At 36.4% G+C, this 144,179-nt stretch overlaps 1 protein-coding gene across 1 annotated transcript; it reads left to right on the top strand.

The window, feature by feature from the left end:
• Positions 1 to 24,838: 24,838 nt before the first annotated feature.
• MDAR4 (monodehydroascorbate reductase 4) lies at positions 24,839 to 131,973 on the top strand. The gene is made up of 7 exons (XM_089809670.1): positions 24,839 to 25,336; positions 27,899 to 27,950; positions 80,337 to 80,417; positions 129,490 to 129,608; positions 129,855 to 130,074; positions 130,438 to 130,556; positions 131,114 to 131,973. The coding sequence occupies exons 1-7, from the start codon at positions 25,217 to 25,219 to the stop codon at positions 131,852 to 131,854; spliced, it is 1,452 nt and encodes a 483-aa protein (XP_089665796.1). The 5' UTR covers positions 24,839 to 25,216; the 3' UTR covers positions 131,855 to 131,973.
• The last annotated feature ends 12,206 nt before the right edge of the window (positions 131,974 to 144,179 follow it).

Below are 144,179 nucleotides of genomic sequence, written 5' to 3'. Positions count from 1 at the left end.
GAGGTCTTGATTTGTGCTAGTTTTGACGGTAAAGAGCTATTCAAGGATTTTTCCAAGTAAGTCTTCTCCAACTATTTTCCCTTCTAGTTGTTTGTTGTTCAATGATGGTAGTTGTAGATCCTTTCTTGTGAATCCACCATCTGGGTAGTGGCCAAATTTGGAGAAGATTGTCCTAACACTTCTATTTTGTTGATAAAGTCATTTGGTGAGATTTTGGGATAAGTTTTAGCAACATATTTGGTCTTTTCTCCAAGAGCAGTTTTCATCATTTGAAGAGATATTTTCTAGTTTGTTGCAACTACGATGAAGGCTTAGAATGGTTTTCAGTTAAGGAGAGATGAGAAAGGTTTTCCTTCAGAAAAAGATGAAGATTGAAGATGACAAGTGGCAACCAAGGATCAGATCTGACCCAATTTCTTTCTTCTACTTATTTTCTTCTTTTCTCTTTCTGTAGGGTTAGCTCCAACATTCTAAGCAAGATCTCTAAGTTTTGATTCCACCATTTCTAGCATTTCTTTTATATATGAGCAACATATTGTAATATCTAGAGCAAATAGTGAAGGATTAGTTTTCAAATCTAGCTTGTTTAGTGTTATTTTGAGTTATTGTATACATCTTGATATATTTACTTCAAATAAATAAATACAAAGCAACAATTATCAAATTATAGTTTCAAGGTGAATCTTGTTTCCTATCTCCAAGCTGTGCAGCTTGTGATTTGAGGACAAAGAACCTAGATCTCAGTTGCAACTTGTTTAGAGTTTTATTCCATTATGTTTTTTTTTTTTTGATTCAAGGAATCAAGTAAATTCTTTATCTTGACAATGTTGTATGTCTCATGGAAGGATTGTGATGAGCAAAAGATTTATTGTAAAAGTTGATGTCTTATTTAGAAAGTAGATGGATAAATCTTCAAATTCATGATGTATGTTTTGATTTGAGTAACACCCAATGGACAGGGAACTAATCTCATATGGGATATTGCATGTCTTCATTATTTCATATTAGGGTTATGCTAAAAACATTTAAGTGTCAAAATATTTTTCCCTTTTATGTTGAAGAGCTAAAAGGATAACCCCCACTTAGCTTGTGGATGCATAGGTTATGTTACTATCTATTTCATACCTTTGTCATTGCATGAGTGAAGAAGAATCAAGGGTTGTATCTACTTTGTGTGGATTCTTGAATATGTTTTAGTACTAGTTTTATTTGTAAGAATCCAAGGTATACCTACTTAAGTTTTACAGAGCCTAAAGAGAATGAGTATAGCCTTATAATTGGCTTAGGTTCTAATCAGAGTGTAACCATAATAGGAGTTAGCTACCCTTATATGCATTTTGTTTCAACTTTGTGGTAGTTAAAACCATTGTTAAATCAAAAGCCAACAAAACGGTGACTCTACTGGTGACTTGTGTTGAATTATTCTAGTAGACACACCTTGAGAATCTAAAAGGAGAATCAATACAACAAGAATGAAGGCATAAAGAAAGTTGTTATAGTAGTAAGATTATGAATGTGTTTTCCATTTCCTTAATAAAAATTCATGACTACCAGTTATTACCTTGTTCATAATAGCAAGAACTTTGTAGAGTCAAGAATGGCAATGTTCAATCTTGTCAAATATGCATAAAACCATAGATGCCATTTGAAATATTATCTTCATTTGATGCACTTTTTGGGTAACTTGGATTGTGTTTAAAATGTTCTTCAAACATATGTTCACAAGTGTGAAATGGTGACTTTGAGTGAGGATTTGTGCATCAATGTAGTATATAATTATGATCAATCTACAACAAATATAAGGCATGTTTGAAGAATTGGTTGCATGCTCATGATAATGTTTGAAAGAATTTATTGACTTTTTGTGTTGTGATATGCTGAAACAAAGGTTAAAATATTTGAAGTCTCATTCTAAGAAGTGATGTCCTCTTCATGAAGTGGTGGTGGCTCTACATTGTGAATTCCATGAGAGGTTTTGGTGAGATCATTTGATTTGTTTCCATGTCAAGTAGAGAAGTAGTTTTAAGCCATCAGATATTTGAAGTATTTTCATTTTCATGAAATTTATCTTTTCATGAAAATAAGTTATACAAAGATGTGTTCTCTATTAAGCGATTTCAGTACAAAGTAGGAGAACCATTAAGTTTTTGTTGCATACTTCATTAGAGATTTAATTTCAACATTTTGTATGATTCTTGGAGTATGCTAATATGAAATTTTAGTAGAGAAATTTATAGATCTACTACAAGTTATAAGTTTGAGAGTTGTTTTGGTGAATGAATGTTAAGTTTGTGGAGTATGTCAGATTTTATTTCACTTGGTAGGCATCCCACTAGTGGTGTTTGTAGATATATTTCTACTAAAAGGTATATGAGATTGTGTTTTGATGGCATCCATGATTTCCCCAATGTTATTCCAAAACTAGAGAGAAATTGCCAAAATTATGTGGGAAACTACATGATTCAGCAAGTCATCATGTTTAAATGTTTAGTGACTTGATGGATGACTTTGAGATTGCTCATGGAGATGTTCACATGAACTTTTTTGTTTAGACTTTGAGGGCTGATGCTTGAGAGTGGTTTTCTTTTTTGCCAGCATGTTTGATATCTTCTTGGGGTGAGTTTTATTCAACCTTCATGATGAAATTTGGTGAGAAGGTAAGTGGACATGATTCATCTACTAGGTTGTTACAAATTAGGATTGGAAGTGAAGAATTGGTTCCTAATTTTAGCATCTGATTTGGAAAAGCTTTAAATGAAATCCTTGAAAATTGCAAACCCAATGACCAAGTATGTGTAGTCATTTACTTTGATGCATTTGATGGGAAGATGAGCTACTTATTATAGGATAAAGAACCTAAGATGTTGCAACGTGGGAAGAAGAGAGTGATGTTGGAAGTAATTACTCTTATATAAGTGAAGGTATGAGCTCTTCTTCTAAGTCTGAAAATGAAATTCTATTTATACATTACACAAATCAGTTTGTAGTTGAAAACTTTGAAGAAGATTTGTCTATAGAATATGAGGATAAGGAAGTGATAGGTGAATGCATCATACATAAGGATGATTCATCAAACTTTGTAGAGGAACATCATGAGGTCATATATGAGATTTATAATTTCGAATCATTGGTTGAATAATTTTAAACATGTAGTAAAGTCGCAAGAAAACATAGTCCATGTTTTTCCTTGTGTGATGCATCTCCTATAATAGGTAGTTGTAACTTTCAACATGTTTTGGTTTCAAATTAAAGTACATCAACACCTAGTGATGAGTTAAAACACGATTGGTGGTAATTGCCTATTAGTTATTGTGAAGGAGGTAATGAAAATTATGTTAATTTATATTCCACATGTTTAATTGGTGAAGTAGCCATTGCATTTTCATGTAGCATTGATTCTGAGTCTTCCTCATGTGTTGAAAGTGTTTATGACAATGGTATTGGAGATGACTTTAAGGTATTTGCTAACCCATTGTATGATAAGGACATTGATGTTGATCAACCCATCCTTTCTCCCAATGTTATAAAGGAGCTTTGCATGGTATTGTAAATCTTCTTTTTGAAATACATGGATGAACATGGGTTGCATAATTGTAATTTAAATGATGATGAAATGTCTATTTGTAGTGAAAAATCAAATTATTCGTTTTCTCATGATGGAAGTGGTCTTGAGGTTGATGTTGCATTTTGTGTGGATGCTAATGAACTTCATGATATGGATTGTGATATAAATTAGTCAGCACCTTGTAGTGGGTGTAGTAGTGACAACTTTCATGTGATTTCTAATCCATTGTTTGGTTGTGAACAAACATTGGAGAACCTTGGATTAGTTTCAGACATTGATATTGATGACATTTGTGAATACAAATCTAATTGCTCATTTGAATGTCAACTAGTTACACATAAGATTTGCAAACTAAAGGTTTGTGTGACCTCCTTCACGAAGTTGAATATAATGTTTTTTTATTTAAGCTTGATAGCATGCATGAGATCTGTAACGAAGAAAATTCCCAGTCTAGTTTTGATTTGTTTAAGCATGTTGATCCATCTTTTCATAGTGACCATGATGTTGAAGTTATTTCTAGTTTGATCTTTTCATAGTAAACATGATGTTGAAGTTATTTCCAATTTGTATATGCATTATGAAAGTGAAAAGTTTGATTATAGTTTTCCAAATGACCTAAATGAGGATGTGGACATGATTGGTGAAACTGATGGAAGTGATATTTTCAACTTACCTTAGGAAGAAAGAAATGAAAATCAGGTCTATGACAGAGGTAAGGAGTTTTGTTAAAGTTTCAATAGCTTGAGGTCATCATTTATACAGTTAGGAGTAGATTTCTTGCTTTCAATAAAGTGTTGCTCAAAGAGATTTTTTGGAGTGGTCTACTTCTTCCAGAGATCTGAATTCCCACCATGCTCGCAAGGGACATGCATCCTTAGACATAGCCATTGTTAGGACTCAAAATTGTAAACTAATTTTGAGTACTTATTTGTGAATTTCACTAAAAGTTTAACCCCTATAAATACTTTTCATGCATACGTGCCCAACTGTCAATTCGAGGCCTATGATGCGTTTTAGGTATTCCTCACCTTTCATTCAGAGAATGCATGTATCCCATGATGATGGGTTATGATTTTGAATCATTTTATGAAGTATCATTTTGAGCATTTAAGAAATCTGCATTTTTGCCAGTGTTAAACAATGTTCAGAAGCCTAGTTTGCATTTGAATATCATGCACCCAGTTAAATGTCATGACCTGCCACTTTGGGAATGCTTAGTAAGCATATCATAGAAACTTGGTTTAAGATTTCAAGTCATTTCAATATGTTTTGATAGGATTTTGAGTTCCTCAAAGTTGGGTTTTTATCTGTCATAATTTTTGCACTTTGCCCATTTATCCTAGAAGCTTGGTTTGACTGATCATAATTTTGGCCCAGTTGACCAAAATGAAGAAATTATTTTTCCATTTCATTCTAGGGGTTAGAGAGATGTTATATTTCAGATTTGAGCTCTTGATAAATCCATTTAATTAGTTTTCAAACATAATTTTGTAGGCAATTTCTAAGTTTTTACTAGTGTTCAAATTTGTAGATTGATTTGAAGGCCTGTTTGAGACCTCATAACTTTGATCTTGTGATTGATGAATCTAAAGTAGTTATACCATAATTTTCTACTCTAAAAATACTCCAAGTGTGTTAGCTTGCAAGTTTCCACCAATCTGTTTGCACACTTTCCCAAGGCCATTCCATATGCAAAAATTGTTGTTTTGATAGATTGTCTAGTTCTATAATCCCCAGAGGTCAACTTTGCATGCTTGCCAATCATGCCCATTTACTTGTTATAAGATGAAATTGCACACTCATACTCTCCATATGAAAGTCTACCAATATCCCACATTTCTTTTCCCCAACCATTCATTTGACCTATTTTCAAAGCAAAAACCAAATGTAATTATTTGTTTATAACATGTTGTTTGCAGGGTCAGTTTTGAAAGAGAAACTTTGATAGTTAATAACTTTTGACCCTAATGTCATCATAAGATGAGATTTTGTAGTGAGAGATTATGTGGGCAAGAGATTATGAATGTAAAGTTTCAGGGCCTGGTTATTTGATTTTGTCATTTTAAAGGCTAGTTTGATGACCTCTCAACATGAAATTGACAAGTTTCAAAAAAGATAAAAAATGAGTTTTAAAAAGTGAATTAGTGATAATAGTTGAATCTAATCATGAAAATGAGCTCAGTGGATTAGTATGACAATTTTTTTTGTTTAAGTTTGAGTTTTTTTAAGTCAAGCCACCTTGAGACTCGACTCTTCTCGTCAAGATATCACATTAAAATAATGAGATATTATGGTTACTTGATGTCAATTTGAATTGGTTAGAAGCATTGATTTTTGACATAAGATGCTGATGGTTGAGGCATAATGTTTGTACTTACATGTATTAGTTTGCAAAGGCTCAAGGTTCCATACGCCCATTCAACATTTCTATTTGAGCCAAATGGATTTTAAATAATCATCATCTAGCTTGTTCCTTCACAAGATATTTCTATTAGCTAGAAAAGTGATGTGTAATTATAGGGAGATGTTAACAGTATAGATCTCTTATGATGTTCTCAATTTGAAGCATGATGTTTTAAGGTAGAGGTTACTTGTGTATAATACTTGGTGTTAAAGGTGTTGGTCCACGTGAGATGTACATTAATATGGAAAATCAATGAGGATGTTGGGCACACTAATGCTTCATAAAATTATAATTGCTTAGGCATTTCTCTATCAGTAAAGGTGCTCTATGTTTATAGTCAATGTAATGGAGTTCTATCATGACCATAAAGGAGTTCCTAGTCGAAGATATGTAGCTTGTAAAAGGTATTACTTGTTAGTAAAATCCCATGAGATGGGTAAGTGGTTAACATAAATAGCAAGAGGTAAGTAGATTGTTTTCAATTGCCTCTTAGTCACTGCAATCATCTGTTTAGTAATGTTAGGAAGGCATTTGTCTAGGAACATATGCACATGGAATATGTGTGAGTTTATAAACACACCAATTCGAGTTATAATTTAGATCATTTTGACCCATCAATGTTGAAGATCTATGGAATGAAAAGGGGTTACCATTGTTCTAGCAAAATTTTGCATATCCTACATTTTGATTGAAGAAAAAGTTCTATGCCTCTATTGGTTATGTGACCCTCCCAGTTTTCTCGTGTGAGCACATGGAAAATAAATGGATTGCTCCCATTAATCTCGCAAAAATTTGTGTAAAATCTGATATATATATATATATGTTAATGTTGAAAGAGTAGAGATTAAAGATGGATGAGTGAATCCTATTACCGGTCTAGAATGGTTTCCCTTAGCCTAGCATGTGCATAGGAGGGGTGTATGTCTTGGTGAAGCCAAAGCCAGGAAGTGGTGCATTGCTTCAACCGTGACTGTAACAAACTTTTCCCAATCCACAATTTATAAAGTCTGATGAATATATGGATTGATATTGCATTCCAAGCAAAGTAATCTGTTAGTTGTGGTGCAAAGTGTGAGGGAAGAAAATTTGAATGCATACAACTTGTTTAAAAACTTTACCAAGTCTCATGCAAATAATTGTAGACTGGATTCATTGGTTTTTTTTAGGTAACAACGTGTGAGGTAATTAAAGTGCCCAACAAGGAGGCCACATAATTAATCTAAGGATCCAATTCCCATGCTTGTACTATCCTCTAAGTTTGCAAGTATTCAAGATGCATTTTAAGAATCTGGCAAACAACCAAGATGGTTGCAGTGAAAATCCTTGCCAATTTACAATAGTTTCTATCACCAACTTAATGGATTACCTCAGCCTATTTGTAATAGCACATAGCCTGATCTGATTGGTAGTGGATAGAGAACCCAAAAATTTGGAATGTTCAAAACTCCAAGTCAAAAGGCAGTAGATTGGTTCATAAATCTTCTAAATAACAAAGTTCCCTTCTAGGGTTTGAGTTGATAAAAGATAAGTTAGTAAATTAGAGCATCCATTGCATTTGTGATCATGTGATCCATTGTGCTAAGCATTTTATCCACATTGAGAAAATCAATGTTTTATTTGGTAGTTGTATTTTTATACTTAAAAGATCTTAGGTTGGTTTATCCCACATTGCCTACAAAGTGGATATCTCATGTGTTTTTATGAACCAACACATGCAATATTGGTATCTTAAAGCCATAGGCTTTATAGACAAAGAAGGCTATGTATGTGTGGGACTCAAGGCTCATGGAGAGATTGACTTTCCAAATGAGAAGTGAGGAGTATATTTTGATTGAATGTGGTGGCCAACTAAGAGATGACATGGTAGTCTAAGACAAGTTAGTTATCTCAATGGGGCACATTTCCTAAGGTAGGCTGAGGTGGGCAGTTAGGACAGGTGTTGTGCTCACACATTCCCACGAGATGGAGGCATCAATATAGTGACAAAGCATAGAGTTGACATGTAATAGTGGGACCAAGCATGACAATTGGACAAGAGTGACCATGTGGTGAAATCTTGCTTCATCACGAGATGGGTGTTAGAGCATAGCGATGAAGCATGATGATGAAACATGGCATACCAAGTCTAGGGTGCCAAGTGAGCAGGTTGGTGATGTGGCACTTAGGTGACATATGACATGGTGACACTAATGAATCATAGAGTGATATGTAGCATCTGAGTGTAGATATAGTAACATCATCAGAGGACACATGACATGATCTTATTATCCCACAAGATAATGATGACATCATTGTGATGAAGTGCGATCATGACAGATGACATGGATGCTCGGTTGGACTTTGGTGAGGTGGCAAGATGAGTTAGATCCAAGGACCAATCATAGAGCACCACATGGCACTGATGTGGCAGACCAACCAGATGTGTTCATCAAGCAGTGACTAGGCATTGATGAGGATTTGATAAGCCAATTGGTGAGTGGCACATGTCACTTTATGAGTTGACCAAAATTTCAAGTCTAGTGTCTAAATTTTGAGGTTTATTACCAAAATTTGAGTTCTCATTTTCAAATGAGATATTAAAAGGAATTTGAAATTCAAAGTGGGCCCAACAGTTTTTTAATTGAAATTACTCTTATTATAAATTTTTTGACTTTATAAATAAATCATTTTAAAAAAGATCCATGCACATCCAATTTTATCTACCTGGTATTTCAACGAGGGGTTTTTGGCCTTAACCTTCATCAAACATATGAGTATCATATATCATTGGAAAGCTCTCGGAGTGAAATATCCATTATTTAGGTCCAAATTTGTGTAGGTGTTGGTGGTAAAGAATTATTTAGGGATTTTTCCAAGTGGGTCTTCTCAAACTATTTTTCCTTCTAGTTGTTTTTTGTTCAATGATGGCAATTACGAATCCTTTCTTGTGAATTAGCCATCTGGGTAGGGGCCAAATTTGGAGGAGATTGTCCCAACACTTTTATTTAGTTGATAAAGTCATTTGATAGGATTTTGGGCTAAGTTTTAGCAGCATATATAATCTTTTCTCCAAGAGGAGTTTCATCATATGAAGATATATTTTCTAGTTTGTTGCAGCTATGATGAAGGATCAAATTGGTTTTTAGTTAAGGAGTGAGGAGAGAGGTTTTTCTTCAGCAGAAGATGAAGAATGAAGATGAAAAGTTGCAACCAAGGATCATATCTAACCCAACTTCTTTCTTCTACTTATTCTCTTCTTTTCTCATTCTATAGGGTTGGTTCCAACATTTTGAGCAAGATCTCTAAGTTGTGATTCCACCATTTCCAACATTTCTTTTCTATATGAACAACATATTGTAATATCTAGAGCAAATATTGAAGGAGTTTTTGAATCTAGCTTATTGAGTGTTATTTTAAGTTATTGTATACATCTTGATGTATTTACTTCAAAGAAATAAATACAAAGCATCAGTTATCAAATTATAGTTTCATGGTGAATCTTGTCTCCTATCTCTGAGATGTGCAACTTGCTATGATTTGAGGACAAAGAACCTAGATCTCAGATGCAACTTGTTTAGAATTGTATGAAATTGTGTATTTTGATGTTGATTCAAGGAACTACATAAATGCTTAATGTATTCTGATAGGGTTATATGTCTCATGGAAGGATTGTGATGAGTAAAATATTTATTGTGAAAGTTGATGTCTCATTTACAAAGTAGATGGATAGATATTCAAATTCATGGTGTATGTTTTGAATTGAGTAACACCCAATGCATAGGGCACTGATCTTAGCTAGGAGATTGCATGTCTTTATTGCTTCATGTTGAAAACATTTAAATATCAAAATAGTCTCCATTTTATGTTGAATAGCTGAAAGGATAACCCTCGCTTAGCTTGTGAATGTACAGGTTATGTTAGTAGCTATTGCATACCTTTGTTATTGCATGTATGAAGAAGAATCAAGGGTTGTGTATGCTTTGTGTGGATTATTGAATGTAATTTAGTACGGGTTGTATTTGTAAGAATCCAAGGTCTACTCGCTTAGGTTTTGCAGAGCTTGAAGAGGAGTATAGCCTTATAGTTGGCCCAGGTTCTAATTAGAGTGTATCTGTCATAGGAGTTAGCTACCCTTAGATGCACTTTGCTTCAAATTCCTGGTAGTTAAAACCACTCTTAAAGTAGGAGCCAACACAGAGATGTCGCCCTATGATGAAACTTCATATTTGGTATAGAGGAACTTGACTTTCTATTCATGGTGCGTTGACAACAAATAGAAGATTGCTCACATTCATGGCTTCTTGTAGGAATTTTATTGAACATTTGTCCATCTTTCATATTTCCAAGTATAGCATGGAATTTGAAATGTTTCCAACTAACCTTTAGTCAAATATATGCAAGCTTCACAAATTTATAGAATACATGTATGTATGTATTGCTTGAGTTGATTTGAAGGGCAAAGAAAGTGAAAAACAAAAATACAGAACAACAAGAAAAAATAGAAGACGAAAAACACATAGAGAGATTTATCATGGTTCACTACAACTTGTGGCTACATCCACACTAAGAGAAGATGAATTGTATTATTGAAAAAGATGAGTTTACAATAGATGCAACATCATATATAACATAATATGACCAACTAAAGAGATCTAATAAATGGAAGGGAAACCCAAGGCAACTATTGGGATTCATCGTCTCAACAATCTCCCACCTGAAGATAAAAAATGCCTCAACTGATCACTCGTTCCCCTACTCCACATGTGTTGGAAATAGTAATTGGAGCAACTATTATTTTGTCATTGATATCAAACCTATTGGTAAGACATAGTGTCAAACCTACTAGAGACACGTTTACTAACAAAATAGAGTGTCATATCATTTGAATGATGAAGAGGATTTGAAAAGAAGAGATCATGAAATGACCTAGTGAAAGGTTGAGTTGAGATGTGTTAAGTATCATGGAAATATAATGGGCATTTGAATATTTAGTCCTTGACTGGACAATATGTTGTTTAATAATTACATGAAGTACTATAGAAGACATTTGGATGAAGCTATAAGTTAAAACAAGTCAAAAGGATAAGCCTGATTGAGTATCAGTATTGTATATTCAATGAAGGAATTGAAGCAAAAAATTAAGAAACTTAGTAGAAGCCAAGCAAAACAGTTCAAGTTGAGCAGTTAATTATTGTTGAGCAAATGTATGAAGAAGTGTAGTTGTGACCCAACATAGTAATGGTTGAGCAAGCATGTTGATATCGAGTGAGAAAGCATAATGTGTTCCAAGTTACATAGTAATGACCGAGCAAAAGAACATAGTGATTGTGAAGAGACAACAAGAGTTATAGTTTTATAAAGTTTTGATTTTGAGGCTGACACAATTGGAAATTTGAGTTAGTCAAAGCATGTGCAAGATAAGTATTGATGAGTTGGCATATTTAATGCACGAGGAGAGTTTTTTACACAATCAAAGGCAAGAATTTGATCAGAAGTTTCTAGAAGAAGAAGGAGAACAAAAGGATGAAAGAATTTGATGAATTTGGCATAACCCTAAGATCAATAGTGATGTTTAAGCAGAAAAAGATCAAAATTGCCTATTTAAGGAGGCATAAGGAATGAGTTTCAAGGTTGGTTTGTGGTTGATTGGCGATCTTAAGGAGAAGCTATGAAGAGGTGAATAATAGAGATGAAGTGTGAAGATTTTTTGAAGTGTGATTGCTTTAGGGGATGCCAAATAGATCAGTGATGGGGATGTTAATGAAGGCCAATCAATGAACCAGTAGATGAGCGAATGAAGATTTGAATTTGCAAAGTGAGTTGTACTTTATAGATCAAGCCTATTATTACATTCTAACTATTGTATTAGTCCAAAATCATTTAATCAAAGTTGACGTAACAATCATTTTGTAAGTCATTTAATCAAGGTTGCATTATAATGGAATGTTTTAAAGTCCTCTAACAAGGCCACTTCTAATAGGGTGATGAAATCCTTTAACATGGTCACATTTAATAGTGTGTTGTATAACCTCTAGCATGGTTGGCCCTTAACCAAGCCCACCTTAAAAGAGCGAAAATTTGGTAGCATGTTACTTGGCAATTTTTCCCAATTTGGGTTTCCACGTTAAATCCTAGTGTTAAAGTGTTCTTATCATGTGTGGATGTTATTGTTTTTGTAAGAATTTGGTATAGCTTTGATACTAGTTAAGAATTTTCCTTAGGGCAATAATTCAACACCAAGATCTAGAAGCTCAAGAGAGACAAGATATGATCAAATGAGAATAGATATCAAATAATTGGATATGAGATATGAGATGAATACACATTAGAAGTGGCTTGTATATAAAGGCAACTAGAATGACTAGGAGTCAGTAAGGAGATAAGGATTAAAACTCAACACATGTCCACCAAAGGTGGATTATCCTCCATTGAGCATAGAAGTTTGTGTGATGATGAGAGGATAAGTTTACATAGGTGTATCTCATAAAGAGATGTTGTAGACACCATGTGCTCAAATACGTTGCTAACTCCTATGTTGTCAACAAGACAACTCATATGTCTATGCATATTCCTAAGTGTCTACATGACAACTAATATAAAAATGCATTATCCTAAGTAAACTTACTAACACCCCTACTTAAGTGCAACAAAGGGAATGCACTTAAGCTCACAAAGCTAAATGCAAGATGCAATGTGGGTCTTGGCTACTAGGCCATGCTAGGTACCCATGTACAAATGCAATGCTCTGCATACAATTCTATGCAATGCAATCTCTCTAAAAATGGAGAAAGAGGGAAAACCACATGGGAAAAACCTCCTCCAAAAAGAGAGATGAAGAAATACAAGATGCATGCAAGGATGGAGTAATCAAGACCCCCCTAGTATGACATACATCACGCATGTACAAACATATATCCCCTATAAGAAAAAATAAATGATGGTATCCCCCCATATTGAATAATCTCCTACAAGAATTTCATGAAGACAAAAAAATATCCAATGCCTACAAACGACATTTTTCCCTTTAGGAAGAAGATACACCAAATATAGGTGCAAGTATACTTCCTATCGTGGATAGGAAGATGGATGAGGAATCCATATGTAGCATGCTATCAATGTTGCCTCTGAAGTCTGCTCATATGTTGACAAGTCCTTGATGAATGTAGATGCCACAAGCCAATCTAGTGGATGCCCAAAAGAAGGTGGCAAACAAGGTAACGTGTCCATGTATGAAAGTGAATCAAACTCCAAAGACAAGGAATCTTCCTTGTAGGAAGATATGGGAAGAGAAACAATGTAGCCTCCCCTTAATGATGAATACACACCCATGAAAGAATCTCCTTGAAGACTGAAGAAGTTGCATCATGAAAACTAAATGATGTTCCTCCTTATAGGAAGAAGTGGTGGCATAGGTGTAGTAGAGAATGCTCCCCAACTAGTAGGAAGAATCCTCAAAAGATATGATGCCTGAGGAAACAGGAATACAATCTCCAATTATTGATATGTCTCCTTTGAAGTAAAAGAGTCCTCCTGCAATTGTCAAAAAGAAGTGTCCACAATCATGTCACTCGCAAAAGAAAGATCAAGTGGTTGAGGGTTAGAGTGTTCCCTCACAACAAGTGAAGAAGAATTCTCCTCAACAAAGAGAAGATGGATGTCATCAATAATGTCTTCCACATCTTCAATGTAAGACTCCACAAACAACATTATAATGTCTGGAAGGAAGTCATCCCATGAAGCTAAAATAGGAAGACATGGTGTTTCTTGCTGCATTGAATCAGGAGTATCTGTGGCTGGAACTAGATCAGTAGAAGCAACAGGACCATCAGGAGGTATGATCTCAACTGGAGTTGTATGTACCATAACTGGAGTGACTAGAGGTAGAATGTCCTCTGGTAATGGAGGGACTCGTGGATCTCCATATGCTTCTCAAGGACACATCCAAATGTCATGAGGACTACTTGCCTTACTAAGAGGAGCAAAAGATTCCTTATTCATACTATTATACATAAAGTGAAGAAGAGGACAAAGATGTCCCCAATTAGTATTAGGTGGAAATATCTTTGAATATAGACAAGGAAACACTTCCTTATGTTCTCTTAGATGATCAATCATCAAAGTACTCCATTTCTAATAGTTCCTTTTTGTCAATTTGAATCTTAAACCAAAATGACACTTTTGACATGACTCCATGAGATCAAATAATGTATGCACCCCCAAAATGCAAAAAAAAATCAAAGAAACCCCCCCTAATGCATGATTTGGCACTTTATATTTAGTGTGATTACAATAGCCACTTGCCAATTTAGGGCCTAAGTGGACTTCTGATTTTGCTGGTTACAACAACAAATATGAAGCTATATCAGACTCAACAAGACCTCTCAAGGATCTAATTAATTACAAGTGCCAATAGGCCAAAATAAGACCAAAATTTGAAACTACTGTGTCTACTCAAAAGTACTCCAAACTGATACCAGATCTAGAAAGTAGACAAAAAATCATGCACTCTCAAAAAAATAGCACTTGAATATGTGTCCAGATGAGCCCAAACTAAGCCTTTGAAGTTGCAAAAATTGGGATTTGTGATTTGTAGAAAAATTCAAGAATAGAGATCTCAAACATCCTGCACCAATGTGTAGATCACGAAATTATACCCGAAAACACAAAAAAATTGCTCGAAAAAAGGAGTTCATATGAGGCAGATATCATTGTTTGAAAATGAACTCTGGAATTATGTTTCTTGAATTGCCATCCTTGCACCTCCAAAAATCAATTGACTCTAGATCTCACCTCAGATGTTTGATTTTGATGAAACAAAAGTTGATTTGGGGGTTTTTTGACCTTCTGAATGTGATACCAACATCTGATTTGCACCAACAAGCTCCAATCTTGATCTGTAAAAAAGCATATATTTTTAATGGCTATGTAATGAAGCTCTCATGGCTCTAATACCATGTAAGAATTTGGTATAGCTATGATACCATATAAGAATTTGCCTTAGGGCAATAATTCAACACCAAGATCTAGAAGCTCAAGAGAGCACACGAGAGACAAGATATGATCAAATGAGAATGGATATCAGATAATTGGATATGAGATGAATACACACTAGAAGTGCCTTGTATATAAAGGCAACTAGAATGACTAGGAGTCAGCAAGGAGATAAGGATTACAACTCAACACATGTCCACCAAAGGTGGATTATCCTCCATTGAGCATAGGATTTTGTGTGATGATGAGAGGATAAGTTTACATAGGTGTATCTCATAAAGAGATGTTGTACACACCATGTGCTCTAATAAGTTGCTAACTCCTATGTTTTCAACAAGACAACTCATATGTCTATGCATATTCCTAAGTGTCTACATGACAACTAATATAAAAATGCATTATCCTAAGTAAACTTAAGTAAAGTGTAACAATAATTAATTATTTACACTAATAGTTTTGTACACTATATTTTACAGTAGTTTATTTATTGACAGTCGACATAGATAGAGACAAAGAGTTAAGTAAATGCATGAAATGTTAAATTGTTGATGATATGTTATAGATACTGAGTGGATATCTGAGTTTTTTAAAGTTGTTTGAAGTGTTTAAATGTTGAATTAGTACATTTGGACTTGAGGATAACTTATTCAGCCCCTCCCCCTTAGTTATTCTAGTTCATTATAATAATAGGTACTAGAGATTTGGTGCTTGATAGGAAAGTTTGAAGGGACTTTAGTCAAGGATCAAGATTTATAAGAGATATATACCTAAGTTGAATAAGAAGAACTTCCCAGCATGGAAAAGGCTAATGAGATTGCACTTATCTACAATTGGAGATTCCACATCTTACTTCTTGAACAATGTTTATATTGAGATTCCTAGACCTATGATAATTAAACAAATGAAAGAAAAGAAGGAGCACAACCAAATGATTATTGAACTTTCAACAGCCTTCAGTTATGCAGAATTTGATGATGTGAAGGAATGCACTATTGCTAAGAAAATGTGGGATGAGTTGGCAAAAATCTATGGTGGACACAAGAATGTGTTAAGACCTAAGCTAGAAAGCTTGAGAGGAAATTTTGATGACGTGAGGTTGCAAGCAAGTGAGAATATTGCATAGTATTGTACCTGAATCAAAGAAGTGGTGAATGCTATCAGAGGAGTTGAAGGACATATAATTAATGAGATTGTGATAAGTAAGGCATTGAGGACTTTACTTCCTACCTATGTAATCAAAGTATTTACTATTCAAAAATTGAGATGTACACCTAGCAATGATCTGACCTTGGATAGTCTAATTGGTAGAATTAGTGCATTTGAATTATTAATTTTTGATAATTACTCCCTTGCTAGTGTTGAATCTGCATTCAAAGCCTAACTAACCCTTGATGGATCTAAGAAAAAGAAGAAAATCAAGTATGCAATAAGTGACAGTGGATCTAATGATGACCTTGATGAACTTGAAGCTTTTTTGGTAAGAAGACTTCCTAGAAGAAAATGCAAATACATAGGTAAACTTCCTATTATATGTTTTACATGTAATAAAGTTGGTCATATTGCAACTAGATGCCCTAGCAGAGATGCCAAAGATGAAAGGAAAGATTTCAAGTACAAAAGAAGATGAGATGAAAGAAGCAACAGAGCCAAAAGAGACTACAAGGACAAAGGTAAGAAATCTTTCTATATTGTTGAAGAGGATGGTTTTGATAGTAATCGTGATGATCATGATGAAGAAGTTTTTTATATTGCAATGTAAGATGATTTTGATGAAGATGAGAAAACTGCATTGATCTCACATGTGAGCAAGAACGATAGATGGATAATTGATAGTGGTTTCTCTCATCATATAACTCGTGATATAGAAAAGTCTGATAAGCTAGAATGTTATAATGGAAGTAGTGTTAAGTTTGGTAATGATGCACCATGTTTTTTTTTTTTTTTTTAGACTGCAGGAATCGGTGCAACATGGCCCCCCTATAAACTGCAATGCCCTTGGTAAATTTTTTAATGTGACCGATAGTGCTGGTGCGACACGCCCATCGGTACCACGAAGATGGGGGAGACTAGAACTTGTGACCAACCCCCTGCAACAGGAAAGATTTAGCCAACCGAGCTAGGGCCCCCGCCCTAATGATGCACCATGTTATGTGAAGGGTAAAGGATCAATTAAACTGAATGAAAAGATCAAATGTGACAATGCATATTAGGTGGATGGTTTGAAATATAACTTATCGAGTGTAGCATAGTTGATAAGTTGATGTTATAGACTTGACTACTAAAACAAGAAGCCAAAGACCTATGATGCTATTGGTGAACTAGTTGAAAGTGGAGATCAAACAAGAGGTAACTTGTTCTATCTAGACCTATCTGAAGATACTTGTCTATTTACACAATGTGAAGATGTTTGGTTATGGCATAAGAGGCTATGTCTTGTGAACTTTAATAACTTGGTAAGCATAAGTAAAATGAAAAGAGTTAGAGGGTTACCAAACTAAGTAAACTTGATAAAGTGATGTGCAAACAATGTCAAATGGGTAATATGATAAAGTCTAGTTTCAAGGGAGAGACCTATTCTTCTGATGACATTTTGGAGTTGGTTCATATTGATTTGTGTGGTCCTATTGGAGTACAAAGCTATTATGGTGATAAATAGTTTATTCTGTTTGTTGAGGATTTTTCAAGAATGATGAGTGTGATGTTTCTTAAGGAAAAATCTGATGCATTTCAAATTTTTTAGTGGTATCTTTCTAGAGTTGAGAAGGAAAGAAGAAAGAGTCTAAAATGTTTGAGATCAGACATAGGTGGTGAATTCATCTCAGCTGAGTTCAACATATTTTATAATAACAAAGGAATCAAGAGGCAAATGAGTGCACCAAGTGAGAGAAGGAATATATCAATTATGGATTGCACAAGAACACTGATGATGGAGTAGAATATTTCATAGAATTACTAGAGAGAGGTTGTAAGGACCGTAGTCTACACTTTGAACCAAGCTCAAGTGAAGAAAAGAACAAACAAAACGCTTCTGAACTAGATATGCATCAAATGTGAATTATTTTAAAGTCTTTGGAAGCAAATGTTATATATTGAAAGACACAAGAAAAGATAAACTTGATGCAAAAAGTGATGAAGGTATATTCCTAGGTTATTTCACTAAAATTGTTTGAATTCTAATACTAACAAAATTGTGAAAACTACAAATGTTTGAATTCTAACACTAAGAAAATTGTGGAAACTGCAAATTGATAATTAAATATTAATATATCAATTATGCACTAAATTTTAATTTTGAATTTAATATTTAATTAAATCTTCAAATTCATAAGTAGACTTTTTAATTAAGTCCATTGATTAATTACTGTATAAAATTGGTCAATAAAAGTCAAATTGGTCAAATCAAGTTAAGAATCATGGATTAAATAACAAAGCCATTAAGTAATTAAATTCAAGCCATTTGGATTAATTAAGCTTCCAAAATCAAATAATTATGTAATTATCTTAATTAATTGATTATATAGTTCATTTAATTAATTAAATCCAATTCATTTATATCTTATACATGACTAATCTAATTGATTATTGGAATTAAATAAATCCTAGTTTCCTCAACAACCACATGTGGACAAAAATCAATTCAACCAATGAGAAGAGAGGATTGGAAGCACATTACTGCGTATATTTGGCCCCACGGCTCTTGGCAGGGGGTGGGGGCCTTGAAAAGTTCTGGAGGGGTGGCTTGCTTCTGGGATCCTAGGAAAGTCTCCCCTTTATGGTGGTTCTCCAGTCGGTCATCCATTTCTTTGATAGCCACTAGCTTTGAGAATGGTGAAAGGTGCTTCTTATCCAATATTTATGCTCCTACAGACTTTGCAGGTAAAGTCCAACTATGGGCCATATTAGATTCATTAGGTCTTTGGAACCTCTTCTTCCATGGATTATGGCGGGGGACTTCAATGCTGTTATTTGCCTGGAGGAAAAAAGAGGTGGGCTAGCAATGCTGGATCAATCTTCTAATCTGCTTAGAGATATGATTGGCTTATTATTTCTCATTGATGTGAAGCCTAATAATGGAGTCTTTACATGGAATAATCAGAGATTTGGTGGTGAGGCGATCTCAGAAAGGCTTGATAGATTTTTGGTCTCTTGCTATTGGATGGACAATAGGTGGGTTACCAGTTTTGAAATTCTTGATTGGAGAGGATCGGATCACTGGCCTGTTAAGCTTTCCATCATTTCATACAGGATTACCAAGAATCCCTCTTTCAAATTCCAGTTGATGTGGTTACGAGACTTATCTAATGGTTGACTGGTGGTATGAGGGGATGCCTGATCATGGTACAACAATGTATACTTTCAGTAAGAGGCTCCAACATGTGAAGTACAGGCTTAAGAGATGGAATAAACAGTGTTTCGGCTATCTACAAGTTTAGAAGACTGCGGCTCAAACCAAGCTCAATAGTATTACTCGACAGATTCGGGATCTTGGGTTGAGCTCTGAGATGAGTGAAGCTGAGACTCTAGCCCTTAAAGAGCTGGAAGAATGGGAGCTTCGGGAGGAAACTTTCTGGAAGCAGAAATCTCGTATTGATTGGCTTCAGGAGGGGGACAGGAATACTGCCTTCTTCCACAACTCAGTTAAGGCACGACGACGAGGGAATTCTCTTTCCTCTCTTGTATTATCAGATGACACTCAGATTTATTCTAGTGAAGCTATCTCTAGGGAAGCAGTCAAGTACTTCTCTGATCTCTTTTCTAGGGGGGAGCCTGGAGGTGGGCATGAGGAGTGCGACATTTTGGCTTGCATTCCTCATCTTGTCTCTGCTGACATGAATGAAGCCCTATTATCTCCTATCTCGCTTCCAGAATTGGAGAAAATTGTATTCAATATGAAGAAGGGTAAGGCCCCTGGTCCAGATGGGTTTCCAATTGAATTTTTCCAAGAATTTTGGGAGGTAATAAAGTATGATCTTCTAGATGTGGTCCAGGAATCATATAGGAATAAACAGATGTTGAAATCTTTGAACTCGACCTGCTTGGCCTTATACCTAAGAAGGAAGGTGCTAATAGGTTGGATCAGTTCAGGCCCATAGCTTTGTGTAATGTGGTCTATAAGATCATCACCAAGCTGATTGCTGAGAGGCTCAAACCATTCCTTGGTCCTTTAATCTCTGCGAAATAGGGTGGCTTTGTGGACGAAAGACAAATTTTGGATGGAGTTTTGATAGCAACGGAGGCTGTCCATTCTATGGCCAACTCTAAGGAGAAAGCTATGTTTATAAAACTCGACATGGCGAAGGCTTATGATCAGGTGAGTTGGGAGTTCTTACAAAAAATTCTTTTGAACTTTGGGTTTGCAGTGAAATAAGTTGAATGGGTTCTTGGTTGCTTGTCCTCGTCCTCCTTCTCTGTTCTCATTAATGGAGAATCTTCAGAGCTGTTTGGTGCCTCTCGAGGACTTAGGCAAGGCGACCCTTTATCTCCTATTTATTCATTATCATGGCAGAAGGGCTTGGCAGATTTTTAAAAGCTCAGGTTCGGTAGGGGTTTATCCAAGGGTGGAGTTGGAGCAATAACCTTCCTTCGTATTCTCATCTTCAATTTGTGGATGATACTGGACTTCTGGGTAGGGCTAGTATCAGCGAGGTAGTTAACATCAGGAAAGCCCTAGATATCTATTTGAAAGCCTCAGGTCAAAAAATTCATGATGATAAGTCTTCTATCTTTTTCTTTAACACTCCAAGGCTTATTCAGAACGTAATTGCTAGAATTCTTAGGTTCCAGATGGGATCACTCCCCCTGATGTATCTTGGGGTCCCTCTGTCCTTGGGTGCTCAACGGAAAGATTATTGGCAGGGGATTTTGGACAAATTCAGAAGTAAGGTTAGTCATTGGACTTATAGATGGCTTTCTTCTGTTGGGAGATTGGTTTTTCTTAAGACTGTGATGCAATCTCTTCCCATTTACAGGTGTGGTGTCCTGATCCCTCCTTCTAGTTTTGTGAGAGAGTTTGATGCTTTATCTCAGCAATTCCTTTGGTCTGGCAATCTTCTTTCCTCGAAGTGGAGTTTAGTCAAGTGGGAGACTGTGTGTAGGCCAAAGCATACAGGTGGCCTCGAGCTTCGTTCGATGGATCTTGTTGTCACTGCATTGGCTGCCAAATTATACTGGCATTGGTGTATCAGTCAAGATCAAGAGTGGGCCAAGATTATCACTCACAAGTACCTTCCTGGTGCAAATTGCTCTGAGGTGCCACATCTTCCTTTGGTGGGTAAAGGCTCCTATATTTGGAATACTCTTAAGAGGGGAGCACAAATTGTCAAGGAGGGGCTCTTCTGGATTTGTAATAGAGGCTCGAAAACTCTGTTTTGGCAGGACTCATGGGATGACCATCCTCTTATTCTCTCTAGTTTTCCCCAGCTTATCCCCATCTCCCAAAGCTTTTCTAATGTTGGGTGGATTAAGGTGGAGCATTTTAAGACGGTTAAGCGCTTGGGTCAGGTTGAGATAACTTGCTGAAAGGATCCTTGGGAGTGGACGATGGGTGGATCTGGTGAGGATCGGGCTCTCCTCTCTCGGGTTCTAGAGGGTAGGTTGTGTAGCTCTCTCAATGGGAGGGACAACTTGGCTTGGAGTCCAAGTCCAAAAGGCAAATTTACAGTGGTTCAAGGCTATGCTATTCTTGATAGGAACCTTCATGGGCAGGTTGAAGTGCACTAGTGGAAGAAAGTTTGGAGTAGCTTTTCGTGGCCTAAGTGTAACTTTTTCTTATGGGTGTTAGCTCAGAAGAAATGCCTTACTTGGGAGAACCTTTGCAAACGAGGTTTTCAGGGCCCCTCAATTTACTTTCTTTGCAGGCATAATGAGGAGTGTGTCTCACACTTGTTTTTCCTCTACCCCTTCTCAAGAGAGATATGGCATAGATGGTGGGAGGCTTGGGGTCATGGTTGCTTTCATGCTAATTCTCTTATCGAATTCTGGGAGAGCTTGGGCAGACCTCCTATGAAGACTTCTTTCTTTCAGGTGGCCTGGTGGGTTGGTCTAGTATTCATTCTCTGGAATCTTTGGCTAGAAAGGAATCACAAGATTTTTTGTGATGCCAAATCTAGTAGCTCTCAATTGTGGAAGTTGATTCTTAATAGGATTCAGGAGATGATATATGCAAAGTGTGATATGTCTGTCAATATTGCTCCTCGGGACCAAGTTATTGTGAAGAATTTGAACCTGAAGGATAGCAGGTGGGGAGGCAGTCCCAGCAACAGATTGAGACATGGGAAGCAACGGGTGTGTAGAGATGGGAGGTGGTCCTCTCCCCCGACTAGGTTCTTGAAGATCAATACGGATGGGTCTTCTCGGGGGAATCTTGGGCATCTCGGTATTGGGGCTATTGGTAGAAGCAATGTTGGAGGTGCAATGTTTCTCCTCTCTATTTACAAGGGTATGCATTCTAATAACCTGATGGAGGCCCTAGCCATTAAGGTTGCTATTGAGCAAGGTTGCGCTTTAGGGTGGTGAAATTTCATATGTGAGTCTGACTCACAGATTGTTGTGGATATGTTGAATAACCAGATGTTGGATAATGTTAGTTGACAACTTGCTTCTTTAGCCAGACAAATTCTTTGTCTTTGTAGGTCGGTGGACTCTGTCTCCTTCCGTCATATTCCTTGTGAGTGGAACAGAGTGGTCGATTGTCTGGCTAAGTGGGCTTCAAAGAATGTGGGTGAGTGGAACATTAATGGTAGAGATGAGTTACCCGTTGAGTACTGTGAGATTATTGATTAGATGCTTCTGGAGGACAGGAGTTTGTAGTGTTCCGTTGGGCCTTTGCTTTGTTCTTGATCTTTTATTGGATAAATTTTTATCCTCTTTTTTCAAAAAAAAGGATTGGAAGCACATGGATCCATAAGAGGCTTTTCTATCTTAGCCATTTAGTTGACTTTTTCTATCTAACCACTCATTTTGTCATCTTGTCCTAACATTTGGAACATAATTCAACCTTGTCTCTAACCATGAGTTAACTCACATCAAACTCACCACCTACCAATTTTGAAATCCTATAAATAGGATACATTCTAAGAGAAAATCATCCATTATGATTGTCATTATTATTATAATATAGTTACATTGAGATTCATCATCATTTATATCCATATTATAGGCAAATTGTATCCATGTTTAAAATAATTTGATCACATTGTTCTAGCACAATTAGCTTCAATTCAATCACAATTCATCATATTTTTGTATAACCATACATAATTACACTATATAGATCATCATCATGAAAATAATCACAATCATCAAATGAAAGTGCATAATGTCTCAAACTAACCAATGACTCATGATATATAAATCAAGTCATAATATAATGTTACATTCACATCATTAAGTATCATTGAAATAACCAATACACATGAAAACAGACCTAAAAGAATTTGACAATACAAAATAAAGAATAAATTACAAGTCGACACTACTTAACAATATTAATATATTTTTGCTTTTTCTTTTGACACAGAAAGATGGACAAGTTGTTTTCTCCCTGAGTTTGTTTCGTCAATTTTATGGTGATGAAAGTGTTTCTCTTTCACTATAACACATAAAGATGGACAAGGTAATTGTTTCTCGAGTTTGTTTCTTCACTTTTATGGTGATGAAAGTGTCTCTCTTTCAACTTTTTTTTTTTTTGTAACTAGGCAATTGTTGGTAGTTTTAAAGGGCTCACTCTAGTCCCTTGCTTTTGTTTTTGGTTAAGGCTTGCAACTTTTGTGGGGGCCTGTCCCAAGATAATCCTTGACAATGTTGTCCATAGTTGGTGGCTTAGTCACTTCCATACCTTTGTTTTTGACAAAGGTAGATCTAGGTTGTTGTTTTATCTCATCTTTTGTCACTAGTTATTGTTAATGAATTATTAATGTGTTGTTAATGGTGTCTAGTGTTAGCCCTTTGTTCACTAATTGTTCCACTATTAATTTGTGTGGTGTATGTGCCCTCAACATCAAAATTGTGTGTGCTAATATGAATGTAATTTTTCTCAGGTTTTAAAATATAATAATGATAAAAAAAAAAAATAGTAATATTATTACTATGATAATAATGATAAAACTATATTTATATATTAATGAGCACACAATAGTGATATATAACAATTATAAGAACTATATTAGAATTATTATTAAAATTATAAATATGTAATAATATAATGAAAAATGAACTAATCATTAAAATAGTATAATATAATCCTAAGATTATAATAATATCATAGTATTAAGATAAATTATTCAATAATATATAAAAATACAATTAAAATTGTTAATATATTAAATTTTTAATATATTCTTATTGATATTTAATTTAGATTATAATAAATTTAAGTTTTGTATTTTATATTTAATAAAATAACTTTAATTTTATCTTTAAACTTAATAGCTTTTGTAATTGACAAGTTTAAATTTATATTTCATTTTTACAAATTAATTTCAATATTAATCTATAAATTTTAATTAAAATTCGTAATTAAAATGTAGCCCTAAATTACACAAATAAAAAATATAAATACTACTTAATAATTCAAAGTGTTACTATATATATATCACTTAATAATTTTTATTTATTTTATTTTACTTTAAAATTATTTTATTTTGTGTAATAAAAGTTATTTTGTTTCACTTATAAAACACTCAATTTCAAATGTGCAAGCTTGCGAGAGGTTATTGTACCTTAAATTCACTCCGTCGTACCTATAAATTGACAACAAATACTTTTGAATTGGGAAGCGTCTATTTTGATACAAACCTATTTAAGTAATAAAATTATTTTATTACTTTTTATTTATTTTATTTTACTTTAAAATTATTTTATTTTGTGTAATAAAAGTTATTTTGTTTCACTTATAAAACACTCAATTTCAAATGTGCAAGCTTGCGAGAGGTTATTGTACCTTAAATTCACTCCGTCGTACCTATAAATTGACAACAAATACTTTTGAATTGGGAAGCGTCTATTTTGATACAAACCTATTTAAGTAATCGAATCCACATGCTTTTTAGGTAACCCTCTTCCCATTTTTAGCAAAACCAGAGGCAATAATTGGAAATTGTTAGAACCCGGATTACATGCGCATACAATAATAGAGTCCCAAACAAACAAGCCGTTCAATCCAATCACAAAAAACTGCCCTAACTCTTCCTTAACTCCTCACTCCATACCACTATATATATAGAGATTCCCAGCTAATTTTACCAAACATAATTTTAACCCCACGGACAACAAAAATTATGGGCAGAGCCTTTGATTATGTAATTCTTGGTGGGGGTGTTTCAGCTGGCTATGCAGCTCTGGAGTTCGTCAAACAAGGGATTAACCATGGTGAACTCTGTATTATATCGCAAGAATCTGTAAGTTCTCTTGTCAAAATCTTCTGTTGTTCATTTATACCAAGGTATTGGTATTTGTTGTTATTTTAGTGTAGATGTATATGTGTGTATCTGGGTGTCTTGTAATTCAATTGTATATTTTGTTATGAATACAATGCGAGTTTTAGCTAGAAATTGTGTAAATGTGTGTCTTGATGTGTATGCGTATGTGAGTATTTTGAAATGTCAATTGCAAATTTTATTATGGACGCCAACGAGATGTCCGGGTGAAATCTCTGTAAATATTTCTGTGTGTATATGGGTGTTTTGTAAGTCTAATTGTATAATGTATTATGAATGGCAATTGGATTTCTGGAAAAAAGGTTAAAATAAAAAACGTGCAGAGAAGAGTGAGACCAAACTTTCCAAGATTATAATGTTTTAGATCATTGTGTAGTATGAAATTGGAGATTTTTAGCACTGGCGTTTCATGATTCAGATCCCTTTTCAAATTTTTAGTTCAGGAAAATAACTATCAGAGAATTTCATGACAGGAAAAAAAATTTGTGTGGTGAGAACTGCAACAATTAATTGCTAGATTAACCAAGAATTGATTAGTCACTGGAATAATATGACTTTGTGCTTTTATTGAATTGCAATTATGTATGGTAAAGCTTTGGATTTTAACCTTTTTACTGATGATGGCGAAATTCAAAGAATTGGAAATTAAACACTACATATGCATGTATGCCAAAAAATCTATTTGCAATGCAATTTACTGTGAACAAACAAACTTCAAAGTATAATTGATAGTTTTTCACAGAAGGCCGATGTTTCCAATCCCCTCCCTTGTTTGAGATCTAAAAGAAAAACTTTATGAGAGAACTATTAGCTTTGAATTCTGAAACAGATAGTGATTTAAATATTTGAAGGAGATGTGCAGATTTTTGAATTGCAATTATGTATCATAGTAGGAAGTTATAGAATCTTATCATGTAATGCTTAATTTTTTCCCTGAATTTGTGTTGTTTAAATCCTGCACCTGCTCTGAGATTGAAATTATAGAGGACTGAAAGAGTCAAAATTTTTTAAATTCTTACTCTTGATCACAGAAGGCCATCTCAAGAGAAATGTCCAATTAGGCATTGGAGCATTCTGCTGGAATTGTCCCATTTTGGATGTGCACGGTCTAGACAATTTCGGATCAATTTTTTGTTTTAGATTATTTTTTGAGTGTTGGTAATGGGTCTCCACCCCTTACAACTTGTGGAGATATTTCTCAAATAGTGATCTCCCAGTGTGGATATTGCTGGACTTACAACTTAATTTGTGGGGATACTAAATTTCTCAGTTCACCTTGGCTCTAGCTCCTCCAGCTTATCCTGCAATACTACTACTTATTTGCTCCACTTGCTCCTCCTCCGAGACTAACACTCTACTCCCCTAATTCCCCCTTCCGTACTTATGCTCCTCCATCTTCTACTTTGCTTGCTTTGCATATGCTTCTTCATTTCCTGCAGGTTACCACTACTCCTTATACTCTTCCGTACCTTCTCCTTCTTGGCTCTACTCCTTTGCTCCACCCTGTTCTTCCTTGCTTCTCTTCTCCATCCTAGCTTTCGTCTGCATCAACTGCAAGCCTCCTGCTTGCTTTCAATTGTTGTGGGCACACTGATCCAACAAGCCCACCGGCACTAAAATTTCACTTGGGGAGATTTGAACCCTAGTCTCCAAAACAAGCACCAAGTGGCCCTATTGCTTGATCACAATCCCTTGGATTTATTCAGATCAAACTCATGCTATATTTATAACAAAATTGTATTTACATGATATGACTTTTCCCTTTTGATGCAAAATGCCAAACTAAATATTATGCTCACACTTTCACGGCAGGGGCAGATTGGCTGCTGTAACTCATTGGCCACATGATTTACATCTTAGGGCAGTGCTCTAAGAGTCATTTGATATATTTTGCTTTTCAACTAGAACAGACTTATTTTCAATTCTGTGTTTTGTTTAGGTTTCACATTGCGATACTAAATTATATATATTTGATCTAGGTATCAAGCTATACTTATCAATGATTATCAAATTTCTTGATCCTAACTGTAATCAAATATCTTAGAATAGTTGTTTGTTATGTATGGACATTGTGGTCGTGATTGGAACAGTTGGGGAAGTTTGGGAAAAAATGCTGTATCTGAAAGTGGATGAATATTTTTCTGATATGCCATTGGAGATCTTTGTCTTTATCCTTTTGTTTGTCTCCTCTCATTTGTTTAATGCTTTCTATGGGATAAGGATCTTTTTTCTTGCTTAACAAACCAATTGGAAAATGGTTTGGTAGCTTTTGTTTAACATATTAATTTCTGTCAGCTTTGTATTTATGCATTCCTATCCAAGGTGTTTGTGCCTTCTTGATGTTTGAATTCTCTCTTTATCATCTGTGGGTTTAAATTTTAGAACTATTATATGTTTAGATGCAATGAAACATGCTTAATGTGAATTTGCAATTTTGATTCTATATCTTCCGTTGATTGCCCTCTTTAATATCTGAATATTTTATAGTTGTTAATATCTTATGTAATTGCATGTATAATATAGGTTGCACCCTATGAACGTCCAGCTTTAAGCAAAGGTTTTTTGTTACCTGAAGGTATAAAATTTTATCTTCACTTTTGGTTTACTCAATAATTTAAGATACTAAGGGAAGAAAAGACATGAAAGCGTGGTATGATGATCTGGAAAGTTCACTTAGAATGATCTGTTTGGCTATTCCTGGTAATGGTTTTTCCTATAGATTTTTCTGTGCAGTATGATTTATATCACATAAGTTAAAAATATGCACTGTGCTTATATATTAATGTTTCTTTATAATATAGATCAATTTAATAAAAAGATATAATGTGCCCTATCCAATAGAAAGAGGCCTAAAGTAAAATCCTTTCAACTATAGGATTGGGTATGTTTATGAGTTTAGTAACAAGATGCATTGTGCCCTATCCAACATAAAGAGACCTAAAGTAAAATTCTTTCAATTATAAGAGATAGGGTTTGTTCGGCAGGGAAACCACCCAATAACCACTGTCAACCCAGTCCACCCTCCAATTTCTTAACATTTAAATGACAAGGAACAACTCTTGAACACCATTATATGAATAAGGGCAATAAATGTTATCACATGCCATGTCCTGTCATGGTATCTTTATGGGTTTTTCGAAACAAGTTTATTTTTACTGTAATGACTAGGACCATAGAGGCAATTATTGTTCTTGGGAATTTCTTGGCATCCCAAAAGATACAATATTTCTAAATTCTCGGGGGATGTTATTGGGAAAAAAACTGGAAAAATATTGGGAACCCAAAAAATGCAGTAATTTTTTTGCATTAGGTAAACTTTTATTTAGGATCTCTAGAATACAAACAGAAGACCATCAGATGGCCATTGCCACAATAACATATAACATAATTCAAATCCACTAAGGGATTCTACATAAGTTCTAAATGGCACAGATGGAAAAACCAGAACTCGTCTTGCCTTGTAGATGGATCCATGCGTACTCCCTAAGCACTGATAATGTGACCCAAATATAATAACTCTAATAATCCCAAATCACATTTGGACTCCTTTGCATAGAAGGACTCTTTGCTCAGAATGCTCAACACAGTGTCTAAGTGCCACACATGTTCATCCCATGTCCTACTATACACTAGGATGTCATCAAAGAAGACTAACACATTTTCTCAATTGGTGCTGAAAAACCCTGTTCATGATGGACTGAAAAGTAGCTAGAGCATTAGTTAGCCCAAATGCCATAACTACAAACTCAAAATGGCCACAATGACACCTAAATGCCATCTTCTCTATATCTTGCTCTCTAACTTGGATTTGATGATAGCCTGATCTCAAATCAATTTTGGAAAAGAAACATGCTCCATGTAGCTCATCTAATAATTCATCAGTTCGTGGGATGGGTGGTGCAGGGCACCTAAGGCTCTTAGGCATGAATTCAAGGTGTTTAGTATGTTAGAGTTGTTAGGAATGAAGTTGGTCCTTATTTGTAATGAAGACTCAATTGTAAGGTACAATGACACATTGGTGTGGTTATAAGCCAAGTGACCATTTGTAACCAAGGAGTCATTATTTATGCATTCTTGAGTATTTTACTATTTTTAGGATGTTTTAGGTGGATTTGAGTCATTAGGACACATTTGAATTGAAGGTGTGTAAAAAAAAGTGCAAAGGTGCAAGAAAGTTGCAAAATGCAAAAAGTTGCTAAAGAGCATTTTTTGCAAATTTGTTGTCAAACTTAAAAAAAGGAAGTTGTATGGTCTTCCAACCATCCAAATGGAAGTTATAACTGTTGGAAGACACTTATTTAAGGTCTCCACATGTGGGGAAGGCCATGGTACGGACAGGTGGACAGCATTTAGTGAATAAAACTCAGAAATTCTGCAATTTTCTCTTTTTTTCAATTCTGTACGGCCTGTACAGACTTTTAGTGGTACAAATCTTATATTTTTGGAAAGAGGATTGAGTCAGCATTCTAATGCAATTGGTTTGAAGTTTTTATCTATTCTGTGTTAAAAGTTATATCTGTTTTAGCAGAGGTAGGTCTGAAATTGCTGTACATTGAGGGTTTCAACAAGATGGCTCCTAACTTGCAAATCCACCGTGGGATTTCAATGCCGCTTTGTGGAATGCAAGTTAGGAGAGGTGACTTGAAGATGGCAGAGTTTCAGGGCTGTAGGAGTTGGGTACCTATTTTTACCAGCAAGCCCTAGGCTGAACATAGTCTTATGTCTAGTCTAGCTTTGAAGAAAAACGAAGGATCATGCTCCCAAGTTGATTGATTTGACCCAAGTAAAGGGTGTAGAAGGACAAATAAAAGGTGTAGAAGAGATCCAAGGGGTTGAACCAAGTCTTTGAACCCATTTATTTATGCTTTTCTTGTAACCCAGCCTAAACTGGCCATTTAGGACTGTGACACAAAGCGGGTATAACTTGATGCTGGAGTAGAGTTGGTAATTGATCTTTTGAAATCTCATAGGAGTAGTTGAAGGGTGTTTGGTGATGTGAAAATATTGGATGGTTCTTTGTATTGTTTGGGAGTTTGACCATTGAAATTAGGAATTGTCCTAATAAAAGTGATGGTAACAATTTGTAATTTTCAGTGTTGGGTGTTGAGAAACTTCAAAGTGGGGGTTTTCTTATTGTTTTGAGTCAGTAAGAACCATTTCTATCATGGGTATGGAGTTCTAACCCAATTTAAGAAGTATTTGCCATTTTAGGCCTATTTGGTGTTAGGGAGTCCCTAATAGGTGTGATTGTCCCAAGTTGTTTGTGAACCCTAGGTTTGAGGGTTGGGCTTGTGAAGTGGAATCCGCTTTGAGGTAGAGTCTACCTTTGTTAGAAGCCCATTGGGTCAGTCATTAACCTTGGAAGAAACCTAGTTGCTGTTTGGAGGTTGGAAGCAAGTTAAAGTGCTGATTGGAGTTGGAAGGGTAGTTGGTGCTTTTGCTGCATACTTTGCATCAGAGTGGTATCAGAGCCACTAAGAGCCTAATTGGAGAGGAAAGATGTCAGATAATGAGGAAGGAGAGAGGGAGATACCTCTTAGGATTACAAATGTGGACTTGGCCAAGTTGGTCAAAGAACAAATGGCAGAAAGTAGAGCAGTAAGGGAAGAAAATAGAAGCATGAAAAGAGAATTGGAAAAATTGAAGGGCAAGATGGCTAGAGGAGTCATGGAAGACTTTGAAGGAGAAGAAGAAAGGATTGAAGTTAGAGAGCCTAGGCAGGTTAGAGATGAAATGCTTGCGGATCAAAGAGCCATGTTGGAGGCCCTAGAAAGGGTAGGAAGAAAGGATCAAAGATCAGACTTACCTATGTTCAGTGGTAAGTTGAATCCAGAAGAATGCATGGAGTGGATTGAAGCACTTGACAATCACTTTGAATGTGATAATGTGCCGGAAAACCAAAAGATAAAGGTGGCTAAGTCTAAGATGAAAGGATCTGCCCTTGGTGGAATTTTCTTCAAAATGAGAGAATAGAGGAAGAGAAGGCACCCATAGCCACGTGGAAGAGAATGAAATTAGAGATCAAGAAACAATTTGTACCAGAGGACTATGAGGTCCTAATGCATCAAAAGTTGCAAAGTCTCAGGCAAAAGGACTTGGATGTAGGAGCATATACAGAGGAGTTTCATAAACTCACTCTAAGGGCTCAAGTTCCTGAAAGTGAAAAGCAAAAGTTGGCAAGATACTTGAATGGACTCAAGTACTCCATCAAGGATGAACTAGTTTTGTTCAATCCTAAGACCGTCCACCAATGTTATCAAATGGCCCTCAAGATTGAGGAGAAACTCAAGAGGAGAAGTGATTCCCATGGAAGAGGGAGAGGAGTAAGTAATAGAGGTGGAGGAAGATTTGGGGGCAGAGGTTCATCTAATAGGTCTCAAGGTGAACCTAGTAGCAGTCAAGAAAAATCAGATGGAGAATCCAATCCTCGAGGAGGATTTAGAGTTAGGAGACCTAATGGGAGAGGAAGATTTGGAGGAAGGACTCCAGGGGTATTCACTGGAAGGTGTTTTACCTGCAATCAAACAGGGCATAGATCCTCTAGGTGTCCAGAGAAAGGGGGCAGCAGTAGTCAAGAAGGAGATAGAAGAATCCACTTGGCTCAAGAAGAGGATGCACAAAGTGACCAAGGAGCAAGAGGGAATGCTGATCCAGAGCTAGGGGAATCTTTAATGTTCAATAGAACCCTGCTGAAGACAGTTGCAGAACAAGAACCTCCCCAAAGGAAGACCTTATTCAAGACCTTGTGCAAGGTAAAAGGTAAAGTGTGTAAGGTAATTGTTGATTCCGGTTCAATTGATAATATTGCATCAATAGAGGTGGTAAATAAGCTTGGATTGAGGAGGTCACCTCATCCCAACCCTTACAAAGTTTCGTGGTTAAGTAAGGAGCAGCAAGTTGTGGTTAATGAACAAGTTAATGTTGAATTTCAAATTGGGGAGTACAAGGACCAAATTGTTTGTGATGTTGCAGATATGGATGCTTGTCATTTGTTGTTAGGCAGGCCATGGTAGTATGATGTCAATTCCAAGCATGATGGGAGGAATAATGTCTACATCATCACTAAAAATGGGAAGAAGTACACTATGCCACCGTTGCTAGAAGATGGAAAGGAGACTCAACATGCATCTAGTGTGATGATGGTTGGGGAGAAGAAGTTTTTGAAGACTCTCAAGGTGAAGAACACACCATGCTTTGCCATTGTAGTAAAGCCAAGACAAGAAGATAAGAAGGAGGAAGGCAGATTAGGAATAAGGTATGTGGAACCCAAGGAAGTGAGGCAACTTTTGGATAGATACAAGGAAGTTATTTCAGACCCTGCTACTAATACCTTGCCACCATTTAGAGAGGTTAGTCATTGTATTGACTTTATTCCAGGTTCTACATTGCCTAATAAGCCTGCCTATAGGTTGACACCAGAACAAAACAAGGAATTAGCAAGACAAGTTGAGGAGTTGCTTGCAAAAGGGTTCATAAGAAAGAGCATCAGCTCTTGTGCAGTCCCTGCTTTGTGGGCACCTAAAAAGGAGGGTACATGGAGGTTGTGTACGGACTCAAGAGCCATAAACAAGATAACCATCAGATATAGGTTCCCAATGCCTAGGATGGAGGATTTGATGGATCACCTAGGAGGGGCAAGGTACTATTCCAAGATTGATTTGAAAAGCGGTTACCACCAAATCAAAATAAGGGAAGGAGATGAATGGAAAACTGCCTTCAAAACTAATGAGGGACTTTATGAATGGATTGTGATGCCCTTTGGCCTTTCTAATGCCCCTAGTACATTCATGAGACTCATGAATGAAGTTTTGGAACCTTTCATCAATCATTTTGTTGTTGTTTATCTTGATGATATATTGATTTTTAGCAAATCTAAAGAGGAACATCTAACACACTTGGAATTGGTTTTGAAGAAACTCAAGGAGAAGGAATTGAAGATAAATTTGAATAAATGTGTCTTCATGAAAGAAGAGTTGGTGTTCCTAGGTTTTGTCATCTCCAAGGGCAACCTCAAGATGGATCCAGAAAAGGTGGAAGCAATCCTCAACTGGCCTACACCAAGGAATGCAAGTGAGGTAAAGAGCTTTCATGGTTTGGCAAGCTTTTATAGAAAGTTCATTAGAGGTTTCAGTAATGTGTGTGCCCCTATGATTGATACAATCAAGGGTGGAAGAAAATGTAAATTTGCATGGACAGGAGACGCTGATCAGTCCTTTGAGTACTTGAAGAAAAGGGTTGCAGAGGCACCCATCCTTGCTCTACCTGATTTCAAGAAGGTATTTACTATTGAATGTGATGCAAGTAATAGGGCCATAGGAGGAGTCCTAAGTCAAGAAGGTAAACCAATAGCCTTCTTTAGTGAAAAGTTAAATAAAGCAAAACAAAGATATTCTACATATGATTTAGAATTGTATGCTATGGTTCAGTCTCTAAGAAAATGGAGACATTATTTATTGCCCAAGGAGTTTATTGTCTATACAGATAACCATGCATTGAGTTTCTTGAATAGACAGGAAAACTTGAACCATAGGCATGTGAAATGGATGGAGTACCTTCAATCATATATCTTCACTATTAAGCATAAAAAAGGGGAGGCAAATAAGGTTGCTGATGCCCTTAGTAGAAGAAATTTGACCATTCAAGAAATGAGGTTGGAGAATGTGGGATTCCACTCCATAAAAGACATGTATGAAAGTGATGAAGACTTCAAAGAAGCTTATCAAGTTTGCAGCGATATGACAGGGCAGTACCACAACATTTCTGCAGATTTCATGCTGCAAGAAGGATTGCTCTTCAAAGGGAGTCAGCTATGCAACCCTAGAGGATCCTTGAGGGAGAACATTATAAAGGAGAAGCACTGTGGGGGTCTAGCTGGTCATTTTGGATTGGACAAGACCCTTGAACTAGTAAGAAGATTTTATTACTGGCCTAGGATGCCTACTGATGTAAGGAAGTTTGTAGAGACTTGTGTGATTTGTCAAAAGGCAAAGGGGAAGACTTCTAATGCAGGACTATACACGCCATTACCTATACCAAATAGGCCTTGGGATGCTGTAAGTTTAGACTTTGTACTTGGATTGCCAAGGACCAAGCAGGGCTATGATAGTATTTGTGTTGTAGTAGACCGGTTTTCCAAGATGGCACACTTTTTGCCATGTAAAACCAGTCATGATGCCTCTTATATTGCAGGTATCTTTTTCAAGGAAGTAGTAAGACTACATGGATTACCATTATCCATAGTCTCTGATAGAGATTCTAAGTTTCTTGGGCACTTTTGGAGGACTTTGTGGAGAAAACTTGGTACAGACCTCTCATTTTCATCAACATACCATCTACAATCAGATAGCCAAACGGAGGTGGTTAATAGATCATTGGGCAACCTATTAAGATGCCTTACGAAGGAACATGGATCATCTTGGGACTCAGTCATAGCACAAGCAGAGTTTGCTTATAATGATTCAGTGAATAGGACAACCGGATTGAGCCCTTTTCAAATTGTTTATGGCACTCATGCTAGAGGGATAATGGAGGTCAGAGATGTGAGGGGTAATGGAGGTCAGAGATGTCAAATCTATGGAAAGAACCAGTGCTCAAGCATGTGATTTTGCTGAGGTGATGAAGGAAATTCATCAAGAGGTCAAAGATAGGCTAGGAAAAGTGACAATGAAGTATAAGGAAGCAGCAGACACTAAGAGGAGAGATCTTCAATTTGAAATAGGAGATCTGGTTATGGTGAACCTTAAAAAGGAGAGGCTTCCTAAAGTAAGTTTACTAAGTTGACGATGAGGAAAATAGGTCCTTTTAGGATCTTGCAAAAATATGGACACAACGCCTATAAGGTGGAGTTGCCACCAGACATTGGGCTCTCCAATACATTTAATGTCTCTGATTTATATCCTTACAGAGGTTCTTAGACTGAAAACAGTGGCATTGAATCAACCATAGTAGATAAAGAGATCATGGACTCTCTTCCCAAGGCAGGTGTAGTCACTATAGAAAGTATTTTGGATAAAAGAGAAGGAAAAAGGACTAGGAGGAAGGTGTACATGGACTACCTCATCAAATGGACAGGTAGACCAGTTGAAGATGCAAGTTGGCTACCTGAATCAGCTATAAAGAAGATGGGATACAATGTTTCCACATTACCAACTCAAGAGACTTGAGTTTTTTCAGCATGAGGAGTATGGTGCAGGGCACCTAAGGGTCTTAGGCATGAATTCAAGGTGTTTAGTATGTTAGAGTTGTTAGGAATGAAGTTGGTCCTTATTTGTAATGAAGACTCAATTGTAAGGTACAATGGCACATTGGTGTGGTTATAAGCCAAGTGACCATTTGTAACCAAGGAGTCATTATTTATGCATTCTTGAGTATTTTACTATTTTTAGGATGTTTTAGGTGGATTTGAGTCATTAGGACACGTTTGAATTGAAGGTGTGTAAAAAAAAGTGCAAAGGTGCAAGAAAGTTGCTAAAGAGCAATTTTTGCAAATTTGTTGTCAAACTTAAAAAAAGGAAGTTGTATGGTCTTCCAACCATCCAAATGGAAGTTATAATTGTTGGAAGACACTTATTTAAGGTCTCCACACGTGGGGAAGGCCATGGTATGGATGGGTGGACAGCATTTAGTGAATAAAACTCAGAAATTCTGCAATTTTCTCTGTTTTTTCAATTCCGTACGGCCTGTAAGGACTTTTAGTGGTACAAATCTTATATTTTTGAAAAGAGGATTGAGTCAGCATTCTAATGCAATTGGTTTGAAGTTTTTATCTATTCTGTGTTAAAAGTTATACCTGTTTTAGCAGAGGTAGGTCTGAAATTGCTGCACATTGAGGGTTTCAACAAGATGGCCTCCTAACTTGCAAATCCACCGTGGGATTTCAATGCCGCTTTGTGGAATGCAAGTTAGGAGAGGTGACTTGAAGATGGCAGAGTTTCAGGGCTGTAGGAGTTGGGTACCTATTTTTACCAGCAAGCCCTAGGCTGAACATAGTCTTATGTCTAGTCTAGCTTTGAAGAAAAACGAAGGATCATGCTCTTAAGTTGATTGATTTGACCCAAGTGAAGGGCGTAGAAGGACAAATAAAAGGTGTAGAAGAGATCCAAGGGGTTGAACCAGGTCTTTGAACCCATTTATTTATGCTTTTCTTGTAACCCAGCCTAAACTGGCCATTTAGGACTGTGACACAAAGCGGGTATAACTTGATGCTGGAGTAGAGTTGGTAATTGATCTTTTGAAATCTCGTAGGAGTAGTTGAAGGGTGTTTGGTGATGTGAAAATATTGGATGGTTCTTTGTATTGTTTGGGAGTTTGACCATTGAAACTAGGAATTGTCCTAATAAAAGTGCTGGTAACAATTTGTAATTTTCAGTGTTGGGCGTTGAGAAACTTCAAAGTGGGGGTTTTCTTATTGTTTTGAGTCACTAAGAATCATTTCTATCATGTGTATGGAGTTCTAACCCAATTTAAGAAGTATTTGCCATTTTAGGCCTATTTGGTGTTAGGGAGTCCCTAATAGGTGTGATTGTCCCAAGTTGTTTGTGAACCCTAGGTTTGAGGGTTGGGCTTGTGAAGTGGAATCCGCTTTGAGGTAGAGTCTACCTTTGTTAGAAGCCCATTGGGTTAGTCATTAACCTTGGAAGAAACCTAGTCGTTGTTTGGAGGTTGGAAGCAAGTTAAAGTGCTGATTGGAGTTGGAAGGGTAGTTGGTGCTTTTGCTGCATACTTTGCATCAATGGGATACCTTTTTTTGATAGTCTTCTTGTTCAAGGCCCTGTAATCAATGTACATCCTAAGAGTACCATCCTTCTTCTTCACCAAAACTACAGAAGAAGCAAAAGGAGACTTGGTCTAATGTGCCCCATAGCAAGTAGTTCCTTGATGGTTTTCTCAATCTCATCCTTCAATCTCTTTGGATGCCTATAGGGTGTGATCATGATGGGTTTAGCACCCTTCTCTAACTCAATAATATGCTCAATACCCCTGTTTGGTGGTCTACTCGGTGGAATGTCACTGAACACCTTAGAGTGTTTGACTATAAGCTCTTGAATATCAGGAGGATATTTAGTCTTCGATTGTCCCTCCTGTGATGGCATCAATATGCACTCTACTGCCCACTCTACCTGATAATGTCGAATCAATCTAGCCATCCTCCGGAAAGAGACCATTCTGAGATCACTGTCCCTGATTGCCTTAAGAATACGTGTCTTCCCATTCACTTTAAACCTCATCTCCATCTCCTTGAGGTTAAGAGTGAATTCACCAATATCGTGCAACTGACTCATCCCAAGGACTATATCTGTATCTCCCATAGGCACAACATAGAAATCTTCCTTAAAGTCATAATTATTAACTTTCAATGGGAATCCAGTGATCTTACGATCACATTTGAGGACATAACCACCAGCTACTCTCACTCTAATTCTCCCAAACTCCTCTGTTTGTATGCCATGCTTCTCCACCATCCTAGCATCAATGAAATTATGAGTGGCACCTGTATCAACCAAAGTTATAACTCGCTGTCCAGCAAGTACTCTCATCCGGAATGACCCTTCCTGCTTAATACTAGTGAGACGAGCTTCACTGAGTTGCCCATACCCTTCCCCATCCTGGGACTCCATTTTAGACAAGTTTTCAGCCTCGTCTTCCTCTCTTTCACCAGCTATTTCCTCTATATCAGACTGCTGATTTGAATTATCGGATTCTGATTCCTCAAAGTATGCCCACATAACTCTGTTAGCTTTGGCCTTTTGCTTTAAAGGATAGTCATGGTTCATGTTATAAGGTCCTTTACAATAGAAGCAAAGTTTTTTCTTCCTTAAATCATTCAATGTCTCTCTATCCAAAGGAGCAAATGATTTATCTTTATTTTCAGCCTTTGTTTCATTCCTCTCAGGTTTCTTGAAGAGTGGTTTGTCTTTGCTAGATGATGCACCCTTTGAGTGAAATTTATTTATTGGGGTTGCTTGTTCCATACTTCTAGCCTTCTTAATCGCTTCTTGCAAATTGAATGGATCAAAGGCTTTCACCCAACCCTTCAATGGTTTGGATAATCCCTCCGTGAACAAAACAACCAATCTCCTATCTGATATATCTGGCACCATAACAGATAGCCTTTGAAAGTCACTAATGAAATACTCCAATCTGCCTATCTGTTTCAACTGTGCCAACTCCTTGAAGTAGACTTCTGGATCCTTCCTATCAAACCTCTCTACCAACCTATCCACGAAGTCCTGATATGAAGTCACTTGGTTGTGCTGAAGGCTAACCATCCCATGGTACCACCAATCATGTGCTACTCCCTCCAAATGCAAAGTGGCGTATTTGATAGCTTCAATCTCTGTCATTGGCCTCAATGCCAAGAATGTGTCAAGCTAATGAATCCAAGCTTGAGCTGTCATCTTACCACTTTCAGCAAATGTAGGTATGGTAAGCTTGCCTTTAGCCCTCTTCAGCTCACTATTTTGACCCCTAGGCCTCCTATCTTGTCGAAGTGACCTGTAATGTTCTCTCCTCTAATTTACAAAGCGTTCAAAGGTCATTCTCTCCCGAACTTGAGGAACTAATAATTCCCATTCATCATTTGCAGCCATAAGGATATCTGCAAATGTCTCATCCTCAACTTTCTCCATTGGTTCCTGTACTGGTTCCTCTCTAACAAAGGTAGGACGTGTGGGCTTGTCTGCTGTTCTTGAAAGAGTTCTATAAACTCTAGATGATCCCACTGCACTCCTATTATCTCCTTGCTCCTGATTCCGTCTGTCCTGTGGGTTCATGCGCTCAACCATGGTGGTGAGTGCCTACAAAGCCTGAGCCATCCGCTCTTGTCCTGTAATCATTGCTCTGAAAAATTCCATTGTTTCCTAATCCTCATTCCTATTGTCTCTCAGTGGGCTATGCTCTTACCAGTCACCCATGGTGTCTAGCTGCTTGTCAAAAACTTGTTCCCTATCAAACAAAGTTTGCCTGCAAATGTAAAATTTGTGAGAGCCAACCCCAGGTGGCTGCATGTGATTGCGAAACCCTCAGGATGGTAGGATTTAGCTTTGATACCAATGTAAAGAGCCTAGCCTGAGCTGACTCAAAAACTCCTCTTTGTTCCCTTGAAATTTTGTCAAACAAATTGAATGCAACTTCCCAACTTGCTGGTCTGAGTTATCAGTATGGTATAAATACTTGAAGATGATATCAAAGTACTCTAAACGATTTAAATTCAATACTACAATGCATAAACTCACACCCAAAGTCATGAATGAATTCTCTTAATCATCTACAATGCATATCAATGACTTCTAAGTAAAAGAACTTGCACCTACAGCCAATTGGTATTTTATCAAACAGTTGTCATGCATCCTCGTAAAAAGATCAAACTAATACAATGATTTAGAACAACTACTTATTCCTCCTTCATTGCAAATGCCCTTCCAATACAATGCTGATTTCAATTAGCCAAGACTCTTGACAAATTACAATGACATATAAATATGATATTTGCTGAGATGAATGCAACCTACAGCTGAAAATTTATAACTCCTATAATGCCAAATTTTGATCTGCAATAAACACCTACAGCTGATTACAAATTATTATCTTATGCAATGCTATCAAGTCCAAAAGACAAAAGAACCTGATTGGAATGATGACGCCCTGGTTGATAGGTTTCTAGATGATTGTTATTTCCTGGTAAAATTTATATCAGACCTGCAATCTGCCCTCCAAATGATCTGATAACATGAAGCAATTGCTGTCAATGAATGATATAATAATCCTAAATGCAAAGCACCTCTAACTCCAAAAACATGCACACTAATTTTTCCAAATGAATGCTCCAAATCCGCACTAATGAATTCCCAACATTGTAGCGCAACACTGTTCACGAGTTACTGTAGTGCGGGTACTGTAGTGTCTACTGTAGCGTGGGTACTGTAGCATCTATTGTAGCACGGTTACTGTAGCAGCAAATGTCTCGTGAAATGATTGCTTTAGTTCTGATTTTTAATGGCTGCCAAATGAAACTGTAGGTCTGCAAATTGATATATCTTCGAAAATCTTCAAACCCTAGATGTCTTTCCTTCTCTTTAAAGCCCAAATAGAACTCCCAAATGAAGCCCTCTTGTTGCCACAATTCGGTAGATATTTCACTACCTCAAAGCAGCTCCCAATGAAGTGTTTGCTTTCTTCAATGGCTAACTGAAATCAGAAACCCTTGGCTCCACAAGCTATCCCGAAGAGTAGATGGCAACATATTCGATGCTCAACAATGAGGCTGCCCTCCCTATTTATTCTTTTCCTCCAATAGATATCTCCTTCTAGAAGAAATAAAATAATATTTAATTCCTCCTTCTAGAAGATTCTTTTAATTTATTTAATTACTTTAGTTACTTTTAATTAAATTAATTAAATATAAAGTCATCTTTTAATTTTAATTTATTTAATGACTTTATAAGAAATTAATTTAATCAATTTCTCCTTATTTCTCCACTTAGCCTTCGGAGAATGTAAAGGCTAAGAACTCCACTAAAAGGCTAAAAAGATGGGGACATTACAGTTGTGAATTTTTAAGAAGGGGCTGAACTTGGTTTGTTGTGACGACCCTCTGGCAAAATCAAGAACTGCCAAAAATTAAATTTGGCCAAAAAGAAAAATTTTATTTGAAGATTTGGGCCTTTTGAATGTGGTGGCAGCATCTATTTGGGCTAAAAGGTGCTTCAATAAAAAAATGCTCACCAGATGTGAGCTTCAAAGCCGAGTTTTATAGTGGCCAAAATGAGTGAAACAAAAGCTAGATCTAATTTTTTTGGACAATCAACTCAATTGTGAGGTCAGATTGAAATGATAATGAATAAAACAAAGGAGAGGAATACTCCTGAACTAAGCAATCACAAGATCTTTCTGTAAGGGGAAACAATTGGGAACTAAAGATAGAAAATTACTAAACTAACTAAACAACTGAAAAAACAAAATGTTACTTAAAACTAATTGACTGGCTTAAAGAAAGTTATATGACCATTATACTAAATCTTACAATATTACTTTAATTTCCTCCCTTAATGGTCATTCTACTAACTATCCTCTAGAGGACTTGACATAATCTGTATAGAAGGCTGACTTGTAATGAACCCAACTGGCTCACAATGCTGAAAGTATGCTTGTTCACAAATTCCTAACAAGATACTGAAATATGCAAATAATCTTTCCACAACTAGCTAAGTCAATCATCAGATTTCAGATTAATCGGACAATTAGAATCTTGCAAATTAACTCCTCATCAATCCTTTCCCCTAGTGTTTGACCTATTTTATACAAATATAATGACCAATAATTATTATCAACTATTGCTCGTTCACAATTAACAGTTGCAGACCCAGTTCAGTGAATTTCAACAATAACAATAAATCTGGAACTAGAACAAGTGCCCTACACTAAAGATAACAATCAACTTTACTATCAAAGTAAGGACTGCAATTATATTGCACTACAATTAAATGTGGAACCTTGTGTCAATGAAGAGTCCCAGTATAGCAGCAAGAGATTTAGTGCCAACAATGAATTTAAGAAAGCCAAGATATTTGCCCAAACCTGGCGTTCACAGTCTGCCCCCTTTAGGCCCTGTTTAGTTGCAGGAATTGGGCAGGAATAGGAAAATCTAAATGCCTGCATTCATCAATTTGATGTTTGTTTACAAAATACAAAATTGGAATAAGAATTCACCTATCCCAATTTGACCCCAAAATGAGCATAGTCGAATTCCTAAAAAAAGATGGAATAAGAATAGCTTATTCTTATTCTAATTTTTAAAAAACTCAATTTGTCGGGTCCGTGACTTTGCCATTTGATTGTATTTTGTCACTCAAATGCATTTTTGGACTATTTTCTCCGTTTATCATAAGATGTAAACTAGGTCAACATTATTTAATGTTTAATATGTGTTTTTTTTATGACAAAAAAGACATCAGATTTGATATATTTTCTAAACTTTCATAAAATTATCTTTAAAAATAAATGGTGCGTTCAGTTTTATAATTAAAACTATGTTGAAAGATCATTTAAATATCATATTAATAATCTCAACTTATTTGTATTTTTTATTTTCTTTAATATATGTAAAAATAAAATGATTTTAGTTTTGATCTTATACCCGTTAAAATAATTTGGTTTAATTCAGAATTAAATTTATAATATACAATACATTGTCCTTTGAATTTTGATGAATTTCAAGATTGTGGTATATTTTTCACTTATAAAGTCAATTTAAAAAATAAAATAAAGGCTAATTAAAATAATTTGGTTTTTTATAAAATTAATAAAAAATCTTGTTTATTTAAAATATTACCAAACTAAAAAAAATAAAAATTAAATATTAAAATTTTAAAACAAAACTTCTTCCAATTCTTATTTCAATTGTTGCAACCAAACATAGAATATGCATATTTCGACTCCTCTTCTAGGTCAACCAAACAGGTCCAAATGATATTTTAGAACTTATATGGCTACAAGAATTGCCAATTTGCAATTCTTGTAGCCAAACATGCTCTTAAGTTACAAATGCTGCCCAAGAACTGATATAGGAATCATGCCAATGATCAGATTTTGTGGTGTTTGCAGACTGATATCAGAAACACTCAAATTAAATATGCAGCAGCAACTGTATATGCACATCTAACTGCCCAGATATGTAGAAAGTTGGCATCCAACTGCAGGTAAATTAGATGCCCATGCAACAGTGATTACAAATACCTAGAATGCAAGAGAAATAACGACCAATCAGTGGGGAATATGGCACTGTATGTTCAATATCAAGGATGCCAAATGCAAGAATGAATCCACGCCAAATACATGAACCCTTGGTATTCAAGCTGTAAATCCAACACTCTAATTCTGATGCAAATCGAACAAACTGAAATATTTGTAGACTAAACCCCCACCCAACAATAGAGATAATTGAAAATAAATTGAAACTGAATTCTTCAGCAAACCACCCACTTCTCAGCCACAAAAGAAACAATATGAGAAGTCTCTTCAATTCAGATTGAAAATTAAATCAATACCTCTTTACCTCAGTAGTGGATTGATGCATAGACTTAGTCTGAAACCCTTATACTTCAGCAAGGGCATAGAAAATCACAACTCAGAAAAGCTACAAAGGCAACAAAAGCAAATAACATTCAATTGGATGCCTTTCCCATCAATTGGCCTCCTATTTATAATCTCCAAATGGCACAAGTTTACCAAATGAACTTCACTTAAGAAGCTTCCTCCACACAACATAAAAATATAACAAAGTGCCATTATAATATAATTTATATATTGCTTTTGGCTCCAAAAATGACCTTTTGCACCAAAACATAATATCCTGATACACAAGGCCATTGTTTTTTGTGCCCACGATATAAAACCTTTCATCCCGGTTCAACTAGCTATGATAATGAGGTGACCAACATACAACACCAACAAAAATAACAAACTCAACATATTTAGATGAATAATAATAATAATTCACACGTCTTGCAAAAACAATTGAAGAAGCATTAGAGTTAAAATCTGACAACACTAGAGTGATCTAAATGAAAAAGACAATGCATGAACCTGATGGGGCGACTTACCATAAATAGACATTCCCTCCAAGATTCTTGGAGCTCAAACTAGAAGTCCGAAATAAAAATTGAGAGCATCACTCAACTCCTCTAACTCAATTGAGCTTATCGAAACCAATAGTTTGACTTTTTATAAATAGGAAGTCCCTCAAACAGAGCCAAAACACACTACAGGCTGCTGGAAAGCCTATAACCCCACAACTGAGACCCTCAAATCCCACTATTATCTCATTAGGGTCGTGATGGGGAACTGACCAAGCTAACTGTAGGAACCTGCTAAAAATGGGGACATTATAGTCCTCCCTCCCTAAAGATTGCTTGTCCCCAAGCAATCCTAGAGCAAAATGAACATCACAGTCCATTTGGATCCCACGGGTAGAACTGCGTAATATCCCTATTGTATACGAGCAATTGTTGTAGCACTAGTACCAAATAATAGACATCAACATCAGAATCATCTAAAAATAAACTCTAGGCGCTAATGAAGGCAACAACATATCGAAACTCAACTCAACTGAAATACCAACTATGTTCAAACTGACACACACCCAATTGCACCATGGAGATGGTAACAACCATAGATACCTAAAACACTACCATCAACTCCAACCTCTGCCAAGCTGTCCTGGGTGTGTAGATACTGCATGTGGTCTAACTTGCAGCTGTCAATCCCATTACAAAAGATGTTGCCAACCCATCCCATAATGGATGGTTTAAAACTGGAGCTAACCCACATCGACCTGAAACTAAATCCTATACTTGTGGGTCAAAAGAGAAGTGATGAACACTCCTCACAGTATAATGCCGATAAAAGCTCTCAATCTCTCTCAAGGGCTCATCAATATCAAATTGGGAATCAGGAGACGATTCCAATCTTTGACTCCAAACTACTAGTCAGGCATGATCCTAGTCAATCCTCTTAGCAAACCTAACCACAAAATTCCTATTGGGAAGTATGGTAGAGTCTCTACAATCTTTCCCACTAACCTCCGAATAGCATGAGAGCCTTGGATGAGAGTACCCTTAGACACTCCATGAATCCTCCCACACATCCGAACTCTCCAAAAGATACTGCATGAAAGACTCTGTGTATTAGAAATTATATGTGGAAGCATCAACTTGCTCTCCCATTGTCCACAACTGATCCCTTTGAAAATGTAGCACAATAGGAATCACATTGCAGTCGTGAACTGATGCTCTCATCTCTTCCATACCTACTGCACCCATATCCCGGGTGGATGTGACTGCCACATCATCATGCCCCTCATCCCTAACCATGGAAGCAAACTCACCACCAACCACAATATGTAACTTAATAGGGTCTGGGTTTGGTGTCCACTTTACCCTCACTAACTCCGCAGTAACCTCACCCTATTGTGATCGTGACTCCTGAAGAGCCAACTAAGTACACTGAAGAGAGTCCACAATCACCTCAAGCTCCTGGGTGAGCTTAGCTACCACCTCCTCTTTCCCTAACAACATCTCATAATAGGTGCTGCCCCACTCTAGAAGGTAATCCCTGTCAGCAACTAATTGAGAGTAACTATGCTTCAAGATCTTGACAGCCTCTTGAAGCGCATGAACCTTTGCTAGGGGAAGACTAGTATCCCCGTGCTCATCTGACATAAGAGCACCCCAACCAAATGTAGCTAGCATCTGACGGACAGCATCATAATGCTCAAGAGCTAAAGAAATGTCATTTTCTCTCACCTTTAACTGACTAGTCACATGATGCCTTTGTAACCCCTGCCTCTTATCAAATCTATCTCACTAACTGCACTATGATAGGAAACCGAATCAGAATTGCCCATAACAAGATTGCTCATTGCATGTGTGCTACCGACCTCGCACACATCTGCAATCGAGGTACAACTACTCGATACCTCAACCAACACCTACTCTGGTGAAGTGAAAGACCTCGCTATATCAAACTCTTCGCATGACTTTGCTTCCCCTTTAACAAAAAGTCCTTGTAAATCCTGATCTTGGGATCCATCCAAAACCTCCTCAGAGTTATCACTCAATAACTAGCAAGGGGTATCATACCCAGTGCAACTCATAGCATCACCAAATGGATCATCATATGTGTCCATACTATATGCATCTACATCTCCTAATAGAGCCTCAATTGCCGACACCTGACTCTGCACACATTCACATTGTGAATCAATAATGCTAGATCATGAACCCACATTTGCTGACTTAGTTGTAACACCCAAATCATGAACATCACAACTGGGTGACTCCATACATGCATTGGTTCCAACTGAGGAAGCAATTGCTCCTTGTACTAGAGCAACACAAGTACAACTCACCTACAAATCCCCAATAATATTCCCTTCCTCGAGAGAGCCTGGAGTATCAATGGTAACATTTGCATCAACTGTCTCTGCACTAATTGTAGCAAGAACTCTGAGAGCCTCAACTTGCTGAAGCTCAGTGGCATTATCCTCCATTGCCACTGATACAACCACATGTCCCTGTGAAATAAGTCCATCATCAACACTGTCGATAAGACTAGTAGGTGCCGTACTAAATATAGGTATATTTGCATCATGGACTCTTGTCGGGGAAAACACAAGATTCCTTCCCGCCGACCTTTGAAAGGCAGAAACCATATACCTCGTTGCCTTGTCAACTATCTCAGGATCTGATAGTCTCTCCACCAACCTTTGTTGATGAAGACTAAGTCTTTCTATACTCGCTCTCAAGGCACTTATTTTCCTACTATCTTCCTCACTACTCTGCAAGCTCCCTAAACTACTAGGCCTCCTGTATCTGTGCATAGCTGGAAAAGCTAGAGTGTTGGCCACTCCCAAAATAACAATAGATCTGAAATATTAATTTTTTTTTCCTACCCCATAGGATGGCAGGTTTCACTGTAATAAACCTAACTGGCTCACAATGTTGAAAGTATTTTTGTTCACAAATTTCTAACAAGATATTGAAATATGCAAGTAATTTTCCCACAACTAGCTAAGTTAATCATCATATTTTAGAATAATCAGAAAATTAGAATCTTGCAAACTAATTCCTCATCAATCCTTTCCCCTAGTGTTTGACCTTAACAACTCACTAAATGTTATACAAATATAATGACCAATAATTATTATCAACTATTGGTCGTGCACAATTAGCAGTTGTAGGCCCAGATCAATTTTTCAACAATAACAATAAACCTAGAACTAGAACAAGTGCCCGACTCTGAAGATAACAATCAACTTTACTATCAAAGTAAGGACTGCAATTATACTGCACTACAATTAAATGTGGAACCTGATATCAATGAACAGTCCCAGTATAGCAGCAAGTAATTCAGTGCCAACAATGAATTTAAGAAAGCCAAGATATTTGCCCAAACTTGGCATTCACAATCTGCCCTCTTTAAATTACAAATGCTGCCCAAGAACTGATATAGAAATCACACCAATGATCAGATTTTGTGGTGCTTTTAGACTGAAATCAGGAAACACTCAAATCAAATATGCAACAACAACTGTATATGCACATCTAACTGCCCAGATATGCAGAAAGTTGGCGTCCGACTGCAAGTAAATTAGATGCACAGACAACAGTGATTACAGATGCCTAGAATGCAAGAGAATAACTCCCAATCAGCAGGGAATATGGCATTGTACGTTGAATATCGACACCAAAATGCAAGAATGCATCACGCCAAATACATGAACCCTTGGCATTCAAGCTGTAAATCCAACAGTCTAATTCTGATGCAAATCGAACAAGCTGGAATATCTAGAATTACCACATTCATTAGCACCAATTCCAATCTGTAGACTAAACCCCCACCCAACAATAGAGAATTGAAAATAAATTGAAACTGAACTCTTCAGCAAACCAACCACTTCTCAGCCACGATAGAAATTGTTGTCTTCCATTTTGTCACCACAAAATGTTAGTAACAACACGAAACTTTTTCAAGCTAGTTTCGCGTTTCTCTAAGCTTGAATTTGATATTCAATTGCTTAATGTTGATCGATCGATCCATTTCAATTCGTATATCAAATCTTTTTATTGAAGGCCTTTGTTAAGTCTTTTTTGTTTTGCTTTCTGTCGAGCCTTTACTTGATTTTTGAAGCCTTCATCATCCGTTCTTTGCTTTTGAATTTGCGTTTGTTGGTTTTTAGTCTTTTGGTTTTGCTCATGTCATGCCTTTCACTTTTTCCTTCGATTCGGTCTAACTTAGAGCTCAATCGAAGTTGTTAGTCAAGAGATATGACCATTTTAGTGCCCAAAAAGTGGACCTTTTTGATGCAATAACACAAATTAAAAATATCATGTTATATTTCTAATTTGACATTTACATTTTGAAAAATATAATTTAAATTCACTTTGTGTTATGTTTCTAAGTTACTTAATCTTTTAAATTTTCACTTAAAGTAACTATAGTGCACTTTATGTTATATTTTTAAGTTGAGTTACTTTTTTATTTTTCACTAAGTGACTATATTAACTATATAGTTTAATTTAATTTTTAGCATTTAAATCGAATGCTCTAGTAAATATTACTTTTTAAATTATATATATATATATATATATATATAGTGGATCGGTAAATGGTCGAAACCTAGACTAATTATTGTTATTTGTTGTAATAATTATTTTTATGTGCTAAGTGATATCGAACCCAAGACCTCCCACATGAGAGGCTCACAAGTTACTGTTGTGTTGTAAGCTCTTATCTAATATTTACATGTTATATTGTTAATAGGATATGTAAATATAATTTATGTCCCACTTAAGTAGTATTATAATGAATTTAAATTGACATGTGCTTATTAAATCTCTTAAAGTCATCAAAAGTGGACATTTTATATGTCATTACATGTAAAATCCATCAAAAGTGGATTTTTTACATGCCATTGCATATAATTTTCAACTTAGAAGTATTAATCCATTAAAAGTGGACCTTTTCCATGTCTTTGCATATTTAGGTCATCAAAAGTGGACATTTTATATGCAGTTACATGTAAAATCCATTAAAAGTGGACATTTTACATGTCATTGCATATAAAGTTCAACTTGGTGGACCTTTTTGATGTCATTACATCAAAAGGTTATCAAAAGTGGACTTTTTTGATGTCACTGCATGAAAAGTTAAGTTTTTATGTCTCTGCATCCAAAATGTGAGATGTAACTTAAAATGTGTAATTGCATTTAAAAGGTCCAATTTTGCATCCTTGCACATTTTAAAATATGCTATTGACCCAAAAAGGTCTGATTTGCCTTGTTTGCACATTTTAAAACATGCTATTGCATCTAAAAGGTACAATTTTAAACTAAAGCATGTTTTAATATGTGTATTGGCCTCCAAAAAGTCCGTTTTTGAAGAACATGTTTTTGTTCTCCAAGAACTTGATTTTGATCATAAGTTGAAATTTTCTCAATGGATTTGCATGAGATTTCTTCTATTGGAGGCGTTTTTGGTTGGCAATGATTCACCTTGCATTTAAAATGGATTTATTAATCTCAAAAACGTTTTTGAAAGCTTCATTCTAGGGCACGTTTTTGGAGAAATCAGCAAATAAATCCATTTTTAATACATGTTTTTGCTCCAATCCAAATCGATTTGGTATTTTAAGTGTTTATCATTGCATTGTGATACACATTTTCAACTTTGGAAGCTAAAAACAAATTCATTTCATGCCTTTTATGAATCATGTTTATGCTTAAAATGCTTGAAAAATTGGGGTTTAAATCCACTTTTATGCATTTTGAAGCCACTTTTTTGCATTTTGATCCATGTATATGCATTTGGGGAAGTCATTTTTGCATTTCTGCATATTATTATCTCTGTTGTACGTTCACATGTCTTTCTGAATTTTAACTTTGCTATAACTTGGCGTACTAATATTCTGCATAGTCTTGTGAGGACCCTTCATTGCTGAAGAGTATAGTATAAGTGCTTCCGTTAATCATCATCAAGGCCTTACTGAATATTGTCTTTTCCTTAATCACTAAACACAAATATTGTTCACTTATTTACTTATTTCAATGCCTCTTTGCAAACCTCCGCTGAACTATGTGATACCCTTGTCACTGTTCAAATAAAACAGACTGAAATTTTTATATATTAACATTACCATCCTTGGTGATTATATCTTTTTGTGCAATTCTATCTGCTGCTTGTCATTACTTATTGTTCAACCCTTCCGTTCAATGCATCATTGCCGTCTGTTATGTTAACACTGACTGGAACCCCACGGCATCATTTACTCTGAATGCAGGCGCTGTTATCAGACCAAATGCAGACCAGTAGTTGCTGCAATCAAAAATACTTCTTCTATCTTTTATTTACTGTGGCTTCCTATGCGTTTTGAGCCACAAATACACCACCTCTCTGCATATATATCTGATGACTTATCACACAGTTCGCTGTATATGGTTAGAGAAGATTATCAAATACCGGCGTGGCTTCCTGTTGACTTGTCTCTATATTATGATCATATATATGATAACTATATATTGCTGATAGCATATAGTAAATGGAGAAAGCTTTATAGTGCAAGGATTGTCGTCCTCCATTGCATCTATTACATGAAGAAATGTCTGCTGTAAAATTTCTGGTAGTATCCTCATAATTGATAGGCTCTATCCAAGGAATATACCGCTGCTTTATGCAGATGGTTATTGACCTTGTTGATTGCTTATGCAGATTTATTGTATTTGTTCCTTAATGGTAGAGAAACTGTATATCACTCTGTTGTTTCAATATCTTCCTCATGGCACAGAAACCCCTAAACTCTTGCTGGTGTCATTATCTTTTCACTTGTGAATGCTTGTGTGATAGTAAAATCTCAAATATAAACCTTTAACGAGGCAGATCACTGTATGCTTGACTTTTTTAAACATTATGACAGACAGAAGGCATGATCTTAAAATTGATTCACTTCCGTTATAAAAGCTGACCATATGCTCATCCTCTGTAGATATTGGAGAAGAGAATTGCTAACTTGTGAGATTGCCAGAATCATGAACACCAAATTCAATAGAAATGGTTGATATCAAAATCTTCAAATACAATCACAGTCTATCTAATGGTAGCAGGAGTGATATGTCTGAGAGTTTCAAGTGATATCAGTGATTTACAACACAATCTAGATAACGACATCAACAAAGATTAGAAATACATCAATGGTAATTATGAGCAATGACCCCCATATAAATACATGTTTGAATGCGATCAATAACTTCATGAAGTCCCATCTTGTGCCCTGTATAAAATCGAGCCTCCAAGAATACAAAATATTCTAGAAACTTTAAGTAATCTGTTTTGTCTCAATACTAAAATATCAGGAATAAATGCAGGGCCTCTTAAGTGCATTTGAGAAGAGTTGTCTCCATTTATCTCTGGTCAATGAACTCATTACAAATAATTGAGGGTTCTCCAGATAACCGGTACATATTATTGAATGTGCACAGGGATTCTTTGATGTCTTTGGGAATTGGCCAGTCTCCTTTTGTTTCATGTAACTTCTCATTCATGCACTAATTTTGACCCCAAACTCAATGGAAGATGGAGCAAAATGAGCAGAAAGTCAAGCACCATAACTTGCACATGACACAATGTGGAAGAGTTGCAGGGTGTCGAGAATGACAAAACAGATATGACCATTGAATAGGAAAGAAGTAATGGAGCGTAAGGGAATAGGAAAAGGGAGATAAAATAAGTTTAAACCTGCAGTGATATGACCGAACAGATCAGATGAAGTGAGATAAACGAACTTCAGCACTCATTCCGTTAGTGGACACGGGACCCGCCATAAATGGGTAAATCAAATTTTTTAGGGATACCCTCTTCGGTGGTTATGTATGCCATGTAGGTACATAGGGAACCACTACACACTGCGGCAATTAGATGGAGAAGATTTAAACAGATTTAAGTGAATGATAATTTCATGTTTGAAGAATATTACAAACAAGGCAGAGATGCCACTGTGAAAAGTCATCCAATCCAATCAAGGCATATGTAAAAGTGGAGGGCTTGTAAACTTTTGTTGGCTTGTCCATTACCCAAACTCTTCTAAACCATTATCTACAATGACAGCAGCCAGTTATATTGGTTGAAACAATGTGGAAATAAAAGGAATAGAGGTAAAGTTTATGTAAAAGGATATAAGAGATTGGAAATTTAGTCATAAGGAAACAAAAGACTATTAAACATAGTTTTTTTTTGTCAAATATAGTTGATATTTAATCATATAGAATGGAGATCAGTTTTGACACGAGATCCTATGCACTGCCTATTATGATAATAGATAATCTTCTATTATTAGTTAATGGTAATATATTATATATATTTAGTTAGCTTTTGTTAGCTGTAGCTTTTTTAGCTTTCTTTCAGCTAGAATAGAATGTTTCTATTCTTTACAATCGTTTCTTAAGGAAACATCATTCCATTCTTTTGTATATAATGACCTCTCGGTCTCTGTTAATAACAAACAAGTATTTACCAATTACTTTGAAATATGGTATCAGAGCCTATTTCTAAATTTTTTTTGAAAATCATAATTTCTTCTTTGAAATTATCAGAACCATTTTCGAAATTATTTTTTTGTGATCCTTGCTTCGTCATATCAAAATCCTTTGATTTTCAAACAAGGGTTTTTGTCTTAGGGATTTTTCTGAAAATCAGGTTTTTCTCCAAGCATGAGCAAAATCGTGAGTTGGAAATGTTTGCAAAATGCAGCATCACAAAAATGGAGGTTGTTTTTTCCATTTGGTCGTTTTCTCCTGCCCACAATTGCTAAAAATTTCGTCTATAGCTATCGTTCTTGGAGCTGTTCTTGCTGATTCAACCGCCATTTTTTTTGCAAACATTTTTCTGCATTCTATTATTCAAAAAAGGGCCTGTAAACACTTTTTTTGGTGTCTAAAATGTCGTCTCCAGCAATATTTCTTCAAGGACGTCCATCTACATGACAAATATCAACCATTTTGTCCAAGCAAACTCCATTTTCTGCAACTTTGACCTTTCATGGCTGGTGATTAGGGTTTTCTTCGAAATCCTAATTTTTGAGCTTGGAATTTTTTTTTGATTGTAGATTCTTGGTGGGTTTTTCGAGAGCTCAATTGGGTTGTCCATTTTTTTGGGTACCTTATTTTCATGCCTCAATTTTCGAGCCACCGGATCCAAAAAATGACAACATTTTCCTTTTGGCTTTTTCGAGCTCTCTTCTGGGTCACTCTCCAAATTATCTCGGTCTTTTTTTTTTTTTGCCTTGAAGAACCCGCCTTCATAGACTTTTCATATTTTTCATTGAAAAATATGCCATGGCATCTTTGACGAACATTCTGCTCGAGCACAATTCTAAATTCAATGGTTGAAATTATGGCACTTGGAAGTAGCGGATGATCGCAATTTTTGAATATCGGAACTTTGATCAACTTGTTCTAGGTGTTACAAAGTGTCTGACTGCTCCTGGTCTTGATTAGGATACATGGGATTTGAATAGTTGGGAGGCAGTGATGCTTCTCAAGTTATCCGTAGCTGATGATCAGCTCTCTTGAATTCCATCCGACAAGACAGCTACCGAGATTTGGACACATCTCAAAGGTCTTCATGAGACTTTTTGACAAAAGCAAAGCTTTCTTTTTGAAGAACACTCTGTTTTCTATTGTCATGGATGAACGAACCTTGCTTCAGGCACATCTGAATAGGATTCAAGAAATCCGTGATCAATTGCTTGCCATCAGTTACCAGATGGAGGAAGAGGACATTGTGGTTATCACTCTTCAGAGTTTACCAAAGTCCTATGAGCATTTTATCGAGATTCTCAAGATCACATCTTCTTGTGTTGATCTGAAGTTCACTAATCTCTACACACTTCTGCTTCAACAAGATTAGTGGAAACAGTAGTTCGGCTAAGTTGCCAGTTGGATTTTGGATCAGATGCGGGTTTGACATTCAGGTTCGAAATTCGATCAAAAATTTTTTGGGCTGGGTTCGGGTTCGTCCATACAATTTTTAAAAAAAAAAAAAATAAAATATATATAGGTAAAAATATGCTGCAGCAGACCAGTTCATACACCACTATGCTAATCTAAAGCAATTTAGCAAATTCAATCGCCACATATTAATGATTTGATTTGTTTGATTGGCATGACAAAATGTCAAAATATACCACCATAACACCATATGAATGTTTCAGTTCAAAACTTTAGTCTTTAAAACAACAATGTCAACATTACTAATCACTAAATTAGTAATCAGTAATCAATCATAGACTCATATGTGATCAAATGACAAATATCAATGTATCATCAAAAATCATCAAAGAATTCATCATCATCAGGAAGTTGATTAGAAGCACAATTAGTGCCACTAGCATCAGCAGTCACAACCGTAGCCTTAAGATCGGCTCCATCACTACTATGTATCTCAGGAGCACCATCTCCAATCGTAAGTGCATCAAAGTGGACTTCCAACTCCGCGGCCTTTGGTTCGACATCCCATTGTTTTGCCTCCCCCTTTTTGTACATATTCTCTTTGTGAGTTGTGAGCCTCAATGTAATGTCCCCATTTTAGCAGTTGACCAAGTGTGTGTGCGTTAGCCTTGTTCTACATGGTCTCGAGGGCTAACGAAGGGTTTAATGGGATCCTGGAGTGTTTTGGCTTAGTCATTTCCAGTTTGGGCCAAAACGAAGTTGATTTACTCAGTTTCAAGCATACTTACTATTTTTAGTAAGTCGGCAAGACATAGTGCGGGTCAATTTTGGTGATTGGATTTGATACTCCTCGGTGAGAGCTTTTCGATGAGCTATCACTCGCATTATTCGGAGTCCGATTGCTAATACATTTTAATGCTTGAAGTTTTATTAAAGTAACGTCTAATTTAATTGTAAAATATTAAAGTGTTACTTTAATATTTATTTTATGGGCATGTGTACCCAAGGGAGACATAAGGGGTATTTTAATATATGTTTTATAGACTACACATCTTTTATCCCACATTGCTCATATGAGTTGAGCGGACCCTTGGAAATAGAATAAAAGGAAGCATTTGTGGCTTCATTAGCCAGGTTGAATATGAGAAGAAATTGGTGTGTGAGTTGCAGCTCCGTTCTTGGCATTTGAGGATGTTTATCCTCTCTTGTAACATTCTAGACATCATTCCCTTGGGGTTTGGCCTTTGGAATTCTTTGTTATCGGCTTCATTATCAGGTAGTTTAGTTGCATTTCCGGCTACAGGCAGATTTGGTATTTTGCTCATATCTTCTTCACTACTTGCCCGACGCTTATGCCGCTTTGAGGGAATGATATTACGAAGGTAGTGGGCTGATTGAAGGACAAAGTACTGTAGCAGCAAGTTCGAAAGCATGGGCTGGAGTATTATGTCAATAACGCTGAAATAATTAGTGAGTTGATAAATCTGCCATGTATTTGGTTTTATGAATTCTGAAAATAACATTTTATTGGCAGCAGTTCATTTCCACTTTGCATATTATTGTAGTTTCTTTCTTGTTTATGTTGTATGATACCAATTCCATGCACAAAACACAACAAACAAATAAACGTTTGATTTCTGGAGTTATAAGGGGTTTAAAACATTAAACGGAAAAATAAGAGGTTGAATGCAAACTGTTTGACATAATTCCTTTCAGCAATTTGGTTTAGTTTTTGGGACATTCAGGGGTGCCCATTACAGTGGTATCAGAGCTATAAGCCCTGCCATCCTGTGGAGGTCTTATAGGAAATTTGGAACAGCCGGATAGAGGGAAAAGTGTTTGACGAAATGTCAAAACACTAAAATTAGAAAAAAAAACACAGGCTAAGCATTTATGTTTGAGCATGCGACAGGGGCTTTATAATTTCCGCGATACCAGAGCAAGACAAAATAGGATTTCAGACTTGCAAAGCAAACAGTCTAGTACATCCGTGCAGGTGAACATTGAATCCAGCCATACAAACACAGAGGAGATATTCTTTGATCAGGACAACAATATGGGTGATCAAGATGACAGGAATACAAGATTAGGCGGAGGCAGGAATGCCGGTCCAGATCAGGAGGAGGTAATGTTCAGACAGTTACTAGATACATTAAAGCAGGGGCAGCGTATGCAGCAGGAGCAGAATAGGCGAATGGACATGATGTTGCAGCTCATGGCTAGACAGATGGGTGTCAATATTAATCCAGGTGATGCCAACAACAGAAACAATAACAATGAGGGAAACAATAACAATGGGGGAAACAATAACCATGGAGGCCAAGGCAACAACAATGGTCCTGAGAATAACATTAATGGTAATAATGGACACGGCAATAATAGGAATGAGGCTGATAACTTTAGACATGTTGCACGCCCAGTGCGAACTGCGAGCTCGAGACCTCTTCTACCCACTTTCCGACCCAGAGATCCGGTTCAACCAGTAAACGAACTGCAGATTACCGAGTTACAAGATTAGTTCAGGAGGGACTAGGAGGCTAGTGGACCGGAGTTTCAGGCGGATATTTCCCTCAGAGATTATATGGACTTGAGGATGAGACACATGCCTAGGGCAGGAGGGAGGAATCAAAACTTTGAGCTGAGGAAGAAAGTTGGAAAACTTTCTTTACCTTATTATGATGCTTCAGGGAAGATGACTGCACGAGCTTGGGTGCAGAAGGTAGATACATACTTGCAGCTAAATCCTATGCCTGAGGAGGAGGCTATCAAGTATGCGGCTATGCACTTGGATGGCGTTGCACATGAATGGTGGCATCATGGCATGGTGACTTTGGGGCATAATCAGATTACATCCTCTGAGGAATTCACCGAAACATTGATTGAGAGATTTGACACTAGGGATCCCAAGTTACATTTCAAGGAACTAGCACAGTTAAAATAGTCAAGTTCTGTGGATGCTTACATTGCCGAGTTTCAGTGCTTGTCTGTACTTGTTACTGATATCTCTCCTAGGAGATTGGTGGTGTTATTTTGTGATGGTCTTGCTGATCCATTACGAGGTTGGGTGAAGGGACATGATCCACGCACCTTAGCTGAAGCAACTAAAAAGGCACGAGATTTAGCCTCTTCGGTATACAAAGGAAAAAACCATTCAACAGATTCTTCCTACGGCAAGGACAAAGACAAAAAACCGTTTCAGAAAGAGTATAGCAAACCCAAAGAAGGATCAAAAGGACTAGACAATGAAACCTTGAATGAACTTCGAAAGAAGAAGTTGTGCTTCCATTGTAGAGAGCCTTGGGACTTATCTCATAAATGTTCTCTCAAGGCTAAGGCAAATCAAATGGAGTATTTTTCAGCAGAAGAGTCAGAGTCAGAGGGGGAGGATCAGCACTCCGATTCAGATGAGGGCAACACTATAGAGGAGAGCAGCATTCCTAAAGATGATAGATCGTTGGCACGCTTGACAGGGGCCCAAAAGGCAATCACATTTAAGGTCAGGGGTACTATCCAGGGGCAGAAAGTGATATCTCTTATTGACACTGGGGCTACACATAACTTCATAGATGCACAGTTGGTAGCCAGGAGAGTGTTACAGACAGAGGAGCATGATGGGTTTAGAGTCATGGTGGCTAACGGTGATAAATTATTATGCACTCGGAAGATATCAAATCTTCGCATCAGGTTTGGAGATGGCTACGAGTTGGAGGATGAGTTCTATGTTGTGGACATGGGAGATTATGATGTCATCCTCGGCATGACATGGATGGCTTCACTAGTTGAGTTCACACTCAACCTAGCAAAATTGGAGATGAGATTCCAACATGAGGGCAGAACTGTGGTACTTAGAGGACTTTCAGATGGAGGTTGCAGAGTAGTGTCCTTGAGGAGAATACAGAGGCTTTTTCGTCATGATGGCATAGAGTGGGCGGCAGAGTGCTACATTATGCCAACTTCACCAGAGCCACAAGAAAAGAGTCATCCACCAGATATCCAGAAGATACTTGATAGACATGCTAAAGTATTTAGCGATATTCCTCATGGGGTTCCTCCCGACAGAGGGATGGAACATGTTATTGAGCTCGAGGAGGGAGCCAAACCAGTTATGATTACTCCCTATCGTCATCCTAAGAAACACAAGGATGAGATAGAGAAGGCGATTAAGGATTTGTTGGAGATGGGGCATATCAGGCCTAGTAAGAGCCCCTTTGCTTCAGCAGTAGTATTGGTAAAGAAGAAGGATCAGACGATGCGCATGTGCATCGATTACAGGGCACTGAATAAGAAAACAATTAAAAACAGGTATCCCATTCGTAGGATTGATGAGTTGCATGGGGCATGCTTCTTCACCAAAATTGATTTGCGATCCGAATACCATCAGATCAGGATGAGAGCAAAGGACATTGAGAAAACAGCCTTCCGGTGGCACTATGGCCACTTTGAATTCATGGTTACGCCATTTGGTCTAAACAATGCACCCGCTACATTTCAGAGTTGTATGAACCAGGTATTCAGGAAGCAACTGAGGAGATTTGTCTTGATCTTCTTTGATGACATCTTGGTCTTCAGTAAGACCTGGGAGGAGCACTTACATCATCTGGAGGAGGTGTTATTTATTCTGGAGAGAGAGTCATTGTATGCCAAGGAATCTAAATGTGAGTTTGGCATGATTGAGCTCCTTTACCTTGGGCATATCATTATTGCAGATGGTGTTCGGGTTGATCTCGAAAAGATTAGAGCTATTGTAGAGTGGCCTACTCCCACAAACCTTACACAGCTTAAGGGATTCTTTGGTTTATGTGGTTTTTATAGGAGGTTTGTTAAGGGATTCTCACAGATTGCTACACCCTTGACATATCTTACCAGGAAAGGAGCCTTCGTGTGGAGAAGGGCAGCACAGAGATGTTTTGAGAATTTCAAGCAGGTAATGTCTTCATGTCCAGTTCTAGCTCTATTGGATTTCACGAAGCCTTTTGAGCTTCATTGTGATGCATCAGGTGATGGGATTGGAGCAGTATTGATGCAGGAGAAGCATCCCATTGCATTCGAGAGTAGGAAGCTACGGGGAGTTGAGAAGAGTTATTCTGTCTATGACCGAGAGATGTTGGCCATAATGCATGCATTGGCCAAATTTCGATCATATTTGGTAGGTGGACGTTTTGTGATCAAGACTGATCACAACAGTATTAAATACTTCATGAGCCAGCGTGATCTTAATGACCGGCAACAAAAATGGGTGACTAAATTGCAGCCTTATGACTTTGACATAGAGTTTGTCAAAGGTAAGAAAAATGTGGTGGCTAATGCCTTATCTCAGAGACCTCACTTATGTGCTCTGGCAGAGATTTCAGGAGATTGGAGAGATCGGATTATAGCAGAGTATGTCAGAGATGCTTGGGCTTCTGGATTGATTTTAGGTACCATACAGGATGATCGCTATGAGGTGATAGATGGATTGATTAGAGTTCAGGACAGGGTTTATTTGATTCCGTCATCACATTTGAGAGAGGTGATACTGAAGGCATTTCATGATGCACCCACAGCTGGACATCCGGGGGTCTTCAAGACCTACAGGCAGATCCAAGAGCGGTTTTCATGGAAAGGGCTCAAGGATGATGTTCAGAGGTATGTCAGGGAGTGTGTGGTTTGTCAACAGAATAAGGGAGAGCACACATTTCCTGCAGGTTTATTACAGCCCTTGCCCATTCCTGATAGGAAATGGGAAAGTATTTCGATGGACTTCATCACTGGTTTACCACGAGTGCAGGGAAGAGATTGCATCTATGTGGTGGTGGATCGCTTGATGAAGTTTGCTCACTTCTTTGCTATTCCGTCCACTTACACAACAGCACAGGTGGCAGATCTTTTCTTTAGAGAGATATTCAGGTTACATGGGCTGCCCAGATTCATTGTCAGCGACCGGGATAGTAAGTTTATGAGTGTTTTTTAGCAAGAGTTGTTTAGGTTGTGTGGTACAGATCTTACACCTAGCACTAATTATCATCCACAAACAGATGGGCAAGAAGAGATTGTGAATAAATGGGTGGAAGGATATTTGAGGAACTATGTAACTGCACAACAAAAGGCTTGGATCGGATGGTTGCATATGGGAGAGTATTGTTATAACACCACTTATCATATGTCCATCAAGATGACTCCTTTCATGGCACTCTATGGTTATGAAGCACCTAGCTTCATGGATTTAGTTTTGGGGGACAGTAGAGTGCCCAAAGCCAAAAACTTATTGCAGGATAGTCAAGACATCCTGAAAGTGCTCAAAGAGAATATACAACAGGCCCAGAATCAACAGAAGTTGTATGCTGATCAGCACCGAATAGAGCGTAGCTTCGAGGTAGGGGATATGGTTTACTTGAAGCTACAACCATATAGACAGTCATCGCTCAAGAAGAGCGGAGCTGAAAAGTTGAAACCTAGATTTTATGGTCCCTACAGGGTGATTCGCAAAGTGGGCAAAGTCGCCTATGAGCTTGAGCTTCCAGAGGGCAATCGAGTGCACAATGTGTTTCATGTGTCAAGGCTTAAGAAAGCCATTGGTCAGAATGTAGTGCCTTCTGCAGATTTACCCCTTTTGGATGAGGAGGGGAAGCTTGTGTTAGTACCCGAGGCTATTCTGGACACCAGAGAGAGGAAGCTTAGAAATAGGATAGTGAAGGAGTATTTGGTTAGATGGAGAGACTTGCCGGAGGAAGATTCTACATGGGAGAGTGAGCAGGTTATTCAGCAAGCTGGATTGAGATTGCTTGAGGACAAGCAATTTCAAGGGGGGCCGGACTGTAATGTTCCCATTTTAGCAGTTGACCAATTGTGTGTGCGTTAGCCTTGTTCTACATGGCCCCGAGGGCTAACGAAGGGTTTAATGGGATCCTGGAGTGTTTTGTCTTAGTCATTTCCAGTTTGGGCCAAAACGAAGTTGATTTACTCAGTTTCAGGCATACTTACTATTTTTAGTAAGTCGGCAGGACACAGTGCAGGTCAATTTTGGTGATTGGATTTGATACTCCTCGGTGAGAGCTTTCCGATGAGCTATCACTCGCATTATTCGGAGTCCGATTGCTAATACATTTTAATGCCTGAAGTTTTATTAAAGTAACGTCTAATTTAATTGTAAAATATTAAAGTGTTACTTTAATATTTATTTTATGGGGATGTGTACCCAAGGGAGACATAAGGGGTATTTTAATATATGTTTTATATACTACACATCTTTTATCCCACATTGCTCATATGAGTTGAGCGGACCCTTGGAAATAGAATAAAAGGAAGCATTTGTGGCTTCATTAGCCAGGTTGAATATGAGAAGAAATTGGTGTGTGAGTTGCAGCGCCGTTCTTGGCATTTGAGGACGTTTATCCTCTCTTGTAACATTCTAGACATCATTCCCTTGGGGTTTGCCCTTTGGAATTCTTTGTTATCGGCTTCATTATCAGGCAATTTAGTTGCATTTCTGGCTATAGGCAGATTTGGTATTTTGCTCATATCTTCTTCACTACTTGCCCAACGCTTATGCCGCTTTGAGGGAATGATATTATGAAGGTAGTGGGCTGATTGAAGGACAAAGTACTGTAGCAGCAAGTTCGAAAGCATGGGCTGGAGTATTATGTCAATAATGCTGAAATAATTAGTGAGTTGATAAATTTGCCATGTATTTGGTTTTATGAATTCTAAAAATAACATTTTATTGGCAGCAGTTCATTTCCACTTTGCATATTATTGTAGTTTCTTTCTTGTTTATGTTGTATGATACCAATTCCATGCACAAAACACAACAAACGAATAAACGTTTGATTTCTGGAGTTATAAGGGGTTTAAAACATTAAACGGAGAAATAAGAGGTTGAATGCAAACTGTTTGACATAATTCCTTTCAGCAATTTGGTTTAGTTTTTGGGACATTCAGGGGTGCCCATTACACTCAAGTTTGAATGCATAAACACCAAGTTATTTGCTTTCTTGGAGTTTAGTTAGTTGCATTTTACCGAGTGGATGGAGTATGTGCTCCAATTCTTTAGATGATGATGAACTAGCAACCTATCAAGATTTGCAAATTTATCAATAATAAACTAGAAATTAGAGTTTTGAATATTTACCAACAAGAAACTAGCAATTAGAATGTTAAAATTAAAAAACTAACCTATGATAAGATTTTGATGGCAATGGGCTGCAAGTGTTGGTATTTTTGACTATGGAAGTACCACCATTTATGAGCATCAACATTGTTCTTGTCTTCAAGAGCCTCAATACCACAATCATTGGTGCTCGCAAAACTCATAAATTTAGATCTCACTGCAGGTCGTAGGTGCTCAGGAAAGAGTCTTTGAAGGGCTGCCTTGTACTCTTGAGCAACTTCAGGATCTTTGTATGGGGGAACTCTAGTGGTACTCCCCTTGAGGACCAATTGGCTATAGAACCTGGGGCTCAATGCAAAGGCAAGTAGATGCAAAGGGGTAGTCATTTTGTTCCATCTCTCTATCATGATTAACTGTAGCTTCTTGAAGAACTTTTCATCAGTATCTTGCTCTTTCTCATTTATGATATTTCTAATGTCCTCAACCATGGAGTCAATGCCATTGTATACCTCACCCAAGCAAGGCCTATCCATGTTAGTGTATTGAATCATGCTCAATATAGGCTCGGTGATCTTTAGAAGGTGCTCAACACGATCCCACCAAGATTCATTTAGTATTAATCGCCTTGCGGCAGTTGCTTTATCACTATTAGATTGCCTCCATACGGTCCAATTAGCACTAGTTACCATTCTAGTCAATGTGTCTTTAACTTTGATTAGGCGCCTCAAAACAATGGTGTTGGAGGCAAAGCGGGTCTCAACAACCTATTTTAAAATCAAAACAGTAATAGATTAAAAATTTTAAAACATAGAAAACTTACTAAAGTGGCTGGATTTCTAAAACATGTTTAAATTTTAAACAATTCAACTTACCTTCAAGAGTTCCAATTTCAAGAATTGTTTGAATATGGCTTGCGTCATATGGTGGTTCGTGACAAACATTTGGATCTCTTGTGCCTCTTCATACATTTTTTTTATCCACTCAACCTTACTGCCAATTTTTATCAGCATTAGGTTGAGTGAGTGCACTGCACAAGCTGTCCAAAAAATGTGTTCATACCGCTCCTCAACCAATAAGTCGGCAGCCCTACAATTCTTCACATTGTCGGTTATTACTTGAACAACATTCTGAGGGCCAACTTGCTCGATAGCTTGGACGAGAATGTTTGCAATGAAAAGACCATCCTTTACCTCTCCTTCACAATCCACTGCTTTTAGAAACATTGTACCTCTTGTCGACACTACAAGAACATTCACCAAAGGACGATTCCTTGCATCTTTCCATCCTTTTGATACTATTGTCAATCCTATTTCTACCCATGCATTCTTGATGGGCAACATGGCATTCTTTACACGGGCCACCTCATCATCGAATAAAGTGGTGTGTACCTTCTCATACCCAGGGCCCTTGAACCTATTTGGAGCCACATTAATTGCCCTCACCATGTATTGCCAATACAACGAGCGAACAACATTAAATGACAATCCATTTGCATAAACACATCTGGCTATGGCTTGATCAACAATGTCTGTAGCTTCATTTTGGAATGATGATTCGAAGGGTCCCACCACTCTATTACTTACAATCTGTTGTCGAGGAGGACGCAAGAATGGATGGCCCTCTGCAGGTGGCTCATTAGGAGTGGTAGTTGAAGACATAGATGATGTTTTTCCTTTCTTTAGAGGCCTACCACTTTCCAATGGATGTGAAACATTTGTCCTCCCAACAGCTTCCTTTGCTTGCTTCTGCTCTTGAATATATTTGTTTACGATGTGATTTGGAAGAAAGGTTTTAGGTAGCACTCCGTTTACTCTTGGCTTCTCGGTGCAAAATTGATGCCTTTTTGAAGAATAAAGCACAAATGTGCTTTTACTCTACTGTAAGAGCTGCTAAATTCCTCCTTGCAATGGCTACAAATCCACACATAACGTCTTCCACCTACCAATGGTTGAATCATTTGAACACGTTTCCAAAGTGGGGAACATCTGTCGACTTTGAACTCGGGGTTATTGGCTACAGATGCACTTGCAGCCATGATAGAATCTACAAATAAATAAAACAAGTTACGACAATGAGAAGATAACGAAATCACTTCAATTAGATAACATTATAATTTATAACAATGAACACAAATCGTCTAAAGACTAGTACAAACAAAAGTAATAGTGCCCTGTCTAATACGGTTACCTATATGCTATAGATAATGACAAGCACTTCAAATAGTCTGATAGACTAATAGATATTAGATAATAATGAACATCATAACAGTAAAATTAGTAGTGTTTACTAACTAAGAACATCAGTAAAATTATATTTCAGTAAAATTATATTATAGTAAAATTATATTATAGTCATTTTAGTTTGGCTTGTAAACACTACTAATTGGTCTTCATTGTTATGATATTCATAAGTTTAACAGTAAAAAATTAACAAAACATATCATATATGCATAGTACATACCTGTAGGCTGTAGTAGTGTAGAGGCTGATTGTAGAGTAGCAAATAAATACCCAAGCAAATACGACTTAGTCTAAGAAAGGGGAGTACCAGTTCCTTCCAATGCAGACAGAGGAGTTGAGTAGTAAGGAACTCGAAATATGGGAATAGCAATACATGAACCACAAACTGCCGTCGTCGCTACCAAATGCTATGCGTGAAACACTGAAAAGCAAAACCATAAAATGCATGAAAAGCAAAACATTGTCTTATACATGATTTTAGGTTTTATATTTCATAATGTCAAAGGTCAAAAAGATGACATGGCTCATAAATTTGTCCACATTCATTACAGAGGAGTAGCAGTTCCTTCCAACGCGGATAGAGGAGTTGTGGAGTAGCAGGGAACCCGAAATATGGGAATAGCAATACATGAACTACAACTTGCCGCCGTCGCTACCAAATGCTATGCGTGAAACACTGAAAAGAAAAATCATAAAATGCGTGAAAAGAAAAACGACGTCTTATATGTGATTTTAGGATTTATATTTCATAATGTCAAAGGTCAAAAAGATGACATGGCTCATAAATTCGTCCACATTCGCTATGCATTTGTCCCTGGTTTCGTTGACGTCAAAGACATTTGCTCGAAATTCCAACGCATTTGCCTAGGGTTTGAAAAGCGAATTTACAGGGAATTTCAATGGCATTAGACGAATTCACATTGAATTTGAACCGACTTCGAATTTGAGCGAATTGAATGTTGCATTTCTAGGTTTCCGAGCGAATTCGGTAACTTAGTAGTTTGGTGGCAGCTCAAGCTCCAGCTCCATAGAGCAAGCCTTTGCTGCTAAATCCTTTCAGAAGGATAAAGGCAAGTTTCAATAGTCATCTCAACAAAAGTCTTCTGCTCTAGCATTAGATGGCTCTTGGAAGAAGAACATTCAATGCAACTATCGCCACAAGTTTGCACACATGAAGGTTGAATGTTGAAAACGCTTAGCTACACAATCTAAGCAATCAGGTTTGCAGCCCAAAGCGAACAGTACAGAGTACACCGAGGGGACGAAATCTGCCTTTTACTCCTTCATGGCTAAAAGACCTGCATATCATGTCAAGTTGTCTGCCTGGTACATTGATTCAAGTACCTCTCGTCACTTCACTCACTGCAGAGACTGGTTTATTGACTACTAGCCTTAGTCCGGTTCGGTTATTTTTGATGGAGGAGAAGAGTACACTGTTATCGGCAAGGAAACATTTAGATACAGTCTGTTGGGAGGAATCTCATTTTCCTCGATGTGCACTATATTACAGGGATGGAACTAAATCTACTCTCAGTCAGTCAGTTACTGTGTCATTCTCCACAGTTGGATGTCACCTTTAGTTCACATTAGTGTACCATCACTGATCAGACGACTCAATCTATTATTGCAATGGGTCTTGAGGATCATGGTCTTTTCAAACTTACTAATTCTGGTGATTCTCGAGACTTAACTATGGCTGCTCGATGGTCTTCTGTTAGCACACTTTGGCATTAGCGATATGGGCACTTAAATGTGCATTATCTCCCATAGCGTGCTCGGGATGAGCTTGGAGTTTGTGATGCATGCCAGCTGGGAAGGAAAATCGCACACCTTTCACCAATGGTGATTCATGGCGAGCTTATCAGGTACTTCAACTTGTTCGTGCCGATATTTGCGGCCCTATGGCCATTCCTTCTGTTCTTGGGTCCAGGTATTTTCTGTTGTTTGTTGATGATTTCAATATAAAAATGTGGGTGTATTTCCTTAAAAAGAAATCAGATGCATTTCTTGTATTTTAGAAGTTTAAACCTTTAGTTGAAAAAGAGTCTGGGAAATCTGTTATTACTCTTAGATCATGCAATGGGGGGAGGGTGAATTTGTTCTAATGTTTTCTCTAGCTTCTTGGATACTACTCCATACGCCACAACAAAACAGTGTAGTTGAACGTTGGAATAGAACAATCACCAAGATGGCTCGATCCATGCTCGAACACAGACATATTCTGAAGAAGTTTTGGGCAGAAACGATCAACACAACTACTTATCTTTTGAACTAGTCACCCTCAGTGGCAGTCAAAGGTAAAACTCTGGAAGAGGCCTGGTCAGGTCGCAAGCCCAGAATCAGTCACCTAAAGGTTTTTGGCTCCCTTGCTTTTGTTTGGATCCTTGATGCATTATGCACCAAGTTGGATGCCAAGAGTTAGAAACTTATGCTTGCAGGATACAGTAGTTTTCACAAAGCCTACCGCTTGATCGATGTGCTGGATACAATAGTTTTCACAAAGTCTACCGCTTGATCGATGTTGAGACATCTCGTCTCATCTATAATCGTGATGCAGTCTTTAATGAGCAACGAGGACCTTTCATGCTTGTTTCTCCTATTCCTGATCCAGCAGACCAGCCTATGAAGGCTCATGATTTGGGAGTTAGGCTTCCATTAGGTCTACCTGATGGGTGGGCTCCAGTAGCTCTTGTAGCTCCAGTTACACCAGTGATCCCTGTACAGACACCTCCAACTTCTCCTACAAGATCACCTCGATTTGTAAATGCTTCACTTGAGTTTGATCCTGATTCTTCTGATGAGGAACTCAATCACCAAGCATCTCCTGATACTAATGTTGGTCGTTCTCCTCTCTGGCCTGAGTGGTGGGCTAAGACACTTGCTGATCTTCATGATGATGAGCTCATTGATGGGAAAATTGCTAGGAAAAAAAGAAAACCTACAGAATCTGTCAACTTTTCTCTCATGGCCAACATTCAGTGTGTTTGAATCTCAAACATACTCTAAGGCTAAAGGAATCCCAGAGTGGGAATAGGCCATGACATTTGAACACTAGAGTCTATTTCTAATCTTCCACCAAGGAAGAAACCCATTGGCTGCAAATGGGTTTACAAAATCAAATACAAATCAGATGGTGCTTTGGATAAGTACAAAACTTGTTTAATTGTGAAGGGGTTTTCTGAGCGCCAGGGCATTGATTATGAGGAGACCTTTTCTCCTACTCCAAAGATGAACACCATCAGATTAGTTCTAGCCACGACAACACAGTTTGGCTGGAAGGTCCATCAGATGGACGTCAAGAGTTCTTTCCTGAATGGTGATCTCCATGAAGAGGTCTACATGACGTAGCCTCCTGGTTTCAAGTTTGTTGGTAAAGACCATCGGGTTCTCAGATTGGTAAAAGCTCTCTATAGCTTGAAGCAGGCCCCTCGAGCATGGTACATAAAAATTGATAAGTATCTTAATGATCAACACTTCCATAGGAGTTCTTTAGACTCAAATTTGTACATCAAGACTACTGACAGTGACATCATGTTATTTATGTGGATGATTTGATCATCATTGTAGTTTGACATCTTTGATTCAAAGAATCAAACAAAATTTATGCCAGTCTTTTGATATGATTGACCTTGGGCTCATGCATTAATGCTTAGGTGTTGAAGTTTGTCAACAATCTTTTGGTATATTCATCTCTCAGTCCAAATATGCCAGGGCTCTGCTAGACAAATTCCATATGTAGGATTGCAAGCCTACATTGCACTACACCTTTGGAGAAAGGTCTCAAGTTATCTGCAAAGTCTGATTCTCCTTTCGTTGATGATACTACATACATGCAACTAGTAGGCAACCTTATCTACCTCTTTGCTACTAGGCCTGATATCAGCTTTGCAGTCAGCTACATCTCATGCTTTATGACAACCCCTAAGACCGATCATTGGATGGCCGTAAATTGTGCTTCGTTATGTGAAGGGCACTTTAGATTATGGACTTTTGTACTCTCGAAGTTCTAATCCTAAACTTAGTGGGTTCACAGATTCAGATTGGGCGGGCTCTATTGACGATAAAAAATCAACTTCTAGATATGTGTTCAGTTTGGGATCTGGTGCAATCACATGGACCAGTAAAAAGCAGCAGGCAGTTTCTCTCTCCTATACTGAGGCCGAATACAGAGGGATTGTTAAGGCAGGATGTGAAGTTGTTTGGCTTCGTTGAATGCTTGGGGATATGAAAATGTCACCAGCAGGACCGACTACTCTGTTTGTTGATAGTGAAGACGTTATCAAGTTAGCCTGAAATCCACTCTTCCATGAACGAACCAAGCATGTGGATGTTCACTGTCACTACATACAGTTGGTTGAAGACGAAACAAATATATTTGTAGTATATTCCTACCACAGATCAGACTACAGACATTCTCACCAAGCCTCTTGGTCTTGATAAGTTTGTCAAATTCAGAGGACAACTGAGTGTTATAGATAAATTAACCATTAAGGGAGGGTATTATGATAATAGATAATTGTCTATTATTAGTTAATGGTAATCTATTGTATATATTTAGTTAGCTTTTGTTAGTTGTAGCTTTTTTAGGTTTCTTTTAGCTAGAATAGAATGTTTCTATTCTTTCCAATCGTTTTCTAAGGAAACATCATTCCATTCTTTTGTATATAATGACCTCTCGGTCTCTGTTAATAGCAAGAAAATATTTAACAATTACTTTGTAATACTACCATGAGAAATTGTAAAAGGTAAGTATGCTTTATCAATTCAAATAACATGTTTATAAAGTTATGCTGATAATGAGAGAAATTCCTAATATTATTTTTAGGAATATACAATGGAATAAAATTCATAATAATACTGAATATAAGTAAGAATGTTATTTTAAGTAATAAGAATAGGATAATAATATTGTTTTGAGAATCGAGATGATATTAATACTATTATTATTGTTAGAAAAACTAAATATTATTGTTCTTCATCAGTATTAAATTAGTTTCTCTCTCAATTTAAATACATATTATAAGAGCTATGTGCTTTGATTATTTTCCTTCGAGAATGTTATTGCAAGAAGAGGGAGATTAAGATTCAGAGGGAGCTTGACATTTCGTTAGAGGCAACCTTGAAAGAGAGGGAGCAAATAGAAGATATGATTCAGTCAACCTTTGGTGATCTTGATCATATTGATTCAGAGGGAGTAAACCATGTTGTGATGGATTCTTTAGTGATTAATAAATTGTAGTAGTCAAGAGGATTGTGATTCATGAATATACCTCATGACTATGTGATTTTAATGGGCCTATCCCCTGTGTACATCATGAGGAAGTGACGACTTCCAAATGATGTCACTTGTATTTGCAGAAGTTATTGAAAGGTGACGATCTTACTATAACTTAATTTTCTGTTATGATGGATATCTTTTGCTATCTATGCAAATCATGATAGATTATACTTTGCATGTTGGATGTTTGTATGGTAAGCATTATGAGAATGTGTGTGCACATATGTTTATAAACATTTTTTGAGTACGTGGTGAATGTTATGCAAATTGATGTTGTGGAGAGCCATTACATGGAGTACTTGGTGAATATCACGTGACTTGATGTTCTAGAAGGCCATTACTCACAATTCTTGGTGAATATCTTGTATCTCAACATTCTGGAAGGCCATTACTCAAAGAGTATTTGGTGAATATCATGTATTTTGGAAGACCAATACTCATGATATCAGATGTTATATCAAACATTTTTGAGTAATTGGTGAATATCATGTATTCTGGGAGATCAATACTCTTGATATTAGATGTGATTTCGAACTTTCTAAGTACTTGGTGAATATTGAATGTCGATATTTTGGGAGACCAATACTCATGATATTAGATGTGATATCAAACCTTATTTGAGTACTTGGTGAATATCATGTGTTGATATTCTAGAAGACCAATAGTCTTGATGTTGGCTAAAATCATGAATGATATTTCCTTCTTTGATTCATTGCCTCTAATTCTCATGTCATAAGCGGTATGGATCTCATGTAATTCATCTTTTGTTAGTTTGTCTAAGTTTTTCCTTTCTTCGATTGTAGATACCTTAGAATTGAATTTCATAGGTAATGATTTTAAAATCTTGTCTACTACAAGTTGTTCCTTCACTTCTTCACCAAGGGCTTTCATTGAATTGACAACTTCATCTACACGATCAAGAAAAGGGGCCATGTCTTCATCCTTCATTTTAAGACTTTCAAATACACTTCAATGAGTTTGTAGTTTGGCTTTCTTGACATTATCAACTCCATAAATATTTTTCAACTTGTCCCAAATCTCCTTAGCATCTTTATAGTGCATAACTTTTGCAAATTTTGAATTGGCAAGATTGCATAAAATTGCATGTTTTTCTTTAGCATTATTTTCACATCTTTTCTTTCCGATTGTATCCGTGGTGGTGTTGCCAGCGGTGTGTAACCATCTAGCACTAATTCCCAAACATTGAATCCAATAGCAGTTAGATAAGCTTCCATTTTGATACTCTAGGAAGCATAATTCGTCCCATCAAAAGTTTTTTGTCTTGTTTTGAAAACTTTCGGCCATGCTCTTTAGATGTACCTTCAAGCGGTCAGACTTTAAAGAAGGATTTGGCTTTGATAACAATTGAAGAGCACACAGATATATTGAGAGGGGGGGAGAATTAGTATCTAAACAAGTTTGCCAATTGAAAACTTTTATCCAAACAATAACTTCACATAGTGAAATGAACAATTATGCACATAAACACAATGACACAATGTATTACGTGGAAACACAATGTAGGAGAAAACCAATGCAAATAATTGCTTTTATATAAATTTGTTCTTTTTACAATATTTTGTTGGCTCCAAACTTATAGAGGCCCCAACCCCTATGTTTATGAGCACTGGCTCACTGGAGGTTCCAACGCCCATGCTCAGTAGGCTTCGATCTCTTGGGAGTACCTACTCCCACTGCCGATGAAACTTATCTTCCACCTTTGTTTTTGTTGCTTTTACAACTGATGCTGGAAACTATGTAATTCCTTTCACTTTGAAGTCAGCTAATATTCCTTTAATAGATATATATGTTCCTTCTTTTAACACTCCTCACACTGCTTCTATTATTCTGATTTAAATATATATCAGATTAAAATATCTGAATATATATATTTCTTTTTTCTGCTTCTCTTCAAACTGCTGACTTACTTTTTAAATCACATTTTCTCCCCTTTTATATCTTTCTTATAAGTAAATGTGTCTTTTCAATATGACACATTGTATCTTTTACTATATTAAATCACTTTTTTATTTCAAGTAATTTCTTTCAATTACACCTTTCTTTTAAAATACAAACTTTGCTTATTATGATAAAAGATAATTTTGGTTTATAAATACCATGATTCATATCCTTGCAGGCTTCTGATGATTAATTAATAATTGTCTTTTTGTTATTCTTATTTTTGACAGCATGATCAAATACTGCAATTTTTTTTTTCCACTGGCTATCATTGATGTCTTTTTAATATGAACCATTCCATTTCTGTGTTGGCACCTGAATATCATCTTAATCTCCCAAGCACAGATTCCATCCACACCGTTCAATGACCTTATCGCTGTTGTAGCATATTAAGCCTCTCATTGACTGAAGATTGGTATCATTCCATGCAATCTGTCTGGGTTCAGCCTGATAAGACTCCAAGTCATATGCATATTTGCATTTCATGTGCATTTTATTGTTTATTGAATCATTTTTTGACTGCATATAATTATCGCTGTTGTGCGTTCAGATGTCTTTCTCAATTTTAACTTGTTCTTTGTCGTGCCTTAAAGTTTTCCGCATAGACCAAGACAAGATTTGAGGATTATAGTGAGATGGGGAGTATTGCTGCATGTACTAGGCCAGAATAAAGCAAGTAAGTAGCCTGGAATAACTTTCCTTGAGGGTTAGCCTTCCTAGTTGTGAGCTCTTTCAAGTCCACATGCTCTGAATTTGTATCAGTGATCTCCTAATGGCTATTAGCTAGCTTAGAAGGCTTGAGGAATCTTTTTAATTTGTACTTCATGGAGGTAGCAGTTCATATATCTTTTCTTGCACACCAGGGAAGGCTTAGTAACCATTCAAATTGTCTTATTAATGCAGAAAACAAACTAAACCTATTGCATCATTAATTCAAATGTTGAACAAGGACCTCGCTTCTTCATCTTACCCTTAATCACACTCATTACAAGTTTGCAAGAAAATATTACATTCAGGCTTCGAAGATGCCAAAACATCTACTCTTGTCAGTGGTTGGGGATGTGGACATCCTCACTCAACAGTCATACAAATTAGCATTCATTTTAGTATATATCCCTTTTGGGGATCGGGATTGTTGCCATTGTCGATCACTTTTGGGGTTTGTGGGTGGTAACACCTCCAAAGTTCTTAAGCCAACGAAAAAGGCTTAACATTCTTTGGTTTCAGTATTTTCAAGGATTGGAGATATTGACATTCTTGATTCCTTTTGGGCCTTGGGGATGTTAATATCCCCAAGAGGACTTAGGGCTTAGGGCTTAGTGAAAAGACCGACCCTTAGTCTCTGGGTAGTGTATCAAACAATTGGGGATTAGGGATCAGGGATCCTTGATCTTTCTTATTGATTCGGGACTGCCAAACCCCCAATCTCGGAAACACTAATCGTCTTTTAGGTACTAGGCATTGGGGATCCAAATTTTGTGTGATGGACACTTAGTTGATCTGACATTTTTTGGGGCACTTTTTGTTAATTGAGTTCATATTTATAAAGAGTAGTTTTGGGTTCTAATCTTGCATTTATCGAGGGTTTGACTAGTTAGTTGAGGTTCAAATGGTTTAGGCAGGAACTCAATGAGGGTTTCTTACGATGCCTTGGGTCAACAGGTAATGAGAAATGACACTATCAAAAGCACTGAGAAACTAAGCTAAACCCTAATCTACGACAAACAAAAACCAAAGCAAAACCAACCCTAAACTATAACAAATAGAACAAAGAACAAAGTTAATAGAACATAACAAAAAAAGGAAGTGAAACAATAACAAAAGAAAGCATCAGGAGAAACAAAACATAGGGCACTACCTAAGAACCCTACTTGAAGGCAAATAAAACTAGGGACTAATTGGTATGAGGATCACATATCACGCTTGAATATCTTGCTAAATCCTTGTTTGGCATTCTTTTTTTCATATTGGGCTCTTCATAACTCTTCAATCATTATGAAAGTTTTTGAAGGCAATATGCACAAATGAGTGCCAAAGATGCTTATTTCTAATTGTTGGTTCAAGTAATGCAAGTGAGGTGTTATTAGTTATGTCACTTGATTAGGGTTTGAGTTGTAGGCTATGGCCCATCAGAGCATTTGGCTTTTGGGGATCATAGGTGTCACCTCATTGTGACATCCCCAAAGCTCTGATTGCTAACCCTCTAAAACTGGAATGAGTTGAACTAGTTGGGAGCTGGGAATTAGTGAGGTTCATGTGTCCCTGAATCATTGATCCTCCTACCTCCGAAAGACTGTAATAGAAAACAAAACAAGGAAAAGGGAAAAGGGACATTCGATGCATTGGGGTTTTAGGGTTCAATTGACCATTTGATATCTCTAGTCCCCAATTAGCAAAAGTTTGAAGAAAAGGGCAAGAAAAAAACAAGGCAAAAACACACAAGACAAAAACCAAAAACCAAAAAAGGGGGGTGGTGGTTAGTCAAGTAATTACACTATTAGCTAAAGTTCCAAAAAAGGGGCAAAAAACAAAACAAGGCCAAAAATGCACAAGAGAAAAACCAAAAACACAAAGGGAGGGTGGGGATTAGTCAAGTGATTTAGTGGGGTGTGAGGTACAACACTTCCATTTGTGAATACTTATCTCAAGTTGCTTATATTGAGAAGGTGTTGCAACGTTTCTTTATGGAGAATGTCAAAGTTGTCAGCACACCTTTGCCTATTCATTTAAAATTGACTAAGGAGATGTGTCCACAGACACAAGAAGAGGAGGATAAGATGTCCAAGGTACCTTATGATTCAATTGTATGTAATTCAATATTTCTTAGCCTTAAGGTTCCAAGCATCAATTTTGTTGGGTGGATATTTTGCAAACGATAGTTTTGGGTAAAAATCTAGTCGCAAAATAGGATGACCAACCACAACGTGTGAGACAGAGTCTCTCTTACCTTAAAGTGAATGCTCCCCCTTCTCACCGTTCCTTGGATTAACTCAAGATAAGCAAGAAGTTGAGAGATCTTTATAAAATGGGTGTTACCAATATCCTTTCTTCTTATCTTTCAAGAAAGAATCCACTTACTCGTGGAGCGAGTAATGGGCAAGGTGAATCTCTAGCTACACTTCTATCACGAGTTGGAAATAGTGATACCGATAAACTTTCACTAACTCAAAGGCTAGCTGAAAATGTACCTGTTTGGCTCTAAGTCCAATCGTACTTCTATATGAAAAAACTTTACAATTAGGGGACAAAGACTCCTAAAAGTAAGAATAACTTAACTATTTTGTGAATTAAGAAAGAAGTATAAGCTACAGACAAAGCTTCTAGCTATATATTTCCACAACCACTCTCAGTCAAAGCTTCGGCTTCGATTGCTTCTTAAATCACTATGCTCTTTTATTGAACACAATAATAACATGAATCAAGAAAATAGGCACAAATTACAGTCAAAGTTTCTAATTTTCTCTATCACAGTTGCTTCTAGTCAAAGCTTCAAATCCAATTGCTTCTTTTATTCGCTTTTCTCCCAAATTTGTACTATACAATCAAAGTTATGCATTGCACAAATGTGGCAGAGCTTTCTTGCATACAACAAAAGATGATTTTCACAATGAGGGGGCACTCCTTTATATAGACACAGGAGTTGAGAAAAAGGTGGTGGAAAAAGTGGGAGCAACTCAACCAACTTTGACCTAGTCTAACCAAAAGAGAAAATATAGGGTTACATGCAACTGCACGTGCAACTCGCATTACATCTTTACATGCACATGCAACTCTCATTACATGTAACTCGCAAATTTGGCATACAACACAATCCAAGTTATGCATTGCACAAATGTGGCAGAGCTTTCTTGCATACAACAAAAGATGATTTTATTCACTTTTCTCCCAAATTTGTACTACACCATCAAAGTTATGCATTGCACAAATGTGGCAGAGCTTTCTTGCATACAACAAAAGATGATTTTCACAATGAGGGGGCACTCCTTTATATAGACACACGAGTTGAGAAAAAGTGGGAGCAACTCAACCAACTTTGACCTAGTCTAACCAAAAGAGAAAATATAGGATTACATGCAACTGCACGTGCAACTCGCATTACATCTTTACATGCACATGCAACTCTCATTACATGTAATTACACATCTTCATGTAATACATCTTTTTCAACTACAAACATGAAAGAAGAAGAAGAAGAAAGACAGAAGAGAATTGAAACATTCCTAGGGATTGTCCTGAAAGCCTTGTACTTGATGATGCAATCTCGGATGATCATAGGACCGGAAGTTCCTATACTTTGTACCGCTGCATTTACCTTGATAACCATGGTCTTGCATCTTTTGATAATCTCTGACTCTCTTTGATGAATTGTCCATTATCATGTGGATACTTGATGTGATCTAGCTTTTCTCACTCAAGCTGTCGTGAATTCTCCTTTGTAGATCAGCACAAACTGGAGTCTCTAACACTTCAAAAACCTTCTTGATGGTGTCGGGATGTCAATTAGGAACAACTTTCCATCAGCACTTTTATCTCTTTTTTTTTTTCCGAAGTGAAGTGCTTGGTGCATGGGAATGCATGCAAATGAGAAATTTTGACTTTTAAAAAGTGACTTGGGCTTTCAAAATGTCATTGCACGGAAAATGGATTAAATGTAAATGCAACATGTAATGAGGAATGGAAAATGATATGACATGCATGTAGATGGAGGATGCACTTTACATGCAAGGGCGGATGGAGGATGAGGTGCGAAGCATGGAAAGATGCAGAAATATGTATTTGCTCATGCAGGTGCGAATGCATATGGAGAGATGGAAATGGAAAATGGAAGAGGGATAATGAACTTTATAGTCATCTTTGGTGAAAAGGTGAAGTCAAAGTACATGGAATATAAAAATGAATTTTTTTTTAACTTTGCAAAAAGTGACTTTTAATCAAATTTGGACCTTTTGGATGCAATTACATGCAAGTCATTTCGTGTAATCGTGTCGTGTGAATAGATGCGAAAAGTGAGATGAGTGAAAATAGAAGTGGAAAATGAGATTACATGCATGTGTGAATGGTGAATGAGATATGAAAACATGTAATCACATTTGTTGGATGAAATGCGAAGTGTTGTGCCATGGGAGATAGAAGTGAAACGTGATGATGCTTTCGCATGAAGTGAAGCAACAACAAGCTCTTGGGAAATAACTTGTAACTTCTCCAAAGTGGAGAAAACCGACAAACAAACACAAAGCACAAAAACTCAAAAGAAAAATGTACATTTGGAAAGTGACTCAAACATGCTAAGATGCAAACCACTTCAATAGTCAAATGTGAAATTGGAACTTGGGAAAGAACCAAAAACATGAAAATGAACAAAATCTTCATTTTTAAAGCAAAAATGCACTTTTTATGGCATATACATGGACAAGTGTGCAATAACAAGCCATAGTATGCATGAAAATAACAAGATAAGCATGAATTAATGAGAAAGTTTGAAAATGTCCACTTACTTGGAGGTTAAAGAGCCAAAATAACAAGTTTTATAGACTTGAAGACCAATTCTTCCTCAAACCCAGATTTTCAAACAACTTTTTGACTTTTTCTGTACTTGCATTTAACAAAAATTAATGAGCAATGAAGGGTCGAACTTGACATGAAAGTGCCAAATACATGGTCTCCAAAGACAATATCATGCATTTAAAACTCAAAAACAGTCCCTCTTGATCAAAGGTATGGGCTGGAAATGCATTTTTTTGAGTTTTTTGAACAAACATGACTTTTTAATGCGAAAATATGGGCCATTTTTGCAAAAACGTGACCAAAAAATGCATGTTTTTGAATCATTTTTGACTTGTGAATGCAAAAACGACTTCCCCAAATGCATATACATGGATTAAAATGCAAAAATGTGACTCCAAAATGCAAAAAAGTGGATAAAACCCCAATTTTCTGGGCGTTTTTAGCAAAAACGTGATTCATAAAAGACATGAAGTGAATTCGTTTTTGGCTTCTAAGTGCAAAAATGTGAGTCAAGATGTATTGCAAATGATTGAAGATGCCAAAACACCTCTTTTCTTTGCAAAAACGTGATTTAAATCACTCTAAATGGATTTATTTGAAGATTTTTCCAAAAACGTGCACTTGGAAAGAGTTTGAAAAAACGTTTTTTAGCGAGATAAATCCATTTTTTTTATGTTAGAAAATCCATTGCGAAGCAAAAATGACCCTAATGGGAAAGATCTCATGCAAATCCATCAAAAAAATCTACCTCAATGATCAAAATCAGGTTCTTGGAAGACAATAACATGTATTTCTTCAAAATCAGACTTTTTGGAGGCCAATACACATATCAAAACATGCTTTAGTTTAAAATCGGACCTTTTTGGGTCAATAGCATATTTTAAAATGTGCAAACAATCAAAATCAGATTTTTTAGAAGGGAATGCACATTTTAAGTTACATCTCACATTTTAGATGCAAAGACATAAAAACTTTACTTTTGATGCATTGACATCAAAAAAGGTCCACTTTTGATAACCTTTTTATGTAATGACATCAAAAAGATCCACCAAGTTGGACTTTATATGCAGTGAAATGTCCACGTTTGATGGATTTTACATGTAATTGCATATAAAATGTCCACTATTGATAACTTAAAGTCATTTAATCAACTTAAATTTATAAAAATGTTACTAAATGAGTCTTAAACAATATTTATATATCATATTTAAAAAATATAACATATAAACATCATTTAAAAAGTAACATTTAAATGAACATTTGATTTAAAAATAAAAAAATTAAACTGAAACTATATAGTTATATAGTCACTTTAGGTGAAAAATTAAAAAGTAACTCAACTTAAAATTATAACATAAAGTGCACTATAGTCACTTTAAGTTAAAAATTTAAAGTTAAAGTAACTTAAAAACATAACAAAAAGTGAATTCAAGTTATATTCATAAAAAAGTGAAAGTCAAATTAAAAATATAACATCATATTTTTAATTCGTGCTATCACACCAAAAAGGTCCACTTTTGAGGCACTAAAACAGGCATATCTCTTGACTGACAACTCCGATTGAGCTCTATGTTAGAGCGAATCGAAGGGAAAAGAGAAACTCAAAAGCAAAGAAAGGACGATGAAGGCTTCAAAAGTCAAGCAAAGGCTCGAAAGAAAGAAAAACGAAAAAGACTTGACGAAGGCTTTCAGTAAAATGATTTGATATGCGAATTGAAATTGATCGATCGATTAACATTAAGCAATTGAATATCAAATTCAACATAGAGAAACACAAAACTAGCTTGAAAAAGTTTTGTGCTGTTACCAACATTTTGTGGTGTCAAAATGCAGGACAACAAGTACTTCTAAATTAAATCTCATATGGTTCCACTTATTGAGAAAGTAGGCGACAAAGTCAATCTCTTTCCCATCTTATTCTACTGAAAAAGATTTTTGATTAATCAAGAATCTAGTTGAACCAATATTATTTTATATCACCTTCTAGAAGGTTTGGGGAAGTAAAGAAATTTTCAGGATCTTCAAGTATTTCTTTTTGCTTATTTGTAAAACCTTAATGCCAACTTAGTGTTCAATGTTGTGTAGGTTGTTTCACAATTCCTTATGCTTGTTCCTTCCAACTATACATGGAGGCAAATCCTACCCAAAGCAACTAACGGAAACTTTCTCTGCTTTCTCAATCCATGACACAAGAAGCATCAAATATTAGGGGGGAATCACTCGAAGAACAAACTTGAGGAGGGATAGATGACCTACAAAAGATAACCGTTTTCCTTTCCAACAATTTCTTCTAATGCTTTCCACCACAAGGTAGAACAAAAGCCTATTTCTGGTGTTACCTAGAACAGTGAGATCACACTTAGTAGGCATCCAGGAGCTAAGCTATCTCACAACTTAATATCTGGGAAAGAAAACTTTGTTTGTTAATCCTTATTTTTAGGAACGATTCTTGAGATTTATTTTACATGATTAATCTATTTGACACACTGTCATGAAAAAATGAAATCCTTTAATTACTATTACATTCCCTTTGAGTGGGCTTAGTCACCATCACGGTGTCATCTAAAATCTGCAAATGTGTTATAACTTCATTATTAGATGATATTTCCAAACCTGTGCAGTTTCTTCTACCCCTCCCATTTAATAAAGTTCTACCCTAAATCTTTGTTAAAATAATACAGATATAGGGTGGAATCACATCCCCTTCCATTATTCCCTGCAAGGTTTTAGAGAAATCCTTATGGCTTCTGTTGATAAGCAACAAAATCGGAGTAGAATGGCTATAAATTAACCCACACTCTCCAAGGCTCAGAGAAACCAAACTTCAAAAGAATCATACTGAGGAAATTTCAACTTACCCAATTATAGGCCTTAGAGATGTCGAATTTCAAAGCAACCTTTTCATTCCTCTTGCTGAGAAATAATGCTAAATTTAATGATGTATAGTGAGTGCTCCACTTTAGAAGTTGACAGCCTCTACAAAGGCTCCCTTGCTCCTACGCAAGGATCTTGAGGGGATCTCTTTCAACCTATTAACTGTTACCTTAGAGATAACTTCATAAACTAGTATTAGGCAGAGATACTGGACAAAAGTCTTCCAAAGTATGGGAACAAATAAAAGATTTTAGGGATAACTCAACAGATTCTTCAAATTTTTAAATTTTATGTTATAGGAATTGCTTTAAAATCAGACATGAAAAGTTACAACCACTTTGTTGGAAATTCCCTTATCCAGAGTGCATCTTAGGTCTTTTATTTTTCTTTTTGTTTGACACTGCTTTCTGTTGCATATGGACTTCTCATGGTTTACCTTTCCATAAATTTGCTAAATGAGATGATGTTTATCTGGAAATTTATAGCCTTTTCTTTGTACTAAAATAACTTGGTTGACATGTAGATGCTGCTCGTTTACCACATTTCCATACATGCATTGGTTCAAATGAGGAGAGATTGACACCAAAGTGGTATAAAGAACATGGTATCACTCCTAACTGCAATATTAGTATTTAAATTCAAAGAATTATTAAGCTTTTACTCTACAAGCTGCATTCTTTTTCTGTACCAGAGTTATTTTTTGAGAAAAATTATAAAAATTGGCAATTTGTAGATTTGGTCACATCTTATGTGCTTACAAGCTATGTACATGTTTATTTTTCAGGCTTTTTGGTTTTTTTCTGTAATCATATCGAGATTCAGTTTTCTGTTGTGTTTTGAATGTGGGTTTCAACAATTTTTTCTTATCCTAATTTTAGGTAGCATTTTTGGAAAATTTCGTGTATTCTTACTTTTTCCAGCATTAATTTCCTTATTTGGGTTTCCTGATCACAGCACACTGCCTTTTATGTGTACGGAGACCTCAGATTTGGAGTCCTAAATTTCCTGGTAGCTAATTGTTGACATAATGGGGGCTCTTTTTTGTTATATTGAGTAAAGATTACAAATATGACTCAGCTCAGTTTAGAATCATTGATACAAAGTCGACAGGACAAAAACGTAAAAATTCCTGAAGTATCAATCCCCAATCAAACAAGCTATGTCAGTAAAGCTCATCAATCTGTGGGACCTAGTACTTAGAGAAGTATCAAAATGCTCCATTTCAAACCATATTTATTATACCAGATCAATGTAGCCTTCTTCGAAGTTCCAAAAAATATGAGCGAATATATGACAGAAAATTCAATATAAAAAATCAGAAGCTAATCAATCTTTTTGTTTTTAATCTCAGAGTGATTTTCTTGTCAAGCAACTCCAGTGCCACTGTCAGCTGATCAATTTGTTGAATGGTTACATTCCTGCAGCCACGAGTCTGGGTACTCCCTAAAAGGGATAAGAGGATATGAAGAACTGAATTCATGTTGACCCTCAGAGGAAGAATCAGCCAGAATAAAAATAGCAGAGGCACCTACTAGAACAAAATAGGAGAAGCTCCCGTTGGGGCAAAACTGGTAGGAATACTCATCTCATCTGTGTGAACATCTGGCAGTTGCCATTCATCTGGGCCATGGTTTAGATTTTAAACATCTACAACCCAGCTTTGCACAACACCCTTTCCTTTCAATCCTTTTTATGCCCAGCAAGAGAAGGAACATGATCACATTACTGACAACTTTTTTAATGTCAACAACATCAACTTCAACCTGTAGGCTAGCCCATAACACAATGACAGAGTGTGACTTCTAAGAACAAGTCAATGAACCCTCTCTTTGTCATCTTGAAACAGATACAACTAGAAGTCCATATATATAACAAAGATTTTCTGAAGATATTACAAGTGTAGATAAAAACTTATTTTTAACAGTAAAGAAAAAAGAATCAAACAGAACAGCAAACCAACTGATATGCCTTTTTACATGAAACTTAATCCAAGGAAATGAAAAGACAATCTAGACCAGTAGAGAAAAGGGCTAGCAAAAAATTAGGTGCTTGGCAGACAACATTTTCACAGGCAGAACATTGATTAGCAACAAGAAGGAAGCAGACAGAGACAACAGCTAACTTATAAAGAACAACCATCTGGAAAAAGATTATTTAAAGTTTTAATGTATGTGATCAATTACATTTGAAGCTTTAGATCACACATTAGTTGGTCATCCAGCTGTCAAGAATTGGAAGTTTATTGGAACCCACCTTTGTGTATGAGAACATGCAATAAACATATTTGGAACTGGCCTTAATTAAAGTGGTACTATGTCTCCATTTTATTAGACAAATGATTTGGTAAAATATTGGATGATTCTTAACAAAAAATGAATTGTTCTTATAGAGATTACAATCGAGATGTTATTAGAAAGAAACATACGAATAATAGAAAGAATCTATTATACAAGATATTTACAATATCTAGAAGTGATCATTAAAATGGAAATAGAATAACATAGAAGATATTATTTTAATACCCTCCCTTAATGATCAACTTATCAATGATACCTAGCAGCCCTTGGAATTTGGCAAAATTTTCTGGAAGTAGGGACTTCCTGAGAATATTAGTAGTCTGTCAGGTGTAGGAACATTCTACAAATCCATGGATCTTCAACCAGTTGATGGATAAAATGACAATGAATGTCAATATGCTTAGTGTGCTCATGGAAGACTAGATTTTTGGTAAGTTTGAGGACCCCTTGATTATTGCGAAAGAGGGGTAAAGGGCATGCCTGAGGCATATGGATGTCTAAAAGAATCCTACAAAGCCAAATTGCCTCACAACCTGCTTTGATTATTCCTCTATATTCAACTTCTGTTGGGGAAAGAGACATGATCTGCTCCTTCTTATTGGTCCAAGTAATAGCATCCAGGCCCAAATTGAAGACATACCCAGAAGTAGACTTTTTGTCATCAATTGAGCCTCCCCAATCTAAGTTTGTCTAACTAATAAGTTAGAAATATTTGGTTCATCCATAGAGGAGACCAAAATTAGGAGTGCCCTTGACATAACACAGGATGCACTTTGCTACAACCCAATGATTTGAATTGAGAGCTGTTATGGAGCTAGATATGCAACTCACTACAAAGCTGAGTAGATTTTCTATTTGATTCCTTGAATCAACGATTTCAAACTTCTAGTGATAATCAAATTATCGATATATATAACTAGAATGATGATATCACTCCCAGTAGTCTTGACATACAAATTTGAGGCAGAACAACTCCTCTGGAAACCCTGATTTGTGAGGTATGTCCCATGGTCAAGGAACCTATTTGAGGCCACAAAGTGCTTTCACTAGTTTGAGTACTTGGTGTTCTTTACTAACAACCTTTAATCCAAGAGGTTGCATCATGTACACTTCTTCCTAGAACTCACCATTTAAGAACACACTCTTGATGTCCATTTGATGGACCTTAAAGTCACACTGAGCTGCCATGAGAAGGACTAATTTGATAGTGCTCATCCTTGTAGTGGAAGCAAAGGTCTCTTCATATTCAATTCCTTCTCGTTGAGAGAAGCCTTTGGCAACAAGAAGAGCCTTTTACTTATCTAAAGTAACATCAACTTTCTATTTCACTTTCTAGACCCATTTGCAATCGACATTTTTTTCCATGGTAGATGATCTGACAAAACCCAAGTTCTATTTTTCATCATTCTATGATGCTTAGCCTGCATAGCTTCTTCCCACTCAAGTATTCCTTTTGCCTCTATATATGTTTGAGGTTCATACACTGTGAATGTTGGCCATGAGAGACAAAATTATCAAGTCAGAAGATTTGCTTTCTTTTTTAGTAGTTCTACCCTTGATGAGCTCATCATCATAAAGATCACCAATCGTCTCAACCTACCACTTCAGTCGGAGAGTACAAGTGCTAACATTTGAAGTAGTAGGTGAGCAAGGAGATTATTGTCATCAAATAGAAGGTTAGATGAATCCTAAGAAAAATTATATAGTGTGACTACATGTCTAAGTGAGCCTGTTAGAGAAGGAACAAGAGGATCGACAGGAATAGTTACCCTTCTCAGCTGAAGCCCTCCCATCAGATGGACCTAATGGGAGATGATTATCCAAGTTTTGAGATTGGAGAGACTAGTGCTTTGAATGCGTAATTGCAGGAGAGAGCTGAAATAGCCTTCGTTCCTCATCAAAGACCACATTACGACTGAAGATTGTAGCCAGTTAGTATGAGGGCTCTTGAAATCTAACGTGGTGCGTTTAGCATCAGGGATCTAGACAAATGTAGTGGAGCCAAAGATTTCGAGATGACTAATTTTGGGCTTACGGCTTGACCAAGCCTCTTCCAGAGTTTGCTTCTTGACAACCACTATAGGATAATGGTTGAGAAGATAGGTGACAATGTGGCTAGCTTCAACCCAAAATTTCTTTTGGACCTGCTTGTTAGAGTAAATAATTATTTATTCTTTTACTTAAGTTTACTTAGGTTAATGCATTTATTTATTAGTTGTAGTCTAGGAGTTGTTGAATACACAGGAGTTTGTTCCTATCTAAGTCATACTTATCTTCTCACCTTGATCGAAGATATTCCACCTTTTGTGGATGTATGCTTAGTTGTCATTCATATCTCCTAGCATCTTCCAGCTTGTTCTACAAGCTTCCTTGAGGCCTTTATATTCGGTCTCTCTCATTGTAGATTCATATCATTCACATAGCAATTTTATTTTCCTATTGTGAAATATCTTTTCTCGCTTTGTTGAATTGCTCCAAGCTCTTGTTCCTTCCTTCTTCGGTTTCTCTTTAGTAGGTTATTTGCATGCAGGTGATCTTGATGCACTATAAAGTTGGCTTTTGTCAACTTCTACATGGTATCAAAGCCTCCTTGCTACTTCTTGGTTCGAAGGATTTTTGAAGCTATGATTCAGAGATACAAACCCTAGTGTGTTTGTGATTTTGCCTTCAATCGGGAGGAAGAGCATTTTTTCAGTATTTGGAGAAAAAGGAGAAAGAGGGTTTGACATAATAGATCTGACATTTTTTGGGCTTTTTTCTTTTTTTTTTGGAGGTGCGACAACGACGATTCAATAAAAATAACTACAGAGGTGATTTTCAAATAGCGATATCTCCCTCATATGGACACGCTTTTTCGAGCAATTTTTTTTTTTGGGGTTAGAATTTCGTGATCTACACATTGGTGTAGGAAGTTTGACATCTCTGTTTCTGAATTTTTCTGCGACTAAAAAATCCCATTTTTTGCACCTTCAAAGGCTTTATTTGGGCTCATATGGACACATATTTCAATGGTATTTTTTAAAAAAGTGCATAATTTATTGTCTACTTTCCAAATCTGGAATCAGTTTGAAGTAATATTGAGCTCCTATTTTTGGTGTTGAAGTAGAGGCTTCAGTTTCCTCCCTCCCTACATCCAGAATCTAGGTTCTTTTCTCAATTTTTGTGCTTTCTATAGTTGTTTCTTTGGTATTTGAGGGATATCTTTATCAATTGTGGGGGGGGAAACATTTTCTTTTCTATAATTTACTTCAGAATAGACCCTTCTACCTTTTGTCTTCTTCTCTCAATGTTGGATCGTTTTGTGACCTGGCTCACACCTCACAACTATCACACCCGGAAAGCACAAATGACTAGGCTTCTTATGTCACGAGGTTTATGGTCATGTCTAGATAAGAACCAACTTGTTTTGCAGCGCCCCTTTGAGGTTCTTTAGCACAGATTCAAAATGGATGAGGTCATGGGATTGATTGCACTAAACATTTTAGATAGTCTACTGTTTCACTTGGATGGTTTGACCACTCCACAGGCTTATTGGACCAAATTTTAGACTTTGTTTGGCATAGTGAATGAGTTCTGGGCACTTCAGCATGATGCAAAGTTGACTTCATTGTCACCAGACAGTTCTCCCACCATTGAAGACTTCTTGCTGAAGTTCAAATCTCTGCGTGCAGTTTTGCAGGGATGTGGGAAAAACAAAACAGATGATGAGTGTATCTTTTTGATACTCGCAAAGTTGCGAGGACAGTATCAGATCTTCTCTTCCACTTTCTACTGCACTATGGATGCCTTGGGTAACAGACATTGGATGCCTTCTTTTGAGACATTTTGTGATCGGTTGACACGGGAACAGTCCAAGATCACTCAGATGGATTCACTTATAGGTTCATAGTCATAGACATTGCCTACCAAGGATACACAGGAGTAGAAGCCGAAGCAGATATCTAATTCCTCCTCTCAGCACTCTACTAGTTCATCCTCTTCTCTAAGAAGGAGGAGAAAAAGAAGACTGAAACTCCTACTTGTTCCTATTGTCAGAAAGGATCTCATGATGACTCGCATTGTTTTGAGAAGAGATTTGATGGCTATGAGAAACAGATTGCCGATTTGCAAGCTCTCCTTTAGAAGAGCACTGTTTCCTCTCCATCCTCTTCTACCTCACGAGGGTCTTCTTTTTAGACTTCTTCCACCTCTTTGACATCTAAACCGGATCTTGGAAAGGGTCATGCATTATGAGCTAACATTGCATCCCTTCACAAATCCCTTGGATACTAGATTCAGGTGCTTCTCACCATATGACATCTTTTCAAGGTGTCTTCTCTACTCTTGAGGCTTCTCCCGTTCCTCATATTCTCATGGGGAATAACACTGCCCTACCAGTCTGCGAGAAAGGTTCAGTTCACATCTAGGATGGTATATTCAATGATGTATTTGTATATTCCATCTTTGTCTGCCAACCTTCTCTCGATTTCTTAGATTACACGCAGTGGATCAGGGAAGATAGTTGAGTTCATTGGAGATTCAGTCTTCATTCAGGATCGTACAACAGGAGGTCTTATTGCTACAGGGGCAGTTGATCCTTCCACTGATTTCTACACCTTCTCACACTTTGGTCCACCATCTCCATTATTGGAGCACACTTCTTCTTTTTCGCAGGAGCATCATGTGGTGCATTCAGGAAACTTGAACCTTTGTATTGTTCCCGAGATCCCTATTTTGACTTCCACACCACATCTGGTTGAGGTATTTTCTCTTTAGCAGGATTGTTCTTCTGCTCTGCCTAATCCTTCAGCTCCATTCATCAAGCCTCCAAGTGCACCTTTGTGGATTCTACAGTGGACATTCATGACAGTGTCATCACACCTACCTTAGGGATTCCCTTTCAGGATCCTCATATTTTCTCTTTTGAACATCAGCTAGGTCTTCTAGTTTTCCCTCTCATTCAGGGGTTCCCTTGTTTTGTTCCCTTGTTTCCTCCGCATTGGAGTTTCATTGGTTCGACTCTTTTTCTAGGGGCTCCATTTTTCTGGGGGGGCTTTGATGTCTTTTCTATCTCTCATGGGGGGGGGCTGGTTGTACTTATGGTTTTGAGAGGGTCTCTTGAGCCATTTTTGGTGGAAGTTGTCCTTGGGGGGTTTTATTGAGGCCTTCCTTGTTTTTTTTCATCATATTTGTTCTTACCTCTTTTTTGGGGAGGGCTTTTCCCATGAGGTTTTCCCTCTTTCCCCATTTTCAGAGGTTGCATTTCTTTGCATTGTACATGGGTACCTAACATGGCCTTGTTGCCGGGACCCATTTCTACATTTCATCTTAGCTATTGTGAGCTTAAGTGCATTCCCCTAAGTTGCACTTAAGGGGGGGGTGTTAGAGTAAATAATTATTTATTCTTTTACTTAAGTTTACTTAGGTTAATGTATTTATTTATTAGTTGTAATCTAGGAGTTGTTGACAATACGAGGGTTTGTTCCTATCTAAGTCATACTTATCTCCTCACCTTGATCGAGGATATTCCACCTTTTGTGGATGTATGCTTAGTTGTCATTCTTATCTCTTAGCATCTTCCAACTTGTTCTACAAGCTTCTTTGAGGCCTTTATATTCGGTCTCTCTCATTGTAAATTCATATCATTCACATAGCATTTCATTTTTCTATCGTGAAATATCTTTTCTCGCTTTGTTGAATTGCTCCAAGCTCTTGTTCCTTCTTCGGTTTCTCTTCAGCAGGTTATTTGCATGCAGGTGATCTTGGCGCACTATGAAGTTGGCTTTCATCAACTTCTACATTGCTTGTGTTTAAGCATAGACTTGGCCATTCTGGCGATCATGTGGTTATGATGCTCAATGACACTATTTTGTTGAGGGCTGTAGGGTATTGTTAATAGGTGCTTTAGCCTACTAGCTAAAAATTTAGTACGTCATTGACTATGACTTACAAAATTGAGAATTTAGGCTACATTTCTTGAGATTTCTCTCTCCTCTCAGTAGTAGGGGAGGCTCCCTTCTTACCGTAGGTGGCTTCAATAGGAACTTAATTGAAAGTACAAAAAAGATGGTTCTCTTGATCAATTCCTTTTTTTTTCAGGAATGATTTGCCTACAATCTAACTTTCCAACTTAACAAAAAGTGCCTTATTGCTACGATAATATCGGTGACCCTAGAATTGACGTAAGAAGAACACAAGGGGCAGCAGTTTACTTTTTATATTTTGTGAAACAAAAATAGGAACCAAAGTCTCTTGCATTTGTCTTGAATAAGGACTCAAGCAAAATAAACAGCAAGGCACAAAGTCTCTTACATGATACTCTCAAATTTAATAAAAACACTTACTATTGAAGCCCAAAGTCTTCAGCTCTAAGTAATTGTAGTCACTACTATCTATTACAATTCATCCTCCTATAACAAAAAGTCTTCAAAAGTTCAAATTGACTCTGAATGCAATAGGCAACTCAAAGTTTGCACGATTAAATTCTAATCCCTCTAGATCAAAACTCCAAAACCCACAATCAACATCTAGAAAATGTCATCACATAACACCTTGAATCAACACAAAGTTTGAAAGCAAGTTGCCTCTTTTATTGAAGCAATCTAATTTACATCGAAGCACAAAGTCTTAGAGTGCACAATACAAATTGGCAGAATTTTCTTGCCTTGCCAAAAGGTGATTATTTACAATGAGCTCTCTCCTTTATATAGAATAATAGGAGAGAGAAAGGTGGAGGAAAAAGTGGAACAACCTCAACCACCTTGACTTATCTCTAACTTACTACATTGACTTTATTCAAAGTTGCATGCCTAATGTGATTGCAACTTAACTACATGAGCTGGTTGTACAAGTGCATGTTATCCTGTAGTTACAACATATATGCTCTTTGTATGTAATTTTCCTACTGCTATTCTACTTAAAGCATATGAAAATCTGATTTGACGTATTCACATGGTATCAACCAGCTCTCCAAACTTCCATAGGGACTTGTGTACAACCACAACATCTAGTTCATTGGTGTGTTGCAAGATCATTGTAACCTTCCTGAGAATGCTTGTTGCTCCTGATATGTCTTGGTTAAAAATCTCCATTTGATTTTGTAGATTCTTCGATGAATACTTCCAGCTTGCAAATGTATCCAACACACTGATGTTAAAGTCATCCACTTCAAACTGTAAGCGAATGACCTATGTGAACTCTATGAGAATATCTTCTTGATTCTTGAATTCATTATCTTCAGTGATGATTTCACATGATAGCCCTTTGAATGCCTCTCTGATCATGCTTTCTTGGTTAGTTATCCTGGCTACTACTGCCTTTGCATCTTTTACAAGTCCTTGTAGAACTTTCTCCTTGTTGGTCCTCACATGTGTGTAATCATGGTACATTTCAATAGACGTGATGACTTCGTAGTCACACAAGACGTCAAAATCAATCTCCATCATATTGTTCTAGGCACTGAGATTTCATCTAGCAACTCGAGTTGATGATTGAGTGACTTGAGAATGTCATTCAATACAATAGTAGTTTCTTTCTCTTTTTTTGGTGTAACTTCTCTTGACATTGCCGAATGGTGTGCTTGCGCAACTGTCACATGAAAGTTCCATAGTGTATGAACATCATCATATGAAGGGTCCATAGCGAACTTGGGTGCGTTAAAACACAAATTTGAGCAAGGTATGTATAGGGAAAGGAAATGAAATGGTCAAGGATAGCGAATGAACAAATGGGTCAAGCTCAAAATGACTAGAATAGCTAAAAATGGGTTTTATTGGAGTGGATTGCATATGTGGATAGTGAGCTTTAAAATGTGTTAAAGTGTAATGAAATGGAAACATAATATACTTTAATAGATGTAAGTCATAATATGTATCCGACAAGCATGTGGGAAATTTTTCTTCATCCATAGAATTGTTAGTGTAAATAATTATTATTTACACTTTGCTTAAGTTAAGATAAATGCATTATTTTATTATTTCTTAGGTTAGACACCTAGGAGTTTGCATACTCATATAAGTTGTCATGTTGACAACACAGGAGTAAGCAACTCCAAATTTAGCACATGGTGTCTACAACACTGGAGTTTGCATAATCAACTGAGTTGTCATGTGGACAACACAATTGTTCATACTCTTAATTAAGCACATGGTGTCTACAACATAATTTTACGTGACACCTTTTTAGGCTTATCCTCTCATCATTGCACTAACACCTGTGCGGGAGGATAACCCATTCTTAGTAGACATGTGCTTAGTTGTGAGGCTTATCATATTGCTAACTCCTAGACATTCTAGATGCATCATAGAGGCCTTTATATATAGGCACCTCTAGTGTACTATACAATGAATTGAATATCATATTGTTATTTTGATCATACTCTGTTGGTCTATTTTGTGTTAGTTATTGTGCTTCTTGGTCTTGGGTGATTTTGCCTTAAGGAAAATTGTTACAAGAACAACCATATGGAGGTTCACGAAATGCATATTGGTGGGACTTACACTTGCATTCTCATGAGGGGAAAAGAGGGACTTGCTTCCATATTAAAACGAGAGTTTATCCTCGACTGTATATGCAATTAAATGGGACCTTGCATATGCAACTTGAAGAAAAAGACAAAAGAAAAAGAAGTGACAACATATATAGAAAACATGCGAATCTAAAAATGGAAATTAGACTTGCATACACAACACAAGTACAACAAAAACCTTATGAAAAATAACAAGGAATCATACCTTTTTATCAAGAGGCAAGAGAAGAAGTCGTTTTAAACACTTTTGAAAAATCTAAAAATGCAATCAAAGAGATTTCTTGCATTTAGAAAGATTGCAAGATGAAGTGTTAAATAGACTTCAAATCTTGACTTGATCCTTGCAAGAGATAAGTCAAAATCTGAAGCTTGCCAAGTGTAGGAAGTTAGAGCAAAATATTGCATCATTTTAGCAACCGTTTTGACCAAGCAATTTGCAACATGCAAATAATTTGTAAAATGGCATCCAAAGCATATCAAGTGATTGAAGAGACTTGAATGCAAGCTAGGAAGGATAGGAAATGCTTTCAAACTTACCTTGATCCAAATACTTGCTTTTTTAAGGGTGTAAATTGCTCAAAAATAGGGCATTTTTGAGCAAAAACGTGCCCTAGATGGGTTGAGAATGAAAAAACACTCAACAGACTCAATTTTTGAATAGCCCAATGTGTTCTTTCGGTGATTTTAGGCAAAATAACCCATAGATCATCAAAAATGACCAAGAAATGCTCAAGATATGAGCATTTGAAGGCTGGAAAATCCATTTTTGGAGAAAAATGCCTAAAGAAGTGAAGTTTTGAGAGCAAAAAAGTGTGTTTTTGGGCTAAAAATTGCCACTTATGGGTGTTTGAAAAAAAAGTCTCATGTTATGAAGTAAATACTAAAAACACACTTTTTGGTTGCATTTACATGTGAAAAATGTGCCCAAAAACCCTCCAAATGCAAGCTACAAGATAAAAATGGGATTTTCTTATGCAAATGCACATATTATAATGCATGCAATGTACTCCAAAATTGGCACTTTGTGTTTTTCATTAAAGACTTAGTGCAAAACACACTTTTGGAGACCATTTACATGTTTTTGAAAGACATGCAATTGGGTGAAAAATCATCACTTTGCCTTGGTGGGGTTTTAAAACATGAAAACACATTTTAAAATGCACATAGTTGGGCCAAAAAATACCACTTTGGCTTAGGCTAAGTGAAATGGGTTTTTAAATATTACATACACATGCAATTGAGTCCAAAATCGCCACCTAGTGGATTTACATATTATTAAAACATGTATTTTAACTTAAAAAGTCCATTATATAGCAATTTTAAAAGATGTATATGTAATGGGTTAGAAAATCCCCATTTAAATGCATTAATATATATTAAATAAAATTATACATGCAAAAACATATGTAAATGGGTTAGATTTTACCACTTACATTGATTTAATAAGTTTTAAATATGCAAATGCATATTAAAAACCTACTTAACATATTAAAACATGTTATTGCATTGAAAAAGTCCATACAAATTAATGCCGGGACTTATAATTTATTGGAAATGGGTTTTCACATAGGGCTCGTTTGGTTGTTAGAATATAATTGAAGAATTGGCATCCGGAATGCTGAGTTTGGGATTCTAGAACTTGAAATTCAGATTATAGTTTTAGGATTTGATTTGGGACTGTTTGGTTCACTAAGAATTCATTATGAGAGTAGACATTTCCTCCATTTGGTTACACATTTGTGGAATTGGAATATCATCTAAAATAAACATTATTGCCATGTCTAAAGTTACGGATAGCAATTGTCTAGGGCCTGAACTAGGGCATCGTCTCCCAAACCAGTATGAACTACACCAGGATGAACCACACTTTTGGCCGTCAGCCCCCTATGAGTTCCATTGGACCTTGCAGGGTGGATCGAGAGCATGCTGAGCGAACTCAATGTCCCTAATACAGCCGATCAATCCTTTGCGGCTCGAGATGTGAACAAGTCAACAACAATCCCCGAGTCCTCGACCTCGACCTCGCGACCTGACAGATCTGTACGCAACTTCGAAATTGGGGCCTCGTCTAGGCTCAACGACGGGCTAGACAGATCAAAATTTCTCCAAGATTATATGGAACAGATGGTGGGTCTTTTATCCCAGAGCTTCGATCCTTTAGAGGCTCTGGTCATCAATGGCGGCTCTAGTGGCCTTCTCGAACAAGAAGAACACCTTCAAGAGGTTAAAGAACCGTCGCCGGTCGATTCCACAGCTACTCTCCAACACAACTCGAAAATATCCCATGTTGCAATATGAGTGCCAAAACAAGAGTGGACGTGAAAAAACATTTTTATTTCAATAACTTGGAATGCTCAATTTTGACAAAATGGAATTAAAATGAGTATTTGGACAATTCCACCTATTTAGATGGAAGACCGAATCCTGATTTTGGGGGGCAAATAAGGATACCAGATTCTACTTTTTTCTAATTCCCATTCTCATTTGGCGAACCCAAACAGTGGATTTGAGAATTTTGAGAATTCCATATCCCAATTCTTGTTCTAATCCACGATCCAAACGGGCCCATAGTGATTTGCATGTTGATGTATGCAATGTGTAATAAAAATGCTACTTTATGCACTTAAGTCGTCTCATGTATTTATATTTAATATATAACTATAGTTTTTAATAAAGTAACATGAAAAATAGTCTATTTTCATTAAACATAATTTAAAAAAAAAATGGATCACAAAATTCACTTTAAATATTAAATATAATTTTATGTCTTGCTATTGCTAAAAATTGAGTGTTTGCAGTGCGAGAAGAAAAACTCTTACCAACAAAAATTTGGGATAATCTCAACGGAAAACCTTCAAAGAAACACGTAGACAAGATTACACAAAGAACAATTCGGAGATAATAAATTGTTTTTATGATGCCTCATCAATGCATTAAAACCAAGAGGATGCACCTACGAATTCATGAGAAAATTCTATAGAGTTGCCTCAATTTTCAAAATTGAGGACAACAATGCCATGTTGATCACAAAAATGGGAGAAGGTAGAGGTACAAAACTAAACCCCATTTGTTAGTTCTAAGAACAATAATATGTCGACCAAACTCTTTTTCTATAAGTGATTTGAACTTTTAGAATATAAAAAACACCTTTGATTTTTGACAAAGAAAATATATCCACATTTTGTGATTGAAATCATCAACAAAAAGTGGAAAAACCACCTGGACTTAATGATAGAGGGAGTAGCCATGGGTCCACAAACATTAGTGTGGACTAGTTGTAATACCTTAGGAGAGCTTTCTAGGAATCACCATTTCAAAAAGGAGTGCAATGTTGCTTCTTAGTTTGACAAGCTTCATAAACTCCAAGATTCTGTGTCTAAATTGGTGACAGTCCAATGGCAAGATCTTTCCGAACAAGCTAAGAAAGGCAATGTACATTCAAGTGCTCATATTGTTGATGCTAGAGTCTACTAATAGAGGAGCATTGGTCTGCCATAACAAGCTCCTAAGAATCCCCAGAATCACCTGTGAAAAGACCATGATCTTCAATAGCAACGACAACTATGGATTGAGTTTCCCGATCAATGATTCTACATTGATGTGAACTAAAGCTCCTGTCAAGTCGAGGGGAATGTCTTAGAATCTGACTGATGGCGAGGAGGTTTAATTCCATGCTTGGAACATATGCATCAAGGAAAATCAGTTTCCTTCCTCTAGACGAAATTTGGATATTGCCTTTTTCGACAATGGTGTACTCCAAAAATAACTAAATTTGAGAATGAATGTGTTGGTTCCCAAAACTGCAGATTGGAAATCCAAGAGATTTACCAATTCTCCAATGAGGTTACTCAATCAATTTTGGCCAATGAACATGAATAACCTCCTGATTAAATCCCCCTGTGCTTTAGGCTTCGCTAAACCTAGAAGGGTGAACCTTAAATCCTTATAACTTGGTTCAAATCTTTTCTGTAGCGAATTAAATCTTTGTGAATTCTTAGGTCGGCAAAATCTTTAAACTTGAACAGAATAAAGTTATATGCTTGAAATGATTAGTTGTTTGTATAAGATTTTTTCAATAATTAAGTTGATGTTCGCAAGAAGGGGATACATAATAGAACTGCTGACTTCAACTATAAATCCAATAATTGTATCTCAATGATTCCAAAGAGCAATGCCTTGCTTATACCGGCAATAGAGTTTACCACAATGAAGATTACTGTGTACAACTTTATGAGACTATACTTTAAAATATCATCAATTATTTGCTAAATGCAGAAGACAAACCACCTATGCAATTCGATGCTAGTCCAAAAGGATTCTAATTTCTTTGGAGGGAAGCCCAATTAGACAAGGATGAGGAAACACATATATTTTCACACTATTCCTAATTATCAAACAAAGAATGCTATGACACATCTAATACATGAGCATTGTCAAAAATAATCCAATAATCGCCTTATTGATCACAAAGGACAAATCCAAATTGTAGTTTTATTCTCTTTGCCTTAAATGAACACGAACAGAGAAACTCTTATTTGTCATTGAAATATAATATATCAATTTATATTACAAGTCGTACTTTATAATCTTCATTCCTCCTTACAAAAATCTAAATATCTTTTACAGTAATTATATTGCTATTTTTTATTTATTTATAAGGATGATGAAATAAATATTATATCAATAATATATGTTCATCTGTATATGAATTTTCTAGTTATGTTTTTTAATCTCCTTTCATAATCAATGTTTCTCAGTTTCATTTTCTTTTGACTGAATATTATATATTGCTGCAAGTCTTGGTCAATGTACATACTTTGTTCATTGGATCTGTAGTTTGACTGCACATCTCAAACTCCACTGTCTTGTAATTTCAATACGCTCATCAGGCAATTCTTTTCATTGTAATCTCCATTGAGTCAAGTTTCATATCAGAACACTTCTTTACATATTTAACACTTTAACCCTTTATTAATATGTTTTTATCTACAATGGAAAATTCTGCTGTTTATCCATTCCATTCTATGCCACATTTATAAGAGGTATGAATCTTGTTGTTCATATAGTGACTATAGCTTTATCTTCTATAATATATGTATTCTTATAGTACCATTTATTGGGAAGTCAAGTGACTCGTATATTTATTCACTTTGGCATTGATGATATTTGCAATAACTATCTTGTCTGTTACCAATACCAATGACAATAGCTCATCAAGTCTCCAACATTATTTCACAAATAGAGGCCCTAAGTTTTGCAAAAAATTACGGCTCCATCAATGCCTCTTATTGGGGACATAGGCTCTTTGTGGATGTCAGTAAACAGATTTGTCCTCTCGAAAACACCTTAAAAAATGATCCTTAAATGCCCAAAATGAGAAGACAAACAGAACTAACAAGTGGAAAGGCTATCATGAGATTGATAGCTTTCCTCTGAATTGAGTGGTACAACTCCCTCTAAAAAGATATTCAATGAATTAAAGTTGATTATGTCTTTAACTAGAAGAGACAAAGGTCATGGCATTCATTCATTTATATGTGATGAACATAATTACGGACTTAAATGCTGATGAGAAAGATAAATAAACGCCCCATAGACTACTTACTCACCACATGATTTATCCCAAGCAAAGCAATCAGTATTTGGACCAACAAATCCGATATATGACTTAACTTTTTATATTAGATACATAATAAAATGACCACAAGATCAATTCATCCTTGATATCTAGACTAAATTGCATAACACAGAAAAGTAATTCCATTACCATCCCCTATTACAATTAAAACTCAGGAGAATGTTTCCTCCTTTCCCTGTAGCCATATGACTTTCGGAAAAAGAAAAACTGCGCTCTTCGTTTCTAATTGCATATTTATCTCTTTTCCTCGTGATGATATTTTTTCGTTTTGATAACTAACTCCCTTTATTCTTTAAAGTTGGCCCCCTTTTATCTATTTATCAAGCCCCCAATGTTCTATAATCCTTATGTTTACAATATAGAAAGCATATTTATCAAATTATTTGTCTTTTTGGATAGGTGGCAATTGAAAATTAGACTGATGAGGAAACTATCCTCAAGTTGTGCTAACATCTATCAAACATATCCACCTGACATCTGTTATGCTTCCAAGAGTGTCTCGAGCTAGCATTGCTTTGCATTTTATGGTTATAGGCTATTTGTCGAACAGTTGCTGATAATCCATTTCCCATGTCAGATTGGGTCTGTCATCGACACAAGGCATCATCAAAATGGAAAATCTTGATTACTTGACACCATGTTGGGAATATGTTTGGGTACAAACACGTGCACACTGGGGAAAACCCTTCTTCATGACCTCTAGAAAACTGGATACCATGGTCACTCATACATTTAGTTAACTCTTTTGTTAGCTCGAGCAACTTATTCTCGATTCCTTATCACATTAAATTGATCATACAGACATTTGAGCAACCAAGCCTAAACTCATCCAACTCTCGAGTCATTCTTATATTACAACACATGCAAACATCGATGTAAAATGCACATGGGTTGCATCTGGGACAGTCATGTTTGAAGATAATGACCACAACAAGCCCCAATTATATCTCTGCCAATAAGAGCCTTCAATTGATTGCAAGGTGTGGTTGTCGACATTTTGCCAAATAGATCACTGTTGTTCTTCATGCTTTATCGAAAATTTGGATCAATTTGATGATTGGAGACTTAGAGCCTCTCATGTTCGAGTACATAGGTGACTCATCGTAGATGCTTGCCTTTTATGAGGAGGACCAGTCTTCTTTCCAATATTTATTCTCTTCAATTTCCAAATCAGGCCTCTACATGTTTGGTAATCCACTCAAATAGATATTCTATTGTTTTGGCATTTTTTATTTTTAAGGTTTTGCAACATCAAACAACGAAGAGCAGTGCCTGTGTGAATTCAATACCAAGGAATGGTCTATCAACAAATCATAAGCACTCTTGAATAGTGTCGTGCGGGCATCACACGATCCAAGGGGAAGACTTTGAGACAAGAGTCTCTCATCTGTCTTCTTTACTTGTGGCTTAACGGTTTTTAGGCATGTGCGTAGATGCAAATTGATACATTAAATAGTAAAACAACAATGTTTCCCTTGTTGAGACACATTTTGAAGGCCAACATGCCAATTTGACATCTTCCGACTTGAGTCCATGCACCCATTTTGATAACTTGGTAATGCATCTACTTTGCTTTGAAGAATTCCTCACTGATTTTCGCACATCCCCAATTGATCTTTGGGCTACCGAAGCCAAGTTGATAAACATAAATGATGTGTTATTTCCCTTTCGAGTTCGACATCCTAGACACTTGCTTTTTGATTTATTCGATGCTTCATTACAAATTCGTGCAGATGTTGGTTATTAATTACTACCCAAATCTTCTAAACTAATAACCATGAAATCTATCCCGATTTGCCTTTAAAGCTATGTCGAAAGAACACCCACCAATCACGAGTCGGGTTCTTCTTCAAGAACATCAATTATTATTCTTCTGCAATAATTTCCATGGCTTAATTATTTGAGGCCTGGTTGCATATCACCCTGACCTTACACCTAAGGGTGACTTGTATGCTTAGCAATTTAGGTCCGCTCTATAGAGATTCGAGCCCAAATCAAGAGCTTTTGATGCATATTTATAAGCTTTCAAAAATCGTTGTTAATTAACTCCAGCTCAGTGTTTCCAATCAAGAGGCTTTGGTGGATTCATCTAAGTGTCTATATTGGGCCTGATAATCACATGATTATCGGCTTCAATGGGTTTCCTTATGATTGACATCTTAGTATCTTCCTTGTTTGAATATGAGCTTCAAACTTCAAAATCCTTTCTAAACCATTAAATTTGCATTATTGAACTTATGAATTTGAGCTTTGATGGGCTATTGGATTTGAGGACAAACTTTCTCTTAACCTCTTGAAATTGCAAACCTAAACTTTCATTTGGCATGTATTTGCTAATGCATGCGATCATCTTAAAGACCTTTGGAACACTTAACCTTCTAGCATTAGCATTGTTGAATCTTTGAACTTTGAATTTGGACTTCGTTGGGTTTTTGTAAATCTGTACCTTCAAATCACTGAATTTGAAACTTTTTGAAACTGAGCCAATATTTTGACCCCATGATTTTGAACTTTGAACCATGAACTTCGAACCTTGAACTTTGAACATTTGGACTATCAACTGTGAGGTTCAAGTCCAATTATCCTTTTTAATGTTGCTTCTTCACAAACATATACTTTATACAAGTATCGTTAACAAAATCAATAAAGTATCAAGATAATTTGGGAATTTTTTTCATAATGGTTCAATTTCAAAAGTTTAAAAGTTGGGTGCCAAAGGCAAGCCGACAATGGGCATAATGAGCATCCCAACTTTCTCTGCAGAAGCAGACCATAATTAACCTAATGCAAAGTGAGATTGGGTGGCCATAGTGTTGAGGAAAAGATCTCTGCAAATGTGATAGCACTGCCATTTATTTTTGTGTGTTCCAAGTGCAGCTTTGAATGTATATAATATGAGTAGAGGAGACATGTCTAATGAAGAGACATGTCTCTGGTAATTTATAAGTTAATAACCAATTAGACAATATTAAAAATAAAATAAACATTTATATATATATATATACACATACATACATATATATACACACACACACACACATATATATACACACACACACATACACACACACACACACACACATATATATATATATATACATACATATACATACATATATATACATACATATATATATATATATATATATATGTGAAAGTTTGTCTAATTAATGATTAACCAATAACCATAAAAAGATTACCTCTAGGTCAATTCAATCTGACTGAAGCTACAACATTAACACTCCCTCTTAGCTAGGGAGGATTGTTATATAACACATTATGCTCTCAAGCATATATAGAGATATCATCTCAATATGATATTCCTAGAATGACATTTAAGGAGATCAACATATATCCATCAAAATAGATGTTATCTTTTAATATCATCCGAAGTATGATTCAACAAGGAATGTCAACTATATGGTATTCATCATACTTATATTTTCTTGTTATGTGCATTGGCATCATGTCCATGATGCCTACCAAGAGAATATGCATATCCTTGAAGGCTATGTGTTATCTGATCTTCGACACACTACGAGACAACAATTGAATGTAGTCTATCAAATAACAATTACGGTCTCAGGGAGAACAACTTAATGTAGTCCATCATGACAAGTATCATGAGCTTTGGGGTAACAACATAATGTAGTCCATCATGATATGTTTGTTATCATGATCTCGAGGACAACAACTTAATGTAGTCCATCATGATAATAGCTCAAACCACTTTTAAGATCATCACCTTACAATAGCGACCTCACAAATACATCAATGAAAAATCATCACCTTTCATGACATAATCCACAAATGCAAAAAGTAACTTTCATGATATCCACCATGAATAATGTCAAAGCATGGATCACCATAGCTGCTCCTAGAGGGTGGAACAAGGGTTTTCACCTCAAACTTCTCTCTCATAGAGAAGAATGCATTACGAGGAATTTCACTTCAAACCTCTCCCTCCCAATCTGTTAACTTTTTCTGTCCAAGGTTGCTTCTGATTGAATGTCTACCTCCCTCTAAATTTGATATCAGACTCCCTCTTGATATAGAAGGATACTCAAAATATCAATCATCAAAGATATTTGCTTCAAGAGCATCACTTTATCCAAAATGACCATTAGATGATGAATGAATTCTAGATCAAAACTTCTTTGTAGCTATCGTCATAAGATTGAGTTCTGCACAATTTTTAGGTGGTATGTGTAAAGTACCAGCCTTCTTTTCCTGCAAGAACATCTCCAGAGACAAGGAAAATAGCTCTTATAGTACGTATAAAATTATAATTAAGAGAGAGAATACATTGAGTAGGTAAATGTAATACTCAAAGCTAATGAATACTTATCTGTGCATCCTTGATATTGTAACAAACAGATTTTCATAACAAAATAAAGATGATCAATAAAGAGTTTTTCCCAACAAATTATTGAACAAATAACTAAATTCCTTATCATTGGACATTAACTGCTTCTAACTACCATCACTCGACTGAAATAACCAAGCTCAACTGAATTAACCATATCAATGATCAATTGAAACAATGATCAACTGTAATAACTATAATAAAGATTAACTGAAATAACCAAGCTCAACTAACTTAACTATATCAATGATCAACTAAAACAATAATCAACTATAATAACTATAATAATGATTAACTAAAAATCATTGTAACAATGATCATCTGTAATAACTATAATAATTATTAACTGAAATAACTGTATCAATGAGCAACTGTAATAATTGGAATAACGATATACAATCTTTCTCTACATACGAGTAAAGTAATTGCTTAACATGAAAAGAAGAAGAACATACAAATAATATCCGGTGAGTCTTTAGTTGGTTGTGCAAGCCTCGACTTTTGGTAAGAGGAGAAGCATTGACTTAGGCTTAACCTCACAACCTCGGACCATACTTATCCTCACACAATCTATTGAACTAGGAAGGCCCTCCCTACCCCAGGATCGGGCTTGGGATACTTTTAGTCCAGTCACCTGAGCATTCCGGTGTTTAGAATGTCCACATAGTTATGGAAAGACATGTCTGAATAACTGGCTCCATTGACATTAAGTGATCATAGATGGTAGACATGCCTTTAAATAACCTTGGCCAAGGTTTTCAGATGGGTTCATTGACCCGATCACCATCGCTCGACTTGACAACAGGGGAACAATAATATGGACGAGCATGAGGCTATTTAATAAAATTATTTTAGATTTATTGCATCATATCTGACTTTTATTTCTGTCATTGTAGATTCCATCTCACCTCTTCACCTTTTCCATGGCTATATAACCGGTGAGTTCTAGGTGCTCGGATCTCAAAGCAATCGGCTCTGTTTGTTGATTCTCAATTGATTCATGAATATTATATGTTTCCAACTTATCACGATCTGTGATTTGAAGAATGTGTTCTTTAAGACTTGCAGAAATTATCATTTGAATTCTAATCTTCAGTGGCATAATAAATCATGATTTCATAACATGGTTACTTGACTTTTATTTGCCATAAACAATTCTACCTTAGAGAAGGTCTAACCTATGATATTAAGCAAGATAATTTGCCTCATGGTATAAGTTGTAGCTTATTGCTATATAAATCGGAATGCTATAACAGCTGGTACGAAATCATAGTGCAATGTTTGAATCTTTGGTTAACCACATAACCTGGTATAACCTGAAGGGAAGAATGGAGTCTTGCTGAATGCTCAACAACCCACCTTAGAAAAGATCGTGAATGCTAGTTTCCAGTATGAATGTTGCTCACGATTTCAGAAGAACTTTTGTATAACCAGGAATCGTGGAAGGGAAACAATGCAATGGTTACTAATTGACAGAGCTATTGGATGCTATGATAAACATGGTCGGGTAATATGATGAAGTCGGGTGCTTGAACATGGAAGTCAGGTGCTTGGAAATGGAAGATATGAATGTCTTTTGCCTCTCTCGACTTCTTAATATTAAGAGATAATATGTCTCTTTGGCTTCCAAGAAGCCATAACATAAAAGAAGTGTCTTGGCTCTTAGACGCCAAATAAATATGCCAAGTGTTCAATCGATTTTCAAGTAAGAAAATGAATAAAAAGATGGAAAAAAGATTTGAAGGTTATGAATCAAAAATAATTATGGTTTATATCTATCTATGTGCACGTAGATATATTTATGAGGTGGCATGATTTTATTATAAAGAAAATAATATTATGGTGCCACTTTGTTCTTATATCTATGTGTACGTACATAGGTTATGAAAGAAAAATCCATTCAGTCTAATGGCTATGAATAAATTTAAAATTAGGTCAAAATTTGGGATGTAACAAATATAAGTTGCTTTAATGAAGGTCCATATCCATCAAATCAGAAAATGCCTTCTTAGATTGTTTGAGAGACATCTCTTTTGAATAATCTCCTCACTAAGGATGGTTCAAATTAGAATTTTGGTAGTGTCTCTTCTTTGATATGTCCCCTCTAAAGATGGTTCAAGTTGGAAGGGAACATTGGTTATTATTCCCCCTCTAAATGTAAAATTCCCACTTATCCATTATTCAGAGCTTTCTTGGTAGCCTTGCAACATAATATGCCTATGAAAAATGTTTGTTAAGATTAAGCATATATTCCAGAGGACAAACATAACACTTCCATCAGGAGACTGAACTGTCACAATTTTCCTTATAGTGTTCTCACATATTAGAGAACTTGTGCTAGATAAAGAGATTGACAACATACAAAATGATGTATGCAACTAGGTCATAGAAAAAGAAAACACCCAGTATGCTCCACAGTTATTATTGCATTCTCATATGCAATTCAGTAAAATTGAATAATTTTAGATAGATCACTATTGTAACCATCGGTTGAGTGAACTTGAACAAAATCTCAGCCATGGCATCCTCTATGATCACATAGCTCTAACTCTAAGGTATAGTTTCTCTTTTTGATGAAAATAAATCCCTTACTACCCTTTTAAGCTATCTTCACTATAGAAGGCTTGTATAGTATTTGGGATGGTTGCTAAATACACATGAATTTAACATGGTTATTCCTTGTTTGGTAAATGATCTTATGTAATCATTCCATGTATCATAGTTGGTCAAAATACTTAAATATCGTCTTCTTTCATCTTCTAATATAATCAGAATAATATTCAACCCCTTTTTCAAAAAGTCCACATGGGATGCCTTGCAGAAAAAACAGAGGGGTTTTAAAAACAATCTGCCACCCTCAAAGACGATGTAAGCGTATACCTTCCAACTTGTAATTCTCTCCATATACAATGGCTGGTATAAAACAATGGGGTCAAGTGTTTCACCCTTTTAGAAAGATGATTTCTCATAGCCATTTTTTAGTGCCCATGATTACATCCAAATTTCATTTTATATTATATTTGGTGATGGTAGTATTATATTGGCTTTTGCCGTAGTGGGTCAAGCCAATGAAAGGGTCACCCTCTTTATTGTTTGTTTTCACACTTGTTTACAAAGTCTTTTCCTGTCGATTAGTATTCCTTTACAACTGTTTTCATTTTTCCTTGTTATGTATTTTTTTCCCCATCATTTGTGCATATATTGTGACTACTGTACATAGATAGATTTAATTCCTTTGTTTACCTCACCTATCGCGTCACTTCAGGAATTTGTTGATAGTCACTTTCCCATGGCAACATCCAAGAAGATGATGTTCTCATGAAACATATGAACAACTAATATATTTTCCATACACGTTTGATCTTAGATTGATTTATGTAGGTCTCAAGCCCCTAATGTCTTCAAAGATCGTGATTGAGCAATTCATCAAACCATACCATTGTTATTATTTTCTTTTGCTTCGCTTGTTGCTGCTCCTTATCTCATTATCCATAGCATATTGAAACTCTTCCGTTTGTCTTGACGTTTGATCAAATTGGCTGGCCTATGTTCTACGTCATTTTGCATAGACCGGTGAGATGGATTGAATGGGGTCAAAATATCCATCTTTGGTTCTCGATAGCATGTTAATAAAGGAGGATCGCTGTCGAATATAAACCTTTGCTTCCACAATTTCTATATACTAATTGGATTTATAAATTTTGACATCTCTATAGATCCGATAACACTACACTTGGACAGGTTGTATTTAGACTAGTATTTGATGTGATCTCCAAATTGGTAGACCATGATCCAACTCCATAGTGTGTTTTCTAGTATTGATACATTATTGTTGAGTTGGGCGAGTCTTCATTATCACACGTGGTGACTTGATTAAATCCTAGTTGGCCCACACACCTCCGGTTATCTTCTATCATGTTGTCGCCCACATATTCCGCGATGATGCTTTTTTGTTTGTGAGTGTAGTATATAAAGTACCAAATTTACTGGTTTCTTGTTATATAAAATTCCTAGTCTATAATTTCCTCTTTACTTCTCCACGAGGATATATTCACAAATGCAATCGGCAAGTTGTGAAGCCAAATCATGATCTCTGCAAACATTCTGTATGCTCGTGCCAAAGTGAAAGTCTCACAATAGAGGATAAACTTTAAATGGACAGGTTGGAAAAGTTTTTGAAACTACACAACAATTCACCTTATAATCTATCTTGTAGAGACGCTACCAAAGGAATGAAATGAAATGCTACACGGATGTACATAATCGGTGTTCTGTAAGTGCCTTAGAAACCTTTAAAAAAATCATTGTCGTAAATATAGGCGCAAATGAGAAAACCAAAGGAGGGGTATGTAAACCGTTTGACAAGATTCCTTAATTAATTTTCTCACTAGAACAATGATTGTAGGAACACACAAAATGGTTTTGAAAAGGAATGCTTCCAATAATTTCTTAGTTAGCACAACATTACTAAACATGGCTGAAATGTAGAGTATGAGCAACATCATTCAAATATTTGACCAAATGCCTTAAGAAATTGTGGGTTACTTCAGCAAATATGTGCAAAGCAAATGTGATATAAGTATTTGAAAGAATGGTCGAGGGATTGTTGTTGGTAAAAACTATTAGAACCGATGGGTAGAATTGGTAGGTCGTGTAACGGTTGAGTCAACCCTTCGAGAAGTATATGTACATCGTTCGAATGGATTTATAGATGATCATTGTAATTGGAATTGCATATGTGCTTATACATTCTAATCTATTAATGCGATAAGTATCCGTTTGCCCTATACGGTAAACATTTGGCATTGTTGCCCTTGATCTACTGGTGAAGTTGAATGCTCACAAAGAGCTTACTAGGGATCAAGTCTTGTGGAGTGCAAGGCTCTGACAACAGGGATGCCACAAAGTGTTAGCACTAGTAAACGTACAAGGAGACAAGGCGCGTGAGTAGGGTAATACCCATAAAAACATGATATCATAAAGTCTATTTGTTGCGGATAATTTTAATAGGAAACACTCTAGCAGATATGTTGTAAATTTTGGAAATACTGAAAAAGTACATAAACTGATGACAATGTACTTCAGGCATAGGTGCAGTTGGTAAAAACCAAACTCCACGGTCTTTGACAAATCATAGACAAGCATCAAATGTTTCTCTTCACTTTATTTTGATGGATACAAAATGAGGAGAGGTAATGCTCATTTGACAGAATGTCTCTTGGAAATGTGCTACACCGTGAGCCGTGATTCCAAGTTATGAACAAAGAAGTCTTGTGAAGGTCTCAAAATCTATGAGTTAATGAAGAATCCATTTTGAACAGTTCTAGCATTGTAAGTTTTGTCTGCAATCTATTAATATAATTGTTATTCAATTTGGAAGTCTTTATGTAATGTCCTCAGACTACGGGTGGTGTGTTCAGAAAATGCCATCTCTATTTTTGAATGAGTTCTGTGCAATACTTGTACAACTCTAGACAATAGTTCTTTATTTGAGACCAAATGATATTATTATGATCTATAATTTTGAGTGAAAATGATATGACCATACTTTGATTTGATTTTTTGCGGTTCTTTGATATTGATACGATTCAGTCTTAGATGGTTTTATTTTCCTCAAACTTCTTGATCCAAGAGTTCATAGCTGCTCTAATACCATGTTGAGGAGAAGATCTCTACAAATGTAATAGCATTGCCATTAATTTTTGTGTGTTCCAAGTGCATATAAATATGAATAGAGGAGACATGCCTCATGAAGATACATGCCTCTATTGTAATTGATAAGTTAATAACCATTTAGACAATATTAACGATTATATATATATGAAAGTTTGTCTAATTAATGACTAACCAATAACCATAAAAGGATTATCTCTAGGTCAATTCAATCCGTTTGAAGCTAGAACATTAACACCCAGGCAAAGTGAATATTGATCCTTTCCTCTATCGAACATCCAATTTTAATCATGTAACAATTCCTTCCTTTTGATCATGGTATGCCTTACCTTCATCACTTGCGTATGATCATAGTTTGCCCTTTGCTTATCAACAAGAGTATTTGAAAAGAAACAAATTTCAATATCATTTGACCCCAACATCTGATCTTTTTTTGTATTAGATGCATAATCCTTATGGACAATACTTATTGCTTCCACTTCATGAATACATTCTTTCGTATCTGACTTATGTTTTTCCTTTGAGAAAGCATTAGGTGCATTGTGTTCTTTGCTGGATGGAGGATCCCTATGCATTTGATCAGTTGTACAAGTATCTAGATTAAGTTTTTCTGCTTGGATGTCTCCTTGCACACAATCTGCCCCATCTCCATACTCCAGATATAGTTTCTCCTCACAAAAAGGTTTTGAAGATAGTTCATGTTCAAGAAATATCTCTTCTTCTTTATCAAGAATCTACTTATATAGGACATTTGGAAAATTTTCAAAACTATTCTTTAACACAATCTCATCATTGTGTTTGCTTGTCTTCACCTTATTCTCACATGTTTGATATAACTCTTGCTCATAGGATGAACTAATGCATGTCTTACTTTTTTAATACACTTCTCCACACATATTTTGAGTTTCATCATCCTCAAAACTACTAGGCTTGTTATCTTCATCATGATGTTGATGGACTTGATTACATAGTAAATCCTCTTCAAATAATGGATTCAAGAACATAGATAATGTAGACATATCTTCTTCTGCTCCCTCTTCAAACAAAAGATCCAGGAACATAGAGAATTCAAGCATATCTCCACGAGAGCTTTCATCTGGATCATTAGGGGTTCTATTACACAAGATACCAATAAATTGCCTACCTTTACTAAATTTATCCATAGGCTTTAGTATTGCAATAAAAAGTTGGCCTGTTAAGGCTTACATTGATCACTTCTAATGATCTTCCCTATTAGGAGCAATAAGGACTGCTAGGTCAACCTTGTTAAAGGATTTACAAACATACAATGAACTATGCACTCAATAAAGAGATTTGCATAAGACTATTAGGTCTACCTTGTTAAAGGATTTTGATTGATCCACCTATTAGGATGAAACAGTAGTTGATCCTTGATTATTACCTTGTTGTGATAGATGAATCTTTGCTACTCCTTATACTGTTGTAGTCTTCATAATTCACACTTTCTGCTCTTCTCTAATGATCATATTGATTCCATACATATATTCAAACACCTTGGATGTGATACAATACATTACATATATACCAATCCAATTATACAACTACAAAGTCAGCCACAATATAGGTTTACACAAATATTACAAAGTCAGCTCACATGTAGACACTCTAGGTCTGAAGACTAACTCAATGATATTCTGATACTCGGCATCCACTCTCAATACTCAACATCATCATGCACTCAGTAGACATAGAAGCTTGGTCTATACTGATCACTTCTAAGTAGTCTTGAACTCGGTCTACACTAGTGACTTAGTGAATACTATGAAACTCATCATATAAACTAAGATGCTTGGTTTTTGATCAACAAGACTGATATCTTCATTAACACTATGTTGATTTATAGTTTGTCTCTCCTTAGATTAGGTTTCACCTTGACTCTTCTATGTCTAATATGGTGGAGAAATAGGCTGTTACCAACAGAGGGGTCAGTGTATTGGTTCTATTACTGCTCTCTGAATTGAAAGGTGCATATCCCTTATATGCAAAGATTTGCAATGAATATTGTTTTTATGAGATCTTACTACTATTACTTTGGGGTACACTCTTAACCTTAGAGCAAAGAGGTGTTAACCAGGTTACCCATAGCCACAAGCAACCTAAGCAGGGTGGAAGATTTGGATAGCCCACACTATGAATTACCTTTCAGCTGCTTCCAACTCCTTCTACACTAACATCTAACATGCATTTACTCCACTACTCCTACATGTAAGGCTACACTATTGATACTCCTACATATAGGGCTACACTATTGAATGCAATGCAGCCACACTAAGATGAATATTCATGGGCCCAAGTGGCTCTCTGACCAGTTGAAATCACCCAACAACAATTTCCCAGTCGCTTATACCCAAATCCCAAAGCACACAAATGTAGGACTACACTACAGGGATGCAAATAGCATGAAGAAACAATGATATATTCAATGATAGTGACACCTAGATTACCCCACCAAGCTAAAGTAACACACAAATCACTCTTCTCTTGATCAAATTACCATTAAACCTACACCATCCCCAGCTACCAAGATGAACATGCAACATTAATCTAAAACATGCAATGAAACAAGGGAAATGAAGCATAACTGAAAATGAGAATGATACTCAGATCATTTGTACTGCTAACACAACACTAACACTCAGATCAATGTGACATTAACAACTTCAAGATCAATTGTCTTTCATTTCCATGCACATCTAATCTAATTGAACGACAAACATTCAAAGCAAATTCAGAGTCTCACTCAGTAGTCTTAGCTACAGGGGTGAATTCGCAACAAAAGTTTGCTGATCCTTGTATTAACTTTCAAAATTACATTTGTAGGCCCTCTTTAGAGTCCGGCCATTACATTTATCATTACATTGTAGAGAAGTGAAGAGGCATAGCCCAAAATAGGAAGGAATGACAGTAGTCACCCGTTACAAAAATACAACTGAGGAGAATGCCAAAAATGGCTACAATAGAGAGAGAGAGAGAGAGAGAGAGAGAGAGAGAGTCACTTGTCCAAAACAAGCCGAAGAATCATCATGAGGAGAATGTAATGCTTCAGATTTTGTCAATTTTTCTTTTTGGGTATTATCATCTTGGCCTTATGTGCCTCATAGCATCGAGCACAATTCTAACTTCATTGACACTTGGGCTATAAACATTATTTGCTCTGATGACCCAGTAGTCATGGTCCTCTGTGAGTTCTTCCACCATGACAACCTTGGACTGAAGCTTCTTTGACGCTTTCTTTAGGGTACCATCAATTGCAGTCAACTCTAGGATCTTTGAATCTTGATAGTTGGCTGGACTGGTCATTTCCTCAATGAATTATAGGAACTTTGACTTCATCCATTCAGTGTCCACCAACTGTTTATTTAAGGCCACGTTTGATTCAATGTGCAAATCTTTGAGGTACACCTAGATCTTCTCAATCACCTTCTTGACAGATTCATATACACTCCTCAACTCTTGCTCAGACTTCAACAAGCTATCCTTGTTGAACTCCATTGATTGCTTCCAATGAAGCAATGATTCTTTTCCTATTCTTAGAATCTCATGACTGATGGCAACATCAATCTTCATATCAATCACCTTTTGATGTATTGTCAATTCCTTTGTCAGCTTCTCTAGCTTTGATTTCATTGAGACTTGGTGAGTAGCCATCGTCTCTCTCAATTTTTCCATATCCAACAATTGATTGCCAAGGTTCTTGATCAGGGGAGGACCTTGGACCTTCATGCCCTCTATCCAGGCATGAACTATTTGTCCAAAATGCCTTTCCTATTGTAGCTTAACAAATATATTCTTGTTCTTCTTTGCAGTGGGATCAAATGTACTCGGGGTGTTATTGCTTGCCGGGATAACTGCAAAGGACCTGTTCTTATGTAATCAATGAGCTCCTTGTTAGAGGCCTTCAGTGTTGCCTTAGCCAATTTGAGCTCCTCAAGCCTATCCTCAATCCTTAGATTGGTGTATTTCCACACATTGATCATGGTGTCGTGCAGTGGAGGGCCCATGTCATGTGTTTCCAATTGGAAATCACCTAGGGCTAAATCTTGAATTTTCCCCTCTTGTGGCTCTGCTATCTCCATGACCATATGACCAGTGTTGACATCCATAGCAAGGGCGGCTAGAGTCCTTGGTTTCTTCAATTTTGGGCACAAGGTTGGTTGCTGCATTGCCTGAGCAATTAGATTCTTTGGAGGCAAACTCTCCTCCACCCTTCTCCTCTTTCTCTCAGTAGTCTCCTCCAACCAGGACTTGGTTGTAAAGATGTTCAAGGCAGATTGTAGTGCAGAGGGATCAAATAGCTTCCTTGAAACTGGAGGAGTCTCCTTCTTGCTTGAAAATGGAAAATACACAATTTTAGTTATAGAATGAGCAAGTGGATTACCTTGAGCACGTCCTTGTTGTAGTTGTGGTGTGCCTTGAGCTTGATCATCTCCATTGGGGCCGCTATCTGGAGGATTGTCTTTTGGCTGGTTGTTATGACCATCTAAATTAATTACTAGAACTGTAGAGGAATCCTTCCTAGTCGCTTGCTCCTTTTCCTTCTCTTTTTCTTTCTCTGCCTCTGTATCTCCAACATTTCCAGTGTTCAACAGAGAACCTCCTCCACATGTAGGAGTGACTTATACATTCTTGTCTTCTGGTGGCTGGTCACCTCCTCCTCTATCCACTGATTGAGAGGGATTCATAGAGGTGGCTGTAGTGCTGTAGTGGTTGAAGTGGCTGCGGATGATGTTTGAGCTCCTCTAGAAGCTACGCCTGTAGAAGAACGACTAGCTTTAGTTCTTTTCCTTCTAGCTCTCATCCACTCCACCCACTTGTCAGTCCTTTTGATGATACTATCCGTTAGGATCTCTATCCTATCAATTGTAGGGCCTTTTGGTGGAGTAGACAAAATAGGTGTGTCTTTGATCTCCTTCTCATATGTGGATGACCTCATATAAGAGCCATCATCTCCAACATCTCAACATCAATATTCACTTTATACAGTTTAACTTGCTCAACAATGAGCCTTGACCAGAATTTCTCCTGTGTTTGAATTTTAGTTTAACAATCGACCTAGTAGTCCTCAATATCTAGCACATGCTTATAACTGGAGCCAGGTTGAAGATTATCCTTTACTAATTAATAGGATCAAATTGAGGCCTTATCATTTCATAGTCCTTGAACTTATATTTGCCTTCAAAGGCCTTTATCAAATTCTTTGCATCTAACCTAGATGCACGAGTATGATCCTACAACAATCGGGAAAGGAATTCTCGCCTTCCTTGCTGCTACACAGAAGGTATTTACTTCTAAAATTTGTCTACACAATTCAATAAGCATGATTTTATCATCAGGATACCTTGGTAATCTCCAAGGGAAACCATCAAATCCACTGATTTTGATGTAGGAGAAGGCCGAGAATCAGATAAACCAGCATCCGAATTGGGTGACTGCAAAAATTGCCTCTGGTGAGAATCTCCTTTTAGGGCATCCTTGTAGCTCTCTGCACAACCTCATAGTAAGGACATCAATCACCTTTACAAACTCCTCATAGCTCTTCTCAAGTTGTAGACAAGGGTAAAAATCATAGACCTTCCTGGTCTTATCAAAGTCCTCAATGCAAGGCAAACTTGGCCACAAGTAGTGTGTTGCCAAAGTATAAATCAGATATGAAGACATGTGGAATTGCTTAAAAGCTTTGGCATAATTCATCCAACTTGTAAGCTCATAGTAGATAATTTGGGCCCAATCAATATATTGCCCATCTGCACAAATTGCTTGCACCAGAAAGAAATGATGCTCCATGAAATTTAGGACTTCTTCAATAGGGCCAAAATATTTACAATCTCCCTTCTTAGGCTGGTTCCAAATAGAGTCTTAGGAACTTTACTTTTCTTGCTTCTAGGTGGTTAGAACTAGGTCGCCATGATGTCTACTCACCTCAAGGTCTTCTCGTTATACATAGAGGCAGACAAGCCAAAGTCTATATCACAGTACTCATCCCTAGCTGAGGTTCCAAATGCGCTCTGCATGAGACCTGTGTCAAAGGTGAGAAAGATAGAGTTGTCTGGTATCTTAATTTGCTTTGTCTTTGCATCATATCTAGCTATGCATTCTTGTATGAGCTCTGGTGCCTAGATGACTATTGGGAATCTAACAGCTTCTACTACCCACTCTCCTTAAGTTTCTGCGTGATGGGATGGATGGGTTGCGAATTCAATCTCTTGTGTAGATCGTGGAGATCGTAGAAATGAAAAGATTTGTCTCTATAATCCTTCAATTTACTCTCCAGACTAGGCAGTCTTGCATACCAATTCTCATAGCCATGAATCTATATATAAAGCATAGAGCAAGAAACAATCTAGCCTTGGGATGAAATAGTGTCATTTCAAAATGGAGAAGTAAAAACACCTACTTTCTGATCTTATTGAATTTGAATCTGATTGTTGGGCTTCGAATTTTTTGTGTCACACGAGTGAAGAGCAGCCCATCAACTCATATTTCTCCTTTAATGGTTCAATGATCAGATTTACCATAAATGTGGTGGGTTAATGGTTCCAAATGATGTCATTCATATCAAATCTGGCTTTAGTAAGGGGCCGTACAATGGGTTTTATAAGGTTTAGCAGTGGAAAACTCACTTTTCCGGTTCTCCCTCTTTATATAGGCTTTTAGAGAGGAAGCTTATCATGGGAGAATCCGACTCAAAAGAAAACCAATACTTTTAATCAAGTTGGAAGAGAAGCTTTACCTTTACTTTTTTGCGATGCTTTGTCTTAGTTAAGTCGGGGGAGTAGTTCTTTCATTACTTATTCAACAAGCTAGAGAACTTGATTTTTTGCCTTTATTGGGATTGTAGTCTTTCGAGCTTCTACTCTGGTAGTGGAGATGTTCATTTCTCACTTTTTCGAAACCTTCATACTTTAGCTTTTATTCTTTTTCGGGCAACTTGGGAAGCATAACAATGGCATCTCCGAATGAATATTCTGTTTCATAACCAAGCTGCTATCAAAAGAATGCACTTTAACTTGGCCTGTCGGAGAAGTGGCCCACGAGGAGCTCTTGTGAAATTGGAGAGGTCCATTTTCTACTTTTTCTGAAAATCCTTTATAATTGGTCACTTTTCCTTTGGGGAAGCATAAAATGGGCATCTCCAAACGAATATTCTCTACTTTTACTTAAGCCACTACCCAATAATATACTTAAAAATTCATTTTTTGGAAAAGAAGCACGTAGGGTGCTTTTTCGGTTGGAGGAGTAGTTGAAGAGGTGCAACTCTGACAAAGCACATACTTAGAGGAAATTCTTTGATTTGAATGGCTTTTTGGCTTGAACATTCTTTTAAGCATCTTTAGGAAGTGAACAATTTATATCTATACTTCATGCATTCTACCAAACTTATACTTTCGGAAAGTGGGAGTTGAAGGTACTCCGGGAGTTGTGGTGCATTGAAAATGACCAATTTTTGACACAGCCATTTCTGCCTTCTAGAGACTCCAAAGATGGGTCTTTCTTGCTTAGAATTCCTTTGAGGATCCCTGGAATGCAAAATTCCATATCCATGCTTCATAAAATGAGCAAGATCCGCACTTTCAGGAAAGTGTCGGCCGAGGTGCTCCTTTAGTTGGAGTTGTAGCTGAAGAGGTGTTTTTCGACAAAGTTAAAATTCATCCACTCTTACCTTTGAGATAACTTCGAATTTGTTTCTTTGGTTTAAGATCCCTCTAGGCACCTTTAGAATGTAAACTCCAACCATGTATTGCATGGTCTTAGCCCATTTTGTACTTTCAGAAATTTGAAGAATCCGCTTCTTTGAAATTGGAGCACACTTGTAATGGCTTCTTTCTGACGGCTTCAATTACCTCGTATTTTATTCATCTGGGGAAGCCTTGGGCACTTGATCCTCTTCGAGCAGTATGGTATGGACTCCCTACTAGCATATTCTTCACTCACATTACCAAAAATGGATTTCGATTTCCTTTGTTGACAAATTGGTTCATTCACGGGCTACTCTTGCGGAGGAATAGCAAAAGAGGTGGATTTATGACTTAGTGTTAACACTAAGTCCTTCATTTCTAGGCAATCTCAGGGACTCCTTTACTTGAAACTCATGCTCTTTAATCATTTCCACTTGTGTCCCTTCGAAATCAAGCTTCTGGAGGCAACTTTTTCTTGCTTTGGAAACTCCTTGAATGAGCTTCGCTCTAGTGGTGGAGTAGTTGAACAGGTGATTTTCCGATAGGAGCACACTTAGGCACAGTGTTGATGTTCCAATTGAAATTTTAGCTTTCTTCTCCTCATGGGAAGACACTTTACAACAATCCCACCCAACCTATGACAACTAAGATGTCAACGCATTTGATTTGCATGAATCTCGCATAAAGGGTTGAGGGAGAAGGCATAGTAGTGAATTCTCAAAATCCTGCACAGTGAGGGGAAATAAGATAATGGATGAGAAGAAAGCCTCCTAAGGGGCAACCTAGATTTGGACACTTAGAATTATATGCATTGACTAGACTCCAAGCCAGAAGTTTAAAAAAATGGGGGGAGGACTGAAAGTCTGGCAACACACATCTCCTGAAAATTCCTCTTGTTCACCTACCATTTGCAGTTCTATTTCATCTTCACTATTTGACTCCTAGGAATTATCATCTCCTTCATCTAGTAGCCCTTGAATATGTGCTGATTCATTAACTTGTTTATTCTAGTGAATTGGACCATTTTTCTTAACATGTTTATGATATTCCATATCCAACAAATCTGAAGTTCTTCCATGTTGAGAGAATCCTCTTCTTCATTTCTACATTGGCTTCAATCTGTTGTTGCACAAGTCTCATCATGGGTGGATTCTTCTTCATATTGTCCAAAAATTTCTTCTCCACTCAAATCTGAAACAACATTATGTTTTCGTCTCACTTCGGTATACTTTTCCTCGTCTTTATCATCTTCTTCTAATATCTGAAAAAAAGCTTCAAACCTGGGTTATCTGGTGAGATTCCCAACTCAAAAAGTTTCTTCATAAATTCCTCACGTGGAGGCATGATGTTTGATGGTATCCCATGGTAAATGCTTGTCATCCTCATGAACAAATATGCTGAAGACTGCCCTTCAAATCCCTCCAAACTGAAAAATGCATCAAGTAGAAACATGTTAGGATACCCTTCCATGTTGCAGCTTTGGTCGTCATACATGTTCTCTATACACGTTATCTTCCTCACTTCATCATGTAATTCATTTAAGAACCATTGTTCAAATCCTTTCCAAGATGAGATACGTTGTGTAGGTAATGATTCATATGCTTGTTTTGCATTGTCTTTTAATGTCTTGACAAATAGCTTCATCACTTTATCTCTTGTACAAATCTCATAATCTTCTACAAATGTAGAAAACACATCCAGATGTTGAAGTGCTGATTTTTCCCATTCTCCATGGAACTTTGGTACAAGTTGCGAAAGCTTTGAGAACAACTCGTTAGGTTTACAATCAAATCTTCTGAAGTCCAATGACTTGATGCCATCTGGAATAAAAGAGTTTCTTTGAAATGATTGATACATCTGCCATTTCCTTCCCAGTCTTCTCCCTCAAGAGAGCTACCAATTGAAATCTCATTGAATAGAGTCGCCACCTTCTTGTTAAGTGTATGTTTGAATCTAGTGGTTTACACATCCCTGTGTTGTAGAACAAGGTATTTAATTCATTTTCTCTTCCTATATTGTGGAGGGTTAAGTAAGTAGTTTGCGGGTTGTTGATTTATCTTTCTCATCAGCATTTAAGTCTGTAATTGCATTCATTGCATATAAATGAATGAATGCCATGACCTTTGTGTCTTGTAGTTAAAGACATAATCGACTTTAATTCATTGAATATCTTTTTACAGGGAGTTGTACCACTCAATTCAGAGGAAAACTATCAATCTCATGATAGTCTTTCCAACTGTTAGTTTTGTTTGTCTTCTCATTTTGGGCATTTAAGGGTCATTTTTTGAAGGTGTTTTTGAGAGCACAAATCTGTTTAATGACTCCCACAAAGAGCCTATGTCCCCAATAAGGTAGGTGATGAATTTGCGCTTGATGTCTATTCACTCTGGTCTATGCTTTGTATATTTCCATCCATTCTCTCCAAAGGAAGTTGATGAATCTGCGCTTGATGTCTATTCACTTTGGTATATGCTCATGTGTATTGCATTAGATGTACCTCCAATACTCAGCATTGTTGTGTCCTGATTATTTGAACCAATGCTGCTTGTCTATCCTGATATAGAATTCCATTGCCAGTGGTATCTATTTTCCCTTGGAATGTCGCATTTATTGTGTGTTGGTTATCCCCTAGTAATTTTGTCATTATGATCATTTGTTGCTTATTGTCTTACTTCGATCCATGTCCCTTAGCGGCATCGTCACTTACTTGTCTCCTTTTTATTGCTATCTTGTTATCCTTTTCTCTCTTCTTGTTCCACTTCTTTTCTCTGGTATTGACATTGATCTAATGTGGGTTGTCTTCCTTTTGTTGCTCAGATTGCTTGTGGTCTTTGTCCTTTCGTCTATGCTCTTTGATGTTTGTCTCAGACTTTTCTATTGGGTCATGTCACCTTATGCGGGACGAATTGTATTTCAGTTTCGTTCCATGATGCCCCCCGTGGTAGTCTTGATCAATGCTTATATTCACTCTTCATTTGATTTGAATCTCCCCTTACAAAGGTCATGACTTGTCACAGCCAGCAACATAACTAATGATTATAATATGAATTATATCTCTTTTATAAATTTTAGTTTATGTTCCTAGATCATATATTATAGGTCAATATCATGAACCTATTATGTCTTAATTGAAATATTTTATTAGTTATTTATTCTAATATTACTACTCATTTAATATCTTATCATATTTATATGATATTAATATCTTCTTTCATTATTATAATGACTTAGATAATAATATATTGATTAAATTATTTATTTAATTTAATCAACATAATTATAATAATCATAATTATATTTTATTTGATTATTTGTTTAACATATATTTAAACTCTATTATTATTAGAATCCTTCTTAAAATTGGGGACATTACAGTCATGGAGATCATTCCAATCAGGTTCACCCTTGGGGGTACTCGTCTATATTATATCTTATCAGAACTTTCCAACTTCATTGCTATTCAATGCCCTGACAATCAACTTAAAGTAAATGCTATATCATGAAGGAAAAGATTTCTCAAGTTCATACAACTGATTTTTTTTGGAGAGAACAAATTTTTCCTCAAGCAACATGCCTCTCTTAACTTCTCTCCTTCAGGACACAAGAATTTGTGGATGACTTTATTCGTTAGGCTTAGATGGGATGAACAGGCAATCCAACATGGGAATTGTTGATAGCGGAGGAAGAAAATATCTTCTGATGCATTTGAACTCTCTTAGCAGATGAAAACAAATGTGACTTCATTTTGTCACCTTTTTAGAAATTTTATCCATGACCTATTGCTACATCTCTTTAAATGAAGATGACAGAGCAAATAGAATGGCTAGCTATCTGAAGATTTTATTTTGAATTGTTCCTCCATTCACATCACCAATCCTTGATCCAACAGGAGATTCCATCCCACCAAGCACTACAGATTAATGTAAGGTCAGTTTGGACCTTGAGGCTAGATGATAGATATTTAGTCTATACTTCATATTAATAAATTTATCGAAGTTGAGTTCAGAAGGTTCAATTAGCTGCTGATTGGATTTCCAGTATTTTGCTAAAGGAGACCAAAATGCCTGACAAGAGGTGCCAAGAAATAATCTTTGAGAAGGTATTTATAGACTCAACAACATTGAAAAAGAAGATAGGAGCTAATGGGCCAAATAGAAGATTTGCAAATCAAAAACATTTGTAAACCCCACTAATGCTTCTTTTAGCACAAATATCGTTAAATAAAACATCCACTAACTGGCAAAAATTCACTAAACACCACAGCTCTCATGAATAACAAAATAAAAAGCCATTCAATTCAATCAATAATTTTCTCAGAATCCAACAATTCATGCATATAGAGGCTTTGGCCTGGCGAATACCCTATAATTTGCAATCAAATTATCCATGCTGTATCTCCTCTCTACACAACAGTTTGAGAGGAAGAAATACTTTGAGGGAGCACTTTTTGTAGTCTAGAAGAAAAGATTTTAGCAAATAATTTGTATGACATACTAAGCAATGTTATATGTCTCTATTTCTTAGTCCTTTAGGGTACAATTTGATAACTAGTATACATGTTTTACTCTTAGCGATGCTTTCTGTTTATGCTTGGGGGCAGAAGCTGATGCAGATTGTGATCTGGATGCCCTGTGGATGCCACCTGGAAGCGCATCCTGGGCCCCTAGACGTGCTTACAATTGGCATCCATAGGGCACCCAGGTGCTTCCGTAAGCATCCATAGGCCCACTTAGTGAAAACGTCATTTTCAGCCAGAAAACAACCTAGAAAACACTAAAACATAAGCTAATAACATTTGTTTTTTTTTTTTTTTTTTTCCATCTCATTTTGTTTGTTGCTTGGGTCTCTTCTATGCCCGTGGCTATACAGCCACGAAAATGCACTTCCTTTACATTGCTTTTTCTAACTTTTTAAAAAATCAACTAAGTCCTCTCCTTTGTATGGAAGTGCATTTTCGTGGCTGTATAGACGTTGCCCTCTTCTATTATCTTGAACTTGCAGCAGCTGGATGAGTTGGAGATGATGAGGATTTTTTTGCAAATATTCTGATTCGGATTCATGAACATTGAATCATGAACTATATTTTGATTTTGTAATTTTAATGATTTTATGATTTGCATTGCAATCGTGAACATAGATGTATATGATATGGCTTTTTAGTTATTTCAATTCGAAAATTTGTGAACCATTAGATATCTTGATCAATGGTTAACTATCATACTATCAAATGATTTAATTTTGTATATATCTATCTATCTATCTATCTATCTATCTCTCTATCTATCTATACATGCATATATAAGCATCCAAAACTCCCCAAAAATATTTCTGGTGTAGGAGCACCTAGAAAAGGCATAAAAGGAGTCTATATTGGAATAAAACTTAATTCATAAGTAAATTGAAGTACATTTGCATTTGTAATGTCTTTGTGAGTCAATATGAATTAATATGTAAGGCTAAAAGAGCTCATTGTAATGAGTTGTCCAAGTTGTCCTAATATGGTCTTGAATTAGTTATTTGGTGAAATTTGCATCAAATACCCATGAAGGGGTAAAATGGTGATAGAAGACATTACTTGTCCATTCTAATATATTTGTAAGGTTTTTGTGAAGTTTTAAAGGTCATTTGTCAAAAGTTGTAAAATGCAACTTTTCAAGAGTAGTAAAAAGATAAAATGAGAAGTTGTATGGTCATGAGAGGAAGTTGAGTAATTGTAACTTCCACGTGAAGGTTTAAAGGCTATAAAAACGTCTGTAATGGTTGTTCATAGGCATTATGTAAAGTTCGAGAAAGATTGGAAAGCATGGGAAGTATTTTGGTATCATATTTTCATTGTTTAAATCCATTATTTGTTGTCTTGAAAGTTTTTCCTCTTGTTTCCAGGTCTTGTACGACCATGTACAGCCTGAAAAGAAGTGTATTTCTATTATGGTAGTGTAGTACATTGAATAAGCTTTCCATTGCTTTTGGTTTGAGATGATTTCATGCATTATTGAGAAAGTTATCAGAGTTTTGGTGAAAACTGTTTGTAACTGCCCAAAACCTGATTCATGGTGACCAGTTTTGGAAAAACAATCAATTTTTTTGATTGGACCGTTGGATTTCTCTCAATTTTGAACATATTGTTAGGGACCAAATTATGTCAGTAATCAACGGTTAGATCAAAGAAAAATGTTCTAGTTCAAAAGTTATAGACCTCTGTGTATAGGTCTATTGAAGAGGGCAGCGTGCAGGTACATTCTTGTTTATTTGTTCTAGAATTGTGGTTGAGGGATCAAATGGGATCATAACAACATAAGAATTGGGGAGATGGCAGATCATTAAGTTACCTGCAACTTTGCTTATTACCAGTAAAATTATTTTTTTTGTTAAGAGGGTCAACCAAATGGATTCTCAAAAACTGTTCCAGGAAGACTGAATTAGAACAATTGTCAAAGATTAATGTTTGTGATCAGAATATGGAATAGATGTTGATAATGGAATTGAGTGAGTTGTATGTTGAAGTGGGATGGGATATGTAGTGTCTCTTTTGATAGGATTAAAGAACCTATCATAAATGTTATTGTTTTGGTGATTTCATGTTGCTTTGCCTCTAATTAAGTGTTCTCATACTGAAATGAAGGTTGGATCAACAAGATCCTAGGAAGTTGAAGAGTTTTTCGTAATGCTTTGCATCAATTTCAGGCATCCATGCACCCAGCTCTTGCTTCCACATCCATACCCGCACCTGAATGGGCAACCTAGGTTTTGCATAAAGAATAAGCAGAAATTTTGTCATAATAAACATCGAGTACAAAAGTGATAAATTCCTTGTTCACATGTATAACTCTTTAGAGAACATATCATAAAACTGCATTAAATCCCCTTCTTTAGGCAGCACTTTGATAGCACCGGTTTTAATGTTTTCACCTAAAGAACCAGCTGATGTTTCTTCATTATAAAAATCAAGTACCAAAGAGACCTGTTCTTTGTTGACCTTATAAACTACGTTGAGAAGCCATCCAGTTAAGGAGCTCTATCATTTTAAAAGGTGCCAGTTGGTTTCTTTTTATCTACTGTAAATTGTAATATCAGAATCTAGCATGGTAGGAAGAGCATTATTAATCTTCTTGGGTACTACCGGCTTAAGGTTCAACTCCCTAGATTTAAGGGCCTGAGCTTTTAACTTATCAGAAGTAAATTTTTTTATAGAGTGGTTGGAAGGCAATTCTAAGCTGCTCACCATCTTCAATCAGTATAACTTCAACCTATAATATCAATCTTTTCTCCAGAGTTTCTACTATCAAAAATTTGAAAAAGAATATAGTTCCTTTATCTCTGTAGCTTCAACCATTTCATTTTGGGTCTGAGTCTAGCACCCATCCCCAAGTAGTTCTGCACACACTTTATTTGTTGTTTCAACTTCATAGCACTTTCTTGAAGAGCAGGTTCATGGGGGGATTTTGCAAAATTTACTTCCTTTATGAAAAGCTTTTCCTGATTCTTTTATTTAAGACAACGTTATATTCTTAGCTTTGTTCTTAACATAGATTCCTTTAAATTTTTGGTTCCCTCTTGACAATAATAGCCCTTCAATACATGCTTCCACAAGGAAATTAGCTGTTCAATTTATTCTTGATCCCTAAGATGGGAAACAAGGAGTTTATATAACCCTTCAAATTCTGGAATATCAAAGTGGGAAGAGTTAATATGGAACTTGAATTGAATAGGATGATGATCTGAAAGGATAGCTGGAATCATCTTATCCACAGAGAGTTAATACTTGTAAGATACCATTAGAAAATTGAGTCATGGTAAAATTTGTCAGATTTAGTGTAAACCCTTTTATTGCCGCTCTGAAAGCTACTTCTGGCATATCAAATACTTTTACCGCAAGATTTACCCTGAACTAATGGATACCCATTATTCCCTTTCCTCCTGAATATAGACCAGAAAAAAGTTAATTGCCTTCCCATCAAAAGAGTTCCCTCCATTTTAATTTATATATCTTCTATCATGTTCAAATCTCTCCCAATAATCTAAGGGACACTACACCATTACTGTATAGGCATTAGGTGCATAAACAAGACATGAACGAAACATCTTATTGTCAATAGTCAACACAGTTCGAATAACCCAATTATAAGGAGGATAACCAACTTCAGAAACAAGTGCAATGACATGTAGTAAGGATGTAAGTACAACCTTCACCCTTGCATTATTTACTTGAAAAACTTCAAAAACAGGAAGCACCAGGCCAAATAGTGTAAAGTGCACTTTCAAATCCAAAATCAATAACTTCAATTACTTGGAAATATTCATCATTTTCAAGGACGCAACAGAATCACAAATACTTTGCATAGCAGTTTTAGGGTTTATCTTTTAGGGTAGAATCGATTTGGGGGAGGTAGAACACTTGATCTGGGCATCTTCTTGTTCAAACAAGGCAGAGAGGCTTCTTTCTTATACCATATACCATATTATGGACAGAATTGTCTTCACATAGGGAATGCCATTTTATTATTATTCAAGGGTGATCTATTTCTCAACAACAAAGGGCAGTCCGTCCTAAAAGGGCCATCATTTTAATATTAAAAAACAAAAAGCAACAGTTCAATCCCCACCCCCACTGTTAACGTTGTGTGCAAAATCAGAGCCATGAAGCTACTCCATCATGTGTTGAATATTGTAACAGCAAGAGAGATCATTTTGCCTCCAATAATTACCCAGAGTTCTCTGGGATTTATCTGCTATTCGATGCTTGAGTATTATTGGTTATGCCCCTGTCAGCTTTGATCATCTTCAGAATATTTTGTGTTGCTGTTGTGCTATATCAAGCTGCTCCTGTAATGTTGAGCTATGACTTTGCTTGCAACTATCCTTCTATGTATTGATTTTCAGTGGCTAATGACTTAGCTACCAAGTTAGCCTCAGTCACATATGTGTTGGTTAATGGCATCGATATAGAGCTTTCAACTGTTGTGGAAGTTATGCAGACATTTCTTTGTCTATGCCATCATTGATATGAGGCGTCGATTCTCCTCATGGTCCTGTCAGTTCCTTTGGTGTCTACTCATATTACTTGTTATGAGTTAGCTATTTCACATTTTCTTGCCATGGTGGATGGTTGTAATGGCAGATTCTCATCGTTTTCCAATCTCTCATACTTGGATTGCTGCGAGCGTTGGTTATTTAGTAGTATTCATTTACTTGCGGAGGCATTTTTTTTTTTGGCACCTCATCTGAGATTGCTGTCAAGAGAAGAATTCATATTATTTTCTGGAATTATTATCAGTATTCTATGCAATTGATATATGATATATGATGTATGTATGCGGTATTGAAGAGTTTTTTTCATATCATGTGTAGTTTGCCTACAACTTGGAAAATGCATGATTGTTTTGTAGGAGAAAACTGAAATGTGATTTTAGCTGAAAAAGGTCTTTGTATTTTGTGACTGTGAAAAGGTTTTGTATCATTATCTATACAATCCATGTCTACAACAGTTTGATTTTTTTTCTGGATGAATGATCATATGTAAGGATGAACATTTTGATGTCAAATTGCTAAGCTGTAGGGTTGCAGCGTGATTATTGTTCTTGATATCAGTCTATTTCTGATGATTGTTGAGAGTTGACAATCTCTGAGAAAGATTGTTATTCTGTATAAGGTCGAAAGCTTTGTAATCAATTTTTGAGATCATAATAAAGGAGGAAGTTTTTGCAGCATGGCTGGGGTTTTACCTCAAGTAGGAGGGTTTTTCTAGGATAATAAACGCGTCATCGGTTATTGTATTTCTGATTATTGCATTCTTATATTCTGGTTCAAAAACATTAACTCCAAGGGCTATAGTGTTATTTACTATGAAGGTTTTGTTAAAATCTCTCATTTTCTTTCACAGTAAATCCTTGAAGACCTCCCTGTGCCATAGTTCTTATATCTGCCTTTGCTACACTCTGACTGAGCATATTGGTCCTCACTTACTGTTGAAGTCACTCACAAAGGTCCAGATCTTGTTTACTTTCCAGCATCAAACATAATGCCTGCCAAAATTAGGTTCATTCTCCTACAATGTATTTCCAAAATTGGCTAATTTCCCATTCAAAAAATCCGCTTTCTCCATTGTCTTCAGCGCCTTTATACTCTTTGGCTGATATTTAGTTCTCTCAATTCGTCTTTAGTGATGGGAGGAACAGGGGGGATGCAAGGATAGCATTGTTACCCCACTTCTTGGTGACAATGAGGTGTCGGGACGGGTTTCCAGAACAGGGGGCTAAAGGGCCTAAGTTTGTGGGGATGCCATGAGGTGTGGGAGGGGAGGGGTTGCTGTATACTATACATATAGTACTTGAAATGAAAAGATGTGTAAGATATTAAGAACTAGAAGTCAAATAGTGGAATTGCAAATACATACTAAAACTGTAACAGCTGTAAAGACACTAAATACTTAAATATTGCAATGAACATTGAATAGCAATAAAATTTATAATATTAATTAAAATTTCAATTTGACAAACAAAATTGTTGACTTGATGAATGGAAGATTTCTATATTATGAATATAAAAAATATCATAAAGATGATTACAATGAGTAGCATGATATTAAAACAAGTACAAAATGTCAGTGTGTAGTGAATGGAGGTTTCTAATCACCCCTCAAGGAATACTCCTCATTACTAAAACTACCGGACTCCTTATGATCAAGATCTGCCAAACAAACACTAACCAACCCTGCATCTAAAGGCAATGCATCCTCATCGTCATCAACGTCTGATGGCTCCTTTGGTTCTACATCCCATCATGTTGTTGGGCTGTCCTACACACGTGTCTTGTGGTCAGTGATATGCAAGGCACTTTGTAAAACCACTAGCTTTTCTGTTCTCTTAGAGGTAAGTCTATTCCTCTTAAGATATTGGATGAAGCTATAAGTAGACTGATTCCTCTTGAGATAGTAGACAAATGGCTAGTGTGATAGTCATTGAGTTCTGTCCATGACAGTTCCACCACAAAATTGGATCCTCGTGTACCATAGTTCTTATATTTGCCTTTGCTACACTCGAATCAACCCTAAGAGTGGCAAATATTGTCCACTCAGTGTGAATCTTACCAACTATTTCAGCATCATGCATCCTATTAATGCACCTGAAGAACCCTTCCTTCACCTCATCATTTTGAGTTTGTGCAACTCTACCAGGCCTAGACGTGCACTACGTCAGATTAAATGCATAAGAAACCATGTGTGGAGTATTCAACATATCCCATTTGCACTGAATGATTTGCCAAATCTTCTCATTGTAGAATGCTAAAGTGGGGCCCTCTCATACAAGCCCCATTTGGTCAACATAAATTCAATGCACTCATACATCTCTCCAAGGGTAGGTACGTCCCATCCCCATATCTAATGACCTGGAAAACTAGAGCAGTTATAGAAACTATGTATTTTGCATCACTTCGAAATACATCACTTTTTGCTGTCTCCTTCATCCTCCCTCCCGTGTCTTGGCCTCATCCCATTGATTCTGATCATTTCTCATAACCATGAGTTGTAGTGCCTCTTTCAACTCAAACATTCTCTCCAAGAAAATGAAATAGGATTCATACATGGTCTCAACTAGTTTCAAGAACTCCTTGTTCGCAAAGCTCTTTAAGAGTGCATGTGAAGTATGGTGGTTGTAGATAAACATTTGCACATCTCTCAGATTGCCGACCACTCTAATTCGATCAATCTTCCCCCATGTCATTGAGTTCATTGTTCATGGCATGCTCACAACATGGCTTCCACTAAACATGTTTGTAGGTTTCCAAAACAGGCTTCCTTGTAACTCTACACTCGTGTAGCATATGCCACTATTTGGACCGCATTTTGTGGCCCAACTTCCTCAATAGATGCCCTAAGGATGTCAAATTGAAAATTAGCATCTTTGCAGTTTTGTGAACAATCAATTGCCTTGAGAAAGAATGGGCCCTCAACATATGTAACAATGATGATGAGTGGACGATTCCTGATCTCTGCCTGCCCATCCTTAACTATACTGCATCCAAACTCCTAGCATGCCATTCCTCAATTCCATCAAGGCACTGGTCTTGACATAGTTGTTATCCAAGATTGTGGTTCTCAATTTGTCGTCTCTTCGTGGCACATATGATGGTCCTCCCTTCACCACCATCAACATCTTCTCTTTATAATAAGTAGATCAAGATACATGAAATGGGATGCTATTGGCAAAGAATAACTTGCCAATGGCATCATCTATCTGAACCTTGAGCTGCACATTAAACAAATCAGCTATGGGCTTACTTTACATCTTACAATTTTCTTTGCTCTCTTGTGATTCAGCCACAACACTACGAGTGGATGAAGGTCCCGAGGCTGACTTTGAAATTGTTCCTACTGTCTGATGCAATGTACTAGTAGAAACATGTGGCTGTGCTGCATCTGCTGAATAGTATAAACTTGTTGCCTACTAGACAAAGTAGTAGGCATTGCAACTCCAATGTCATGTGGATCACCCCAAAGCTTGTTGAGCTCATTTCTGTAGGGGAGATTTTAAAGCTCCTTCAAACACTTCATGTATCCACACCTTTTCTTGGCCAAAAGAGGAAGTGTGCATTAACTCTAGTAATGCTCCCAAACCATTTTGTACTTCAGATCTTGCATCTCCATTTCCTTGTGCCACCACTTGTTGGCGTTGGGCCTGTTGTTCTTGTTGCAAACTGTTTGAGTGGAGACTTGGGATTATAAGTACCCCTAACATACTTTGCCAAAAGCTCTGAGGGCCAATTTGTAGCAACTAATGCTCTAGCCATGCAACTAGTTTGGCCATTTGCATTAGCCCCACGTTCACTCACCGCAACCTCCTGCGCGGGTTAATTTCTGATTGACTTGCACCGTGAGATTTAATTTACATCTTATTCTCACTCATATCATGGCAATGGAAGCTCATCGTGACCCTGTATTTCACAAAATGAAAATTAATTCAACAAGCAACCAGTTTCAATAGAAAGTCTGATTTAGAAATGAAACAACAGAAATTAAAAAAACATTGAAAAAACAATGAATAAAAACAATTACAAATTTACAAATGAAAATCAGGATATAAAATAAAAAAAGTTAAAAACCCTACCTTGTGCTTGAAAAATCTTTTCACGATGGTGAAGAAACTCTCTTCTTATTGCTCCTTGTCACTTCTCTTTCACTTGTACTTGCTTTTCTTCACTCGTCCAAGTTCTCTTTTCTCTAGTGTAACACAGGGACTCGCACCCCTTTCCCAAACCTTGAAGTACTCGTCCTTGCTCCAGGTACTTGAGCACCCAATTACCCCCACCTTCGCCATTTCGCAACCATGCCACCATTGGGATGGGTACTTGAATTTCTATTTGAATTTTTATTTTTGAAGGTTACTATTTGGTATGTAATATGTTACTATGTTAAATGTTCAAAACTTCAATGGTTCTAGTTCATGTTGTAATTTTTCTATGTTCAAGTATTTTAATTTGGTATGTTCTATTTAAACACCATTTCATAACTAGCATTTCAAGTTCTATACGTATACTATACAACACCACTCCCTACCTCATCTTCCCCTTGTCGCCGTTCCCCCATTGTCCTGAAAATGAGGCCCATTTTCTCCATGTCCCGGAAATTTGTCCCGATGTATCCCAGTACTGGTGTTACACTGCTTTTTTCTCCTCTTCACTCTTCTCTATCTGCTTTAGCAAGCAATGAGAAATGAAATTGTGAGTAAGAATGAAGCTTAGAGGGGCCCTACATACAGTTAGGGTTTGAATGGAGCCCAAAATCAAATTAAAAACATGCATTTTTAAAAGATGTGATTTTTTTAAAACACTTAAAAAATTGCCGGCTGTTGGGGAACACACAGATGTCCCTGGAATGGTCGAGGGATCCCTGTGCACCCCCCTGTTGTTCCAGGGATGTGATGGGAGGTGAATGGGTGGTTGTTTGGAAACTTGGGGACACTATCTTCTCGTCCCAAGGATGGCCCCATCCCAAGAACACAAGGTTTTAGGGTTAGGGGCATGTTCCATGGTTTCACAGTTTCACTGGAGGATAGAACAGTTGGCACCATGCAGGTTTCTTTTAATATTATTATTATATTTCTCATTTAAGTGTGTGAACCAATTGACAGCCAGCAAGAAACTAGATGCCTGTGGGGCAACCTATTGCTGTTTCAGCATTTGTTAAGCTCCTGCTTAAAAGCCTTTTAAGTCCTTGCACATTCTTCTATATTTTGACTAATGCAAATTTGGAAGTCCGCAGATATTGATGCTCAGGTGGAGCTGATGAATGACTGTGTGTATCTTATTTAATATCTGATAGGGGATTGCAAATAATGCTTGCTTGTTAGACCATCAGGTCGCAACTATTCTGACATCTGTGATGGTCAGCATCTCTAGTTGGTTCTCAGAGTGTGGTTTTGGGTAGTTCTATTCTTTTTTATGTTTTGGTAACTTTTGACTCTGGGTGCTTAGTATGCAGTTTTGTTAAGTTCATGGACTGGGTTATCTAATTCTTTTCTGTTCTATGTAAAAGGGAGTTTTATCAGCAAAATGTAGATTCATTTAGATTTTGGCTTTTGGGGTGGAAGGAAAATTGCAATTTCTTTAGTATCTATTATGGAACAGTTTTTAATAGACAGGCATGCTTTTATCCAGCAAAATGACCAAAATGTCTTTTTATAATCCATGAATGTTAATACTGCCTCCTTTTCAATTTATGGTCAGTATGTTTTGTTAAAATTCTCTGTGCTTCCTATCAGTGAGTATTGTCATGCAGAATGATTGGAAGCACATTTTCATAGAATGGTGTGAACATTGTAAACCCATATGTGAATATGGTTTCCAAAATGTTCATCTTTTCTTGGGATCTTGGGTTCTGGTGCTATTATAGTTGTCTTTAGCTGTAGATTGGAATCCAGGTTATGCTTATGATTAATATAAAAATCACTTCCGTACAAATCATAAACATAAACACTCACTGCTCACATATTTTTGTAGGCTAACATATTTGGATCATCTACTACTTTTCTGCGCCATTCAAAACTGACTCTATGCTTTTTGTTTTCTTTTTCACATTTGTTTTCCTTTCTATCTGCTATGATAAGGCCTTTTCAAACATCTTTAAGTATTTGTCGTGGGATTGTGCTAACATCCTTCAAGTTCTATGAATGGATAATCCAAGTAAAATGACATTGTGAGATGAAAGAATAGAGGAGAAAGCAAAGACATAAAATTGTTGAACAACATGGAGCAGTACCACATAGTCGAAAGTGCAATTTTTGTAAACCTCAGAAAAAGCAGCTAACATGAATTGTGATGCAATAGTTATTCACATTATTTTAGAAGTGGTATTTAAGGATTTCCTCTCATTTTTGGTTTACATTTAGTCTTTTCACTTGTGTGTATTTTTTTTATCTGTAAAGTTTGATATTGTATTAAGTTATTTTAAACTTTTTACTTGGTGTATTATTAACTATTGAGTAACTTGATTTTTCTTTTTTAGGAATCGAGTTAGTTCTTGGAACTCATGTAAAGTCAGCTGATGTAAAGCGAAAGACATTGTTAACTGCATCTGGCGAAACCATTACATTCAAAATTTTAATTGTTGCAACTGGGGCCCGGGTATGACATTAATAAAGAAGTGGCCTTGTCCTATGATTTGAATGTTTTGTTTCTTTTGTCTCTATGGATCTTTATTTTGCTTCTTGATTCTTAAATGCATGTATATATGGGGAGACAAGAAACCTGTTCACGCTTGTCTTTATGTGTTTTTCTACAAGTACTAATTAGTAAATGTTTACCCTGTAGAATTTCAAGCCTCAATGCTGAGTTGATTAAGTTCTTGTGTCAATTCATGCTTTCGTCTAGGTTTTGAAGCTTGAAGAATTTGGAGTGAATGGATCAGATGCTAAAAATATATGCTATTTGCGAGATTTAAATGATGCAACCAAACTTGTGAATATTATGGCCTCATGCACTGGGGCCAATGCTGTTGTAATTGGCGGTGGATACATAGGCATGGAGTGTGCTGCAGCATTAGTTACCAATAAAATACATGTAACGATGGTGTTTCCCGAGGAACACTTAAGTAAGCCGTTTTCTCCTATCCATATCTTTCGCATACTTAGTTTCATCATTCTCCATCTTATATGCAACAATGGTATTTCCAGAGAATCACTGAAGCAAGCTTTCTTTCATATCAATCTTGTAGATACATAATTCTATTTTTCTTCTTCATTTTATTTTAATGTACCACATGCTGATGATGCTTTACAATTTAAAAAGCATTGTTTATGATTCCCATTTTTAATGGACCTTGATTTATTGTTCATTACTACAATTGGGTTTCTAATATAGCACAATGATGATGATAGAAATTAGAATAATGCTTACAATTGTTTTGTTTTTGATAAATGCTGGAGATTCACCTTCTTTAGGTCCATGATTACAGTGGCTCGGTTATTTACACCAGAGTTAGCAGCTTTCTATGAGGAGTACTATAGGAGTAAAGGTGTTCAGTTCATAAAGGGAACTGTAATGTCATCTTTCGAAAGGGATTCAGAGGGTAAGGTAAGCAATTTGACTATCATCACAACATTTTAGATTCATTATTATCCACAAGTCCAATATAATGGGGCAAAAAAGGTCACAGTTAAGGGTCTTGGTTGGACTTATTCATCTGTTGCACACAAAAATTTACCTGTACAACACAACCAGTATCAATCTAATAGTCACTTGCATTGAAGAACTTCAGGAATAAATACATTTACAACTTCAATATATATTTTAATTCCGACTCTACTATGGTGTACCATGAATATTTTGGCACCTATGCCAGTGAAATATGTTTTATCCATTGCATAGTCTTAGCATTTTTGGGTTCATTTACTCTGTTTGTGTTGCATATACCTTCAAGTCTCACTGTTTTAAAATAGTAAACTGTGACACCTCTATATTTTCCCAAGGCAATTTACTTAGTAGTTTGATCAAAATTCAGCTGCTTGCTAATAAATTGTCAGAAATTGATTTTTTAGTCTAAGCATTGTAGTTTTAACAGTTACCTCTATTTAATTATCTTCTTCTTTATAGGCACTGGATGATATTCTTTTTCATTTTTGACATACCAGGTTGTTGCAGTGATTTTGAAGAATGGAATACGCTTAGCTACTGATATGGTTGTGGTTGGAATAGGTATAAGAGCAAACACTCTGTTGTTTGAAGATCAACTGGTGTTGGAGAAAGGTGGCATTAAAGTCAATGGAAAAATGCAAACAAGCAATGGTTATGTTTATGCAGTTGGAGACATGGCAGCTTTTCCACTGAAGCTTTCAGGAGAGGTACGAAGACTGGAACATGTAGACTTTGCTCGCAAATCTGCAAAACATGCTGTTAAAGCAATAATGGCTTCAGGTAAGATTCATGACCTTGATTATGTGCCATACTTCTATTCAAGAGTTTTCACACTCTCTTGGCAATTCTATGGGGACAATTCTGGGGACCCCATCCATTTTGGGGATCCAAAACAGGGAAAATTTGGTGCATACTGGGTGGACAGAGGACAGCTTGTTGGGGTATTCCTTGAAGGGGGTAGCAAGGACGAGTATGCTGCATTGGAGAATGCTGCTAGAATAAGACCAGTTATTAGAGATAAAAGTGTGCTATCAAGCCAGGGACTGGAGTTTGCACTCTCTCTCAAGCAATCTCCGGCTCAGGATTTTGTTGGAGTAATGACTTGTAAAGGCAATTTGTTGGTTGAAAACCTACCTCCATATACCCTGCAAGTCACCACTGGGGTCTTTGTTGCTACAACAATTACTGCATTTGTGTTTTGGTATAGAAGAAAGCAGCGTAGATGGTACAAAATGTAAACTGAAGACAAATAGTTTGATTAGTTTTGCAATTGCAGAGATATTAAGAATTGGTAATCAGATTATCTATTGATGTATCTCACTAGCACAGATGATGTATATAACATATTATTATTGTATATGGTGTTATATCAACATATTGTTCGTATGAGTCTGAACTATTGCGAAAGTTTTGGATGGAATGGGGCAGGAAAGCAGTCCTTTTGCACATGTAGAGATGGTAAGAATTGGTGAATGGATTATTTATTGATTTCTTTAGCACAGGTGATATCTATAACCTATCTTTATTAAATATGGCATCATATCAATAATTTGTTTGAGGCTGAACTATTGAGAAACTCGGTATGAAACAGGGGCAGGGCAACAAATTTAAGAAATCAGAAACATAAAATAAATTTCATCTAAAATATCCTCTTGCTGAATTTATTTCTGAGACATCATAAAGTATCATAAAGTATCATAAAGTATCCATGAATTTCTTCACTTACCCAGCTCTCATCCTGCATTATATGATATCTACTGATTTAGAGTACAACAAGTGTATCCTTCTCCCATGTGATATTGTCTATACCAGGAAAATAGTTCATATATAAAAGAACATGTAAATAAGAAGATAACCACACTAGAATATATGTGATTCATCCCTTTTTATGTTTGCAATGTCTTCTATAAGCTGATAACTTAAAATTTGATATAAATCTATTTTTGCGTACCCTTTCAACATTCAGTAGTTACTGTGTATAATGGTGGCTGAAATTGAATTCATGTTGCCATTGTAGTATACCTTGACGCCGAGTATCATAGATGCCTATTACACATTATGTTGGATGATGTCATTAGCAATCATCACTCTCTTATCCTATCTAGATTTTCAAACTATTCAACCATGTTCTTTGATGATCTCAAATGGGTTTCTCCAACTTCATTGAATCCAGTGACCTCTTGTTGGATTAACTGTCAACATTCCCCTTTGGGATTCGTGACACGGCTTAACTGCCTCCTGTGTTTTATAAGTCAAGCGGTTGCATCGAACATTCATAGGTCAAACTTTTGCTGTAATGTCAACTCTAGCTTGTAACAAGTGGTATAAGAGTTTGATTACATGTTCAAATCTCCTCGGGCAATGTTGAGCTGGGGATTGTTGGACTAAATGCCAATGTTCCTCTTCGGGATTTATGACATGGCTTAGTTGCCTCATGTATTCTATAAGTCTAGTGGTTGTATTGAGCATTGACAGATTGATCTTTTGGTGCAATGACAACCCTAACCTGTAACACTTCCCCCATAAATTCCTTTGTTGTCTTGACAAGCTTATCACCTAACCAAAATATTTGATTGTGAATCCAACTTTGCATTATTAGAGCCCATTCCATTTTATAAAACACAAAGTTTTTGATACTATGCAAGCTTTGCTTCCTCCAATTTCTTGTATTCATCTCTCAAAACTCCATTAATAAACAACAAGTCATACTGATTACTAATCTCAAGGTCTCCTAACTCTTCAATTTTGTAGTGAATGTGAGCATAAGATGTCTTCCATATGAAGAATGTTGTAGGATACGCTCGAAAATGCACCACGAGTATCATTTTCCATTGGAGGATATTTCTTGAAGACATATTGTCAAACATCCAATACACTTAGAATCTTTGGTGTATCCATATTCTCTGATAAAATTGATATATTTTTAAAGAGATAAATACCTTTTGATTGTCATTAGGGTTTGATCACCAATTTGATTGGTAGCTAAAGTCAATGGCCAAATCACTTTTAACATCTCTCTACTCAAGTTTTCCAAGTTGCAGTGTGAAGAATAGATCATGAAAATTGCCTTATATCCTTTCAATTTCTCTATTTTGATCATCAATTTCCATTTATGCCCTTGGTTTCAATAAAGCTATTGCAAATCAATGATCCAAAGATTCTCCTACGATCACCAAAACAATAATATGTTTATCTATGATCCAAAAATGTAGTAATCTAAGATATATTTCCAACTATATCATTTATTACATCATCCCATCACACCATCTTTTAGCGTCTCATGATATTCTGCTTCCTAGGTTCAGCATGAGGCCAGCTTGCTTGGCTAGGGTTGCTAAGGGGATGGGCTCCCTTGCCCTATTGGAGAGACAATGCTTCTAGCATCACTTTTAGGACACTGAGTCCAAGTTATCACTTTTGGACTCTCCAGTCAGATCGACAATATTTTACAGCTCAGTGGTTTGGGGACCTTCAATTCTGGACTTTGACTGGGCATTAGTCGAGTGGGTCCAGACCCTTCTCTCCGTTGGATCATCATATGTCATTGGTACACCCCACACGATATTATCTTGGTTGAGTTCGGGGCCCATCCCTTCAGACTTAGTGCTATCTTCGACTTGATCTGGTTTCTTCACAGCCTTAGGAGCTTTGTTGACTCTATGGACGACCGTCATAGATACTCCTACCTCGCCTACTACTACTTTGTTGATATTGCCAGCTTCGATTTGAGACCTAGAGGTTGTGGTTGGTATGCACAAGCCACTGCCTTACTTAGCTTGATAGGGATTGATATTGATTATCTCCCTGCTTACCATTTCTCATTGGATGCTCCCACTCATCTGCTCCTCTCACAAGGTAAGTTGAATCAACATGTCAGACTCAACATTTATAGACAAGTACACTACCATGACTTGGGTTAACCCACACGGGGGTCTACGCCCCGCGGATGGCCTTCTACTTGGAGCATTTTCTTGAGATCTATGAGGGGATTATTGTGTGCCCTTTCTACTTGAGCTGACATTGGAGCCACGCCCTTCGTATCTCCCTGATGTCCTTCAGAGGTAGGTTTCATTGCCTATTTAGAGACTACAGATCCCTATTGGCCTTCTTTAGCTACCTCGACCATTGATGTTTAGCCCTCTACCTCCGTGAGACTTCATAACTTTGTGACCATACTTTATAGCTCACATTTCCTCAAAGTTAGGGCTCAGATCAGCTCATCACTACCTTCTTCACCCCCTTGTCACCCACCAGGGGCAGGAAGTGACCAACAAATACACCCCCATTGGGACACACCAAATCTATTCGATCATGTCACTTTATCATCATGCAACAACATTATACTCCCAGGGCTACTTGAATCCGGGCTCAGGCTCCTGGTCTCCTTGGATCTTATCCCTCAGCGATGGATTTCTTTGTATTGAGAAAGGATATCTAGTCCTCCTCTCATCTGTTCATTACCGTTTCCTCTCTTTGTTTTGTTTTGTTGCTCGTCCTTTTTTGGACACTGTTTGGTGCTCCTATTGGGTTGCTTTTTTGTCTTGTTGTATCTTCCAGTCCCTTAGACCCTTCGTTGGTCTTTTGTAAGACATTAATATCATTATCTTATCTATCTTATCTAAGACCTAGTTAGTTTGTCGATGAAGATTTCGTACTAGGGGCTAGTGTGACTTCTCTAGAAGAGTTAGTATGTTCTTTCCTAACTCATGTTCTCTTCATTTCATCTCTAACTTTCTTAATATCTATTGATTTTCCTTTTTTTTCAATATTATGATTTCGTCCATTAACTGATGATCTCCATTTATTGTTCATCCCATTGTATCTATAATTCCTAGAAATATATCTTGAATCATTGCATTTTTTTAATAAATAACATTCAATTTTTCCATGCCTTTGATTGTTTTATTTTTTCTACCTACAATCCCTTGTAACCTGATTAAACTTGTTGCATTTAAGGCAATCTAATATTACCTTTGTTTATGATTTTTTCATTACTCCTACCTTTAGATATGCATTTATTTGAATTATGCCAATACCCCTAGTTGTGAAACAATATCCTAAGATTAATGTGGTAGAAGTGGTGTTGCTCTTGTAACCTTTTTCCCTATGAACAAATTTATTGCATGTGAAACATTTGTCATTGAATTTCTGCCCATTAGCCGATTTTGTAGGTGTCTCCTTAGATTTCTCAATTAAATCTACTTTAGCTTCAACTATTTTAGAACATTCTCCTTGTCCATAATCGAACTTTGTAGACAAATTTTTCCTTTCCAACTACTCATCAAGATTTGCAGTGCTTAGTTCGAATCTTTCCTTGAATTTCTTTTCTTCGGCTAAATTATTCCTCAAGACTTGATTCACTTTCTGAAGTTCTCGCTCATTATGCTTTGTTTCATTTGGGTCAATTTGCAATTGTCCAGTCTAAATATTCAATTTATGATATTCATCAAATTTCTCCTTAAAGGCCATTTCAAGTTTGTCTTGATTATTTTGTCTTTCATTAAATCCCTTAGTCAACCTTAGAACCATGATATCCGTTTCATTATGCAAACCTCATCAAGTTGCTCTGATGAAGATTTATCAACCTCCATAATAGTGTTCCTATCATATTTCATATGATCAATAAGTTATTTTATTTTAGATCTTGATTTCTCCAACAAGTCTCTAAGAGTCTTGATATAACCATCTTCATTTCCTTTTAACTCATTTTTTTGCGTTCTTCTTGTCAATGTTTTCAAGTGCAATCAAGAGTTTATTCCAAATGTTGGAAGTTCCCATTAGGATTCTCTTCAAGTTATTAAACTTCATTTGACGCAAAATGACCTGATACCAGTTGTTAGGATTGATGAATATTAAGGGGGGAGGGGTGAGTGAATATTCTAGCTCTTTTATTAACCTTAAGTTGATTGTAAAAACACCATATAAAGTAAATAGAAAGTAAAATGCACAAAATGCACAAAATCAATCTAAAAAATCATAACAAAATTATTTTTTAGTTAGAAACTTTGCGAAGGGGAAAACCACATAGGCGTTGTAACCCACAAAATTACGTTGCAAAAGTAATTATCTTGGTTAAAGGGTTTAGTACAACAATGAAAACCTATCAAAGGTTTATATAAATGCACAAGGCATTAGGCACTTATGTAGAGGTCACTTCTCTATTAAAATGTTAGCGTTACAACACAATTTGATACAAAACAATATGAGAAACAACCTAATTATGAAATGTAGAGTATCATCAACTATGCTAGATTAATTCTAATGTAGCTCTATTGATCTTTAAGCCTATGTTGTCTATTAGTGTCCACACACTTAGTCATTTACAAGGCAAGATTACAAGGTCATCACTGTGACTGAGTATTAAGTAGCGACCAAGCAGATGTACACGCCCAATAATGTAGTTGGAGCCGAGCAATATAGTTGAGACTGGGCATATTGACAAGCTATCAAGAGTCAAACAAATAGTTATATAGAAGTTGAGTAACAACATGAAGAAGTATAATTGATTGAGCATTAGAGTATTCAAGAGCCGAGTAGTTTAGTTTTGACATATAAGTTTGTAATGACACACACATATGTAAACTGTTTTGGCCGACTTTTTCATAACATTTAATATTTGTTGAGCTAGCTAAGATGTTGATTATGCGTCATTACAGAAGGTAATGATTCCAAGGCGTACAATTCAACCAATCAGAAAATGGGATATAAACAACAAAAGATAATAAAGTGAAAGTTGTTGGTCAAGATCGAGAACCTTCATAGAACATCTATTTAAGGAGGATTCTAACCCTAGAATCAAAATACAAAATTGTTGAGATGCGTAGGAGTGTATGTGCATGTGAAGGAGGAGAACAAAGATAGAGAAAATAGAGAGCAATTAGAGCAGCAAAGGACTGAACAGAGTTATTAGATTAGGAGATTAGATCAGAGATATAACAAAGAGGAGACCCAAGATCAACTCACAAAACAAACCAAGGGTCAGGTACTTCATTAGTTATTGTTAATTGAGACATGGAAAATCTCTTAACAGAGTGGTCCTAACAGGCTTGTGTAATCCTCCTAATAGAGTCCTTATTTCATTGTAAGTATAAATCCTTTAGCAAGGTGAGACCTAACAGTCTCTTAAGCTTTTAAAAGGATATACCTTTCATAAGTAGATCATATCTTACGATCAAACATTGTAATCTTAACGGGTTAACTTTATTGTTGCAATAGTGAAGATTTATGGGTTTCATCCCCACCCTAGTTTTACCTTCATCTTGAAGTGTTTCTGGGTAACCAAATCATTGTGTTATGTGTTGAACTTTTTATGGATGTGATATATTTCATTTATGTTTCACCATTACAGTTTTAATGATAGATCTATGAGATGAATTAGGTATGAGTTTATGAAATTAGTTTTTATATCAAAAATTTAAGATCCTGATTCCCCCCCCCCCCCGACCCACCCCACTCTTAGTATCTTGTTTCCCATAATCATATTTCAACTATTGTTATCAGAGCACAGTTCTCTTGTCAGGAAGCCTAATAGCTTGAGAAGATAAGATCATGGAGATGAAAGTGTGTAAGTTGCAAAAATCAATGAGAATCAGATGATTGAAATCTAGATCGTATTGCAACAATTAGAAGCAACAAAAGAGGAGTTAAGGAAAACCCTAAAAAGAAGAAAGAGATAGCTACTAAGCTAAATGACACTCAATACAAAGAAGTTGACACAAAAGGATTGCTAGACAGTGGAAAAATTGGTAATAATGATGAAGCAATGACATAACTGCTAGAGAAGAACAATGCCCTAGTAAAAGAAGCAAAAGATCTCAAGATTGAACACAAAATTCAATCAGTTACACATTGTTAAGCAATTGAACAAAATAAGAAAGCAATGGAAGACAAGCTCATGGATAAAGAAGACAAAAGACATATGGTTAGAAAACTTGAAGAGAGATCATTTGAAGTATAGAAGCTTACAAATAATCAGCTGGATATGATAAACCAACTGGTAATTGCAAATCAAGAAGCAAACATAAAAATGTGGAGACCACAAATCTAGGCTACAGAAGCAGCAATTGAAAGGGGAGTTAAGGCATGAAAAAGAACTTATGGAGAGATTGAACAAACCAAATGAAGCAATTAAACACTTTGAAGACATGATGAAGTCACCTAGAACAAAGGACACCTCTAGATTTGGATACAACAAACAATCTTCATCTACTAAGGAAGGAGAATCATCCAAAAGTGGAGAAGAAAGGAATGCAAAACTAAAAGGAAAACCTATATGTCATTACTTTGGGAAAATTGGTCATACAACCAATATTTTTAGGAGCAAAAATGGTAAGCAAATTCTTAAAATTTAAACCAAGTGGTAATTGTTTTAATTGCAAGAAAGTAGGACATCAAGCATATGAATGTAGATCAAAGAACAATGATTCAACCAAAAAGGTATCTAAATTCTAAGGTCATTGCTACAATTGCCAAAAGTATGGACATAGAGATTTATGAGTCTAGACTTAAGAAAAAGTCAAACTAGTTGCCTAAGAAACGATCTCGATCAACAAGGAAAGACAATTCCTATAATTGGGATTACAATGCATGGTGCAGTTGTCACTATTGTGGAGAATATAGACACATTTTTGAAAATTGCATCAAAATACATTCTAGAGGAAGTTACAAGAAATGGTTAAATGGAGAGACAATATGTTTTAGTTGTCTCAAAATTGGACACATAAATAGAAATTGCAAGACCATGACACCATTGCCAACACCAAGCAATGGAAGTGAGAAACCATAAGGAAAGAAAACATGGATATAGATAGCAAGAGTTGGAAGTAGTAGAATAGATGAAACGGTGATCATCCAATATGATGGATTAGGTGATCACACCACATCTCAGTAAAGAAAGAAGGTATGTATGAATTGTATACTTAATGTTATATTTTACATCAGTTCCTAGCATAGAAGTGATGAAAAGTCATATTTGCATAAATAAGGATGCATTAAGAATTGTTAGAAATAGAAAATTAGAAAGTATTGAGCATCAATGATACAATCTTTATTGACCAAGCTTTGCAGTATAGACCAAGTGATCGAAGAAGATAACACATTGACCGAGTGAATTAGTTACAACCGAGTGAATAACCTTGACCGTGGAAAAATGGAAACTGAGCTAGCTGTCGTGCACCATTCAACTATGAAGACATTAATTGCAGACCTAAAATGAAAGATTGAAGTTATTTATCAAATTTGGACATTCATTTTGCATTCACCAAGCAATCAAAGAGCTTACGAGAACAATTCAAGGTGATCAAAGTGACTTTAGTGACCAAAGCAAAAGGATCTCAATAGGTTATCAACGATTTTGTGAAGTTAAGTATCACTCTTAGTGTCAAGTTAAATATTTAGTGAAGATATGTTTGATAGTTTTTGTTTAAAACCTTAGTACGCAATGGCATTTGGAAGTGAAATGGTTAAGGATAGCAGTGCACAAATCATTAGGAATGATCAGAGTCCTCCACCTAACTTCAGAAATTCAGTTAACATTGAAAACACTATTGATGATATTGGAGTGTTGTATCAATTCCACCTAGAGTTTTGACTATTCAAGATTTAAGATCATGCTATTCATGCAAAATCAAAGAAATCAAAGATTACGAGATTAGGGAAGATTATGACAAGCTATGCGTAGATGGAATTCTGAAAGACGAATTCAAAATCATTGTTGATAAAGGGCTTACCTATTCCCTAGGATTTTCGAAAGTTTGTAAGCTCGAATGGATCAAGATTGTGCTTAGTCAAGTTCATGATATGAAAATCTAGTTAGAAGGTGGGCCAATCAAGATCAACAAGGAAATCATTCACATAATAATTGGGTACTCTACCTTGGATTGACCGAAGAGCATAAGGAGTGGAACAAGAAATGAAATTGAAAACCTAACCAAAGTGAAGTAGAATGGCTGTGGAATGTCAATTGATGGCATTGAGGATCCATTAATTGAATTTGTTGTTCGTGTGCTTGCACACAAGTTCTATCAATCAAGCAGACTGAACAATGTACCTTATGTAGTAGTAGACTTGGGCTACAAAATTGTGAAGAAAGATCATTCATATGATCTTGATGAGCTACAACTTCACCAACTTATAGAGAACCTAGAGGCAGTGAGAAAAAATAAGAACACCTCTTGTAAGTTTGGTTCCCTATTAGTTTGTATATTTTTCTATGTGCAAAACTCTTTTCCCACTATTGGAATAGTTCCATGGGATAGGAATAGGACTGCTATAGAGCAACTAAGTGACCTAATAAAAAAGTTGGAAGAGAATTTTGAAGCAATCATGGACAACTACTTTGAAGAATTTAAAGTTAAGATGAAGAACATAATGAAAATTCCAAAGTCATTTGTAGACAAATATTATGATGAAGTATGTTTCATTGTGGACACAAATTTTGTGTATATACAAGCAGTATTATCGAGGGTAGCATGGCTAAGGCCAATGCCCTATGAAGTAAATGTAGATAATGTAATTGCAGTAGTTACTACACTCTTAGCAGAAGATGTAAATGCTAGTTCCGAGCAGTTTGGCACATATGAGACTATTATTGTTGAGCTGACTATCAACTCCGGCACACCTAAGGTGAGGAAGCAACAAAAGAGAAAGGCTGCCAAGGCTGATAAAGAGGAACACAGAGAAGGGTTAGGACAACCCACAGAGGCCAAGGAAGGCAAAGGAAAAGGATTGGTTATTGTGAAGCCAAAGATCACTAAATAGAAAAAGGTTGTTATAATAGAACCTAAGGTAAAGGAAGACCTCCAGAAGGAAATGCAAGAAATGGTGACACCACAGAGGCCAAAGGGCAAGGTGATCATCACCAGGAAGAGATCAACACAACCTCCTATCGAACTATTAACATAACATCCATCAAAGAAAAGGAAACTACTAGAAGAAAAATTGAAATCAAAGAGTAAATTGATCGTTACACAAGAGGAGGATGAAGAAAAGATAGAGTCTGATGAGACTATAAAACTTCATGTACTGAAGAGACTCCCTACAATGATTGTGGATTAGGTATGTGCAAAACTGATAGAATGAAAAAGCATAATGGGATTTGAAGACATTTAGTGTGATTTTTTGAATAATGATGATCAAGTTAAGATCAAATGCACAATGATTGACATGATGATCAAGTTCAGGCACAAACCGTTGGAATTGGGAACTAGATTTCTAGTGGGATTGTACAAAAGAGTGGATGTCAAGTGGAAATGGGCATTGTCCACTGAAAAGAAAATAAGAGAGACAACATTGGCACAAGTTATGCCAGATTTGGGGAAGACTCATATGTCTATGGCCCTAAAAGATTTTGTAAAGAAGTTTATATCGAGGGACAGGGCATATAAAGTTTTGAAAAATAAAGATGACGAAGTTGAACAAGATAGTATTAGAGTATGGAAAGAAGCATTTGGTGTGCTTAATCCATCTATAGAAGTGACGAAAGGTCGAGATGTAATTGAATTCGAAGATCAATACAAAAAGGAAATGACCAAGTTGACGGAGGAGATTCAACAACTTGTCACTAGGAGTGAACAAAAAGAGACTGCCAAAATTAAAGATGACACTAACACCCCTCCACCTAATCCAAATATACTAATAGAAGAGGAAATTAAAAGTATAATGGAAGACTCAAGCAAAATTTGTACTAACTCAATTTTGTTATAGTTAGTTGAATATCCAAAGCTTGAAGTCAAGAAGACTAATGATGATGTCACATTAGTTATAGATGATACAAGTATCGAGAAACTTGGTAAGGCATTAATTGTATATAACCCACCAACTTGTATGCAAATTTTGAAAAAGAAGTAAAATTTGAGAAAGATTCATGCACAAAAACCATAGAAGTTGAAGTGAAACAGAAAGAGCAAGAGGCTACTCAAGCTCTTATTAATTGCCAAGTGCAGAGGCTACAAAATCTCCAACTGCGACACCTATACAATAGGTGATTTCTACACTAGTGCAACAATCGAAGTTGAGATCGAGTGAAAAGGGGAAACAATTGCAATTATTACTACCTTGTGATACACCCTCAAGATCTAAGGATGTGACTCATATAGGTGTGGAAGATGATGAGTTAGTGAACCTTGATAAGGTAATTACAATACCTAAGTATGATTTGAATAATCTTACAGTAAAGAAAATGCAAGAGTTGCAAATCTTGTTGAGTCGTAAGGTTAAAAAAGAACAACTGAAAAGAGAGAAAAAAAGAAGATAGACACTACAACCGGCCAAATATATCTTTGCAGATGTATTTGGAGTCACATATTTGAACAATTAACATACAATTTTGGACTATCTAGTGTATGTAGTCGATAGAATTCAAACAAATGCCATTGAGACAAATGAAAAGTTACTACAATAGTTTGAAAGAAGAATGGAGCATAAAGTATTATAGAAAGTTTCACAGGAACTTGTATAGAGACAAGTTAAGCTTTCTACATCTATTACACAGTTGGAAACAATTTTGAAGACTGTCAATTCTCTATATTATAAATTGTGTGATATTGATTTCTATACAACAGATACTACATGCTCATTAAAGCTATTACATGCAAATGTTATTACATTGGGCAAGAATGCAAGTTCAAGCTCATTTTCTTATAGTGAATTGACATTAAGTCAAAAGAGGTTAGCCAAGCTCACAACTAGAGATACATAGATCAGGAAAAAGTTGACACTGATTCAACTTTAATTATTGTCCCATATAGAGATAATTTAGAAGATAATCTCTGTTGCTAAGGACATTTTGAAGAAAGAGACAAATATTTTAGACATTGCAGGATTCATTAACCTAGCTACCAAGCTAGAGATTCAATTTCAAATTTTGGACTAGGTACATTAAAGATGGAATAAAGGCTATGCCAACATTGTGACAAGTCATCAACAATTCTTTGATGAGTATTAGTTATTCGCAACAACCCCAAGTTTCATTAGTGACAAAAACAAGGGGGAATGAGGTATGAGATATAAGGGGGAATGAAATAATGTGAAAGGGGGGGATATGGAATAAAAGACTAGATATCAGATTGTACAGAATTAAACTATGGTCTCAAAGGAAGTATTCATTTTGGAATATTCATTTTTGAAAGAAATGATTTCATGAAAAAGTCTTTTTGCCACTAATGTCAAAGGGGAAGACTGTTGATCTCTAAGCCTATGTTGTCTATTAGTGTCCAAACACTTAGTCATTTACAAGGCAATATTACAATGTCATCACTGCGACCGAGTAGATGTACACGTCGAGTAATGTAGTTGGAGCCTAGCAATGTAGTTGAGACCAAGCATATTGACAAACTATCAAGAGTCGAGATAACAAATATATAGAAGTTGAGTAACAACATGAAGAAGTATATTTGATCGAGCTTCAAAGTATTCAATTGCCAAGTAGTTCAGTTTTGACATATAATTTTGTAATGACACAACCACATAGACAAACCATTTTGGCTGACTTTTTCATAACATTTAGTATTTATTGAGCCAACTAACATGTTGATTATGTGTGGTTACGAAGGTAATGATTCCAAG

The sequence above is a fragment of the Cupressus sempervirens genome, chromosome 11 (genome assembly GCF_028749045.1).
Source record: "Cupressus sempervirens isolate cs-2001-9-10 chromosome 11, ASM2874904v1, whole genome shotgun sequence".
Taxonomy (NCBI): Eukaryota; Viridiplantae; Streptophyta; class Pinopsida; order Cupressales; family Cupressaceae; genus Cupressus; species Cupressus sempervirens.
The sequence above is the reverse complement of the archived record's forward strand: the minus strand, read 5'-3'. Positions and strand labels throughout refer to the sequence as shown.

What these genes read in the sequence shown, in the direction of transcription:
- MDAR4 (XM_089809670.1), top strand. Translation starts at nt 25,217, where the DNA reads ATGGGCAGAGCCTTTGATTATGTAATTCTTGGTGGGGGTGTTTCAGCT. An exon ending in AGGTTTTTTGTTACCTGAAG is followed by an intron (nt 27,951 to 80,336) that starts GTATAAAATTTT and finishes GTTGACATGTAG; the next exon opens with ATGCTGCTCGTTTACCACAT. An exon ending in GTTTCCCGAGGAACACTTAA is followed by an intron (nt 130,075 to 130,437) that starts GTAAGCCGTTTT and finishes CCATGATTACAG; the next exon opens with TGGCTCGGTTATTTACACCA.